General features: G+C 40.0%; 1 protein-coding gene across 3 annotated transcripts; it reads left to right on the forward strand.

Moving 5' to 3' along the window:
* Nucleotides 1–7,779: 7,779 nt before the first annotated feature.
* Nucleotides 7,780–83,295, forward strand: PCDH10 (protocadherin 10). 3 transcript variants are annotated; one of them, XM_063920354.1, is made up of 5 exons: nucleotides 7,780–10,920; nucleotides 12,333–12,391; nucleotides 12,933–13,039; nucleotides 22,741–23,085; nucleotides 80,284–80,399. In XM_063920354.1, exons 1-5 carry the CDS (start codon nucleotides 8,413–8,415, stop codon nucleotides 80,301–80,303), a joined length of 3,039 nt encoding a protein of 1,012 aa, XP_063776424.1. In that variant the 5' UTR covers nucleotides 7,780–8,412; the 3' UTR covers nucleotides 80,304–80,399. The 3 variants fall into 3 exon arrangements, with proteins under 3 accessions (XP_063776424.1, XP_063776425.1, XP_063776426.1); XM_063920355.1 differs by lacking the exon at nucleotides 22,741–23,085; XM_063920356.1 differs by lacking the exons at nucleotides 12,333–12,391; nucleotides 12,933–13,039; nucleotides 22,741–23,085 and having other exon boundaries at nucleotides 80,284–83,295.
* The last annotated feature ends 60,884 nt before the right edge of the window (nucleotides 83,296–144,179 follow it).

Consider the following 144,179-nt stretch of genomic DNA (forward strand, 5'->3'; position numbering starts at 1 on the left):
ATATATTAATGATCTTTATTGTATCAGGAAAGTGCATTAATACAGTTTTCATTCATAGAGCATGATACTATTATGGCGCACCTACTGTAAACACACGTTCATGTTTGCACGCACCCCAAACACCTCTCCAAACATAGGGCGGTACAGTTGCAAGTTGCATTATGCCCAAAATATGCTTTCTTTGACGCATGCACCATAAAACAAATGCAATTTCTATGTCCATCTTGTGCCAATGTAGTAATGTGGCCCTGTGTGCAATTATGCTTTGATACATAAATAACAGTTGACAACAAGTTGGGTACACACCTTTACGTTCACTTGACTGATCAGGTTAATGCTCTCGATCAGCTGAGCAGTGTGTCCACAGCTTGGCCTCCTGTCAACTGCTAGCAAACCCTGTACACAATGTGCTAGAAATACCTGAGCGTGTATGATCTTCTATGGGATCGGGACAAATATTAAATGGTACATAACATGTGGCCTCCCAATCCCGAGCATTGCAGAAGCATTATAAGCCATTTTCTAGGCTAACGCTCCTGCAACAGTACTGCATACACAGCTATACAATTGTTTCCCTGATCACCTGATATAGGGTGATCAGGCTAACTATTGTATACTTGTATACCCAGCTTTACAATACCAACGGCGGTCAGAATACCGACCACCACATCCCGCCAAATCATAATCTCGCCAGTCAGCATGCTGACCAACAGGGACTATTCCCACTCGTGGGTGTCCACAACCTGTGGCGAGCGCAGTGGCCCACTGAGCCCGCAAGGGGCTTCGGTGTGCCCTCCCCCCCACCCCCCCAACAGCCAGCTCGCAGCCAGGATCCCGGCATCAGTATTGTGATCGGCAGTTCCCTGACCACCGGTCACACATACCTAACCCGTTGTAGCAAGCAGTCAGGTACCAGGATGAATATTTAAACATGGAGACCAAGGGACTGACTCTGATTTGCAAACTAAAAAGAAGAAAAAAAGCACCTGAGCAAAACCATATTGCACTGCATGTGGGGCAAATGTCAAAATGTAACACGTGCAAAGAGATTTAGATTTGGGTGGGGTGTCTTCAACCCGACATCTAAAGTGCAGTGTTATAAAAAGTTGTCTAATATTTGTGGGCTACATGTAATAGCAGCAAATATTTATCCTGCACAGAAAAAAATCTAAATGTATTTGCTCCCTTTGCTTGGCAACATGTTTTGTTCCGGACACAAACGTGTACATTTTCTAAGGTGTGAGCATTTTTTAGAAGAGGAGATGTTGCACATAGCTTCTAGAAGATAATAGCAGGAATCTGATTGGTTGTTATGGGCAACATCTCCACTTCTAAAAAAAAAAAAAAGAAAACTCCCACCCTGGTAAATAATATACCCCAAAGGTTCTTCGTTTTTTCACTTTACTTACAAATTTGAATCAGGCCCCCAAGTCAGGAGAAAACAGTTTCCTAATGTGATGATATGGATGATGGCTCAGTTTAAATTCAGCAAATGCTGAACATACAGTATTAGAGCAATGTAGTTCTTTCCCCAGGCAGAGTGATATGAGCAGGAAGAAGTTTTATATAATCTGGGAGTTCAGTTGATTATTTGGCATAAACACAAAGATAAAATCATTAACCTACAAGAATCATGTAAATAACATATATACCACTAAATAAAACAAAACAGATAGATATATATATATATATATATAAATAAAAAAAATTAATGAATATATAACCGAAAATGATAGTTATAGAGAAAAAGTCATCGTATTTGTACTACATGACAATGATAGTTGAAGAAAAACAAAATGTACAAATATGTTAGTACTACCCATATCATAAAAACAAGATAAAAGTATGAAATGAAAAAAAAAAAAGAGGGGGAAAAAAGAGTAAACCGGGACATTATTGTTTTAATGCACGATTTTTTGGTATGTTTTGTCTTTATCATTGAGGCTGTGAAATATATCAGCTGTGCATTTTAATACATATGTGATAACTGCAATTTTTCCAGGTGAGCTTCATTTTAACATGTGGGTCCTCACTGATGGCCACCTGGCTCCTTGCTCACAGGTAGTTATAAAATATATACATCATGTGTGCATAAGTATATAGAGTGTATACACAACACGAACCCAGATATGGCACCTTTTTCACTAGTTAGCTACATAGACATAGATAGATAGATAGATAGATAGATAGATAGATAGATAGATAGATAGATAGATAGATAATGAGAGAGATTAATCGATGTCCTTTGAGTCAACTCTGAAAGAGAATAGGAGGCACACATAAGACTTATATCATAGCTGAGGTTTGTAATGACCCTGCTCTTAAAAGTTCCACAGCTAAACGTCCCTGCCGAGATGATACTTCTAAAGAATAGAACGTGCAGGTATGGCCCCGGAAGGTAGCTTCTAATTGAAATATCTTTGTTTGTTGTCGGTGCCCCCTGCTTGCCTGATATGTGAACACAGCATGGCTGCTACACTTCATGTCAAGATCGTTAGAATAGCTGAGCGTTTGCAGCAGGGAAATAACTGCTGCAAAATCCAAACCTCCATTTCACCTCCTATTTCTTGCAAAATAAAAAAAATATATATATAAATAAAAAACTCCTATTTCCAAGCTCTGTGCACACAGTGTAATAATAAGAGGATTTAGAGTTTGATTGCTTTCAAGTCATTTTAAACCACTGCAAGCAGTCAGTTATCCATGCGTAGATAGGTTAACAAACCGCTTTCTTATCACAGAACATAAAGAACAGCAATTGCATTATCTTATTTGTGGTAATGAATTCACAGAACATTTGCCAGCCTTTGTAGTTTCAAGAAAAAAATGATAATGGCATATAAAGCAGCATGGGTGGGTCATTTTAGGCCAACTTTTTATTAAACACAGAACATATCAGTTCGTTACAAGAGGGGTCATTACTGTTTTTACTGTATACAAAATATGGTTTAACACATTGGGAAACTGTAGAAGACACTTGTTGTGAAATATGCACACAGTGTAACATTTTCATCACCAGTTAATGTACCAAAAAAGACCTGCAATAAATCATTTAATGTCCCTTTTTGCAATTTTATTATTTTCTTTTTTTTAATTTCCAACTTTTGTCTTATTTTTATGACATGGGTACTATTGGCATGTTTGGACCTTCTGTTTTTCTGCATATACCTGCGATATTGCTGTCATGTAGTGCTGCTATATATTAATATGGTTACTTTTTCTATATAATTATCATTTTTAGCTAGCAACTATATTTAAATAAAAAAATTGATGCCAAGACATAGATCTGACAGATACTGCTTGTGCCCAACGTGCTCTGTGTATTAATGAATTTCCCGTTTATTTTTGTGCGCCATAAAAACAGTAACATTAATGCTTACAAAAGGCCAGGCATTTGGTGGGTCAATCGAAGGACGTCTGGCATGTGGTTGGACGGAAAGATGCTTAGGCATGGTGTAGCTATAACGAGTTTCATCAGTATCATTGCCTCCTGTTACAAGCAATATTGTGCACTGCAGCCGAGATTGGAGCTCTGTCTCAGTAGAGCGTGAATTAGACTTTCCCATTTGCCATGTGTGCTTAAACTGCCTTGAGTATATTTCCAGCAAGTTGTTGTGTTAAAACAATGTATCAAACTGGCGATCGATCGTCGAGTTAATTACAGACATGTACAATGAACGCTGGCGTGGAAGGTGGAAAAGCTATTTTCAGAACGCTGATTTCAATAATTAAATCGTTCACCTATGACAGAAAAACATTATTATAGCTAAAAGCATATAATAACAGCGATGAATGGATATACACATAGCAGTGTGTTTGTTATATAAAAGAATACATTATTATGCCAACGTGATAAAATCTGTGATTTTCATATCCAACCCATACGTTTTACAGTGAAGACGCAAGGTAGATTTATAGCAGTTACACCTGAACCGATTAAAGCATTTACATAAGCCCTAGGGGAAGGCTTGAAGAGAAGCAGCAGGAGAAAAAAAAAAAGATCTGTAGAATGAAAAAAATGTTTGAAAAAATAAAAAAAAGTCTGTTGTAATGCATCGTTTTGCACGCTAGAGGGAGCTTTTAATCCACATTTGCAAGAGCTGTGCAAGAATTTCGGCTGAATCTGTGCTACAGCAGATACAAGGCTAATCTACAATCAATTGAATCTATTGTATACATTCTGAGCCAATATAAGAAATTCACTAGAGGGAGAAGTTTGAGAAAGGCAGATTTCATAGCATATTGCGTTCATAACGCGTGGATTTTTTAATATCGAGAAATTGATTCAATCTTGTTTACTTAAATGTCGCTATGCCTGCAGATTGTTATCAAAAGTATTCCTAGGTGTATAAAATAGCAGCAGTTTTTTTTTTATGAAACTTCGCTATGGCAATACCTGTGCCCATGCTAATCACATCCATTATCTGCTGTGTTTCCAGCCTCTGAAATCTGATCGCAGCTTCCTCAGCACTCAAGCATTTTCCAAAATAAACGACATCTGTCACCAGGCTTCCTTCCAATAATGCCTACCATGGGAAGCGACTGAGATCTCCTGCTGCCTGAGCTTGTCGTGCTCCCATTGATCCACCCTGTCCTCCCTGCTGGCTTGTCAGTATGTGATCTGAGCACACACGCGCACACACACACACACACACACACACACACACACACACACACACACACACACACTTGTAGTTCACCAAAACGGAAACACACAACCATGAAAATGAAATAGCTCCCCCCCCCCCCCCCTTCCCCCCCAAAAAAAAATTGTTACACTTCTATTTATAACTGCTCTGGTAATATTAATAAGAATACAGTGTCACCATGGCTGTCAGTAGTGAATCATGTGAAGCACAAGGTGTGATTGCCTCACAGACACGCCATATATATCTCCCCATGATGTGTAGAATAAAGAATAATGCACTGTGATACCCTGTTGTTAGCTGATGAAGAAGAAATCGGCTCGGCATAGAATAAACGAGAGGTGTATGTATAACTGCTGCCAGACGTGGGTTATGGTTGGGTGGTAGGACCAGAGGCTGCTATTACTGAGTTATTATGTGTTTCACAAAGCTGCACTGTGGTGTATAAATAGCACGTCTTTTTTTATAGGGTTGGAGACATTATTGAACACATTTCTACTAAACCAAATACAGACTTTTTAATATTAAACAGAAAAAAAACATACGACACCTGCTTATTAGCTTTGATTTAAACACACTGATGTGTTTTATGCCGGGATTCTAGTGAGAGAACTAACAAGTCCCACTCCGTGACTCACCAGGCACCAGGCACCAGGCAGCAGCAGCCGCAGATCATTGCTGGCTGGGTTACACGATGACAAGGAAGAATACATTGATCCATGATCGTGAGGAAGACAGACAGAGCTCTGCATCCAGCGCCCTCACCCTGCTTGCTGCCACTGATATCATATGATGAAGTCACTGTGCACTTGCAGTGCTGCTCTGCATCCATCACTCAGCGGTGTCAGCACCCTGCACTATGGAAGCCACTGACATCCAATGCACACAGCATGGGCTCTTATATACAGCCAGCTGCATGCATGCAGGGTGAGGTTCCTGGGGCTCCTAGGACAGTGTAGGATGCCGACACAGAGCACAACGGGCGCTGCACAGATTCTTACTGTGTGGTGGTGCCTGTTATATGCATAATGGTGTAAATAGAATTATGTACACAGTGTTCTTAGTGCATAGCCGTGTGAGTGATGAAATGCCATCCAAACTGCCATATTGTGTGATTAGCCAAGCGTACAGAATAGAATATATGAGCTGCTTTCATCGTGTTAGCACTACAGACACAAATGTTTTTACTTGGCAGTGGAGGCTTCTTCTTTTATCTGAATGGCCACTATTAGCCCTTGCTGTAAGAAGCAGCTCTCCCCAGTGTGTCATTGGGATGTATACAAAGTAACAGGCAACTTCCAGTTGTGACATTAGTAACACTGTACTGGGAGACATAGTAACACTGTATTGTGATACAGTCTGGAACTGGATATATTTGTTTACATGTAACATGTATGCTTGATACATTGTTACATTGCTGTTATATAAAGTAAGGAAATAATCCCCCCTCCTGTGTAAGTGGAGGCAGAAAACAGGCCGGTGTACTGTAGGTTTACCACTCCTTGGCATTAGGGGATTCCTCCTCTCCTATGCCATGCCAGCAGGTGCTGTACACTATAAAAAGCAAACACTGTCTCGTCACAGGCCCACTTCCACTGAGGAATCACTATTTCACGCAATATTCTCCAGCTGGGGTTCTCCTGTCTAGCAACTGGTGTCAGGGACGTTCCCTGGGAATTGAGAGTGTTTATCCTTTGCTGGGGTTCCCCTTCCATTAGTACACATCTGAGTTCCAGTCCCCAGGGCAATGACTATTTATGCACTACCCTCAGGGACTGCTGATCACAACAAGTGTTGCACCTTTTAATGTGCTCTGTGTAGTGTCTCCATGGTGTCTACCTCAAGAGCCCACAGCCACGGTGTTTCCAGCTATTTACAAAGGTTAAATCAGCAAAAAAAAAACGCTACTGACGTATAAAAAAGAAATGATAATTGTAAATCGTCCATGCGCACAAATATATACATACATGCTATGTACAGGGTAACATAAATACTGTGGGAAACTAGGAACAGCAACAGAGTTTGGACAGTAAAACAATTTAAGGAGAACACCTCCTCACTAATCACATACACATACAGGTGACTGTGTGACCACGATGCAGGATTACCCCATGCATATGTATTGCTATCTATGAGGCAGATTGTGCAGTAACTTTCCTGCGTGTCTCACACCCTCCAGCTGTACTCAGGCTGAATGTAGAGTATATGCTCTGTAAGATGCCAGCCCTGCACAGCCCATCTCCCTCTGCAACAGCCAGACATGAAGAATACTCAGCAGCAACTTCATCCTCCTCCCTCCTCCCTCCATCCTTGTGCTACATTAGCAGACAGCGTGTGAGGTCACAGCTACCGCCTGATTGTATGCAAGGCACTGACAGACCTGCCTGCCCCCCTCCCTACTCACCTTCTGTGTAAGAGTTCTGCAGAGAGATCACCACTTCATGGCAGAGGGGGGCTGTGAACTTCAATTGCTCTGCTTTCCACAGCATGTATACCCCCCAGCATCATACTGACAAAGTGTTATTGAGATGTCAGTGAGCTTTGTGTGAGTTACAGCTTATGTATGTATGTAGAGATAGATAGCTATATCTATATCTATACATATCTATCTATATATCTATCTATATATATATATATATATATATATACTGTATATCTATATCTAGATATATCTACATATAGAGAGAGAGAGAGAGAGAGAGATGCTATATATATATATATATATATATATATATATATATATATATATAGATCTAGATAGATATAGATATATGCAGATAGATACTGTAGATAGATAGATAGATAGATAGATAGATAGATAGATAGATAGATAGATAGATAGATACATGGCAGCACTTATTGCTGACCACGTTCTTAAGATGCTAACTATACACTGAGCTCTTGATGTCATACCCTGGAGGCAAAGCCACGGACACCGACTTGAGGAGTGCGAGGTGCTGCCTTTCCTCGCTCACACTACCCCCGTATCTCCCTTCTGCCAGTGACGCCTCTCTGCTAATTGACTGACGTCCCAGTCAGGCACCACCCCCCGGCCGTTTCCGAACCTCCTATTGGTTGGCAGGAGGAGTGCGCTGCGCAAAAACAGCTAAACTGTGAGCCGAGCGCTCAGACACTGCCAGCACCGCCAGCGGAGAGCACAGAAGCTGGGAGCAGGCAGAGCTCATTACCTGCTGCTGCTGCTGCTGCTGCTGCTAGATCAATGTACAAACCATAAAAGTCACAGCCCTGGGAAAGTGGAGGATCATCGTGGAGCCTGTGACATTGGGAGGCTACCAGTAATAAAGTGACAGATCACATACATATAAGTCACAGAAGAAATTGCTATTTATCATTATTTGGTCCCTGCACTGAGCAGGCTGTGAAAATGGAACTGTAGCCTGGATGCTTATCAATAATATAATATCTGTGCACCTAGAGCAGCAGGGAGACCATGTGCAGCGGATGTGACAGCCGGAGTGGCTGGGACGGGGAGAGGACTATCTGTGTGATACACTGACCGGGGACTGGCTGCTTGGGATTTATCGCTGGCAGAGAACAGAGGGATAATAAGGGATTGTACTGAGGAGTCTGATGGTGACTGCAAGGCATGCTGATGAGGGGCTGCAGCCCGGCTCCATCCGTTGTAGCACAGTGAGCCAGTGACCTATGTGGAGGGGATGAAACAAGTGCACTTTCCTTGCTACACCTGCTTCTCATTCCCTACAACCCTTGTTACTCGGTGATTCCGCTTTTTTGCCTATTGGAGATGATTGTGTTATTCCTGCTGGCGTGCATTGTGGATGGTCTGCTCTCCCAGCTCTCCTACAAGGTGCAGGAGGAGAGGGACCATGGCACCTTCGTGGGGAATATCGCTGAGGATCTGGGCTTGGACATTACAAAACTCTCCAGCCGCCGCTTCCAGTCTGCCCCCAACTCGCGGAGCCCTTACCTGGAGCTGAACCTGGAGAACGGGGTGCTGTACGTCAAGGAGAAGATAGACCGGGAGCTGATCTGCAAGCAGAGCCCCTCCTGCCTGCTGCACCTGGAGGTCTTCCTGGAGAACCCGCTGGAGTTCTTCCGAGTGGAGATCGAGGTGCTGGACATCAATGACAACCCCCCGGTGTTCCCGGAGTCGGACATCCAGGTGGAGATTTCCGAGAGCGCCACCCCCGGCACCCGCTTTCCGCTGGAGAGCGCCTATGACCCGGACGTGGGCAACAACTCGCTCCGCACCTACGAGATGACCACCAACAGCTACTTCGCGCTGGACGTGCAGACCCAGGGGGACGGCAACAAGATCGCCGAGCTGGTGCTGAGGAAGCAGCTGGACCGGGAGCAGCAGGCGCTGCACAGGTACGTGCTGACCGCTATGGACGGGGGCACCCCCCAGAGGACGGGCACGGCGCTGCTCACCATCAAGGTGCTGGACTCCAATGACAACGTGCCCGTCTTCGAGCAGCCGGTCTACACCGTCACCCTGCCGGAGAACTCGCCCCCGGGCACCCTGGTCATCCAGCTGAACGCCACCGACCAGGACGAGGGGCAGAACGGGGAAGTGGTGTACTCCTTCAGCAGCCACAACTCGCCCCGGGTGCGGGAGATCTTCAGCATAGAGCCCCGCACCGGCCGCATGGAGGTGAGCGGGGATCTGGACTACGAGGAGAGCAGCACCTACCAGGTCTACATCCAAGCCAAGGACCTGGGGCCGAACGCCGTGCCCGCCCACTGCAAGGTGCTGCTGCGGCTGCTGGACCTGAACGATAACGCGCCGGAGATCAGCTTCAGCACCGTCAAGGAGGCGGTGAGCGAGGCCGCCCCCCCGGGCACCGTGGTCGCCCTCTTCAGCGTGACCGACAAGGACTCGGAGGAGAACGGGCAGGTGCACTGCGAGATCCTGGGGGACGTGCCCTTTCGCCTCAAGCTCTCCTACAAGAACTACTACACCATCGTCACCGACGGCGCCCTGGACCGGGAGCAGGTGGCCGCCTACACGGTGACCGTCCTGGCCCGGGACCGCGGCTCCCCGCCCCTCACCTCCAGCAAGTCCATCCAGGTGCAGGTGGCCGACGTCAACGACAACTCTCCCCGCTTCTCCCAGGCGGTGTACAACGTCTATGTAACGGAGAACAACGTGCCGGGGGCTTACATCTCCGCGGTCAGCGCCAGCGACCGGGACCAGGAGGAGAACGCCCAGCTCACCTACCACATCCTGGAGTGCGACATCCAGGGCATGTCCGTCTTCACCTATGTCTCCATCAACTCGGACAACGGCTACCTGTACGCCCTGCGCACCTTCGACTACGAGCAGCTGAAGGAGTTTAGCTTCATGGTGGAGGCCCGGGACGGGGGGTCCCCGCCGCTGGCCGGCAACGCCACGGTCACCGTGCTCATCGTGGACCAGAACGACAACGCGCCCTCCATCGTCTCCCCGCAGGGCAGCAACGGGACGGCCCGGGAGCTGCTGCCCCGCACGGCGGAGCCGGGCTATCTCTTTGCCCGGGTGGTGGCCGTGGACTCTGACGAGGGGGAGAACGCCCGGCTGACCTACAGCATCCTGCGGGGCAACGACATGAGCCTGTTCCGCATGGACTGGCGGACGGGGGAGCTGCGGACGTCCCGCAAGATCACCAGCAAGAGAGACCCCCAGCGGCCGTTCGAGCTGGTGGTGGAGGTTCGGGACCATGGACAGCCGCCGCTCTCCTCCACAGCCCTCATCCAGGTTCAGATCGTGGACAGCTCCGTGGAGCGCCAAGGGGGGGAGCAGCGGCCCAGCCGCTCCACAGACACCGCGCTGGACCTCACCCTCATCCTCATCATCGCCCTGGGCTCCGTCTCCTTCATCTTCCTGCTGGCCATGATCGTGCTGGCCGTCCGCTGCCAGAAGGAGAAGAAGCTGAACATCTACAGCTGCCTGGCCGGTGACTGCTGCCTGTGCTGCTGCCCCCCCTCCTGCTGCTGCAGCCGCCAGGGCAGAGCCCGCAAGAAGAAGCTCAGCAAGTCGGACATCATGCTGGTGCAGAGCTCCAACGTGCCCAGCGCTACCCAGGTGCCGGTGGAGGAGTCCGGTAGCTTCGGCTCCCACCACCACAACCAGAACTACTGCTACCAGGTCTGCCTGACTCCTGAGTCTGCCAAAACCGACCTCATGTTCCTGAAGCCCTGCAGCCCATCCCGGAGCACCGACACCGAGCACAACCCCTGCGGGGCTATAGTGACCGGCTATGCGGACCAGCAGCCTGATATCATCTCCAATGGCAGCATCTTGTCCAGCGAGGTAAGACTGAGCTATACCACTTGTCTATGCGTGTCACGTACATCGCTACTGCTACTGCTTTTGCTACTGCTGCCCTCATTCATTCACCACTAAGCTCGGTTAACGTTTTAAATAACTTTTCACTTGTAACCAGATGTTACTGATCCCCTGTTATCTGCAAAGCTGTTTCCATGCTCAGAGGAAATCCACTCTGCATGTACCCTTTCATGATCTACAGTCCCTTTCTCCCCATAGAAATCCATAATATATTAATTTGTGTGTGTGTATATATATATATGTGTGTATGTATGTATGTATGTATGTATGTATGTATGTATGTATGTATGTATGTGTGTGTGTGTATATATATATATATATACATACATACACACACACACACACACACACACACACACACACACACACACACTACACTGTACTATTTTTGTTTCTGCTGTATTGATCTATTCTGGAAGTCCTGACATGCCAAATGCATGCTGTTTTATATGTGTAACAAGAAATCAATGCATTTAGTATAATACACTTGGTAAATAATATATTGGCATTAACCATTCAGTCCTGGTATAAAAAGAACACTCGGCTCGGTGTTGTGCACTATTTTACTGTTCTATAGAGACTTGCCATTAGAATTCCCTTAGAAAACTGTTGCAGCTTGCAGCTAACACTGCCTGAATGTGAATGAGCCCAGTCTGGCACTGAAATATTAGGGGGATTTTTGTCTGCACAGGAACGCCTTAAATTGCCACTGTTCACAGAATAATCTGTAATTTGATTTATTGAATATGGTCTGAAATCGTTTCTCCAAGGAGCATGTACAGTCTATTGAAAACATGAATGTAATTGTCAGTAGAATATGCTGGATTTATATTGTATGTTGTTGAATATGTGTGGTGTGTCATCCTCAGCAAATGTAGACATTGAAAGCATGTATTTGAATGTAATGTAAATCAGTTCTGCAGCCATTTTAAATGTAGTCTACATGGATACAATCAGTAAATAACCTCCCTCTTTTATACCTGCCAACATTTCATCCTTTTGCAATCATTGATATTGGTTTACAGAGATTGTACAGTGTGTCTGCTGTAACCCCACCCATTTTGTGAGCACAGTACTAAGTGCATGTGTCTTTCTGGGGTTCAAAAAAATACCATCACTCCAGTGTCTCAGAAGGGTGGTGGTAGGTGGTGGTGGAGGGGGGAGGGAGAGGTGGCTGCCCTCTTATGTTTGTATATTTTCTATAATTGAACTTATTTCATTGAATAAAAAGCACTCTCAGTATTTTATATGCTTCAACAGCTGGAGGCCTAGACAGATCTTTATACACTTTTAATCAATCAGCACAGTAGCTCCGAGCTGTTTCATATTGCTTGTAGTGACATTTAGAGTCAAATTGTGTCTCATTTATTTTTTAGAATAAACACCAACGCACAGAACTCAGTTATCTAGTTGACAGACCACGACGGGTAAACAGGTATGGAATGTGTTTGGGCGTCTCCTCTTTCATTTGTGTTATTTTGTACAGTGGACATTATTGTGGATAGTTAAATAACTCCATCATTTTGTCAACAAAGATCCTCTGACTCATTACAGAAATAGGAACATTCTCACTGCACTGCCAAAAGCCTTAGTCTGTCACTGTGACCCAGTAGAAATGCCTAACTCTGGAACCTTAAAGAATTCTGTAGTTTGTGTATGTCATTGCAGATTACATTTAAATGTGTATGTTATTGCACATTGCATGTAATTATTTTGTAATTAATTAATGTAGATTAATTAGTATGCAGAATGATAGCAGCATTATGTAAAATGTAACAGGTCTGCCCATGTTTTGCCCTTGCCTGACTTGCAGTCTGTGGGATTTTCTGTAGTCTGCTGAGGGGATAGGCAGTACTTGTATCAGTCACATACTGTAGTACAATTATTTAATGCAGCTCCTACTGTGTCCATAAGATGGCAGAAGAATATTTGATTTGCTTTTTTTCTCTTCAATGCTGTGCTGTTTGTGTTTGCAGTTCTGCATTCCAGGAAGCAGACATAGTAAGCTCTAAGGATAGTGGGCACGGAGACAGTGAGCAAGGAGACAGTGATCATGACGCCACTAATCGAGGTCAATCCTCTGGTAAGTCTGATAAGAGGAAGAATCAAGCATTGGTTCCTTATCCCCTTATTGGCACGAGTTGCAATCCCAATATACTTTATACTGTATGCATATTATATACAAATTCAAGTCTATCAGCTCACAGTAGTATGCATATTTGCCCATTTCTGTATGTGACGCATATAAAAAAAATAATAAAAAAGCAGAAAAAAGAATTGTGTGACATTATCCAGCTAACCTTCCTCTATTAAATCATTATTTGACAATATGATGTACAATGCAAACACTCTAAAGTATGCCTGAAATCTTTTACTAAGTGTTCCTGTAACATTGTTCTACATCCATTTTCCCCAATCATTTGTGACCTCACAAAGCACAGAAATAAATGAAAATCAGATCATCGTCTATCTATCTATCTATCTATCTATCTATCTATCTATCTATCTATCTATCTATCTATCTATCTATCTAATCTATCTAGTTTATTTTTAATGTATTAGGCTACATATAGCTATACTGTGACATCAATTTACACGCAGACTAGTTATCAGACCATCAAAATTGCGGAACAACATAACAGTAATGTCAGTGCCTGTGGCTGTGTGAACACTTGAATTGCTCCCTTGGGCGCCCTATAGTTGCTGCTGGCACACAATACTCTTGAATTCCTCCCATAGAGGTGAAGAGCAGCGTTAGCCTTTTATTTTATAGGATAATGCATTCAGCTGGAGCAGCAACAAATACTTAGAAACTCTCATGTAAGCAAGAATCCAATGCTTCTTTTGATTTCTATACTATCATATGTGTCTATGAGGATTATGACTTGTTGGATCCACTCCCATGATCTTTAATATATCCTATAATTGAGGCCAGTGTCTATAGAAATGCACTCCAGCTGTCACCCAGCTATCCTTCTCTTCCACTCAGTGCAGTGATATACACACTATTACCTCTGGCTGGTAGCAGGCACTAGGCAGAGTTTATGAAACAGACGTTGCTGGAGATATGAGAGCTTCGGTTTTGGCCTTTGCCTTGTGTGCAGTTTGCATTGTATGTGTGCTTCGGTGATGGGAAATCCTTTCAATAGAAAAGGCTATACTCCAAGCCCCTTCTATTTTTACAAGTCATTAATATGCAGGCCTAATGAGAGTTCAGGAAAGCCAAGAATCCCTGGAGGTGGCTGCTCCTTGTGGGACTTCATGCTAAAATGAACAGAGCGTCTATTTAATGTCTGAGAACCCGCACACTAACTAAGGCTTGCCAGAAGTTTACATTCAGCACAGAGAATCCTTTATTTTCCTATATGTGGGGCCCTGATTTATTGTTGTCTTGACTTAAAGAGATCTGTCTCGACCTATTTTATTATAAAGCACGTTATTAATGTAAGCGTTTGAATGGGGCTTAGCAGCAGACAGAAGTCGTACTTTGGTTTTTTTTTCTCATTTTTTTTTAAATCTGTTAACCCAGGGAAGTTTTTTTTTTTTAAAAAGGGGTTAGTTTACAAGCATAATAGTTTGTAATTAAGGAGCACAGAATATTTAATTGGCATCTGTTAGGCAGATCAACAATACACAGAAAATATATGCACTTGACTAAGTAAAAAAATATGTAATTAGAATTATATAAGTCTAGTTCCCAGATGCTATAATATGCAACAAGTAGATTTACATGTAGTATACATGGATACATATAAAAAAGATCTAATGTATTGTAAACAGTAGATAAATGCTTAAAAATATATGATACTAATCAGGCTATAAGTGAATTAGAAGAAAACATTGGGAAGGATGTTAGCACCTCACTAATGTTGGATATACTGTAGATGTTTTTATTCATGTGTAAAATCCAATCAGAAAAAAAGGTACTGGAGAGGACAATTTTATTTCTTCTCACATTTTATAGTTTCCAAGCAGAAAACATTAGGCAATTAAAAAAAAAAAAAAAACTTAACTATTAGAGGAGGGGCTGGTATTGATCTGTTCTATGCAGATGCTTATCTCTCATTATTAAATAGCCTTATTTCTATGTATGTATGTATGTATGTATGTATGTATATATGTATGTATGTATGATATCATAAACAGACAAAGGAAATAAAATAACATAAATGTAAATTTAAGAGATAGACGTAAGAAAAAGATAGATAGATAGATAGATAGATAGATAGATTATTGAAAATACATAAATAAGAAATATATTAGATTAAAAAAATATTTAAAAGAGAGATAATGGAAAGATAATGGAAAAGGAAATAGATAAATAGATAGATAGATAGATAGATAGATAGATAGATAGATAGATAGATAGATAGATAAGCGAAACATGAGAAATTCATGAGACATAGTAAAGGGAAGTACAGAGAGTGCATGTTAGATAGATAGATAGATAGATAGACAGACAGACAGACAGACAGACAGACAGACAGATAAGGGGAATTAAATTGCCAGCAAAGGGTGCGAATAGCCACTGCTGTGATGTTTAAACACCGGCAACGGCATCTCATCTTGCACTCTTCTCCTAGATTGGCAGAATGCCAGATTCACACAGAAGTGCTCGCTAGAGGCAGCAAACACTTTTGTGCAAGATCAAGCTGTCATACAGTGCAGCTATTGTCACACTGATTGGGCCAGTCGAAGGGTTTCACCAGCAATTGAATTCCCCTCATAGAGAGATAGCTAAAGAGAAGTAGAGAGATAGACAAATAGAGACATAGGGACATTTTTGTTAAACAATATTTTTTGGATATCTCCCAAAAATAGATGATTTTAGGGGATATTCACAAATATTAAGGTTTCCTAGGATGTCTCCAATATCTGCCGTGGTCCCTCCTTTTTCCGACAATAGACCAGCCCGCTAGGTTTCTATGGGGCCTGCTTGCTGTCAGGACTACCATGCTCTGGAATGCAAGCTAGTGCCATCTGAATATGGCGTTAGCTATAATAGCCTAAGGGCTACTGTACCCTAACCCCCCTCTGACCCCCCACCGGCCAATGGGAATGCATGCTTAGTAAGTGCACAGACACCGCAGCCTCAACTTACACTATCACTCTGTTTCCAGCCCTTCACTGGGATGGGCTCTTATCGGAGCCTTTGTCCAGACAAGAGATTATTTCTAAATTTGATTGAACGTTCGTGAATTTAGGCATAAAATAGTTATTACAGCCGCACTAAAATGTAGATTTGTGATAAGTATGCCACTGTGAGTGTGTGTGAGAGAGAGGAGAGAGAGAGAGAGAGAGAGAGAGAGAGAGAGAGAGGGAGAGAGAGAGAGAGAGAGAGAGAAAATGAATAAGGAAAATATATAAGAAATAAAAGAGATAAGGATAAATAAGACTGGGTGATATAATTTTGGATGTGATACATCCTGCACCTATTGGGTATATACCAGTATTAATTATACCATTATATATGTAAAATTGTGATTAAAATTGCAAAGAAAATTTCTTCCAAAAAGCACTGTCCTTTGTGATGATTCTGGGCTTATGACCCAGGAGACCTTCTGTGTATGTGCTGGATGAGGTAGGCACCAAAGGAGACACTGCTTGCTATATGATCCAGTCCCCCTCAGGAAGCTATTTGGCAATGCTATCTACAGATGGCATTATTTACCAGTTGAAAGCTCTATAAAGTATCACTTTTCAGAGCTTGGTACATATGGGTAATGTGACCAAAACTCTGAAAACGAGTTTTCTGAGTTTTGGCCGCATTTTCACTTTAGTACATCCTGCCCATAGGGAGATAGATAAAATAGAAATAAAATAGAAAATATAGAATTATTTGGAGAGCGATAGACAAAAAGATATATATATATATATATATATATATATATATAGATAGATAAATAATAAATAAATAGATGCATAGAAGATATACAGAAGAGGAAATAGGTAATATTAAAGGATAAACAACAGAAAACAAGCTAAAAAGGATAGAACTAAAAGAGAGATAAAAAAAAATAAAAATTGATAAAATAGACAACTAAAACTAGCAAAATTTCGAAGGGTGTCCAATGCTTCTACAGTTACACCTATACATTTGTTGGTTAACCACATTCTAGGGCTGAGCCTGCCTACAGCATTGGACGTCTTACTAGTCTAAGCACGGCTCACCTTCAGTCAGTTGTCTGTTCCACAGTGTCAGACATTTAAGTTATTCTATACACTTTTTCCTCATGCTGATAAACCTCACTTGCACTCAGGGAATGCTGGGAGGTGTGACCCCCTGGTGCTTCCCAGCAGGAAGCAAACACTGTACTTTTTGGGGGTGTGAGGATATTGCTAAGTGCAGAGGGGGGCGAGCCTGTGTGGTGGCACAGAGTAGCAATGCACCAATTGTAACTATGCCATTGGGTAGATAGGTAGACACACACATGCACACACATATATAAGAAAGATGGATAGAAAAGAGAGAGATAAGGAATGTACATAAACTAGAATAGATAGCAGACAGAAATATGGTCTAATATACTAACAGTAAAATGTGGTCAAACTTCCAAAAGCTGTCATTTTCAGTGGTTTGCTGCAATCCCCATATGTGTCAAGCTCCAGCAAATGAAACCTACCAGAGGTTGTCCCCAATAGTTAACACCTATAGATGGCATAATCGCCTATAGAAGCCTTTGGTTTACTATCCGCACAAATCCCCAGACAGGGATCCCTAGGATCCCCTCTCTGCCCCCCCCTCTCCCCCACACAACACAACCACCACCACCACCACCACAGTGGTCACATGAACTTCTATTTCATATTTCATAAAAGAGATGACCTTCACATAAATAATCACTGCTATGCTTGTGATAATTGTGATGTATTGCATGCCATATGTAATACATGACCTACATCCTGCTCATAGTTAGATAGATAGATAGATAGATAGATAGATAGATAGATAGATAGATAGATATTTGTATAGTGTACACATATTTTGGTCATTTACATGTCTCCAGATTACAATCTACACACACACACACACACACACACACACACACACACACACACACACACACACACACACACACACACACACACAGCCAGTAACCTCCCAGTGTATTTTTGGATTGGGGGATGACACTGTAGTACTAAAAGGAAACCCAGCAACCATGGGGAGAGTGCACAAACTCTACACAGAGATGAGGAACACATAGATAAGAAATAGGTGAGATGATAGATAGATAGATAGATAGATAAGAGAAACATGAGAAATTTATGAGCCATAGTAAAGAGAAGAACAGAGAGTGCATGTTAGATAGTTAGGTAGTTAGATACTGTAGTTAGTTAGAGAGAGAGAGAGAGAGAGAGAGAGAGAGAGAGAGATAGATAGATAGATAGATAGATAGATAGATAGATAGATAGATAAAAATGATTGATAGATAGATAGATAGATAGATAGATAGATAGATAGATAGATAGATAGATAGATAGATAGATAGATAGATAGATAGATAGATAGATAAACCATAATAAGCATGTTTGTGAACTGCAATTTGTGGCTTGTTTGTATTGTTTAGTTAAACAAGTAAGTGCCTTTTGGCTGACAATTGTAAGCTTCTCATACAGTGATTTATCTCTTTTTCCATTCCATGTTATAACAGGCTAACAGTAATTATAATAGATTATTAAGCACATGATGTCTAAATTGGCTAGATGGACAACTCACCTATCCCTAACCTTCACCTTGCCTGTCATTGCAGCTAACTATAACACCTATTATATATTTGTTGCCACAATTCTGGAATGACTGACTCAGCTTCTGCAGAAGTTCTATGTGTTTATATTTAGCATATTTATATCTACAGAAGTGTGATATGTTCTAATTGATGTTTCATAATTTGCTCTTCTTTGCAATTTTATGGTCCATTTAGTAAGAGGACATTAATTTATAATTTAAGCCCACATGTACTATAGTATCTCAATTTCTCTGGCCATTGGTTTAGAGCTAGAGTTTAATATGTGCAACATTGTAGTGGGCTTTTGAGCATCATGGTTCCTGCTTTTAAATCAGACATGCTTTGAGGCCAACACTATGTGCATGAATCTCAGCTTCAGGATACGGGACTGGTCTGAAGCTCTCTGCCTGTGCAGATGATGAATATATAAATACCTCCATCGTAATGAAATGATTGAGTTAGACAACTCATTTGGAAATAATTTACACTTTACTCAGCCACTGATCGTCCCTGCTCCACCACTCAGGCTCACACATTATTTCCATAATGTGAAATCACAGTTTATGATTTGCAGGGCCATAAAAACATAATATCAATCATCTATCAATAAGAAAACCAAAACACATTTTATTGCGATCACTAATAGACATGGTTAGTTTATCTATTCTGCAATAAAGTGGAATTGCACTGAGAGAAAGACCGTTTGGGTGAATTAATTATAAAATAACAGTTGCTAAGATACTCCACCGACATCATAGGATTAGTGAATTCATTTCTAACTTCTTAGACCACATAAGTGTGTGATATAAATTAAAGGCAAATAAAAGCCAGTGAACTCAAAACAAATTGGTAATTGTTGGTCGTCTCTTTAATGAGTTTGGTGAAATGTCAGTACATTTGTTATTTCACGCAGTTCTGCATCATATTAATAGATTTACTGAGCCGTATACTAGAAATCGGTTTGTGGGCTTTATTCGAATATATAGACCTTAATTAGAATCTAAAATTATTTTGTTACTCTGTATAAGCCCATCTCTTTTATCATATGACACACCCATTTGGAGTCACAGAGTAATTGTGTTATACTATTCTCGCAATTTGCGCATGTTCAGTAAAGTAATCCTGGAAGTAATTCATTTATATATGTTTCCAGTGCTCACAGTTTAACAGCATTTCATGGATTTCTAAATAGCAGGACCCCGTATCTAGACAGTAACGACCCAATATATGGTGGGTGTATCATTCTGTCCCAATCCAAGCTACGTTTCCCACCCTTCTCCTCACTAGTATATTCAAGCCCTTTGCCCTTATCCCAGGGAGAAGGAACAATGTCTCATGAATAAAGTGTCACTACTTGCATAACGTGCTATTCAGTAGAAGTTGATTTAAAATCTGTAATTTATTTTAATGGCCTTTGCTTTTATTCACTTAAAACCAACAAACCCTGACAGTTGGCAATCATATAATGTTACATCTTTCTCTCTCTCTCTCTGTCTCTCTCTCTCTCTCTCTCTCTCTCTCTCTCTCTCTCTCTCATCTTGTCTGCACAATTATCTTTTCATCTCAATTTAAACTTTCAGTTCCCTAATAATGCACCTCTTTTTTTGTAAATTAGAAAAAACAAACTATTTCCATTAATATTAAACTGAGGATTGTGGAGTGCAGTCAATTATCTCTTCACAAAAAGGTTTTGGGGAAATAAAAAACCCTCACAATTATCTAAAACCTCTTCCCATTGTTTTTATTTGCAATGCTGAGTATAAAAGATTTTTTTTTAACTTGTAGGTCTCTGTATAAAACGTTTTGCGAGTTCTTTGCATCCACCTTCTCGTCCCTTCTCCGATTCTCTTTCATCTCAGCTGCAGTTCACGTCTGCATTCTTCAACAGCTCACTGATCAGTAATTTATTTCCAGACTTCTGCATACTTATTATCAATGGAAGGTTAGAATCCAAGGCAGAGTTACTATGTGCTACACTGCTTAATTTAAAATAAAAGTCATTACAAAGTGAGATTAATCTGTAATAATAGCTCTTCCATTTGCTGCCCTTTACCACTTGTTGATTCTGCTTTTTTAATTTTTAACAAAGTGCATTTATGGCACTGAGATGGCATACACAGGTAATATTATGAATCTCATTATAACATTCGGTGCTCCTCGAATATTAAACAGTTATTATGTCTTATTGGAAGGCACATACACACAGTATAGCTAGTTTATCCACCATAAAAAAAAGATCAAGTATAATATAGTGTATGGATATTACTGCTCATACAGACACACACGTTTCCCAATTGGTCACTGACTTCTAGGTAGATTGCAGGATGCTTAGTATATGAAATGATTAGATCTAAACTTTACATAGCACAATATGGATATAACCCCATTGCACTCTCACTGTTATTATGGCCCAAACCCCCTGATGTTTATATGTGGTTCATTTGCCTTGTACCATCTCTTGTTTTGTATTTATACAAAACCCTATGTACACAGTTGGTATGGGGAGGCACATTAGCATACATATGGCATTGTGTACACAAGCTTTACTGCACAATCCCGATTTCTACACAACCCCACAGAGCATATCATTCGGCAGATCAATCACAAGCTGTGCGCCTCACACACCAAAAGTTTCATTGCTGGCAAATGGTTGGTGCCAGCGGCAAATTCAGCTTGTGTATTTGAAATACACATTCTTTGGTGTCATGTGTAATTTATACCATGCTCCTTGACATCAGTGCATTGTGACCACATCATTACTAAAAAGAATGTAATAGAAAGTTATCATTTCTATGTGCAGAAAAAAATATAGTCAGGAAGCGTGTTTAAAGTCTTTTTACATGTATTTAGAAAGGCAGATTAAAATCAATCGTTGAAAATGCTGAGTGTCACTTAAAAGTAGGTTTAGACGAGACAGGCTGGTAAGGACAAGCGTTTGCTGTAGATCTGAAGATCTGTCAATACAATCAGCATCGACATCTCACCTTACACGGACACTGACTTCACCTAATCATGGTCATTTGCAACTGGAATTCACTCAATCACAATAACGGGAGATGTGTTACAAATGCATAGACATACACAGCAAGCCTGGGGAGGGGGGGAAGGGGGGGTGGAGAGAGATAGAGAGGAATTAGTGGGAGACATTATAGAGAACTAAAAGAATAGTAGGGAGAGAGACGATAGATCTATAGGGACAAGGGAGATTAATAAAATACATTACAGAGGCGGACACAAAGAATAGTAAATAGATAGATAGATAGATAGATAGATAGATAGATAGATAGATAGATAGATAAGCTTTCAACGACCAACCAAATGCTTAATCATTTTCATGTGAATTGATGGAGTTGGGATCCCCTCATTCTGGGAACATATTGCTGACCCCTGATTTTCCCATTCTGAAAGAACGACAGGCAGACAGACAGGTGGGTATTGTGCTGAGGAAATGAATGCTTCAGCTGACTGGCACTGACCTTTCTGCTGCTCTCAGGCTCCCAACTGGCGGGTACATTGTCAGTTAAGTCCTAGAGGCCAGGGGCCAGATTCCCTGCACTGAATGATACCTCCCATGACAGTCGCCCTAGTCAGTAGTGCACATTGTGGTACCCAGACGTTATGCTATGTTACATTACTCATTAAGCAGTGAGATACTGTATATGGAGACTTTGATAAATAGGCCTTTGGTAGAGGAAATAGATCAGTTAATAGCTCGTTATCTTTCTTGAACTCGGAAATCACCACAATGAAGATTATAAGTGCGATCACATAATTAAATCCCTTTTTATGTGTATCAATACACCAAAGAACATAAGTTCTTAACACTCAGGCACTCCACTCATTAATTGATTTTTACTATTAATCACCTTCTTCATGTCTTAAGCATCGAGTTATCATCATACCCTGTTTTTTACGCCGAGACCATACAATGCAAACGTGTCCTTTATTCCTTGTGAGTCGGTGATAGCTGCCAGGCCAATGCTATTTCTCTATAAAGCAATTCCAGTTGGCACTGCCAGCATTGATGAAGGCTGACCCTCTGCTTTGCCCTCTGCAGGCGCTGACCTGTTCTCCAACTGCACGGAGGAATGCAAGGCCCTGGGCCACTCGGACCGCTGCTGGATGCCTTCCTTTGTACCTGCCGGTGACGGCCGCCAGGCGGCGGATTACCGCAGCAACCTTCATGTGCCCGGCATGGACTCTGTACCGGACACTGAGGTGTTCGAAGCCCCCGAGGTGCCTCCAGGAGGGGAGAGATCCTTTTCCACCTTCGGGAAAGAGAAGGCGCTGCAGGGACTGGCAGGAGTGGGTAACGGGAGCGGAGGAGGGAGCACGCAGGAGAGGAAAGAGCTGGACGGCCTGCTCACCGCCACCAGAGCGCCTTACAAGCCCCCCTATCTGAGTAAGTACTCATCAGGGATAGACAGCCAGCTGCCACCTCATTGCACCTAGGCAATGGAGGATGCAGTGTCCTAAAAATAATGGGATATGCACTTATTATTATACAAAATAAATCAATTTATTAGACACATTAATAATATACTTATCGCAGAAGTACAAGTGAAGAGACAATTGTGTGTCAATCATTCTGGTGAGAAGTGTTCTGTATATACAGATGGCATTACAGTGATCGTTGCAGTACTTGGCTCTGACTGTCTATTATTTAAGTGTATTATGTGAATAATAACACAGACTGCTCCTAACAGGGTCATATATTCCTAACAGTGCCATTTAGCATATTTGTTGGTAATAGGGTAATAAGGCACAGTATGGACACCACCAAAAAAGACACAAGTTCACTGGAATAGTGCATTATAATCTCCAGTGCACCTCATGAAGGGCACCTCTCCTGTCTTTATGGTTGTGAGTGTTCTATGTACAAAATGTTTTTATATGTATAAAATATTTCTCTAGTAGCACAACACTAAAAATAAGGGTAGTGATAGCCAAACAATTATACATGTATATTATATTATATACTACACACACACACACACACACACACACACACACACACACACACACACACACACACACACACGCACACACACACACACACACACACACACATATATATCAGGTGTATTGTGGGATCAAATGACTCCCACAAGAGGACACTCACCAGTTCAAATAGAGATAATAAGGCTTTTATTAATACCTCCAAGTCACCATAAGCATGTCGACGTTTCGGCCCCTAAGGCCTTTTTCTAGACAACCACAAGGGATAGCCATGTGATTGTCTTGTAAAAGGCCTTAGCGGCCGAAACGTTGACACGCTTATGGTGACTTGAATGTATCAATAATAGCCTTTTTATCTCTACTTGGACTGGTGAGTGCCCTCTTGTGGGAGTCATTTGATCCCACAATACACCTGGTATATACTGTATGAAGCTTTTGGGCTATCTTGAGGAGCACCCCGTGAATATTGTAAAGACAGATGTGAGTGCAGACATTCCCTGAGACTATATATATATACATATATATATATATATATATATATATATATTGTAGTGTGAAGGGACTATAAAGATATGTCAAACCAAAGAAACTGATGCAGGATTATTTTTGTTTTTCATAATTAATAATAAATGTAGAACAGAGGAACTGTTGCTCCCAATGTTATGCATAGGTAGAATGTAGAGGGGTTGGTGTCCTGTTGATAGGCTGCTCCCTGTTTTTAGCAACAGAGCATACTGATATTAAGCAAAAAAGCTAGAAGCTCTGTTGATAGGGCAGGAGGTGTGTTGAGGATCAAATTTAGAGGTTGCCACTATCCGACCAGTCATATGCTCTGAAATCATTGGTAAAACTGCATTGACAGCAAGCAGGTAAGTTTTGAGTGACAGGTGGCCCAGGCGTGTGTGTTTATATATTTTATTTATTTATTTACAGTTTCTTATATTGCGCAGCTTATTCCATTGCACTTTACAATTGGAAACAACAGTGATAAGACAAACTGGGCCCTTATTCCAAGTTGTTCGCTCGTTATTTTTCTTCGCATCGGTGCGATTTTCCGCTAACTGCGCATGCGCAATGTTCGCACTGCGGCTGCGTCAAGTAAATTTACTAAGAAGTGTGGTGTTTTACTCACGGCATTACAAGGTTTTTTCTTCGTTCTGGTGATCGGAGTGTGATTGACAGGAAGTGGGTGTTTCTGGGCGGAAACTGGACGTTTTATGGGTGTGTATGAAAAAACGCTGCCGTTTCTAGGAAAAACGCGGGAGTGGCTGGAGAAATGGGGGAGTATCTGGGCGAACGCTGGGTGTGTTTGTGACGTCAAACCAGGAACGAAACTGACTGAACTGATCGCAGTGGCAGAGTAAGTCCCGAGCTACTCAGAAACTGCTAAGAAATTTCTATTCGCAATTTTGAGAATCTTTCGTTTGCAATTCTGCTAAGCTAAGATTCACTCCCAGTAGGCGGCGGCTTAGCGTGTGCAATGCTGCTAAAAGCAGCTTGCGAGCGAACAACTCGGAATGAGGGCCTTAATCCGTCCCTGATCATGCTGTGTGTGGGGTCCGATTGGATCCCTCCCAGCATGCCCCGCAGCCACCGTGTCACTCTGCGCACGTGCAGACGTACTTCCTGGGCCAATACCCGGAAGTCCAGGAATAGATTCACATTGTGAAGGACAGCTCTGATCACAAGAGCTGTCCGCAACACTAATCGCATATGTCAATACATATGTGATTAGTGTTGGTGCAATGTGTGGTGGGATGTGCCGCAACAGGTTAATACATCCCGCCTTACATGTTTTTCTTTGCTGGCAACATATTATTTCTAATTAGTTACAAGCAGTATTTTTTTTACATAAAATATGTGGCATATTGTCATCAGTGTGATGCAGTTTTGCAGTTCAGTATAGTACCATCACAAATAGCTCTTCATTGTCAGAAAAATAGTTTTTGGGTTTAGCAGCACCATCTAAAGTAATATAGAAGATGTTAAGTGAAAAAGTGATGGTCCTTAGCTATATGCACCCAATTTCACTTACTGTATATCCTGCTTTAAGTAGGGAATAAGGGGAAATGCAATTCATCATCCTTACAGGAATTCATTTTACTCTTTAGACAAAAACTGTTATCATGAACAACACAGTTTGTTTCAGTTCACTTATATCCAACAGCTGAAATACTAAAATATGTTTTACTGTGAGTAGGAGTATTTGGGAAGGGTTGAGTTTCATGTGGGGGCTTGTGACATTATTTTATTTGTTTTATTTATTTTGTGATAAGTGAAGTAATAATTGGAGGACCCTGTAGGCAACCTCTCCTCATTTTGAAATAGCTAATAATAATAATAATAATAATAATAATAATAATAATAATAAAAATAAAGTGAAATAAAGGAAGAAAACTAACATTTTCACAATTTCATGTCTAAGGCCACTGAGAGCGGCCATGGGCCAGGGCACTGAGGGGGTGTGACCAAATCAGGGGTGGCATGGCTATGTCCCCTCAACAGAAAAGAAGTAAAAAAAAAAAGTTGTCCGGCAGCTGCACAGGGCGTTCCGATGGCTGCACAGGTGCACAGTTGTTCCACTTAGCAGCTAAACTGGGCCCCTGCTGGTTTCCTCCAACAAGCCTGGCCTGGGTAATTAGTATCCGCCCCCTCTCTCTCTTTGCATATGTGTAGGTGTGTGAATATTACCAGTAATATTTTTTTCTGTAAGTTAGCTCTCATTTCAGGTTTAGTGATCACATAAACAAAAACTGGAGTAATTGTTTTAGGTCCTGATTCAGCATGGGTTGTAGTTTTGCAAAAAATTGCAGCCACCATGGCACACCCCATAAACGGTCCAGACACGCCTGCGTTGTCTGGACCGCAACACCTCAACGCCTCCCCAAAAACTCTGCGTCACTGCCCCGTGAATGCCTCTGCCTGCCAATCAGACAGAGGCGTTTACAAATGTGAGATTCTATCGCATCTCACTGTGTGTGCAGGCACAGTGAAGTTTCTGTGTATGCGCACACTGCAGAAGGGCTTTAGCGTGCAAACGCTTCATAGATGCATTCCATGCTGAATCAGGCCCTTAGTCTTAAGTTTTAAGCTGAATCTGAGTTGGGAGCAAAGCAGAAAAGTAAACTATACATCATGGTGTAAAAATAAAACTGTCCAGTATATGTAGTCTAAATTCAAAAGCAGCCAGTATATGCCCTGCATATACAGAAATCAATATATTTTCAACTCTTAAAACACAACTTGGTTTGTACCATACACAAAGTTACTTGCTTTTTTTTGCTATGCTCTAAACTCAAAATCAGCCAATTAAAGTGTAACATAAATACAGACTAATTTGCAAGTGTAACCCCTGTCCATATCTGTACATGTTATTTTCACTCTTGTAAAGTTTATATAGCACTTAACTGTTCTGCAGCTCCTGCTATATCCTCTGCCGTCCAACACAGCAGTTCATGCTGCTCAGTGCAAACCTAATGACATTGCAGTTTTGCTGCAGCAAAGGGGCTACACAACGGACAATGGGGGTCATCGTGACCCGATCGCAAGCTGCAGTTTATTGCAGCAGTGCGATCGGGTCAGTACTGCGCATGCTCCAACACAACAAAGCGCCGGCGCATGCCAGATGGCCGAAGGCAGTCATTGCCTAGCGATCACCTTTGCTTGATTGACAGGCAGAGGCGGTCGCTTGGCGGGAGGGGGCTGGACGGCGGCATTAAGCCACCGTTTATGGGGCGTGGTTTGGCCAATGCAGGCATGGCTGGACCGATGGGGGGTGGCGGGCTGCGGCGGCTGCATGACATCACACGCAGCCGCTGCGACCCGGGCAGCGAAGAGGTTCTCCCGGCCAGCCACAGGAGCTGTGCTGGCTGGGAGCTACTCCTGAAATGCAAAAGTATCGCCGCTGTGCGATGCTTTGCACCTTTGTGTGTGTGTGTGGGGGGGGGGGGGCGGCACTGACATGCGGGGCAGACTAGCCCTGTGCTGGGTGTCACCCAGCATGTCTGAGTGACTGATCGTAGCTGTGCTATATTTTGCACAGCTACGATCAACTCGGAATGACCTCCAATGGTGGTAGCTTCAGGTGAGACATACAGTACGCTATACAGTACTGTGCAAAAGTATTAGTAAGCTGTGGAAAAATTGCTGCAAAGTAAGAATGCTTTCAAAAATAGAAGCGTTAATAATTTAGTTTTATCAATTACTAAAATGCAAAGTGAAAGAACAGAAGAGAAATCTAAATCAAATCAATATTTAGTATGACCAACCTTTGCCGTCAAAACAGCATCAATTCTTTTAGGTACACTTGCACACCAGTTTTTGAATGAACTCTGCAGGGAGGTTGTTCCAAACATCTTGGAGAACCAACCACAGATCTTCTGTGGATGTAGGCTTGCTCAAGTCCTTCTGTCTCTTCATGTTATCCCAGATAGACTCGATGATGTTGAGATCAGGGCTCTGTTGGGGCCATATCATCACTTCTATGACTCCTTGTTCTTCTTTACGTTGAAGATAGTTATTAATGACATTGGCTGTATGTTTGGGGTCGTTGTCCTGCTACAGAATAAATTTGGAGCTAATCAGATGCCTCCCTAATAGTATTGCATGATGGATAAGTACCTTCCTGTATTTATCAGCATTAAGGACACCATTAATCCTGGCCAAATCCCCAATTTTGCTGAAATGCAGCCCCAACCTTGTAAGGAACTTCCACCATGCTTCCCTGTTGTCTGCAGACACTCATTCTCAAGCCCTTTGGTGAACAAGCCCTTCGGCGAACAAAATTCCTTCAGTTACAGCCAGATACTTCAAATTCTGACTCATCAGTCCAGAAAACCTGCTTCCATTTTTCTGCATTTTTCCTTTTGTCTTCATGCATAGTTGAGGTACTTGGCCTTGTTTCCACGTGGAAGGTTAGGCTTTTTGCCTGCAATTCTTTCATGAAGGCCACTTATGGCTAGACTTGTCAGAAAAACAGTAGATGGGTGTACATGGGTTCCACTGGTGTCTGCCAATTCTGAGCTGAATGCACTGCTGGACATTGTCTGTTTTTGAAGGGAAGTATGCATGAAGTGTCTTCATTTGATGCACTTAGTTTCCTTGGCTGACCACTATGTCTACTGTCCTCAATGTTACCCGTTTCTTTGTGCTTCTTTAAAAGAGCACATTTTGAAACCCCAGTCTGCTTTGAAATATTTTCCTGGGAGAGACCTTGCTGATGCAGTATAACTACCTTGTGTCTTGTTGCTGTGCTCAGTCTTGCCATGGTGTATGACCTGTGACATGAAACTGTCTTCCACAACTTCACCTTTGTAGTAGAGTTTGGCTGTTCCTCACCCAGTTTTCAGTTATTTCTATTTCAGTTAATGACTTTGTTTCAACCTACATATGAAAATGATGATCATTATCACCTGTTTGATATGATTGGTTAATCATACACAGGACTATAATCCTACTAAATACCTGACTTTGTGCAAGTGTACCTAAAATAAATGATGGTGTTTTGAAGGCAAAGAGTGGACACACCAAATTAATTCTCTAAAAGACTTAATTTCCATAAAAGTGAAAGTAAGAACACTAAAGGGTTTTTTACTGGGTAAGCACATATGCATGTGTGTATATAATTATCATTATGTTGCCAAATCACATACCAGATCAAATATATGGGGGGAAAAAATCAAACATATCTATAAGCTATGTTGACTAGAGACGTGCTTTATACAGAAAACTTTATGGGATTAAATCGATTTGCTTTGTTGTGTGGTCTCCATGTTCTGTGAATTGTGATACTACGACATCCCATATTTTGTTGCACACCACCACTGTAAGGGAAAGTGGTGGATGCTGGTGTTCACAAAGTGCCAGTGCTGGGACCCTTTCTCCAACATCTAGCAGCCATAGCCACTAATTGTAAAGCCTGCACATCACTGCCTAAGACAGAGGTTCCCAAACATTCTTGAAACATGGTGCCCTAGAGTATCAGCATTTTTTGTTCCACGGCACCCCTAGGATAAATGGGTTTTTAATTGATAAATTTGGGATAAATAAAATGAAATAAAGTACACTGTGACTGTCATCCTTAGGTTCAGTAATGTGATTGTGTACAGAGCTGTGCTTCTGATTGTTCATGTTTTATTATTGGCAGCCGCTAGCACTAGTTTTGCCTATCACTTTGACTATAAATAATTTGATTTTGTCTAGGACCACCAACCCGAGGCACCCATGCAAGAGCCTTGCGGCACCCCAAGGTGCCTAGGCACACAGTTTGGGAACCACTGCCCTAAGAGTTAAATTTCCTTTTAAACAGTTATGTCATTTTGTGGCAGTGAAAGACAAAAAAAATATTATCATACAAGTATAGTCTAGACTAAGGAATCTTTTATTAAGTATTACCTTAAATATGTAGTGAAGGTTTTGGCAGACATTCAGGAAAATTGTATTCAAGTTAACTTGCTGCCTTTAAAGAAAAGGAAATTCACATCTATACATACACAAAAGGTTGGAAGTAATGCTGGACACACATGGCTATAATATGTATTTGAACAGAAATAAAATAGTCTTTGAATGAGATTAAAAAAAAGAAATGAAAGTACCCTGAATGGTTAAGTATCCAATAAAGCAACACAATTGTAGCACAAGTAAGCAAATTATACTATCAAGGACAAACAATATGCAGCTACACAGCAAGTCATCTCCTCCACATAAAGCAGCCAATGAGAAACAGGGAGTACCAGACAATGTCAATCACAATGCGCTTGAAGTGCTTAAAGAGCATACTACTTAGAGCGACAGTGTTACATTGTAGCACTGCATATAAAAAACATTGACTGTAAAGTATATGGACCTGTCTAAAAAATATAAATACCATCCAAATGTGTCAAGGTAAAACAAATGCAAATAATGTGTACTATATATAGACATAGATATATTAACATGCACTTCTGCATTCACTATCTATAAATAATTAATTTATATGGCCACAATTCAGCAACAATCTCGATATTGTCCTGAAGCTTATCAGGCAATATCAACACAATTTTTTTAAAACCTTTTTTTTTTTTCACAGCTATTCAGCAAATAACTTTGAAACATGCTGTTCCTGCGATGTTCAAGAAGGCTTTGTTTTTGGATTCCGAAAGCGAAAACCTTCCTGTTTCTTGTTCTGAGCCATGTTCATATGTACCAGTACCGTACGAATAGTCTCATTCCCTGCAGTGTGACTAACGGCTTGTATATGTTCAGCTCCAGGCTCACAAAAGTGTCTAAATGTACTAAAAAGTGTACATAGGCTTTATATTAGTCTGTATACAATTATATTTATTTGTTTTTTATATATACAACTTATATCTAAAATGTATATATAAAACCGCATAATTATGAATGTATACAGACTAATATAAAGCCTTTGTACACATTTTAATAAATGTAGACACTTTTGTGAGGCTGAAGCTGGATGTGCATCTTACACTCAACAAACTGTGATGAAGGAGACTGGAGTGGAGTTTCAAGATCCTGCAGTGATTGATAGGAAATTCCCATATGTCCCTGCAGATTTCTTGATTTTTAAGGATTTTCTTTATATAACACCAATTAGAAATGGCGTTCTATAAAATAATCTTTTATTGGGAAGTTTAACGTTTTTATGCATACTGAATAGCATAAAACGTTAAAGCACTATAGAGATCAATGGATTGATCCCTACTGTGTGATACTCAGCAAGATGGGTAATAACTAATAAGATAATTGCATTATCTTCTCCATTAACCCTTTGCTGAATTGTATTATGTTAAAAATGTGTGAAACGCTTGTTTCTACATTTTTAATGGAAAAAAAAAACCTCCTGAATTGAGCCCTGTGTGAGTTATTGCAAGAATTATTCTCATTTTTGTGCTGAGATTTAGAACATACATTGGCAGCTTATAGGCACTTTTCTTGTCTGGTATCAAAGAAGAAGTTGTCAACCAACAAAATGAGCCCAGCTCAGGTTACCAAGAATTATATGCATCACTTTCAGGCTATAAAGCAGCCACATCTTGTGTGCAGTGCAGTAAACATTGAGAGGCCATTGAGACTGAGGGAGGGAAGCTGCAATTTAAAATATAAAATAGTGGTTGTGTAGACAACAGTTTTCTGTTATCTAAATAGAATGCAGCTCAAGAAAATCGTGGAGGAAATAGCATGGTATCATTAATGCCTATGCTGAGCCACCTATACTGTGCAGATGAACAGTAACAGCATAAGAGGCTCAGAGGAAAGCATGAGAAAATGGTGTCATCATAAATCAATGAATTAATTTAAATCCTACAGAGAATCGGTTTCAAAGCACAATCCACCTGTTCCAGTGTGACAGGAGGATACATGGTTACATAGGAGGAAATGTATCAAGCCTTGTAAAGAGCAGGGGAGTGAACAAATGGAGATATTGCCCATTACTACTGATTAGCTTCTAGCTAGCATTTATCTAGGTCTGTACAGTTTATATAATGATGCTATTTGTCCACATGTCCACTCTTAAGAAAGGTTGATACATCACCCCCTTATTGGGTGATACTGATCCTTCCGCTGTAGCTTCCCACATATTTTAATTTTATCTCCTCCCACCATATTACTTCTCATTGACAGGAACCCAACATAAACATATAAATGCACTACTAGCTCATTTCCACACCAATCTCCTGGAGTAATATGTGTTACTTTTAGTAATTTGATTGGGATGCGGTCAGGATGCTGGTGGTCAGAATCCCAGTGTCAGAATCCCGACATGCAGCCAAAATGCAGACGCCAGAACTCTGACATCAGCCGGAATCCCGACACCCGGCATCCCAATCCTAAGTATGCGGACCTCTGTAGTGTTAGCCTGCAGGCAGAGCAGGTTAGGTTTAGGCATCCCCTTGGTTTAGGCTGGAGGGGTGAATAGGTTTAGGCTATGGGTAGGGGGGACCAGTTTTAGGTACCAACGGGGAGGGTTAGGCTGTGGGTGAGGGGGATGGGGTGTTAGGCTTAGGCTGCGGGAAGGGAGGGTTAGGGAGCTATTATGGGAGGGTAAGTATACCCTCCATCGGGATCCTGGCATCCCGATTTTGCTGGTAAAGTGTATCACACCATTTTGAATAACTGATTGGCTATTGAATTGGAGGGATGGGGGTAGTAGGAAGGGCACTGGCATGCATGAAATAAGTAATGTTAATATACATGCCCAGAGCCTAATCAGAAGCAATGCTTGTTCACATTTTATTCATACTGAATAGGTAATTAAGTATTTAAAAAAAAAACGACTATACATAAACAGAACTGATGATTAACTACTCTGTTTATGACTGAACCTTCAAATTGTAACAAATTGGAGCATAATACAAGCTAATAATATACTTGACAATACTTTGCTTTCAATGCAAATTACAAATCATTTTTTTTATTGTTAGTCATTAAACAATAGGAAGAGAAAACCAAATAACCCCTGAATAAAAATTGTTACCTTACGCTATAAACTTAAAAAAGGGATGTGTTCTTCTTAATATAAAGTAGTATGCATTAAGAAAAGGTTAGAAGTTGAGTCTAGGGAGAAATCTGATTGACATTTTCAAGCCAGGAAGAGAGGGTTGCCCTTTTAGGTAGATTGGTAATGGTGTCAGTATGTGATTCAGGTTATTGCGTATTTGTAGAAAAAAATGATTTAAGAAAAAAAGGATTTATGAAATGTTAAACTTGATAGACTTTTATTTTCATCTTTAACAGCTAAGCAACTGTATAATTCAATTTTCTTATTTACTGTTTTAGATCTGTAGAAATAGGGAATGGATTCACTTTGCTACATGACAGATGACCCAGACTTATATGCCGTATTTCATTGATTTTAGACGTGTCCACTCAGAATCACATGTTAAATGACTCTCATGGCTTCTGCACAATTAAAAATGATCTCTTTGTGTGTGCACTGTTCATACAAAGATTGAACAGACAGGGCAAACTAAGGTCATCCACAATAACAAACTAGATAATAACCTAAATGTATCTCTAATTGCAGTTCTGGATTATGTAAAGTGTATTTGCACAGTTCTAATGTTACTGAGAAATTGGCACTGATGTCAAATGTAAATGTGCTTTGTAATATTGTACTTTTCTTATCAATGGAAATTGACCGCTATGTTTGTTTAGAGTGAACACATATGTGTTGAAACAGTTGTGTATATGCATAATAATGTGCATTGATTTCAGATTATATAAAGACAATTCATTGATGTGCTAGTTAATGTCACTTGTGCAAGGGTCGAACGGGCCAAAAGTGCTACAAGGAAAATCCCCTTCCTCTTTTATTGTCGGGTTGCAGACTGTGCACTCAGATTATACATTGTTATTCTATTAGAGGGTCAAGTACATGGGAGTTTACTAAAAGTTGATTTGGGTCAATTTTGATAGATTTTGGTAGATGGCTATTTTTGATCGAGTTGGTGTTTCAGGGTCTAAATCACACATTAACTAACATGATTTTTTACATCCTTTTAAAAAAATGTCAAAAATCATCTGTTAGTAAATGTGAGATTTAGGGGAATATTTACTAACAGTCAATCTGGATCGACTTTTGGTCAATGTTTGATCGATGTTTGGTTGATTTTGTATTTCATGGTCTAAATTCCACATTTACTAACAGATCATTTTTTACAATTTTTTAAACAATGTCAAAAATCATCTATTAGTGAATGTGTGATTTAGACCCTGAAACACAAAATTGACTAAACATTAACAAAATAATTGACCCAAATCAACCCTTAGTAAATATACCCCATGTCCTCTAATAGCTGGCCAAGCATCTGTGTGGGCTGATCTCACCCCATAATAACTGCTCAGACCCCTTAAGCAGGGGCCCCTACCACTGCATTCCCCCAGTGGGCCCTTCATGCCCCAGTCCAACACTGCTTGAGTCTGTAAATTAAATGTCTACTCCGTTTCAGTTTTGGTTTTCATTAAATATTCCCAGTTTGTTTTTTTAAACAAATTTATAAACATTTATTTTTCTGCTGCCTATCTTGGAAAAAACAACATTTTGTTCATGGATAATTATGATTGTTGCTAATGAAAGTGCCTCCCTGGCTCACGTTTTATACTGAATATGAGAAAAACTTCTTTTACTATTCAGTTTCCCCGCAGCAGTAAGGTTTCATTTTTATTGTGTTCTGTAACAATGTTACAGTAATGTGAAGCTGGGGGATCCATTAATGCTGTTTTAACTGATTTCATAGATCAGATGAATCTCTCCTGCTCACAGTTAGGTTAAAAGCATTTATGGGGGTTTATGTCATAGGGCAGTGGTTCCAATCTCTTTGGAGTCATAGCACTCCTGCGCCAAAAGTTTCTTATTGAGAAATTCAGAAAAAAATAAATTAAACTAAGTAACTTGTGTTTATATGTCATCCTTAATTTCAGGACTGTGATAATTCACTTCTGTTTATCCACATTTTTTATGATTGGAACTACAACCACTGGCTTTGTCTATTACATTGACCGTAAATAATTTTAATTGGTCCTGGACTGGCAACCCAGGGCACCCCTGCATGTACCCCAAGGCACCCCAGGTTGCCTATGAACACAGTTTGAGAACCACTGTAATAGGGTCTGACAGTGTCAGACTGGGGCATGTAGGGCCCACCGGGGGAATGCAGTGGTAGGGGCCCATTTTAGGGGTGTTGCCAATCTGCTGAGGGGGTGTGGCCTGTCACCTCATTGGTTTGACTAACCATTAGAGAGTGCAATGTCTGGGTCCCTTCATAAAAATATACAGTAAATTCAGCTGCTGCATGCATGATAATGTACCAGATTAATAACAGATTAATAACAGCAATGCACAATAGAAAATACAGCATAGTCTAGTATAAGGTAACATAAGTATAATGTATAATTCAAGTTCACAGACTGGAACCTGATCCTTAGACCAGGAGGTGGGCCCCCGGGCAGTGGGACCCACCGGTGGTTTCCCCTGTACCCCTGTGGGCCAGTCCAAGCCTGGGGTCTGAGGTCTGAGAAGCAGCGTGATTCTGGCAATCTTTGCCGCAGCTTTAAAGCAGAAATCATTTAGAAGCAAGAATGTAAAATTATAAAAATAAAAAATTATTGCTGCTTTATATCTGCTGTCAAAGTTGCTGGAATTACACTGAGCACAGATCTCAGATCCTATCACATAAACAGCTTAATCTGATCCAGTTCGTATTTCACAAGTTGATAAAATCTATTTTGGGGTTTGACCTAAAAAAAATTAGCTGTATTTTTAAAATACTTTTTAGATTAATTTGTGCATGCGCAGTGTGAATTCAAGAAAACATGCTACACAAATGGGTAAAACACAAGTTTATGTATTTGACAACAGTGCATTAGCCCCTATGATCAATTTGCTTCTCTTATCTTAAAAGATAGACACATGTTATACTGTTACCTCTAACAGTCCCCATTTAGTCTGTGTCCTACTTTTACATTTTGTATTGCCTTGTGTCCTACATTTCCACTTCCATTTTACCCTGTAGCTACTAGGATCTTGACCTCCTCTTTAAAATTTTCTTTGATTTGATTCTGACCTGCATACTGTTAAATCCAACATGCATGCTAGATCATTGTATATCCTCCATTTCATTTTTCTTTATTGGATTATTTACTTTCTAAATATTTGTTGCATCATGTTATTCAGTTGCTGATATCTGTTATGCAGGAACAAAAAAAGGATTCTGTCAGCAAAGTTCATAATTATAGCATTCAGTAATGATTTTATGAATTGTAGCATATTTACCAGCCAGTAAAAATGTCAAAATGGTCTCTATCTACAGACTAATCCTCATAAGCACTCATTACTTATACAATATTGCAAACTGCATATGACAGAAACAAAATCTACAGTAGAGGGAGCACTTGCAGGTACAATATTCCTGGTTATGACAACAATGAAAGAAATGTAAAGGTTACATTTATTTATTATCAGTTTCTTATATAGTGCAGCAAAGTAAGTTGCACTGTGCAATTGGAATCAACTGTGATAAAACAAAACTGGGTAATAAGTAGAGATGTGCGACGGGCACTTTTCGTGTTTTGTGTTTTGGTTTTGGTTTTAATTCCCCGCTCGTGTTTTGGTTTGGTTTTGCCAAAACCACCCTTTTGTGTCTTGGTTTTGGTTTTGTATCTGGATGATTTTTGAAAAAAACTTAAAACCAGCTAAAATCACAGACTTTGGGGGTAATTTTGCTCCTACGGTATTATTAACCTCAATAACATTCAATTTGACTCATTTCCAGTCTATTCTGAACACCTCACACCTCACAATATTGTTTTTAGGCCAAAAGGTTGCAACGAGGTGGCCGTATGACTAAGCACAAGTGTGCGGCACAAACACCTGGCCCATCTAGGAGTGGCACTGCAGTGGCAGACAGGATGGCACTTAAAAAACTAGGCCCCAAACAGCACATGATGCAAAGAAGAAAAAGAGGTGCAAGATGGAATTGTCCTTGGGCCCTCCCAACCACCCTTATGTTGTATAAACAGGACATGCACACTTTAACAAACCAATCATTTCAGCGACAGGGTATGCCACATGACTGTGGCTGAAATGACTGTTTTGTTTGGACCCTCACCAAAAAAGAAGCAATCAATCTCTCCTTGCACAAACTGGCTCTACAGAGGCAAGATGTCCACCTCATCCTCCGATTCCTCACCCCTTTCACTGTGTACATCCTCGTCCTCACAGAGTATTAATTTTTTCCCACGGGAATCCACCATAACAGGTCACTGTGTACTTTCTGGAAGCAATCGCTTGTCAAGGTCTTCCAGGAGAAATGTATAATTAATTTTGATGAACATCATCTTCTCCACATTTTGTGGAAGTAACCTCCTACGACGATCGCTGACAAGGTTACTGGGTGCACTAAACACTCTTTCGGAGTACACACTGGAGAGGGGACAACTTAGGTAAAATAAAGCCAGTTTGTGCAAGGGCATCCAAATTGACTCTTTTTCCTACCAGTATACATACAGACTGTCTGACATGCCTACTTGGATGCTGTCCCTCATATAATCCTCCACCATTCTTTCAATGGTGACAGAATCATATGCAGTGACAGTAGACATGTCAGTAATCGTTGGCAGGTCCTTCAGTCCGGACCAGATGTCAGCACTCGCTCCAGACTACTCTGCATCACCACCAGCGGGTGGGCTAGGAAATCTTATCCTTTTCCTCACAGCCCCAGTTGCGGGAGAAAGTGAAGGAAGAGCTGTTGATGGGTCATGTTCCTCTTGAGATGACAATTTTGTCACCAGTAGGTATTTGAACCTCAACCGTAAAGAGAGATACAACGTAGGCTTTAAACCTAGGATCATGCATGGTGGTCAAAATGTAGTGCTCTGATTTCAACAGATTGACCACCCTTGAATCCTGGCAAAGCAAATGAAGGGCTCCATCCACAAGGCCCACATACTTTGCGGAATCGCTTTGTCTTAGCTCCTCCTTCAATTTCTCCAGCTGCTTCTGCAAAAGCCTGATTATGTGAATGACCTGACTCAAGCTGGCAGTGTCTGAACTGACTTCCCGTGTGGCAAGTTCGAAGGGTTGGAGAACCTTGCACAAGATGGAAATCATTCTCCACTGCGCTTGAGTCAGGTGCATTCCCCCACCTTTGCCTATATCGTAGGTGGATGTATAGGCTTGAATGGCCTTTTGCTGCTCCTTCATCCTCTGAAGCATATAGAGAGTGGAATTCCACCTTGTTACCACCTCTTGCTTCAGGTGATGGCAGGGCAGGTTCAGAAGTGTTTGCTAGTGCTCCAGTCTTCGGCACGCGGTGGCTGAATGTCAAAAGTGGCCCACAATTTTTCGGGCCACCGATAGCATCTCCTGCACGACCCTGTCATTTTTTTAAAAATTATGCGCCACCAAATTAATTGTATGTGCAAAACATGGGACATGCTGCAATTTGCCCAGATGTAATGCACTTACAATGTTGGTGACGTTGTCCGGTATCACAAATCCCCAGGAGAGTCTGGTGTAAGCCATTCTGCAATGATGTCCCTCAGTTTCCTTAAGAGGTTGTCAGCGGTGTGCTCTTATGGAAAGCGGTGATACATAGCATAGCCTGCCTAGGAACAAGTTGGCATTTGCAAAATGCTGCTATTGGTGCCGCTACTGTTGTTGCTGCGGGAGGCCATACATCTACCCAGTGGGCTGTCACAGTCATGTAGTCTTTAGTCTGCCATGTTCCACTTTTCCACATGTCTGTGGTTAAATGGACAGGGGGCACAACTGCATTTTTTAGGACACTGAGGACACTTTTTCTGACGTCTGTGTACATTCTCTGTATCGCCTGCCTACGAAGCGGAACCTAGATGGGATTTGATACCGGGGACACAGTACCTCAAACAATTCTCTAAGTCCCACTGAACTAATGGCGGATACCGGATGCACTGAACTAATGGTGGATACCAACATAGCTTTCAAGGCCTCATTTATCCACTTTGCAAAAGGATGACTGCTGTCATATTTCATCTTAATCACAAAGGACTGTTGGACAGTCAAGTGCTGACTGGAAGTAGTACAAGTGGTCTTCCAACTTTCCCTCTGGGATGACGATCGACTCCCAGCAGCAACAACAGCAGCGGCCGCAACAGCAGGCGTACCACTCAAAGATCCTCCGGAGGAATCCCTGTTAGCAGAGGACTCCTCAGTCTTGACAGTGGCATGGCCTGCAGGACTATGGATGTTCGTGACTGAGGAGGAAGTTGACGTTGAGGGAGTTGGTGGTGTGGCTTGCAGGGGCTTGGGTACAAAAGGAAGAATGAATTTAGGTGTCAGTGGACTGCTTACACTTTTACCCAAAGTTTCACAACTTGACACTGACTTATGATGAATGCGCTGCAGGTGACATATAAGGGAGGATGTTCCTAGGTGGTTAACATCCTTACCCCTACTTATTACAGATTGACAGAGGCAACAGATGACTTGACACCTGTTGTCCGGATTTGTGGAGAAATAATTCCACACCGAAGAGGTGGCTTTTTTGGTAGTTTGCCCAGGCATCACAATGGGCTTCTTCATCCCATGGACAACAGGTGTCTACCCCGGTGCCTGACTTAAACAAACCACATCACCATGAGAATCCCCATTATCAACTTCCTCCTCAGCACCAGCAACACCCATATCCTCATCCTGGTGTATTTCAACAGTGACATCTTCAATTTGAATATCAGAAACTGGACTGTGGGTGGTCCTTCCAGCATGTGAAAATGGTAGAAGGAGAGCCCTCTTTCCGTCCAGTGATGGGAAGGTAAGGAATAGCAACCGCAGACACATAAGGACTCTTCTTGGGTATTTGTGATACCATCTCAGAACTCACAGTTCTTTTCTGTGCTTTTTCCATCTTCACTCTTATTATGTTTTTAGCGGGAGGATGAGGGCTTCCATCGTCATGTGAAGCTGAACCACTAGTACCATTGTAATTAAACGGCAGGATCACTGGACTTATACAGCAGAATCACTAGATTTATACAGCAGTACCGCTGGACATATACAGCAGTATCACTGGACATATACGGCAGTACCACTGAACATATACGGCAGTATCAATGGACATATATGGCAGTATCACTGAACATATACGGCAGTATCACTGGACTGGACTTATACGGCAGGATCAATGGATTTATACGGCAGTACCGCTGGACATATACGGCAGTACCGCCGGACATATACGGCAGTATCACTGGACATATACAGCAGTACCGCTGGACATATATGGCAGAATCAATGGACATATTTGGCAGTATTACTGGACTGGACTTATACGCCGGTTCCACTGTAATTATACAGCAGAATCACTGGACTTATACGGCAGGATTACTTTAATTGTACGGCAGGATCACTGTAATTATACGGCAGGATCACTGTAATTATACGGCAGGATCACTGAATTTATACGGCAGGATCACTGGAATTATACGGCAGGATCACTGGATTTATATGGCAGTACCGTTGGACATATACTGCAGTACCGCTGGACATATACGGCAGTATCAATGGACAAATACGGCAGTATCACTGGACTGGACTTATACGCCAGTAACACTGTAATTATATGGCTTGATCACTGGACTTATACTGCAGGATCACTGTAATTATACCTCAGGATCACTGTAATTATATGGCAGGATCACTGGAATTATACGGCAGTACCGCTGGACATATACGGCAGTATCACTGGACATATACGACAGTATCACTGAACTGGACTAATACGCCAGTTCCACTGTAATTATACGGCAGAATCACCGGACTTATACAGCAGGATCACTGGAATTATATGGCAGGATCACTGGATTTATATGGCATTACCGCTGGACATATACGGCAGTACCGCTGGACATATACGGCATTATCAATGGACATATACGGCAGTATCACTGGACATATATGGCAGTATCACTGAACATACATTGCAGTATCACTGGACTGGACTTATACACAAGTACCACTGCAATTATACGGCAGGATCACTGGACTTATACTGCAGGATCACTGGATTTATACAGCAGGATCAGTGTAATTATACGGCAGGATCAGTGGAATTATACGGCAGGATCACTTGATTTATACGGCAGAACCACTGGACATATACGGCAGTATCAATGGATATGTACGGCAGGATCACTGGACATATAAGGCAGTACCACTGGACATATACGGCAGGCCGGCAGCACAGAGACACCACCACTGGACTGATGCAGGGCAACACCGCACCACTGCAATGGACTGGACTTATACAGCAGCACTGGACATATGGCAGCAGAGGACACCACCACTGTGACTGGACTGATGCAGCACAACACACCACCACTGGACTGATGCAGCACACACAGCACCAATGGACTGGACTTATACAGCAGCATTGGACATATGGCAGCAGAGGACACCACCACTGTGACTGGACTGATGCAGCACAAGACATCACGACTGGACTGAGGCAGCACAACACAGCACCGCTGGACTGGACTTATACAGCAGCACTGGACATATGGCAGCAGAGGACACAACCACTGTAACTGGACAGATGCAGCACAAGACACGGACACTGAGGACCCTGAGTACACTGAGGATGGAGACACATCCTCTCTCTACACAATCCAATGTCGGAGTGAAAATGGCAGCGATGGCCGGCTGTTTATATGGATTCCAAACCCTGCGAGAATCTGACAGTAGGAAGATGTTTTTGCCATGCTCTGGTTTCCGAGTCAGGCGGAAAATCCCGAGCCTTACTCGGATCCGGGCTCGTGACGTGAAGTCCGGTAGGGATTGGTTCTCTGAGAACCAAACCCGCTCAAGTCTAGTAATAAGAGGCAGTCATAGATGTAGGAAGTCCCTGCTCACAATCTTACAATCTATAAATAAATGATTACTGGGTGGAATCAACTACCTTCATGTAGTCTTGTACAGAAAACATAGCTGGGCAGTTAAATGTTATGGTTTGCTTTTGGGTTATTTCATTGTTACATTGTTTATGTTTAGGTTTATTTAACCACTTTGCTTTGCATTTTTTCACTTGAAGCAAGTTCTAGTATAATCCCAAGGGCTTGGTGGTATGATTGCATGGATTTCAAGTTTGCATGATTCTGATAAGGTTATATTATTCTGCTTATAATTTTGGAATCTAATAATAATAATAATATACTTTTTATAAAAAAAATTCTTATCTAAAAATGCAATGAATGTTGAATCATTCATCCTGTCCACTTCCCAAAGCTATTTAAGTGGGAGTGTCATGCAGCTAAACCCATGGGATCGATGTAATGTAGTGCGAGATGGCCGGAGCGCCGATATTCCGGACAAACTCGTACTTTTTTATTAAAGCAGCCATCATTTATTAGGCAAATCAGGTTGGTTTTGCCTTGTAAATGATTGGCGCTTTAAAAAAATTTACGAGTTTGTCCGGAATATCGGAGCTCCAGACATCTTGCACTGAATTACATCTGGCCAATGATGTGACTATAGAGAGAATACTAGCATTTTTATTTTTATGTTGACATATTAATTGCTTACTGCTTTGCTTAAAATAAATATAATACTAATCATCATCATCATCATAGCAACTATTTGACATGTCATTTTGCATAAGCAAAATGACATGACAAAATATATATTTTTTTAACTCATAGTTTCTAAAGTAATCCTTTTCACTAAATACATGTTTATGAAGAGTGCTCTAAGATGTGTCCTACTGTACTTTTACCCTCAGCATTATCTTGGCACCAGTCATGGGTGGTTTGTAATTTTCCCATTTAAATATTACATACATTGTGGCAATGGCTGAGAATTCATACTTTGAATGTCATAATTGTAATCAGGAGCATATTTATTATCTAAGACATGACTACCAGTAAGGATGTCACTGGCTATCAGGTATTGCATGAATCTTCTAAAGTAGACCACTGTATGCAGATGTCCCATTTGTTGATGTTCAAAGCATTGTTCCATGGCAACATTCAATAAACCTTTGTGCACATACCACACACTTAATTATTGCCCTGTTCTCCATGACCAAATGTCAAAATATCTTATTTTTGGCATGCAATAGTAACTGTTCTTTTACATTATGAACAGTTTCCTCACAGATCGTCACTTACAAAGAAGTAGCACTAATGGCACTGTCTGGTATTTCATTTTTGGTTTAGCCTATGGAAATCATATATTTGGAGTAGGGGAGGGGGGGAGTTGTGCTTTTCAGATATGATTGGTTGGGCAGGCATATTATTTTGAGTTAATCATCAGTCTGCTTAATGAATGTAGTTTATTATCTAGACATTATGGCTGTCTAGTGACCAGGATTTGTAAAGTGCTGAGCTGGGTATCTGAATAAATATATAGATAATGTCAAGGTTGTTGTTTTTTTTGCATCACTGAAAGAAATAAGTAGAAGATGGTGTGATATGAGCAATGGAAATAAAATGATCAGATTTGTTGTACTCCCTAACAGTCTGTGACTTACTATAGGATTGACAATGTAGAATGGAAAAAAAAGTTACATCAGGGGATGTAACCTATGTAGTGCGCTAAAGATGGCTGCCTTATCTTAAACCTCTCTGATTAGGATGAATAATCCTTGTAAGTGATGACCCAAATGGCTGCTTCTCCTCTGTATTATGGTCTTGATTCCTGTATTTTCTGCAAAGCTAAACCTCTGTTTTAAGTTCAGATGTTCTGTAAATGCCCTTGAGTCCTATTTGTGAAAAATGTTATATAAAAAAAATTATTATTATTATTATTTGCATTATTATTGATACTGCAGTGTACAGAATTGAAGTGAAAAATGTGAATAACACAATGCTACGTCTCGAACTCACAGATGACATTGCAAGTCACAATCAAAAATTGTAGCATTCAGGGATATTTGTCTCTAGATAGAACCATCCAAGATGAGTGAGTACCAGAGGGGCTGTACGCTCCTTTTTATGTAGACATTTGTTTGGCCCTTGCTACTTTTCTTCATTATGTTCCATGCTCTGTTATTGGCCAGATTCTCTGAGGGTGTGTATTTGGGAGATTGACTGATTAAATTGATTTACAGATTAATGAAATTCAAATGAATTTCAGAATAGGACTAATCTATTTGCTAATTCATAGTTCCCATGAGACAAAACTCTGTAGTTGATGCTTTTGCTAAAAAATAACAAAAATAAATTAATACTCTACCTCTTCCTCCTCTTGCTCCTACTTCTTGCACTATTCTTTCTTGAAACTTGTGCTATTTTCAGTTTCACATGCGTGTATCTCATGTTTTATTTATTTATGTATTTTCAAGAACTCTAAGCAATGTATTTATTAGGAAAACACATGTCCTTCATTTAATTAATGTAATATAGAAAGGGTGAACAGATATGAAAAGAGGTAGAGTCGGGATAAAAGGTAGTGTTGCCAAAAGCAACCAAATATTTACTTTAATTTTCTAAATTTCACTTGATAAAAAAATCTATATTTATTGGTTGCTATAAGCTTTTTTTCTGTTAATGATCCATCAACATATTGAGACAAGGAGGAAAATAAATAAATTAGACCCAACCTCAGTTTATCCAAATCACACCCAGATCACTGCCAATACAATTACTTTGGATACAATTTTAGCCATTTTCACACATTTGTCGGTCCATGATTTAGGACTGTTCTGGCAAAACAGGGACAGTTGAAAGGTTCTGCATAGCCAAGTGATAATTGCCGGTTGCCCAAGTGAAAAAATGTCAAGTACTTTAAGATGTGTGTATGTGAGCTTAATGAGCAGTACGGATGGTGTATTGGTTTGCATTACTGCCTCACAGCACTGAGGTCATGGATTCAATTCCCACCATGGCCCTAACTGTGTGGTGTTTGTAAATTCTCCCTGTACTTGTATGGGTTTCCTCCAGATACTCTGGTTTCCTCCCACAATCCAAAAATATACTGCTAGGTTAATTGGCTCCCAACAAAATTAACCCTATGGTGAATGTGTGTGCATGTACATGTAGTCAGGAATATAGATTGTAAGCTCCACTGGGGCAGGGACTGATGTGAATGGCCAATTCTCTGTAAAGCGCTGCGGAATATGTGTGCGCTATATAAATAACTGGTAATAAATAAATAAATAATGTTTCATAATATACAGTTTTAGATATGAAACACTTCACAACCTAGCATATGTTCGATTTCTAACGTTAATGAAATTCTACATTACCATCTCACTTTTAAAATCATATGTAATTTAGTACAACTATATAGTACATTATGTCACCTGAAATGCAATACATTTTTTATTACATCCAGAGCCAGCCATAGGCATAGGCAAACTAGGCAATTGCCTAGGGCATTTGATATGCCTAGGGGCATCAGCAGCTTCTGTTGATTAAAATGATATGCAGCATGCCTATATTCTGTGTGTAGCATTTCATATGCAGATACAGCCACAGTCTCAGACATTATATAGGCATGCTACATATAATTTTAATCAGCAGAAGCTGCTTGTGCATCCTAGCCACATAGCAATGCAAATAAGCTGCATTTTCATTAAAAAAAAAGGTGCCAGACGTTAGCATTGAGGCAAGATTTATGAGGACATATCTGTATCCAAGCAGAGGCAGAGGTCACAGTGTTAGTGGCAGTGAGTGCTGTGTGCATGTGAGTGGGTTGGTTGTGCAGTAGTGTTTGGAATATGCGTAAGGAGCATTATGTGTGTCATGTAAAAATGCATTAATAATGTGCAGCAAAGGTATAAGGGGCATTATGTGTGTCATTATGTGTATAAGGGCATTAATAATGTGCGGCATATGTGTAACAGGGTACTACTGTATGTGTGTCATTATGTGTATAGGGGCACTAATAATGTGCAGCAAATGTGTAAGGGGCATTATGTGTGTCATTATGTGTATATGGGCATTAATAATGTGCGGCATATGTGTAAGGGACATTATGTGTAAAAGGGCATTAATAAAGGTTGTCATAATGTGTAAGGCGCATTATGTTTATAAGGACATTAAAAATGTGTCTCATATGTGTAAGGGGCATTACTCTGTGGCATTATGTGTATAAGGTGCTCTACTATGCTCTACTAATGTGAATAAAGAGCAATAGGGTGTGGTGTAATGTGAATAAGGAGCAATTCAGTGTGATGTTATGTGAATAAGGGGCTCTACTGTGAGGAGTAACGTTTATAAGGTAAAGTGATACTACTGTGGGATGTAATATGAATTATGGACACTATCGCATGATCAAATGTGAATAAAGTTGCAGTACTGTGTGGCGGAATTGGAATTGGGGTTACTATTGTGTGGCCATGCCCCTTGCCAGCAAAAACACACCCCTTTTTGGGCTGAGCACCAAATGTGCGAACTGTTCCTATTTAAAATATAGGGGGTACAATAACCAAAATAAGGACTGCTATGGTGAGGGCTGATGGTGCTGGGAAAGAGGTGCAAGGTCAGAGGCGGAACCAGCGGTGGTGCATGGGGGCACCATACAAAATCTTGCCTAGGGCATCATATTAGTTAGGGACGGCTCTGATTACATCCAACTGTTTAGTTACATTTATCAGTGAATGCCCAGATCTTCCTAAGTGTGATTAATACATAGATTAGAATTATATATATACATATGTACCGAAATAGTGTATGAATAAGCGTTGTCTAAACGTCTGCTCTGTACTAATAAAACTGTATGCTACATGTATTTTTTTTTTCTGTAAAAATAATACAATTTTTGCTGCAATGTAATTCAGTTTATTTCAGGAGTCTTATGTAGATGGTAGTAAATACAGATATGCCAGAAATCAGCAAAATAGCTGTCACTGCTTTACTGAGCACCTTTACTTCTAAAAAGAAGCTTTTAGATGTAACAAATGCAGAGAACAAAGAGCAGTATCCTGAGTTTATTTTTTTCTTTTTAATTATTAACAGTTTCTTATATAGTGCAATATATTGCATTGCGTTTTACAATTAGAACAACAGTAATAGAACAAACTGGGCAAAAACAGATAGAAATAGAGGTAGGAAGGCCCTGCTCGCAAGGTTAGCAAGTTGAACGGTTACTATTAATTAAGCTAGATCTCAACAAGCATGATGGTTGGTGAGATAAAAGTAAATTAAACTAGAGTTTCACAAATTTAGGGGGACATGTACTAAGCATTGATGAAAGTAGAGAAGTGAGCCAGTGGAGAAGTTGCCCAAGGCAACCAATCAGCATTGATGTAACATTTATAATTTGTATACTATAAACATATACAGAGCAGCTGATTGGTTACCATGGGCAGCTTCTCCACTGGGTCACTCCTCCACTTTTATCACTGCTTAGTACATGTCCCCCATAGTGTTAATATCATATACATGATAAAGTGTAAAATAAATTGATAAATTAATGAAAAAATAGATAACTAAAATATTTCTATATTCATGACATGATCAAAAATATGTTCTGTTGTAAATAGCAGAGTCCAGAGGAATCATGTAGCTATATAGGTGGGTAAGGAGACTGAATAATGTCCCATAAATGAACATGTTTATCAAACAGAGGATGCACCCTATGTATCAAAGCATTAGTTGGCTTCCCCAGTGCTATTCCCATAATGAATTGGTGCAATAACTGATTCTCTACTACTGCGATAGGTAAATAAATTGCCTTATACAAAAAAAAAAATGGCAAAAATCCAAGGAGAGTTCCTGAAGTATCCTTATTAAAGAGTGATTTGCTGCCCCTCCAGTCTGTTAGCTTGAAGCACTAGGAAAGTCCAGTAATAATCTCACTGCTTGTAAGGTTTGACGATGGACACTCTGTTCCTCTGAGATGAATATCTGTATTAACCCACCAAAGATATAGCCGTGGATGGGTCCTCTGCTTACATGGATGCTGTATAAATAAATTTAGTAGAAATTTTCTTTGAGCTGTTTCTATTTATGAACAGCATTTTTTTTCAGAGTCCTCAGATTGTTATAATATAGAACATGTTTTTATTATGTCATGAAGAAATATTTATTATTTATTTATTAACAGTTTCTTATATAGAGAAGCAAATTTTGTTGCACTTTTAAACTTGACACAATGATAAAACAAAACTGGGTAATAACAAACAGAGATAGGAAGGCCCTGCTTGCAAATTAACAATCTTTAAGAATAGTGCTTCTTAATCTGCCAAGTTTCTGCAATATAGATTTTAGTTGTTGTTTAGGTATATGGTATTATTGCCTGAACCGATAAGATTTATTGTGCAAATAATTAACTTTTATCTGATTCTAGCTATTAATTGTGTGATCTCTTATGGGCAGCAACTCTGCTATGCAATTTATTTGTACATATTTATTTAAACACCTATATTTTAACTGTCTGATTGTTGGAGATCAAAATAATCATGCTGTTATTATGGGTAAATTGGGTTACCTGTAATCTAATTCAAATTACTATATGCAATGCAATAAATATTAGTTATTCATTTCGGGGAAAAGTAAGATTTGTATGAAAGACTCTGAATAAAACAAATCAGAAGCTTGGAATAAAAAACAAAAACAAAAAAAAACTGGTTGACAGAAACATAATTTACGCTTCTGCTCTGCTCAGTCTGCCTCCAGTTGTACAAGATTACCCTTGATCATTATGTAATGTAAAGGTATTTAGAATTGTGTGGTAAACAATGTGTGATTAAAATAATTTTCATGATACTTACATTTTGTAAAGGCAGATATTCCATCAATATTTCTTTGTTTGGCACAGCAAACATTTTCCTTAATAGGGAAGCTTGTGTAAGGTAAATGCTAATTCCGTCATGACACATAGGCATGTCTATTAAACCCTGAAACTATGTGGGTTGTAATCACTTATAGGTAATAGCCATACTGTTTATAAACTCATGCAGTTCCTTACAGCACGTAGCTAAACTGTATGAATAAGGTTCTAGAGTACATATTTTCCTATGTTTCAGACAAATAGCTCATGGAATTCAGATTTTACTGTTTTACTATTTTAGCACTTTGTTTGTAAAGTGGCATGTTTGTAAAGTGTTGCAAAATGTAAGTTCCAGCTTCACAGTCATAGGTACCAAACATAATATTTTTTTGTTTTCTTTTCATACACACTGTATATAGTGCTCTACAATTACTTTGTATCACATTGATTATAGTGCAACCCATCTCTATAGGGCTCATATTGCATGTAGGTACAACATTTTGCTATTTTAGCTACTAATCAGACACATGCTTCCATGGTCCAATTTGTACTGGTACAAGCTACAAGCTATTTTCTGATTGACTATGGCAAATCTTGTACCCTATAACCTGCTGCTGACAAGGTGGCAATTACTTGTGGTGAGAGGTGGTACTGGCTAATAACATGTTCATTTTTGATTGATTTTTTTATTCATGCTGTATCCCTGCAAACTCTTGCAAATCTCTGTGAGCTGTATTCATCATGTGAGCCCTGTCACCATGAAAAAATATTGCTCCGCATGACATTGTTAATCAGTGTATGCTAAATCAACTGCCTTATCCTATAACCCTAGAAAGTGGAGTGCCTTATACAGTGCATGGTAAACGCATCACCATGGCAAGCGACTGAGTGGCTTCTATGATTTGATGGGTGTTACAGACAATCATACTAAGAGGAAAACAACATTACTTAGAAAAATCGAACCCAGCCACCTATAAGTGTGCTGCTTTATTCCTTACAGATACATCTGTAGATTAAAGTTTTCTCTTTTTTCAACTGCAAAGATTAGCATTGCGTTCTCTATGGAGATCTAATTCTGAGTACGATTGTGAAAGTTTTTTTTTATCTGTGTAGACAATGCACAAGGTTATTTTACTGGTCTAAAATCTCACTTTTACAGTAGGAAATTTTAATGGTTGGAACAAAAAGATTTCTCACCGTGTTTAACATTCTGAGAAAATGATCCTCAATGATTTGTTCACAGCACTTTCAGGTTATATTATAGTAAATACCCAATTTTGAATAATTAGTTATACATTGCTGAGAAAAATGGTGCATCATGACTTTAGTTCAGAATACTCCTGTATATAGGCCCTCATTCCGAGTTGTTCGCTCGCAAGGCGATTTTAGCAGAGTTGCTCACGCTAAGCCGCCACCTACTGGGAGTGAATCTTAGCATCTTAAAATTGCGAACGAAGTAATCGCAATATTGCGATTACACACCTCGTAGCAGTTTCTGAGTAGCTTCAGACTTACTCGGCATCTGCGATCAGTTCAGTGCTTGTCGTTCCTGGTTTGACGTCACAAACACACCCAGCGTTCGCCCAGACACTCCCCCGTTTCTCCGGCCACTCCTGCGTTTTTTCCGGAAACGGTAGCGTTTTTTCCCACACGCCCATAAAACGGCCTGTTTCCGCCCAGTAACACCCATTTCCTGTCAATCACATTACGATCGCCAGAACGATGAAAAAGCCGTGAGTAAAATTACTAAGTGCATAGCAAATTTACTTGGCGCAGTCGCAGTGCGGACATTGCGCATGCGCATTAAGCGGAAAATCGCTGCGATGCGAAGATTTTTACCGAGCGAACAACTCGGAATGAGGGCCATAGTTCTTATGTCTCAAACTGGTATAGATTAATGTGTTTTCTAATGTGACACTCAGAAGAGTAATTACAAAATTGTATACGGTTATCATTTCTGGGGTGACACCTCTATGCTAGAAACTGCTTTAAGATTATTCATATTTAAAGTTGACATGAACTCCAAGGTTATATAATGTATGTTATAATCAAAAGAAAGTGATTTGCGGACTAGCAGGTGAAAAAGTGGGTGTGATACTTATTCTGCAGTTATGTTGTCACTCTCCGTATTAGTGATGTTGATTTTTCTTCAATCATAACTTCTTTCATGACAAAACATTGATCACATATGGGATAATGCACTAAGGGAGTTATTCAGGTTTATTAGCAAACTAAAAAGCATGCTAATGGGCAAAACCATATTGCACTGCAGGTGGAGCAGATGTAACATGTGCAGAGAGATTAGATTTTGGTAGGTTATATTGTTTCTGTGCAGGGTAAGAACACACACCACCCAAATCTAACTCTCTCTGCACGTTACATCTGTTACATCTGTTCTACCTGCAGTGCAACATGGTTTTGCCCATTAGTGTGCTTTTTTGGTTTGCTAACAAACCTGAATAAGGCCCTAATTGCTGTAAATTGTATGGATAGTATAATTCTTAGGGGCAGATATATCATAGCTTGGAGAGAGGATACATCCCGCCACTTTCCAGTCCAATCGGATCCATCTCAGAGGGAAATATGAAAAGAAGCCCATAGTCATTGCCCACACCGGGTCCCAGCTCTGGAATGTATTGTATTCTGGAGCTTGGTACATAAGGGAATGTGGATCGGCATTTTCAGAGTTTTGGATGCATTTTTGCCCTTAGTACATCCCACCCACACAGTGTAAAGAGAAAAATCTCCAACCAGTCAGCTCCTAACTCAACCTGTAATATAACATGAGCTGATTGGTACTTTATCTCTCTCCAAGGTTTAGTCTTTATACAGGTCACAGAAATCTTATTTAAAAATGAAAGTAGGGGTATATTAGTCCATATAATGCACAGTTTACCCTAGTGAACACTGAATGACAGTGAAACTCACTTTTGACACTTATTATTTATAAAAGTTTATCAACACCACTAGTATAGTGCATTATCCTCTATATATAATCTACTATAAATGACTACTAGAGTATCAACGTATTTTATACTATAAACTATACCAAACATTGCCTAGATTATTTCACTTTTTTAAGCAAAAATGCATACTTTTTTATTTTGTAATTTTTTTCTGTTGCTTTCTGTTATTGCACAATACATTCAGATGAAAATCAAAATCCTTCTTTTATATAGAAAAATAGAAATTGGCTATATTATTAGTCTAGATGGATTAAATATTGTATTACATGTTTAAAAATCTTATATATCTTACTACCACATTCATTGCGCAAATCGTGTTTCATGTTTATTTTCTTTGTGTTTCATGTTTATTTTCTTCCTGTTTCGCCATTCTTTTTTTCCCTTTCTCTCCATCTTTACTTCAATCAATGGTTTCTGCCTCACTTCTCCCTTCCGTCACTGACTGTGCATGCTTTCTCTCTTGTCAGTTCAAGGGAAAGCTGAGAGTGGGAAATAAATGCTATGTGCAGGGTGTAGGAGTTGTGCCAGCATGTATAGAAAGAGCTTCATGTATATGCAGATGGCTGGAAAGTGCTGAAATTGAGAAGTAGAAATATTCTGCAGATGAATGAATACGTGTATGGTGATGATTATATAGAGTCAAGAGAGGACAGGGCTGGATCATGTGGAGCTTGTGATCACTGGAGAGTATAAAAGGACAAGCTGATCCCAGTGACCATTAGATTTCACAGCCAATTGAGCTTTGCTGTTTTATGGATAGAAACAGTTTGTTGTAGAGCTCTAAATCGACAACAGATAATTTGTGCCTGAAGGAGGTAATTACCTATCGTGTGGACATTTTGTTTTCTGTTTTTCAAAGTTAAAATGTTGAAGTTTTTGGCTCTTGTTGGCTATTTACTGTTATCTATTAGTTTACAGTCTGCCTTTTACTGAATGATATTGGTGCAGTACACATGTATCAGTTGATCCTTTTATATAAAGCCAATACAGTCAGCTACAGCAGTATTCAACAGTAATATATTTCAAAACATTAATCCTCAAGAATCTCGCCTGAAAATAACGGGGGTATAATTTGTAAAGTTAGCCGGTTATTTCATACAGAGATCTTACAGCAAATAATAAGAAAATAATACTTCAAAATCCTTAACAGAAGTGCTTTTTTTAAAGTCTGCTTTATTTTCTCAATAAATGTGTATCTAAGATTTTACTCGTATTTCTAGTTCCAGTTCATTTTAAGCAGACTGGAAATTTAAGTCCACAAGAGCAGCAGACAGGTTGTCTTACATCTCCTACACAGACAAGCAAGAAGCTATTTAAATCAATGAACCGTGCTAGTATCTGGCAGGTAAAAAGAAATATCACTATTCTGCTTGATTTTAAATGCAATAGGCATGCATGTACATGCCATACATCACTTCTAGAAATGCTGGTAGTAATTATCATACTCTGTATTGTCACATTAAAGACTCGAAACAAATGAAATTATGTCCATATCATTATTTTTTTCTCTAAATAGACAAATCTAGCATAAAACATAAAAAAAAATATAGCTAATGGTTTATGTTCACAAAACTATCAAAAGTCCATAATTTTGCTGTTACTTTTGCTATGCCCTTATACAGTTCTGCCTCTTGGAAATGCAGATGCGCAGGAGATTTATCAGATTACACTCTGGCCTATCGCAGAGCATACAATGTTACTTATGAGTTCTGTTTACTGTCTTTTTTTTTTAACCACACCTATAATTAAGAATTCTTTCATTTTTATCCTAAAATAAGAGTGTTTAAGGCACCATTAAGATTTGTGTGCCATGTATTTTACCATCAAAGAAAGACAAAAAAGCTCTAAGAACTTATGCTGAATTAAAAGAGGATATCTTGCATGTGCGTAACTATAGTGGTAGCAAGGGGGGCCTGGACCCAGGTTATAAAGCTGCATACCAATTTCCTAGGTTTGCCTGCTAAGTATTTGGGTCTGATCCACTGCCTAGCCTGAATACATATTCAGTGAGAGGTGTGTGTAGTGGATGTTCTAATGGCAAGGGGGCACTGTAATGTTGTAACATTTGATCTGTTCATTGCAATGTGGAGGGCACATTAATAATAATAATAATAATTGTATTTATATAGCGCTCTTTCTCCAACAGGACTCAAGTTACATAATAAGAACTGGGGCACTTTAATGTGGCACAATATGAAATGGAGGCACTATAGTGTGGTAAAATATGAACTGGGGCACTCTAACTGTGCATAAGTTGAACTGGAGGGCACTCTAATGTGATACAATGAACAGGGGGCACTGTAATGTGGCATAATATGTATGTCACAATGTGTATTACTATGTGGCTTAATGTGTACTGGTAGCCCTACATTGTGACATCATGGACATCATGTAAACAAGGGAACTGTGATGGTTCATAAAATAAACTAGGGCGCTACTATTGTTCAGAAAATGAACTAGGCCATTATTATGGAGTATAAAATTAATAACTGCTGCAAGATGTTGCTATGGGGCCCACAAAGTTCTGGTTATGCACTGGTATCTTGCATGTCTTCATACTGTACCAAGAGTGAGTGTCTGCAAAGACAGACAGTGGAACATTGTACATATTTAGACTGCATCTATGCTTATAACTGAAGAGGTGTAACTTGTTTGTAACAAGCCATTCACATCAAGGAAACTTTTGGTGATGGTGTATCAGTGCAACTGTGGGCTACTCAAAGTTGGACGTGAGTGTAAATAGAGGTGCATACAGGGTATGTGCAAGTGCACACTAATGATGAAGACTAGTAGTAAACCAAGTATACACGTAGGGACAGGTGCACCACAAAATGCATACAACTATGCAAAATCACAAATATAATATTTTTTCCATTTACGCAGCTCAGGAGCAACAAATACTTGAATTTTGTCCCTCTGTCCTTAATGTAAAATAAGCATTCCTGATGCCCTAGACCTGGGGGTCTATTTACAAAGTATCAGGTTGTAAAACCAGACACTTCTGAGCGTTTTAATGCCCAAAATTTAAAAGGGCAATGCCTTTTCTACCTGTGTCTTGATAGTAAAAGCATTGCCCTGAGCATATAAACATGCTCAGGAGTGTTGGGTTTTACTACCTAGCTCTTCGAAAATAAACTCTTGATCTCTGTTGCCTTTCTAAAAAATCTATGTCTCTTTGTGTGTATTTTTAGCTCTTTTTTGTATTAACGTTTTACATATTTTACCAACAATATGGCAGTTCATATATTTTATATATCTTGTTTTGTTATCAGCATTAAATATCTATGGCTAAATCTATAGAAGGACAATTATGGCCTATTTTGCTATTATAGAAGCCTTTACCTAATTGCTCTGCCAACAAGATGGAAATCAGGTTAGGCTCAAATCAGCATCCTCCACAATTGCATAGACAAAAAGGGCCATGTGCTAACCCAGTGGTTTCCAAATATGATCCTCAAGGCACTATAACAGTCCAGGTTTCAGGATATTGATACTTGAGCGCAGGTGGTATTTAGTACCTCAGTCAGTTTGCTTTTACCGTCTGTGCTCAAACATGGATAACCTGCTAATTTGGACTTTTAGGGTGCTTTTAGAACCAACTTTGGGAACCAATGTAACTGACCCACTTCCAGACTGGTAAGATAAGACTTCTAAGATAACCATCTTGTACGGTCAGTGTCAGACTGGGGCATGTAGGACCCACCGCGGGGAGGCCATGATAGGGGCCCATGTTAAGGGTGTGGCCAGTCTGCACCTCATTGGTTTGACTAACCATCAGAGAGTGCAATGTCTGGGCCCCTTCATAAATATATACAGTAAATTCAGCTGCTGCATGCATGATAATGTACCAGATTAATAACAGATTAATAACAGCAATGCACTGTAGAAAATACACCATAGTCCAGTATAAGGTAACATATGTATAATTCAAGTGCAAAGTCTGGAACCTGATCTTTAGAGCAGGAGGTGGGCCCCCCAGCAGTGGGGCCCACCGGTGGTTTCCTCTGTACCCCTGTGGGCCAGTCCAAGCCTGTGTATGGTCCACAAGATAACCATGAAATTTTTGCAGACATATGTACTATTCCTTTGCTCCCAATTAATCTTATCAGTTACCTATGGCGATTACTAATTTATTAATATGACATATTACTCATAGTAATAGTTAATAAGCTTTGCTTATTTGTTAACGTTTCCTTTCACCTAAGGCAATTATTCATATTTTACCTTTAATAGGTCGGACATTATGATGTTTATGTTTTTATGCATCTTTATAACATAGATGTTAATTAGGCTTTCCAGAAAATGTTTCATTTTATTATTTCAACATAACTTCATTCAAGATTGGAGACATATTAACCTTTATTATTACAGTGCGGCAGTATATAATTTCTCATCTATCATGAGAAATTATTAATGTTAATTCCTCACTTTGCTCATGACTCATTAGCAAAGAATAGCAGCAACTCATACAAGCAATAGCTTTAGAAAGCCTAAAGTTAGCCCTGTGCTGTAACCATGTTAAAGGAATAGCATGTTTCAGCTTACATTTTATGCAATCCATTAAACTTTAAGTAGAGTACATCTGACAGGACTTGTCAAAATACACTTTTCAAAATGCAATCCCATCAATTAGCAGTTGAGCCATCCCATCTTTTAGAGTGAACCTAATGAAATATAACTAGCCTCTCAATAGAAGTACAGCTATATTGTTAGCTTTAGCAAGTGCACCCAAGGCAGTGTTGTTCAGTACTGAGGAAGCTGTCAAAAAGGAACGCTGGTTTTCTTTTTGAATTGTTTTATTTTACTATTATCTGCTCTTCCTTCCGTCTATAAAATTGTATTATTGTTGCACTGGTACATATTCTTCAGATATTAAAAGTACATTTTATTACTTGGTTTATAGGGACAAATTAAAAACCCTTTCACTCTTTGGATAGGACACCTACGTGCAAACTAAAAAGATGGGTAAATAACAGAAAGCATAAAATAGTCATGTACCTAAATAAAAACAATATATTAATTCTTTCCTATTAATTTTTTTCACATGCTTTAAATAACAACACTATTTGTACCTCTTTAGCAACGTATATCTTAAGGTGATATATCGGCCATTCAACTCGATGGCCAATATATTACTGGTCTGTCGGCCAGTGTGTACAAGTGATATGTCTGTGAACAATGTTGTTCATAGACATTATGCATTGACCCTGCAGCACAGCCCAAAGCCGATATACCTAAAGATATATTGGTGCATTGCTATGTGAGTATGGGTAGTCAAATGACTGCCCGTACACTCGCCGACAGTGACTGACAGAGTAAATGGGCGGGCGCATATAAATGTACACCCAGTTTGTGACATTGGTCACGAAGGATCGGACAGTGTGTACAGTATGCACAACACACTGCCCGATCCGTCTATAGCTATATCTGCAGATCAGTTGATCTGCAGATATGTCTATAAGTGTGTACCTAGCATTATTTTTTTTAATATATATATATATATATATATATATATATATATTTTTTAGAAAACAGAATAGCAATGTTTACCCAAACATCCAGTTCCAGAAAAACTAAGTAGGACTTTTTCAGTTATGTACAGCAATTACAGTTATTTTAGGTCTTTGTACTAAGCCTTATGCTAGCCATACATCAGGATGATATCTTTCCAACCAGCCAACTAGTTGGCTGCTTGATAAGATAATCTAGCAGTGTGTGGGAAGAAACAATTATCAGCCGTTTGCTCCCACACTCTAAAAAACGCCAAGAAATGGCCGGTCCAGCTAGATGGGAAAATCAAACCTGTTTGATTTTCCCAACTAATCGTTCTAGTGTAGTGGGAACGTTCCCCGCAAATGAACGATAAGTAGGCAGACACTTTGACCGTGGGTGTCCACCTACTTCTTCATTGGAATCCCTGACAGATGCAGTGAATGAGCGGGAGGAGAGAATTCAGTGCCCCTGCTGCACTGGCGCACCCCGACAGTGTTCACCACCCACAGCAGCTGTGTCCCCTGCCTGCACTCTGTCAGAGGTCACCTGGCACCTACCCTACCAACCCCCGCATTACCACCCCCAGCAGCAGTGTTCCCCTACCTGCACCCCATCAGCAGCAGACACCCGGTGCCTGTCACCCCAGCCACAATCACCAGCCGCAGCAGTAATCCCCTGCCTGGACCCCGACAGCAGGTGCCAGTAGAGCGGGAGCCGGGAGGAGGTTCAGGGGCAGCTGCAGCAGTCTATCACTGCTGCTGTGCTTCCCCTGTCACCCCGGGATCAGTGTCTGCAGCAGTGGTGATAGGGGAACTGGGCAAACAGAAAGCTTGTTCACACGGCGGCAAAATCTTTGGTAAAATGAGTAATGAATAGGGGTGATTCTGTTACAGGTAAGGTCCTGCAGTAGCTTCACAAGTTATTTTTCTGCACCAATGAACTTTGCTCATTTTTGCACAGGAATGTGCGGTATGTATTACTCTATTTAGCGTGATCACAAAAGGCTTCCATGGATCCTCACAGCTAAATGAAGTATCTCCTCCGAAGTAAGGCGCCATAAGGTCATTGTTAGTTGGGGCTGCCCCTGTCACCCAGGCAGAGCAGCAAGAGGAGGACAGGAGCTGCTGCTGCATGTCAGTCTCCCTGTCACCTCTCTCGCCCCTTCCCCCTTCTCCTGTCAGCACCCTCGGTCATCCTTCCCACCAGGCTGCAGCATATACCCCATTAGAGGTCACCAAGCAAGCACCTACCCTCCCTTCCCGCATGATCACTACCCACAGCAAGTGTCCCCATGCCCGCACCCCATCACCAGAGGACACTCAGCACCTGAATCCTCCCCCGCCCGGAGTGAGGGAGCATCACAGATGCGGGCTGGAGTGTGAGGACACAGTGCCGCCAAAGTATCTTCTGTCCAGTTACAGGAAGCCGTGAGTGCAGCAGTAGGGTATTTGCAGATCCTTCTGGCTGCAAGCACCTCCTCACTCTGTCTCCCCTGGCAGCCATCCACCACATACAGTGCCAGCAACTTTGTATCACATTACAGTAAGGTAGGGTTCCCCCTGTCATCAGCGCTGGCTGTGGGCCCTCCTGTCATCAGCTCCTGCTGTGGCCCCCCACTGTCATCAGCGCCAGCTGTGGCCCCCACTGTCATTAGCGCTGGCTGTGGGCCCCCACTGTCAAAAGGCTCCCATCATCCGGCCCCTCAACTCCACCCCTCCCCACCTGCAATTGACAGCAGCTCCTCCTGCAACAGGACCACATGCGGCCAGTGCCCCCGATCAGCACTAGATCCCCCCTGCAAGTTTCACCTCCAATCCTCCCCACCTGTCATGGACACTTCCAATTCCCTCCTACCACAGCTGTCAGCTCCAATCTCCCTCCCCCCCCAATGTACATCACAATACTTTGATTTTAAGTGCACTCATTCCCTTATAGGATGATATATATTTCTATCCTATGTGCAAAATATTTCTTTCAGTATATGACAACATCTTAGTGTCATTATTGCACAGCATATAAATGTTTCAATCAGTTTGCAACATTTAAATTTTATTCTATTATCTGACATTATATATTGCCATATAATTAGTATTTTAGTCTGCTAGGTAGACATTCTTTATTGAATTACTTGATGTGGGTGCAACTTCCTTTTTTAACATAATAAAATATATTTCTCTATAACAATTAATGTACGGTGTGGAAGAGAAAAATAAAAAAGCTTTTACTGGAATAAATAGACATGCAAGTTTTTGTTAAACTGTCCGCCTACTTCTGTGACATCACAAATTGGAGAGAAGTTGGCTGGCCTGATGAAAAAGTTGCCAGGTTGGCTGGTCAGATGAAAAAGTTGGTTAGGTGTGGGGGACAGAGTTTTAGTTGGAAAAAAAGTTGACCGGTTGGTCAGTTGGATGGTTAGTGGAAAGTTGGTCTGATGTATGGCTAGCAATAAAGAGAGATGAAGTACAAGCCAATCAGCTCCAAACTGCCATGTTACAGGCCATGTTCTAAAAATGACGGGAGCTAATTTGTTGGTAGTTTAATCTCTCTCCACTTCATCTCTCTCCAAGGCTTCACACAAATGAGAGTTGCCAAGGATTGCAATGTGGGTCAATTAAGAAATCTAGTACATTGAAAAAAAAAGTACTATAACCTGTAAAAACCACATTCTGTCATTTTCTAGCATTGTTTTAGTAAATTAAACCAATGCTGATTGGTTGCTATGTAAAGCAACATCTTGTGCATCTGTTCTCGGTGCTTGAAAATATGTCTACCCTCTAACAATCAATCAGATCAATATGATAATCATTTTGACTAATGAAAGCAAGCATCTGGCTACTATGGTTGAAATATGTAATTGGTTCCACATATATGGAATTATCTTTCTTATCCATGCCATGTTAGCTGTTTATTTAATTTTAGATTTCAGCATGATCTATGAACACCAAAGTTACAAATCATTGAGATCCTGCTGTGAAATATTAAAAACATCTGGTATTTACTAATAAAAGCAAAATATAAAGCATAATATATGTTTTGGGATATTTTATTAAGGGATATCATTGTGTCTGCTATTTGCAGCCCAATTCCAGTAATCTGAGTACAGAAGAATACAATTTCTGAATACGAAATGTTAAGAATGAAAGATTGTATGAAGTAGCCTGACCTTCATCTGTCATAGAGTGTTAGCATTGATTACTGAGACAATTCTTGAATTTCTTTAGCTAATCTTCCAACAAAACCTTATATAGTAGACACTTGATGCAACAATATATAAGACATAACAATGGGAATTAATAATTTCATCAACCAAGGCAAAGCATTGCTATGTTTCAGGCATGTTTTTCAGTATGTTTACTGTTGCTGTCTGTTAGAATCTACTTTTATAGCCTGAAATGTTCTTCTTCATGTCAGATATATGTTTCTAGGGGTTGTGGCTTGGTCTATTTCACTGCAGTTTAAGTAGATTATGGTGAAGTTCCTCAAAAATCACTGCATCATTAGGCTAATACCAGTATATGAATATACTTACTAGTATATAAACATATTACTCTTTACATTATATATGCTAAGCCTTGAAGAGAGATAAAGTGGAGAGAGATAAAATAACAGTAAATCCGCTCCTAACGGCCATGTTACTGTGTTTGAAAAATGAAGGTTAAGAGCTGGTTGGTTGGTACTTTACATCTATAGACTTTATCTCCTTCCAAGGCTTAGTAAATAGACCCCAATGTTGCTAAATGTCATTTAGGCCCATGATAGTTTTTGTCCCTGGAAAAGTAGTGTATTTTCTTCTCTGGCTGCATAATAAATGTCATATGTATTCAGCATGTTACACTACGTATGTTCCAACTGTACTGATTAAGGCAGATTTAGAAGGGGTTCAGTAGGATTTACCAGCAGCCGGGATGCCGGCCATCAATATACCAACAGCGGCATTCCAGCTGCCAGTATGTGGGCTTGTTGTGCTCACTGCACTGCTCGGTGGCTTGCTGATCTCACCACAGGTTCTATTCCCACTCTATGGGTGTCTTGGACACCTACAAGTGGGAATAGCCCTGCTGCGCTGGTGTTCCAGCTGCTGGCATTGCCAGCTATCAGGATTTCAGTGTCTATATCCTGAACGCCAGGATCCCAACAGACAGTAAATTGAACGTATACTTTTGGAAGGGACAGTCCCAGTTTCAGTGCTCCCAGTTTGGACAGGTTTGTTCCATGAGACAGAATGTTGGGATATATGTCCCTAAATATTGCTTCTGCCACATGCACTTGCCACTGGTGTGTGCAGCAATGAATAATTGTTAAAGGGAGATTTAAATAGCCTAATGCTTCAACAGTTCTAGGTGTGCATACACCTTCATTGTGAAGTGCCATTATTCCTGCTGTTCCAGCTTTGGAATCTATGATGTTAGATTTTATTATCCTGGCTCCAAAAGTAAAATTAATGGTAAATGATCAAATGCAGAAAAAATATACTATTTGCAAATCCAGTAAACATGACAAATCCAACTGTACTGATTTGTGGACCTCAAGTGGTGTGTTGTTCACAGGATAGCAGGTGAAGTTTCTCCTCAAAAATGATAATCTCTGGATTGGGTGTTGGGAGCATTAGGGGGCGAGCTAATAGCATCATGTTTTTGTTTTCAAACTCAAATTTGTGCATACAAACATTTATTTATGTTTACTGATGGACATTTATAGTGACTTGTCATTTCAGAGGTGTGTCTACCTACTATTTCTGTTAATATTATCATTTTACTCAGCATGTAAAGCCATTATCTATACTTAGCAACATTGGAGGTCTGACCAGTGGGACAGGTGGTGTGACCATAGCAAAATTGGGCAATGTTCAAACCTCCATGTGCATGCCCATTTCCCTGGTGCTGCAATGCAGTACCTCATAACACATCATCCCCCCGCTCCCCCTTCCCCACACACCCATTCCTTCATGAATCGAGATGAATATAGTGCTTGCAGGACTGTGGGAGAATGTTCCATAACCAAGACTGTGCAACTGAAAGTGGGATGGTTGGTGGTTTGATTAATATATAAACATTGTGTAGGAACTGTGCTATATAATATACTTGAAATATTGGAGTGTTCTTACTATTTACTTCACATGATGTTTCTATGTTAAAAGTAAGGTGTTTTCTTAATAAAACAGGCAGCTAAATACACAGGATATATTGGTTAATTTTTAATCAGGAATAGGGCCAATAGAGCAGTGTCGGACTAGGGCATGAAGGGTCCACCGGGGGAATGCAATGGTGGGGGCCCATATTTTGGGTTGTAGCCAGTCTTCAGAGGGGGTGTGACCAGCTGCCACAGAGGCTTGGCTAACCATTAGAGAGTACATGGTCTGGGCCCCTTGATAAATAGATATAGTAAATGCTGATAGTGCATGCATGATAATGTACCAGATTAATAACAGCAATGCACTATAGAAAATACACCATAGTAATGTGCAGTATCCCTAGAGGAAGAGGTGGGGCCCACCGGTAGTTTCCCCTGTACCCCTGTGGGCCAGTCCAGCCCTGCAGTAGAGTCTTTTTTTGTCTGGTAGCAGATCCTATTAGGACACACTAATGTTGCAAAGTAATACTTTACTATTTTATTTAGTTATTTGTTAAGTGCAGTTATAACAGTTTCAACAGTCATATACTGCCAGTGACTGGGCAGTAAACTCTGATCATTAGTGGATGGTTTTTGCATTGTATACTGGCTATCAGGTGATGGGGCTCTGCACTGAGTGCTGACTGGTCACTACATGGTAGGGCTCAGTTATGTATTCCTGTCAGACAAGCCTGGAAGGTATTTTATTATTGCTCAAAATATTCACTTTACAAGCCAGAACTGATACAATGTTCTACATATTTAACCAACCATACTTGGCATGTGTCTATCATGTCCATGATAAATAGCATACCTTCCTATGTCCAGTATGTGCTGTAGAGCCCACAGAATGTACCACCAGCACTTTGCAAAGCTCTACACTATTAAAAACCTTTGGTGCCCAGCACCTTTTCTGTAAAGCTGAGCATAGTAGACCTGCTATGTAAAAGTCCATAAAAGTCATAAACAAATAGGACTTTGATAGCTGCCCCCGTAAGTATTTTTACTTAGTTTGCTTGTTTCTGCTGCTGGAGTGTATAATATATAATATAAGACTTGTAGCAAGAAAACAAATTGTATTAATGTGATTTACAGTAATGTGCATTCAACATGAGCAAATAACCTTTACTTGGCTCAAAAATGTAAAAACTTTGAACAACACTATTTCACTACAAAATGTATTTTAAGAACCTTTTAATATGCACATCTTTTTTTAATCTCAGTTTTGAACATTTGTCTAATATAATACACTAGGTGATTCATTGCGCCCTACGGGCACTCATCACACCGTCGCATGGGGCTACGCCCCTTTATCCCTTGCACGCCCTAGGGCGTGCAATAATTTTATTATATGGAGAATTACTTCCAATCATAATTTTGGGAGTAGTTAAATATTGCACAGATAAAGGGTGTGGGATGGTTAAGGGGCCGTACCCCTTGCGTTTGTGTGAACATCACACGCAGGGCACGATGAATCACCTAGTAGGTGCTGTGGTTGAGGGATTGGCAGGTGTGTGGGAGATGCAGATGGGGGAGGGGGTCTGTGGGTGCCGGGGGTGGGTGAGGGGTGGTTGCGGGGGTGCTGCAGATAGGGGAGGGTGGCGCGGGTGGGGGAGGGGCAGTTGCAGAGGGCACGGATAAGGGAGGGTGTCCAGAGGTGCTGCAGATGGTGGAGGGGCGGGTTCAGAGGGGGCGTGGATGGGAGAGGGTGTCCAGAGGTGCTGTGGGTGGGGGACAGGTGGGTGCGGGGGGGGGTGCGGATGGGGGAGGGGGTATGTAGATGCTGCTGGTGGGGGGAGGGGTGGATACGGTGGCCATGGATGAATGAGAGGTCTGGAGCTGCTGTCCATGGGGGAGGGGTGGGTGCAGGGGAGGTACATTTAGGAGAGGGGCAGGGCAGAGTGGGATGGGTTTTGGGGAGGGGTTGCAGAGGTGCAGCGGGTGGGGGAGGGGTGGTTGCAGGGTGCAGCGGATGGGGTCTGTAGATGCTGCGGGTGGGTGAGGGGTGGCTGCGGGTGGGTCACGGATGGGGGAGGGGGCAGGAGGTTCTGTGGGTGGGGGAGGGGCATTTGAAATAGGGGGTGCAGTAGATTAGGGAGGAGGTCGGGAGGTGTTGCAGGTGGGGGAGGGGTGGAAAAGTGGAGGCTATGGATTGGGGATGGGTTCTGGAGGTTCTGCGGGTGGTGGAACTGTGGGGGTGCCCTGGTGGGGGAGGGGCAGGTGTGGGGCTGTTGCAGATGGGGGAGGGGTTACGGAGGCATTGCGGGTGGGGAAGGGGCGGGTGTGAGGGTGCTGCAAGTGGGGTAGGGGGTCGGGAGGCGCAGCTGGTGTTGTGACTACGCCCAGCATTAGGAAATGAGGCACAGAGGCACCAAACTGGGCTAATATATAGGAGATAATGTATGCATTTTATTTTCAGATATTTCCATGAACAGTTATGACTATCTGTAAAATGCCAATGAGGCAATAGTTTTCACAAATAATATTCTTGAAACAATATTTATAAAATTTGACAGATTTATTTAAGTCTACAGCAAATTATAAGCAAAAACAAAAGCAAAGTCTATTTATGAAATTCTGCATGGAGTACTTCATACACTCATATGTGGTACTCTTCTTTCTAGAAGGAAATGGGTGAAGAGCTCAGGATACCAATAGCATAATAAATCTAACACTTTATTATAAATTATCTAGTGCTTATCTCTATGAGGGAAAAATACACTTCTACTAGTTATTATAAGCTGCTCAAATCAAGGAAAATTGCAGAACATGATTTAAAGCTGATGGAACTCTTGGAAACAAGACATGCAAAGCCACAAAGGCTTCTAGAGTAGTAAATAAAGGGCCCCAATCCAAATACTGTAAAACAAAATGTTTATTTAAAAGAATCTGTAGAATTATATATCTGTATGGAAAATAGATCAGATACCTATTAAAATTTTGGGAGTAATTTTATGAAATTAAAAAGGAATAGTAGCAAGTCTTATCTGGAGTTTCAATATATTTGTGATGCAGTGTACAGTTTGTTGCTCATGTATCCAGTTGACCTGGTTTAAAAAAACTGGAAAAACAATGTCTTATTGTTCTCCAGTAAATGGGCACATTGTCCTCTAATTATTCAATTCTTTTGTACAAACTGCCTGGACTGTTTGAAGGGGCATGGCAATGTATAGGTGTCTTGAGGGACAGGGATTTAGAGGGTGGTCTAGTACATCTAATTGTTGTGACATGGCTATGTCCTCAGTGTGAGATGGTGCCCTCACTGTCCTGATTACCCAGATTTTAGTTTTGAGCTGTATAGTTTGCATACTCACATTGATGTGAACAATCAGCTGAAATGTCCAACACACAAGCAGAATTACAGTAAAATTAGAATTATAGTGTTCTTAATTAATAGGTCTGTTCTGAACTTGTTGTTTAGGTACTTCACCGTTTCCCACATTCTTGTGTACTTTTATCTGGAATTATTATTATTATTATTATTATTATTATTATTACTGTACACTATCATAATTAATATGTTTATTGGATGACAAATGTTTTTTTAAATCGCAAAAAAAATGTGAGATTTGGGGCGATTTTTTAGACACCTAAAAAAATTGCACCCTATTACATCTAGCCTATAGTGAGAAAAATTAATTAATGTATTGCATTATATAAATGAGTATTAAATTATATGCTGGTGAAAAGTTTTGCATGATATGTGCAGTAATTAAAATTGCAAACTATCACTACTGAAGCATCTGACCCACCCTCACAGTTATTTCTAAAAAAAAATATACTGGTCATTTAAACCTCATTTTCATTACACATAACTTCTGAAAGTGAGTGGACATCAAGGCTGCATTTTGTTGAGTTTTGTTTTAAATATAATGGTTAATGTGTATAAATGGATTGTTTTTGCATTGTGGGCATCAGTTAAAGTGTACATTTTTGTGACATACAGATTTGATTTTCTGTACTGTCAGGGTTGCCACCAGAAATTGTGGGGCATGGGACTGACAAAATAGGCAGGACTCACCACCACCACCACCATCCACACACTACCCCATAGACATAATCACCCACCCACCTGCAATGCCCCATAGACACACACACACACACACACACACACACACACACACACACACACACACACACACACACACACACCTACACCACCCATTTGCATCTCTAGCCCCTACAGCTTACAATTCTGGGCACTGTAGAGCAGCTGTCCATGCATTGTGATGGGCCCAGGTGGCAGCAGTGTTGATTGGGTCCACCGGCAGATAACTGAGCCAACAGTGGCAGTATTTTGAATTCAGTGTTGGCCACTAACCATTCGGAGTTCCACTTGGCCGCTCCTGATTGGCTGCCGGTCCACGAACTCTGATTGGCTAGATCCGTCACTGAATTAAAAATACCACCGCCACTGGCTCAACATCTGTCTTCCCAACCATAGTTGTCTGCCGGTGGTCTAGATCAATGCTTCTTCCACCAGGGCACCCTCTTAGACCAGGCCTGGGACTGAAGTCCCATTTATCCACCTTGATGGCAGCCCTTTGTACTGTGCATGCATACCAAACTGAATTTGTGTCTACATTTGTGTGGCTCTTAGACTTGTGTCCCTTTACAGCTGGGAAATTGGAATGGGGGCTATCAATCATAACTTGACCTCAGTAAAAGTGTTTTCACTAAAGAGTAGCATACCCCCTTCTGATGACTTGGCTGCAAACTTTGTTACACCTATTACACAGAAATGCTTTTATTTATGAAGCCCTGAAAAGTCCTATCTCTGGTAAAAACGTTTTTTTCAACGTAGATAAGACTTTTACCCAGTAATTAAATACTATATCTGTAGTCAAGTAAGGTGATAACTTCCACATACAATACTTTGCATGGCGAAGGTAGCAATCACTTAGGTCAATGGACAGTGGTATTAAAAGTACTGCTGTTGTCCTCCAGTCACTATCACCATCTGAGGATGGCAATAGATGCGAGTGGTAGAAGAAAAATACTCATTAGTAAAATAAATCATTTTATTCCTTTGAAAAATTAGAATATCTGAAGAAGTTTTTCTCTAAATATGCCAGAAATTATATATTCTATTGCTGCAAGAAACACCATTAGAAAATCATGGTTATCAGGCCATATTGATAAGTAAGTCTCTTAAATGTAATTTCCCAAAGTCAGTATCCCAATATACTAAATATATCATCACTTTTTTCATTGTAATTATTTCTATGTATACAACGTGTCTCTATAGATATATAGATAAACAGACTTTTTTTTCTTTATTTAAACTGCAGCTACTATGATACTTGAGATTTTATTAGCACCAAGGGCATACATTTCATTTCCATGTAAGGAAATCTTTGCTAATGTGCCATGCCAGGATTAAATTTGTTTTGTGGTTAGAAGGGTACATAGATTTTCCGCTCTCTTTGATGCTTGGTTTTCGAAGGGATTTGTTACCATGCAGTTTCTATGCAGTGGTTGTAGACATTATTGCACATTAAAGTCAGGATTTTTAAACGGATTATTGCTATGAAAGTTCCCTGGTTTTGTCACAACATGAATTTGATGGCTTAGGCAGCATGGAGCCTTCACCTATTTTATACATTTTAAGGCAAAATGGATTTTCCGACACATGCATAAAACTATTTAGAGGAAAATAAATGTAGAAAACAGAAAACTAAGCTGCAATGATTTATCACTTTTTACAGCATATAAAAGGCTTTATCACTGAAATGCGTTAGTAGCATTGCAGAAATAATGAGCTATAGTTGTAACAGTTTCTAAACAAACTGTATATTCTGCAATGTGTGGACCTAAGGGATTTCTAGATTTTCTCCTTCTCCACAATGTAGAGCACCATGGGGGTATCCAATTAACCGCAATAACACTATCCGCGATTGCAGCTAATGTTATCGCACCTATCTCCCATAAAATCCGCTTATGGAAGCCTGCACGCCCATTTATCGCACCTGTCCTATTCCAAAATGGTGATAACGGGATTCTCACGGTAATTCTAGCCGGGAAAAGCTAAGATAAGTATAGGAGAAAGTGGGGAAATCTGCATGTACCCCCCAAAAAGCCAAACTAATAATGGAAAACATTATAGAAGTCTATATTAGTGGGTATAATAAAACTATTTGGTATCATTTAATTGACACAAATTACTGTTATACACATTTTTTTTTTAATGTGGAAAATGATATAAAAAAAGGGTATAAGTATATATTTGGGTCATTTTAGGGGAATGAAAAAAAGTGTAAATGGACTGATTATTCGCACCTGCAAGTCGAAAAGCACTTATCCCACTCATAAAGCACCCCAATATACCTGTACCAAACCTTGAACCCCAATTTCCATCACTTTGAATTTTTTGACCCAAACATTGACATGTTATTATTGGTCAATTAAAAATAATTAAAAACTAAGTGCCTAACTAGTCATTCAGGGGGGTGCCCCAGGGGTTCTGAACCAAATCCCGACATTTTTACCTTAAAACAGGGATTTTACACTACTTATCCCCTGCTCAGAGATGGTGAAGAGAAAACTGCAATAAACCCTATGGAGACTGGAGACTGGAGACCTATAACTTATTATCACTAATAGGATACCAAATTATCGCATTTGCGATAATTTATCATGAAACTGTGTTATCACAGATAACTGGATACCCCCATGACTGAAGTTTACTAAATTACATTTACTCCTATAAACCCCATTCTAATTTACTTAGACAAAGTGCACACATAGTTTTAGTAATAAAACTAGTAAAACATAGTAAAAAAATAACCTTGTTAGAAAAGTTCCTATTTTGTATGAACATAATGTAACCATTGTAACCAAAATAGCTACCTCCCCTGTAACATGTATTCCTGCTAGTGTAAAATAAAAATACATTATTATAAGCTGACAAATACAATTTCAGAATATGTTATCAAAGTAGGTCTGTATAATGTATTCAGTAGTAGGGGGCTGTATTGTATAATGGGAAAATATTTATTTTTATTACCAGTTATTTAAATTGCACACACATATTCTGCAGCACATTACAGAGAATATTTGGCCATTCACATTAGTCCCTGCACCAGTGGACCTTACACTCTATATTTCCTAGCACATGTACGTGCAGACACATTGACGCTAGGGTTCATTTTTGTTGGAAGCCAATTAACCTACCAGTATATTTTTAGATTGTGGGAGAAAACTGGAGTACCTGGAGGAAACCCATACAAGTATGGCAAGAACATACAAACCCACACAGTTAGGGCCATGGTGGGAATCAAACCCATAACCTCAGTACTGTGAGGCAGTAATGCTAACCATTACACCATCCGTAGTGATACATTAGATTCTGGATGTTGTAGGGCCATATAATATGTTGAACAATTTCAGCTTTCTTATGCTAGTTGTTGACTGTATAATATGACAGACAAGTGGTTGTCTCCAAGGGCGTAGCTACCATAGGTGCAGGGAGTGCAGCTGCTATGGGGCCCAGAGCTGAGAGGGGCCCACCTTCCCTGTCAAAGTCACATGTGTTGTATACATTTTGTACCATTGGGTGGTACATAGGGGCCCTTACAAACTTTTGCCTTTCCTCCTACAATATATGTGGTTACACCCCTGGACCTGCTCATTCTACTGTGGTATAAAATTAACTGGAGAGCATCATAATGTTACATGTAGTAATATGAACTGGGGAAGCTGTAATGTGGCACAATATGAAGTGGTGGCACCATAGTGTTGCATAATACGAACTGGGAGCGCTTTAATGTGGCATAATATAAACTGAGGACACTGTATATAGTAATGTGAAATACGGGTACTGTATTGCATAATGTGTACTGGCAGGCTTACAATGCGACATACTATGGTCTATAAAATAAACAAGGGCAGTTCTATGGGGGATAACATTAATTAAGGCACTACTATAGGTCAGTAAGTAAACTAGAGCACTATTATGGGGCTTACAATGAACAATTGCTGCTGAGAGGTGTCTCTCTAGAAGCATTGGCATATGGGCCCCTTCAAAATGTTGCTATGGGGCCCACAAATTTCTTGCTACGCCCCTGGTTGTCTCTATGTCATATGAAGGTATTTAGCTTATATCCCTTACTAGTTAGCACTTAGTACAGCAATTAGATCTTTACATTGTCACCATCAGAGTGAATGCACACAGATTAGCTGTAATTTTCTGATATGATGTCAATTTAAGACCCAATCCATAAAAGCCTATTACTTATAACTACGTCATATAAACTTAGTGTTATTGCAGAGGAGCCTCCTATTGGGTTAGGTATGCCCACTACAGCCCCTGCTATTCACCTACAATAAGTGTATTTCTTATATAACCTACTTAAAACATGCAGTGGAAGTGGCACCATTAACATTTTAGGTATTTACTCATTTTTTTGTTTGTTTGGGCTTCTGCTTAAATGTATCTTTCATGTTTATATCTTCCATTGAGTTAACTGCTCTATTCTCTGTAATCTTTTGAAGCAGTGTTATATCCTTTGTAAGAATCTAGATGTTTGAAGGTGATTTGATATTCTAAACATTGTTTTCTTTAATACATTGCAATGCATACTACTAAAAAAATATTGTAGAAATAATTTATTTGGATATGCTGGACATTTATATAATTTACTGGACATTCATTTAGCAATATAAAACAATGCCAGCTACATATATGGGCTGTATCGTAGGTTAAACAAACTTAAGGCAATATTACCTAGTGTGTCCCCTCCCTGGCTGGGCCACCCAATTTGGGCATACACACTGTGAGATATCGCTGGCGATATCGCACAGTGACATCATGCCGCAGCCGACCCGAACATGCAGCATCTGACAATATCATTAGAGTGAGCTGCATGCACAGCTGATGGAGTGGATCATTAATTACCCCCGTGACTGCGCATCGGCCATCATCTACAGCATACACACTGCGCGATATAGTAAGTGATAACGCTCAAGAGGGTAATAATGCATGATATCACTGACTAAATCGCCTAGTGTGTACGGGCCTTTAGGGATTTTGTCTATCAGCCCCTATCCACTGCTCAGGGATGGGGAGGGGACAGCCTCGGGCTTCACCCCTGGCCCTTGGGTGCCTGGAGGGGGGAGCCCTTGATTTAAGGGGTCACCACTGCCCTAGGGAACCCTGGCCAGGGGTGAGTAGTTGGAGGGACTGTTGCTTTGGCAGCAGGGACCTATATAAAAGTGTCCCCCGGCATCACCTCCCTGGCTAGTGGAGCCCATTGCTGGTTTCAAAAATACAGGGTACCCCTACTTTTTTTCCCATCACATTTTTGGAACCTGGACCAGTCCAAGAGTCTGGTGCTGGCTGTTTAAATACGGGGAACCCCCAGTCAATTTTTTCCCTGTATTTTTGCAACCGGGACCAGCTTAAAAAGCCTGTTGCTGGTTATGCTTTTGGGGGGGACCTGCACATAATTTTTTATTTTATTTTTAACAATTTCTTTACTTTTACAGACAGAAGCATGCACAGATCTCACTGATCTGTGCATGCTTCTGACTAAGTAATAAAAACATGACCTAAAACCCGCATGTTTTTATTACTAAAAATCACATGTTTACTTTACTAAAAACCGCAAATAATTCCGTTTTAACCTTAAAATTCGCACCCTATTACATTTGCGATTTTTAGTAAAAAAAAATCGCAAATAAAAAATGTGTGATTTGGGGCGATTTTTTAGACACCTAAAAAAATTGCACCCTATTACATCTAGCCTATAGTGAGCAATAATTAATGTATTGCATTATATAAATGAGTGTTAAATTATATGCTGGTGAAAAGTTTTGCATGATGTGTGCAGTCATTAAAATGGCAAAACTATCACTACTGAAGCATCTGACCCACCCTCACAGTTATTTCTAAAAAAAATATACTGGTCATTTGAACCTCATTTTCATTACACATAACTTCTGAAAGTGAGTGGACATCAAGGCTGCATTTTGTTGAGTTTTGTTTTAAATTGGTTAATGTGTATAAATGGATTGTTTTTGCATTGTGGGCATCAGTTAAAGTGTACATTTTTGTGACATACAGATTTGATTTTCTGTACTGTCAGGGTTGCCGTCCAGACATTGTGGGGCATGGGACTGACAAAATAGGCTGGACTCACCACCACCACCATCCACACACTACCCCATAGACATAATCACCCACCCACCTGCAATGCCCCATAGACACACACACACACACACACACACACACACACACACACACACCTCCTACACCACCCATTTGCATCTCTAGCCCCTACAGTTTACAATTCTGGGCACTGTAGAGCAGCTGTCCATGCATTGTGATGGGCCGAGGTGGCAGCAGTGTTGATCGGGTCCAACAGTGGCAGTATTTTGAATTCAGTGTTGGCCACTAGCCATTCGGAGTTCCACTTGGCCGCTCCTGATTGGCTGCCGGTCCACGAACTCTGATTGGCTAGATCCGTCACTGAATTAAAAATACCACCGCCGCTGGCTCAACATCTGTCTTCCCAACCATAGTTGTCTGCCGGTGGTCTAGATCAATGCTTCTTCCACCAGGGCACCCTCTTGGTCCAGGCCTGGGACAGAAGTCCCATTTATCCGCCTTGATGGCAGCCCTGTGTACTGTGCATGCATACCAAACTGAATTTGTGTCTACATTTGTGTGGCTCTTAGACTTGTGTTCCTTTACAGCTGGGAAATTGGAATGGGGGCTAGCAATCATAACTTGAAGTCAGTAAAAGTGTGTTCACTAAAGAGTAGCATACCCCCTTCTGATGACTTGGCTGCAAACTTTGTTACACCTATTACACAGAGTATCTTTTACAGATACTGTCAACATGGTATAAAGTTGTGCAATGATGAGAACATCTACACTAATATATTGCTGCTTATGATTGGTGTATTGACCCCCAACAGTTGATAGCACATAGTTTATTAGAAGCATGTGTAGATGTAGAGAAGCTACAGTCATCTATTTGAATTACTTATTTGTCATTTGTATTAACAATGGCAGGACATATGATTTTATATGGAAATGCTTCTTTTGCTTGTATAACTAACATGTACATCAAATTATGTATGAATAGGGTTGCGTATGAATAAGGTGGCACCATTTTTATCAATGTCAAGCGGGATCTCTATGATGTTTTAGTCTCCAATATACTTGTTTGTATGTCTGATATTGAAACACTACTGTTTGAGAGTTGGATGTATCTTGAGGTGTGTACAACATAACATGCACACAAGTATCCTTTGTGTGCCAGTGCCTTCACATTTATGTTTGAATTTCAAAATGTATCTTAATGAGACTATTATTAAGTTACAATTTGTTACATCCTCCAGGGTAGCATAAGTTTAAGGACATGACATCCTGCTTCACATTACATAAAGATCCTTTGTGTATGAATTATCTTATTCTGCAAATCAAGATGACCTTTTAGGCTTTCATCTCACTTGCAGAGGTAATCATCCACCCTTTCAACCTGTGCTAAATTATCTCACTCCACAATTTGCAAAGTAACTTCAGGCACAATTTGGTAAAAAAAAAAGAAACACACACAGAAAAGGTACAAAACAAGTATGTATCTATAATGGGTGCATGGTGTGCAGTGCATATGAAGCACTATGCATGTGGTCCATGTGACCATCTGCTTCTTGGTAGGTTTTTGTCCTGCTTTGGCTGCAGGACACCTGCCACTGTCCCTGCTCACCGTGCACCCATTAACTATATTTACCTTTTCACTGGCACACAGAAATTACTGGGACTAAATAGCCAGGATGTTTGTGTTCTCCATGAGCTCGCCTTAGTACACCTGTTTTACAGTTTGACAGGTTGTTTTTTTTTTAAGCCCGAGTTACGTGGCTTCATCACCCAGTGTCTCTGAAAAGTGTGCTGGGGCATTGGACCTTGGACCCTCTCCAAAAGGAGAAGGGCCCCGTTACTCCCCAAACCCTCAGAGCCAAAAGGCCTACTGAGGAAAAAGGGTCTGTGGGTCCCTCTGCCAAAGTGCAGAGGGACTCTCGATTATCCCCAGGGTTGGCCAAAGCTTCCCTTTGGGGAACAAAACAGTCTCCAGCCCTCCCCAAAAGTAGAGGGCCTCGACAACTAGGGGAGAGGGTGGCCCATAAGGGTCTCACCTAAACCCCGACAAAAAACGTGACACACAAAGAACACAAAATAAGTGCAGCGTAGTGCAAAAAAGTGCAACACACGTGAATAAATAAATAAGCCCAAGCCAGAAGGCCAGGGGGGTATAAAAAATTATCCCTGCCCTAGCCAAAAGGCTAGGGCAAAGGAAAAAAGTGCAGCAGAATTTGGGGAAGTAAAAGTGCAAAGTGCCGTACTAGTGCAAAGGTGGACAGTTATCACCAGTGCATATTTGGGCACCCTAGGCTCTTCCAGCACCAGGGGCACATATTACCATGGGCTTCAGGCTGCTCCCGATCTCCAGCCAGACCAAGCTTCAGACCCACTCTGTTCCAGGGTCAACCCCCAGTACGAGAGTAGATACTAGATCAGGTCATTCTCTGCTCCATGGAAGGGGTCCTATGTCAGCCATACTAAGCCCAGTTTTTCTCCACTCTTGAATAGAGGCAATGCCACACCCCAACATGGTACTCCACAAGGTGTTTCTCCATTCCACACTAGGGACCTCTCACGCTCCCAGTGTAAGAACAGGTACTCCACCAAGTGTTTTCCTTAAGCAGGTACTACACTTGATCTTAGCCAAAAGGGTAAACAAGGAGTGGGATGAAAAAAGGTAGTAAGGCAATGTGATCAAGGAGTTTGGAGGTAAACTGGAGGAGAGAGATGGGACAGTAGTAGAAGAGTGTGATCAACAGTAGGTTTTTTTAAAGAATGGGGTAGACAAAGATATGTTTGAATGGAGATGGGACAATTCCTGATGAGAGGAAGAGATTGAGGTGATGGGCAAGATGGGAAAAGGCAGATGGGGAGAGGAAGCTAAAAAGGAGTGAGTGGACAAGGCAAGAGGGGTGGTGGAAGTGGGAAGACCAGATAGGGTCATGACTTCATCATCAGATACAGGGGAAATGGAAGTCAGAGTTGGTGTGATGGATGGGGAGCAGTAGGCGTACAGGTGTGGATGGGCAGTGCTGAGGGTCTTGTGGGATGTGATGTCCTGACGTATGGAGTCAATTTTAGATGTGAAGTAGATGGTAAAGTAAAGGCAGAGAGTGAGGAGGGAACGCGAGGAGTGGTGGGCAGAGAAGGGAATTGAAGGTGGCAAAGAGACATCAGGGGTTTGAGGAATGGGAGGAGATAAGGGGTCTATTCACTAAGCCTTGGATGGAGATAAAGTGGTCAGAAATACCAGCCAACCAGCTCCTATCATTTTTGCAAACCCAGCCTGTGACATGGCAGGTAGATGCTGATTGGCCAGTACTTTATCTCCATCTACATTATCTCCATCCAAAGCTTAGTAAATAGACCCCAAAGTTTTTGAAATATAATTGTTTAGAGAATGAAAGGGCAGCACTGTCGGATGAGAGCATAAATTTGAAATGGAGGAAGTATATCTTAGAGAGTGATTTCCTCCACTGCATTTTGAATTCCAGGGTTGAGGAGCAGATCTGGAGAGTGGATAGTGATCACTGGAGAAGAGCAGATGTAAGATAGGCATTGTTTAGGGAAGTGGCTTGTTCAGAGCAGGAGACAGAGAGAAAATAGGTAATTGTGTGCAGTAGCATAAAGCGTTTCCTTCATTAGAACTAAGGAGCCAAAGCCAAATCATAAGAAATAGCTTCTGATCACTATTCCTCCTCCTCCTAATTTTACATTAGACAATAGGCTATTAAGCATTTTCCTTGCATCCAGATTCTTCTATTAGACTGCAATATGTTGAAGTATTATTTCTTACTCCAGAGATTCAATTTCCACTGCAGTAATGATGTTCACAATAGTACATTAGCTTGGTATTCCACTTGTGAAGGTCCAAATGCACACACACTCAGGTACTCACGTAAAAGCACCTTTGTTAAATCTGCCAAGTGACAGTGAAATGCATTAGCAAGCCAGTCTCTGTACCTGGGCATTGCCATATTATCCTTTTGGGAGACCTTGTGGACATTGAAAGCTTTTTGAAAAACTCCAGCTATAGTTCAAGTGGATAAAGAACAAGGGGGCATCCATTATCTTTTGCGTGAGGACCTGAGTGTGTGTGCATTTGGACCTTCACTAAGTGGAATAACCAGCTACTGCCACAAAGAACCGGTAATTTCTTACCTAAAGCCTGATTATTTTTTCATTGCTTGAAAGCTTATATCATATATTAGAACTGTCTACCCTCACACTGGCGGATTTCAGTGCCCTAACAAGTGAGTAATTGGTAACCAGAGACTGGCCTTAAGGCTCTGTCAGAAATTCTGGCCCCAGTCCGTCCCCGTGGGTGGGTCCAGAATTTGATAAGCTTGTCTGAAGAGGTGTGTTTTCAGAGAACGCTTGAAGGTTTGGAGACTAGAATTGAGTATTATTGTGCATGGGAGGGCATTCTACAGAGTGGGTGCAGCCTGGATAATGTCCTGTATTTGTGAATGGGAGAAAGTAATGTGATGAGAGATGCAGATCTTGTGCAGAGTTGAGAGGTCAGGTATGGAGTTATTTTGAGATGAGCGAAAAGAGGTATGTTGGTGCAGTTTTGCTAATACCCTTGTATGCAAGTAAAATTATTTTATATTGAATACGGTAGAATACTGGTAACCAATGGAGGGACAGAGTGGATCCGCAGATGTTGAACGTCTAGCGAGGAAAATCAGCCTTGCAGCTGCATTCAAAATGGATTGTAGTGGTGAGAGATTTTATCTACCACAATATGATTTGATTATAGGGTACAGTCAGGGTTGTTTCTAAATAAATAAAAAAACAACAAAAAAAAAAGCAAAACATTTTGGCATCAATACTACTAATTATTAACTCCCTCATTAAACCCCCTATTCCAGTTATTTGTCAATACCCCACAATCACTCTTCAGATTCTCCCATATCTCCTAACTTTTTGCAGTCAATGATATGATGGGACAGCAGAGCTGCAGGAACTCATTTTATCTTGGCAGCTCTTCTACTAAGTAATATAAAAGAAGAAATAGGGACAGTAGCATAGCACTACCTGAACACTGTCTGCTTTTAAATTGTTACTTTCCCTGTTTATCTCTAATAAGAAGGAAGTGAAGGGAGTATGCAACTAGAATACATAGAGGATGTTGAGTACAAAGATGTACTGGAAGACTGAGCACTGCTGCCATACCTGGTCATCTGTGAGTCGGACTAACAGCTTATTAGCAAATGCTAATAATAAAAAAACCTGATGCAATAAATAATACAAATGCATAAAGGCAGGTGTCTTTATGCATCTTTATAGAATTACCCCTGAAAAAAAAAATATATACATCAAGCCGTTCAGCCAGCACTCTGTCATATAAACCAATTGATCCGGTGCTCCATCCACTTAGATAAACACAATTCACCATAAAAACTATGGCACTCTGAGACTTGAATAGTTGAAGCATACAGGTGTATTAAACAACCAACGTTTCGGGGTACAACCCCCTTTGTCAAGATCTCAGAGTGCCATCATTTATATGGTGAATTTTATATATATAACGTATTTATTTTTTCTCATGTGTGGCAGCAATGTGTTTGACATTTTTCCAGTGTGGGGGCAATGTGTTTATTTTCCTGTGTGGTGGCAATGTGTTTGACATTTTTCCACTGTGACAACAATGTGTTTTTTTTCTCTGTGGTTGCAATGTATTTATTACTGTGGGGGCCAATGTGTGACTTTGGGTGAGACAATCCCTATACCCCTTTCAGTGAGGCCACATCCCCTTTTTGTAATATCACATCCCCTTTTTTGGGCAGGCACCTACAGCGTGCTACTGTACCATCCTGGTATATCATGAAAGATTTTTAGTGTTTGGAGTAGATCTCTGGGTGAGGGGTGCTGGATGAGAACTGTGGGTTAGGGGTGATGAGTGTTGCTGGCTGCTGCTGTGATCTGTGCTGCTGGGAGGGAGTGTTGGGCCAGAGGCAGAACTAGTGGTGGTGCTAGGGGGCACCAGTCAAAATCTTGCCTAGGGCATCTCATTGGTTAGGGTCAGCTCTGGGGGCTTGCCCCATCTTGGCATGCTGGACAAGTAGAATGTGCAAAGGCCTAGCTGCTCATTCAGGTCAATCAGGCCATCGGTCCATCTGGCATTTACCAGTAGAGCCAGACAACCAGTCTGGCCATGTCTCTCACTGACAAGCAGTTTTTCTGCTTTCACCTGAAAAACTGCAGCTTACTTTTTTTTTAGCAATGGTTTCTGTGAACTCTAAAGACTGTTGTGCATGAAAATCAAAGGAGGTCAGTTTTTGAGATACTATCTGTCATCAGCAATAAATAATGCAGCGACTGTGTGTGTGTGTGTGTGTGTGTGTGTGTGTGTGTGTGTGTAGCAGTGGAATTATGTATGTTTTGTGTAGTTTTTTGTGCGTGTTTAAATGCATCTCATCATTATGTACTGTATGTGGATGAGTAATATATAATAAATACATTAGGAATAAATGTATAACCTACATTGTCATATTGATTTTTAATGATGAAAGTCTGCCATTCTTATTCAGCTCAACATTAATAAATTGATTTATTATGTGTGCTGCTCGTATACACAACATTCCATATTGTTGAAAAGGAGTAGATGGTGCGCCAATGGTGGAATGTTCAGAACCATTGGTGGCGATGTACTCTCCAGGTGCATTGAAAGTGGGCATCTCAGTGCCGGTCCAATGCCTTTATGTCGTTTCAAACAAAAAATGTACTAAGTGGTAAATCTTAGGGGGGGGGGGGGTTTAAAAACCCATGGGACTTACTGTGGATTGAGGTTCTTTGTCAAAACCACAGTATCACTGGCGTTTACACCCTACCAGCCTTGGCCTATGACTAGTTAACAATTTGGGTGGGAACCTTGGGATCTGTGCAGCGCTTTCCACCAACACACTTGTCATAGGCAGGTAATTTATTCAAAGAGTGTGGTGTAAATTTTGGGTTCTATACTTTTGATATAGGAAACTAGGTCTGCTTTTTATATAGTAAAGTGTGGGTTCTCTGCATTTTTGCAGTGGTATTGCTTATTAAATCTTGATGAGAAAATGCTGCAATCCCATAAATTCCCCCCTTAGAGCAATTTGTCCACTAAATTTGGCAGATATTTTAAACATGCAATGCCCTCATGACCTAAACAGAAATGGCTGTTCACATTGAACAATGTTCTGAAAAAAGAGATGTTTTGCCTGTGTCCTCATTTTTGGTGTTGATATACTGTGATTTTCTTCTTCAGCTCCATTGTCATTCTGCTCCAGTCCTATGCATCATTGTCATTGTACAGATTCATATCTTCATATGACGTTATTTCTGACTTTTAGCTTTCATTGTTTAATAATAAGGTTTTAAAAAGAACTTCACTGCGATGTTCTGTTTATGGTAGTATTATTATTATTATTATTATTATTATTTTGTCTTTTTTTATATATCAACTGGGATATGCCACTATTGGAAGAGCCGAAGACCTTATTAGTGCAGTTTTTGTCTCGTATCATACTGTATAAGCTGATTTCTTTTTTCCAGGGACACACATTTTTTTACTTTATTAGTGATGGTACATCTAGTTACTATACTATGCACTTTTGTTTGTAAATGTTGTTCCCAGATGAATCTGCTACAGTTACTATTTATTGGATATTGGCTTGTATGTAATAAGGGGAACTGTTGTCTGGTACTGAGAAGTTATTAATATCATAATAGGCTTTAAATACCATATTTTATTGTTGTGTTTAAAGAATAATGTTAATACACCTTTATCCTAATTTTTTTTTTTTTTTTGGTCCACAGCACGGAAAAGGATATGCTAGTCAGATCTACAGGACTTACCTGAAGCAGCATGATTTGCACAAGTTGACCAACAAAAGCATCAACTGTTCAACTTCATTATCCTGGCCATCTAGTTTGGTATAACAGAAGGATTATTAGTCTGCTGCTGAAGACGTTGGCCAATATAAGGACCTTTCTGCTCTCAGCAGGCCTGAGAAATGAGTTGAAATGTGAAGAAGAACTGTAGAAACTGCAGAGGCGACTACCCTTGCCTCACTTATCAGTGTGTGCCTGTTTACAGCACTATATATCTTTCTTTCTCCAAAACGTCACTGAGCCCTTTAGATGTTTATATTCACCACAAGAAGCCAATCGTACAGATAGAACATGCATTCTAAATGCAATATCACTGTTTTAAACTTGACTGTTTTATATTATTTTTTGTGTGATCAAGTGTTTCCCAAATTATCCAAACTTTACAAGAGAGTTTGTGATCATGTAATTTTCACTTGTGGGTCATAAAAAAAGAAAATTAATGTTTATCCGCAGACCCATAAACTATCAAAGACATTCTGTAGTTTATACACCGTGTTGCAAAGTGTTTACTGTACTATTTCAAAGCTTCTAAATAAATATAAAGTATATATATTATATAATTTTCTGAAAAAGTGGTACAATTTAGTTGATTTATAAATGGATTCATACAGCCCACATGATAAAAAATTGAAAATATTTCATGTCCTAAATTATTTATTGTTAATATAATTATTAAATAGTGTTTCGTAATTATAGATTTGGACCAATTCCTGTTCACCATGTTAAAATACGCTGTAAGCTACATCAAATTTGTACGGAACTTTCAATACCAAAGATGCAGCTTTCAAGATTGAGCACTATGACCTACTATGGCATATTTTGATCTTCCTTACTTTATCCTGTGGATTTTAATTTTACAACTAAATTTTATATTAAAAAAAAAAAAATGATCTGTAAATGTTGTCAAAACAACACTGGATATTCTGTACAGTTTAAAAATTGTAAAATATGTATCTGAAGATAACTATTTTGAAAAAATAGCCCCAAATCATATAACTTACACGTATCTTTCTCTAGCATAGTTTTGTGAAAACTTGAATTATATATATATATATATATATCTATCTCTTCTAATCTTGCTTAGAAATGTTTTTTAAATAGACGAATCATGAAGCATAGTGTTTTCCAATTCATTTTTTACACAGCAAGATTTAAAATTAGGACCATTTCACATTATTAAACACTTCAATATTATCGGTGTCAGATAATATTTTTTCATCGTAAAATTGTAATATTTCAATATATATATAAATGAAGAGTGATATGTTTTATTAAAGAAAACAAGTGGCTCATAAGGACAATCATTTTAAATTTAACTTTTACTTCCATGTCAAAAAATTTATATATCATCAAAATATTAAATGTTATTATTTTTATTTTATTTTTTATATAATGGTGTGTTTGTTGTAAATTTTTTTACAACTTTTAATTTCAATATATGTCACAACAATTATTTTTGACTATATGTCAATCAAATACAATGTGTTTTTAAAGTCCACACTTTAACAGCTATTGGTTTTTAATGCTATTTTATGTATCGAAAAATGAAATGTGTAGTATGGAATTAAATGAGATGGATGCTCCTGGCCAAACTGCATTAATTAATGTAATTGGGTGGCACAATTGGCAGGAGAATGATGTACCTGGCTGCAGAGGACATAACATGAGGATGGGAGTCACTTACTTGATGCTCGCATTCACTTGTGATACTATCTTTTCCCAGGTATACTCTGCAAATGCCATGTCAAGCACTCATCCCTTTAACAACTAGTGGCTCTCCAACTGTTGTTGAGTTTGAAGTCTTACCGTAGTTTAGCTGGCAGAGCTGAGATTTCTTTTTGTCCAGCCATAGTCAAACTATAGTATAGTTTATCTTCATCTGTTGTCATTATATCTTAGCCTTCAACAAACTGTACTATTTTCATTAGCAGCCAATGATGAATAATTAATAAGTGTTTAATGCACTTTTTACACTTCACTTTGTTCTTTTTTATATATTTAACTGAACATAAATACAGTAAGTTAAACCTTGAATCTTAAATAAATTATACATGTAAAGGGGGATGTACACACCTCTACAAAACATGTGCTTGTATTATAATAATACACAGTGGAGGAATGAACTTTAATATATACTACCTTACATTTATATTACCTCTGAATTATCCAAGGTATACTAGTTTATTATAGCTTGAGTGGATCTCTGCAACAGCCTATCATATGCTCATTTTACCCAACACGCCCATAGGATAATACCTTAATACAAGTTGCTTTCTATAGCAGCAAAACATTTTTAATGAAAAGGACCACATATTTTATAAATACATGGTTATGAGCTGTATCCTACTAAAACATGTTATAGTAATATATAATATCATAACCATATTGAAGACAACTAAAGTTATGGGATATGTACAATACCTGATCTGCTGGTTAGCCAGCCCTATTTTACTTTTTACCTCTTTTCAGTTGTAAAGCTACTGCTTATTTATTTTTAGTAAGTCTTTACTATGATCTACTGTATAGCTTGCACATCACTCTAATGTAATTGTATCATGAATATCTAACATGAAGTTATATGAAGTTCTAGTTATGGTTGTGAGTATATGATTGGACATTGTACCTGATTGTACAGTAACCTACCCTAACTACGTAAGTAACTAATGTGTCAGATGTATATAACTTGAATCACATCATTTCATTATAGTCATGTAATGTAGAGGTGTAATTCACTCTTTCATGTGAATCAAAAAGTATGACTGGCTACCAATAGGTTTCACCAAAACAGCCAAATCATTGGTGTGATTGGGACTGTGCATATAATTAATTTTGTCCTAGAGAATTATCATACATTTTTAATACATTTTTTACATTAATTCAAATAAATTGTCCATGTACCATGAACACATGGGTCATTGAATACACTTATTATATCAATTTAAGTTTGGACTGCTTTCTTTTGTACAGCATATGATCAGTTGCACATGATAGAAATAATAAAAATAGAGTAGTAAAAAATAAATTTAGGTTGGGTGAAATTCAGGTGCATTTTCTTAAAATATATTTTCTTATTATCATACAGGTTTCATTTTGTGTAAATAGACACATCTATGTGGCCTTTTGTCCTCTACTTCAGTCCGGATCACTGTGTCATAGCTCCTTTGCTAAGTGATGAATAAGAAAAAGGAGATTTTATTCTAAATGTCTGTTAATGTATTTTATGTACATACTAGTCGTGTTATTTTCTTTTGTGTGTTTTACATTTGTTTTTTATTATCTGCAACACTGGTACGGCTTTCCCATCCTTGAAGTTTGAAATAGTTCCAAAAACAGGAATATTTTTTATTGCAGGCTTTTAAAAAGTGCAATGTTCTACAATGTACTTTTTTTGAAACAGTGAATAAAATACAGTTGGTGATCATATTTAATAAAATTAAGACCATACCAGCAATCTCAATTTACAATGATAAATTTTAACTGAAAAGTAATTTTTAGTGGGATTTTTGAAGAAACAAAAAAATAAATACAAAAAATATATATTTAAATGTACACCAGGGATAAAAGCATTGCTGTTGATATTTATATAAATCTGATGTATTTGTTTTAGCTTTAAATTGTTGCTGAATTTACAGTAATGTCATAGTTAAGTTTATAGTGTTGTTTATGTGATTTTATTTTCAAATGTATTTGCAATCCAATTATATACCATGGCCAAATAATTGAGATTACATTATCCCAGTAGTTTTCACAGGTTCAAAAGTTAATTTCCTCACATTTTCCAAACCAAAGATGAAAAATTAGGAGATAACACTTTAATAATAAATCTTAAGCTTGCTAAATTACTGTGCACATATAAAATGGAGATACCTTGTTTTCCAAAGGTCAGCGTCAATGTTCTTGCTCTCTTTTTCAAAGTCAAGTATTGCTTTATCCTACTTGCACAGTTTTAATTTTCTACTCATTAAAATGTGGCTTCAGATTTGTTAACCAGTTACTGTATCCAACGCTATTTTCTGCATTTATATGTTCCATGTGATTATTTGTTGGAAAATTTCATACTTACTTGCAAATTATACCTAAAACTAGAGATATAATAAAATAATAGCATTTTGCAATAAAGAAAGAAATATACAATTACGTATTTAGATATCTTGCCTGTAGTTATATTTCCGGGTTATTGTCCACTTATTATATTGATTATATATTATAGTATAGGTCATATAATACTCTTCATTTTTCTGTAAATATTTTAAACAGCTATTCTTTTGTTCAGGACTTTTTATACATGTTAGTCCTAAAATAATTACAGCAAGACAAGGTCTGGATGGGTGAAGTGATATAGGTGAACAGAAAATCAGTTATTTATCTATTGTGTCTATGATGTTTTATGAAGAACAAACAGAAGTAGACTACTCCGCAGATTTTTTTAATTACTGGAAAAAAAAAATATTTTAAAGTAAAACCTGTATACATCTTTTATATGTTCTAAATACAGCTCCAATAAATTTGTATACAAAGTAGAATATTATATCTACAATTAGAAGCAAGATGCAGTAGGCATAGTTTAGGAACCAATTTTGATGGACATGTTTAACTGAGGCTATGTGCTGAATATATATATATATATATATATATATATAAAACATAGTTAAATATATTTTCGTTACTCAACTGATTGCCCTGGAATAGTCCTGACATGGAAAACCAAGGAACATCAAAAAATATTTTACTAAAAATTAAGGGTTTTCAAGTTTGCCCTGACAGAATATAAGAGCCTGCTCAATCTTCCACACACACTCGGCTCTTTGCAGGTACATACAAATATACATGTTGACCAATTACTACTTTTTCCTGACAGACAATAACACAAACAGCATAAAAAATAATGAATAATAATAATAATAATAAGAAGAAGAAGTAGAAGAATAATAAGAATAATAATAAGAATAAGAATAATAGTTAAAATTTCAGGTAGGGATTGAAAGTTTAGAAAGTAAAGGAGGATGGGTATCCTCTGCTTAGGATTCAGACAGCTCTTATCATTCTTGTAGCCAATAGATTGCAGAGTTCTTTCTATACAAAGTAAAAAATACTTGCTTACACGCCCTTGAATTTTAGGGAGACTCCTTAAAATAGCAGCAATCACCGTGACTTCCTGAAGAGTCAAGCAATCTCCCTGATTGCACCTTTCTCCCATTATGTAGCTGTTATGTACTTGGGAAAAAAAAAAAAATATATATATATATATATATATACACACACACACACATATTCATTCTAATTGGACAATCATTGCCATTTCCCTGTATTGTTTATATGGGACAATGGGGGTAATTCAGAGTTGATCGCAGCAGATAATTTGTTAGTAGTTGAGCAAAACTATGTGCACTGTAGGTGTGGCAGATATAACATTTGCAGAGAGAGTTTGATTTGGGTGGGTTATTTTGTTTCTGTGCAGGGTAAATACTGGCTGCTTTATTTTTACACTGCAATTTAGATTTTAGTTTGAACACACCTCACCCAAATCTAACTTTCTCTGCACGTTATATCTGCCCACTTGCAGTGCACATGGTTTTGCCCAATTGCTAACAATTTTTCTGCTGCAATCAACTCTGAATTAGGCCCAATGATCCCTATGGCTACATGTATTTTCAAATATAGTTTCTCGTGGCCACTTATATGGAACCACATGTGAGTAGAACACAATACATAAAACAAGCCCAGAAAAGTATCAGTGTCTTTTTGTCCACAAGTAGATTTTACTGAGGATAAATGCAACAAATTTTGGAAAGAGCAGTACACATCCACTTTAATACAGCACTCATAGATGTTACTTTCACAATCTCCCTGAAATATTTTTTCAAAAGTAGTCAGGTATTAAGTAAACTAGATTAAAATACAGCATTGCCATAGTACCAGTTGGGTCACACATTATCAAATCAGGTAAAAAAAAACCCAGGAACATGCTATATCAGAGCAATAAAATTGTAGAAACTGAACTGGACCTAGAGTTCCTGCTCTCAAATTATGTCTAGCACAATTTTCCTAAGTAAGGAAATTTTAACTTCAGCTAGTGGGCCATACCAAATAATAGATGTATTAATAATATACAGAGGACAAAACAGTTAAATCAGCTTAATTTATATATGAGACTGCCATATTAAAACACGCTGTCTCCTAAAGAGATGATAAAGCTTATCACACAAAGTTCCATTATAAGATACAGCTGCAGCTTCCTGATTATATAAGAGAAACACTCATCTTCGGAGGAACTGTGTTATTTCTTATTTCTCTCATATATTGCCAGAATGTTCCTAGCTCTCTGTGGCCTAAGCTTCTCTATCAACTAACCTTATAACTGAAGCATAACGAGTCAATGCTTTAACTTCAAGGTTTCTAATATACACATCCTGTGACTTAAAACTGCAGCAAATTTGTTGTACTAAGAATATACACTGGGCTTCTATAAGAAACACACTGTTTTAACTTTCGGAATAAAGCACAATGCACAAGCTATTTGTATAATTATATCTATGCCAAACGGTGAAAAACATGCAAACATTCAAATACAATTGGTTCTTTAAACCAATTTATTTAGTGGTTCCTTAGCCTTGTCACATCAGCTATATGAACTTTGCTATAGCCCAAAAACATGAAAACTTTTCACAGCAAGAGGTATCTGCTTTAATAAGAAGAAAGGCAGTGGGGTAAGTTTACTAAGATGGGAGTTCTATTTAAGATGGAATATTGCCCATAGCAACCATTTAGAGTCTACTTATCATTTATCTAGCACCTTCTAGAAGATAATACATGGAATCTGATTGGTTGCTATGGGCAACATCCCATCTTAAATAGAACTTCCATCTTAGTAAATTTACCCCAAAATGTGTATGTCTCCTCACTACCAGTTCAAGGTGCCAGAAATATATTACAAATCAGAATATTTTTATCTACTGGGCTGCCAGAACTATACCCAGCTTTATTGTTTATCATCATACAAACGATATAAAACAATATACAAGACATGACAAAATCCAGGGTATTGCAACATTACCTGTTTTTCAGATCTTCTCACAGAATCACGTGAAGTTATTTGTGCCACCAATGGTCCTTTTAAACAGTCTTCAGGCAGTATTGAATACACCTGTGCTCCAGCAAGCACATTGGGATAATATGGACTGTTTTGGTGCCCTGAGGACTTTATGGGAGATTTGTCAAAGTTTGGAGAGAGCTAAACAACTAATCAGCTTCTGTCATTTTACAGGCTAAGTTTGAAAAATGGCAGGAGTGGGTTGGAGGGTTCTTTATCTTTCTCCAGGCTTTTATAAATCTCCCCCTGGATTTGGGAAACACTACATTAGAGTGAAAGTCAGATGAGCATTGCAAGGCCAGAGCATGTTCTTAAAAAAATAAGAGAGATGCATTTGGAGATAACTTCAAAGATACAATGAGGACACAGAAAATTGCATTTGGAGAAATAATATGTGGATTGTGGAGAAATAATATGTGAATCAATAATATGGCAGAACCGGTTCCAGCTTACTTAGAAGTACTTCAAGCAATTGTATCCATATACATTGTTCAGTGACCATACAATATTTCACAAACGAGAGAGCTATTGTGGATATACTGAAAGAAACAACTTGAAGACTCATCCAGCTTTTAAGACACATAGATATAAATCAGCAAAGGACAACCTACTGCATCAGAGATTACCTTTGACAGGGGAATCTTCACTTAGTATTCCAGAAGAACAGTCTATAGTTCTTCTGGAATACAAGTAGTGGGTAAGTTATCTTCCTTAATATGTTTTCTGTGCAATTATCTCAGATTTCCAAGGGGCATAACATTATACATGTTTCTTCATTTGACACAAACACACATTGGCTGGTTGGTACAATATCATTCTGGTGTACACCCAGCTTTAATCATTCCCAAGTCAAGTCACTTTGATGGTGAATAATGAATCTATAATGAAACCAGTATATACACTTTTGGGTAAAACGGAATAGTCACTCCCAAAGTTTTTTGTAGAGCATAACAACTTGCAAAAAAATCAAGGATGCTTGGATCTCCCATTTCCTGATCACAGTTGGGATGGATGCATCTTTTCACACTTTCACTCCCCTAAATGACTCTTGTTTCCATTATATGAAACTCTGCTTCTTAGGCAAGAATATGTTTTGCAAAACATTTCAGATTTGTACTTACAGAATTGCTCACTCCAAGCCACACAAATGATACAGTGGGGAAATCATAAAGTAATCACAAGAGGACCTTTATGAGTATCACAATAACCCCAAAGAAGCATGATGAGAAACAGAACTGGAGAGGGAAATAGTGTTCTGAAAAAAGAAGAATCAGCATTCGCCCAAAGTTCATCACATGCTGTGTATCAAGCTTTTTGCTCTCCATTGGTTCAATGCTCCAGTGTCTATGACAAAGATATTATGAAATGTGAAACATTGCAAATTACCTACTATGTCATAACCTGACTGTGAAGTATACACACAGAACTAAATTATGATAATAAAAAAAACTAGTATCAATTTAGATTTTTATATATAACATGACTCAGGGTCTAGAGAATCAGCAAAGTACTGTATAAATGGGAGAATTTTAGTTTTATGCCATCAGTCTTGGCTCCCATCAGTCCAGGCTGTGGTTCTCAATTAGGAAATTTCAGGAGAAAAAATCAACATGGCTATCAAAAATCTGCGTAAAATCAGTGGCATCAAGGTAAAAAAAATACAGAAGTATACTATTTAAAAAAATTATAATTCACTGAGCCTGTTAAGTATATTATATATTCTTAAGTGTTCATACCATATTTAATGGAGACAACATTGGGATGAATATTGTTACAATTAAACACATGCGATAGGGCCCAAATATCTGCATCAGCTACTGACAAATACTCCTCTTTAATGTAGATCTGAAGACCTTTGCTAAGATTTTAGCAGTCAGATTAGGTGCTGTTCTACCTTTCCATGTCCACCCAAGTGGACTTTATTTTGGCAATCAAATTGCAGGCATCATGAGGAGGGTCATTGATCTTGTTATAGAAGATAATAAACACAATTGGTACAGGAAAGACATTTATGCAGCAAACTCTATACTGCATGGGCATCACAGCAATTGTAGCTCTTTTCACAACACTATGGTCCCATGCAGTGGTGGATTTTATCTATGTGCTGCAGAACTGCAGCCCCCCATGTAAAATCTGCCACCTCAGCTCAGTGTCAGTGAGTCAGCTGCAGTCTATGAGTGCTGTGGCTACACTGTGACTGTCAGTAACTTTCTATTGGGAGGGCTACCTGCCAGTCACCCGCAGGACAATCAGTCCCATTGAGAGTTGTTTTCTCCCTCTGAGAATGCCAGACTGGCCTGTAATCAGTAGACAGCATGCTTCCAGTAGATAGCCACTGCCTGTCTTTCGAGCAACCTTATTCAATTTTTAAGGGCTGTTGTCACTGCAGTCCACAGAAACTGGTGTTTTGCGCATGCACAGTCCCACTGTCTGTTGTGCACATGCATCAGTCCTGGCACCTGCAAGATCCATTGCGAAGGTGCCCTACCTTAGCTTGCCAGGGCTGGCTCTCCTCTGGCACTGCATGGGAGCCTCCATTTATCCCATGTTATGTAAAATAAGATACAAGCACAATATGCAATGTTTAAGCACTGATAAATACCATTTATGAAATAAAGTTGTTTTTATTGTAAAAAAAAGACTGTGTAAAAGGTAGCAAGCTGACATTTTATTAGTGTAGCAGTTTAAAAGTGATTTAAAAGGAGGTGATATAACCCTTCATTAGTTTATCAGTTTTTACCATTTTATTAGTGTTTAAAGCTATTTTACTGATTATATCTGGATAACTAACAGTCCTGTGTCAATGGTACAGGTGATTGGGGACAATGATGAAATCTCTAGCTAACCTTGCACTTCCCCTTTATTATCCTCCTGGCATGTGGGAGACAGCAGGACTTCTTCCCTTAGCTGCAGCAGCTGTTTGGACTTGGAGTGTGTGTGCATATAGGCTGTGAGTGGGCAATGATGACATCACTCTGGATGGCACTGATGTTCCCCTAGTTATCCTGTTAGGCTCCAATGAGTTTCATACCAACATGGGTATTTTGTGAAGGACTGGAGCCATATTTATGCTAAAAAATACCTTATTATTTTCAATTAGACCCAGAAATGATTACCCGGAAGTGAAGTTAAAAAGAGCAGCAATCTCAAGTGTACAAGACATCCATTAGATTTAATGGATCTGCTTACTAGGAAAAACTTATGTTCTTAAAATGTTATTACATAATAAAATTGTGAAGGGTAAGGTAATACATTTTTTTTATATAAATTAAAAAAGATGAGTATAACAACATTTCTAACAGCTACACTAAGCTTTTGACTACAGCTACTGTCAGCTCGCCATTTTGAAACAGTCTGTTTTATTTAAATGTTGGTTTGTTTTTCATTTATAGTATAAATCAGTGTTTAAACAATACATACATATCTTATTTTACATTGCTAAATGATTTGACTACTGTGCAGCTTTGTATGCAAGTGTGGAATACATTATCTTACCAACTATGGACCAATGTTAGTCCATAATGTTTGGTTATCGGCTAGCCAGCTGATTCCTTTTATACTTGTACTTTTCATGGAGCTGTCGGTACGCAAGATCCATAACAACAACAAGATTAAGTCAGAGCTGGCCCTTGTACAAAGCCTCATGCCTTCATTCTCAACTTGTTAAAGGAGATTCAAAAATATGGTGAGCTCCCAATCTTCTTAATAGAGATAATACAGACATTATAAATCTTAGCATTACACATGAAATTTTTAAGTTTAAGCACATACAGTACAGTCAAGTACCTTTGTGTATGTCTGACCATAAAATCTCCTTAAACTGTCACTAATCAGTAACCTTAAAAGAAATCTGGGGGATAGGAACATCCAGTGCATACTTGTCGACATTTAAAATGAGAATTTTCCAATTTTATTAGATCTGTTTCAAACTTTGCCAATTTTTAACTTCATCTAGTCAAGCAAACACTCAAAAGTACAGCTGCATGTTCTTTAGAAATATTCTCATGGCGTAATGCTAAGTGCCTAAGGTAATACTGTTATTTGGTAAATTATGCACAATGTTTTATTTGGCACATTTCATGCTTACACAATGGGGTAAATTTACTAAGGTGGGAGTTTTTTTTAGAACTGGTGATGTTGCCAAAAGCACAACAATCAGATTGTATCTATTATCGTCTAGAAGCAACTAGATGAATGTTAAGTTGAATCTGATTGGTTGCTACAGTATGAGCAACACCACCAGTTCTAAAAAACTTCCCCCTTAGTAAATTTACCCCAATGTGTGGACATCCATTAAGCCCAGTTTATGTAACATTTACCTCATCTATATCTTTCACTTACCTAGAATCAGCTGAGGCTTCCTGTTTTGAAACAAATTCCCACACCAGCCTTTTCTTTATTTGTTTTTCCTATACATGTATGTTAGAACTATCAACGGGGTGTCTACTAATGTTGCAAATTGGAACAAACTGGATTTTGGGCCTGTCTTCACACCAAAATGTCTCAGATTGGAATGAGTGGTCATTTCTGTAGTTTGCAGAGTTACTTAATCATCATTAATTTGTTTAATATAAACTTTCTTCAATATTTACAATTTAGGCATTTTGTTTCATCTTTATATATTCCCAAACCTATCATTTAAGCATACCAACAAAAATCCTTATACGAAGAAAGTGTTTTTCAAGGAAGGCCCACATTTTTTCTACATGACATCTCTTTTTGCCCTGCAAACAGCCATTAAAATAACCATTAACAGGGAGATGTATCACACTTTCGAGAGATATATTGGAGAGAGATAAAATACTTAACCAAATGGGTCTAACTAGCCTTTAAAATAGCAGAAACTAATTGGCTGGTACTTTATCTCTCTCTACTTTATTAATTTCCAAGGTTTGATACATCTCTCCCTGCATGAGGGGGAAGGATGCAGTGGAAATCCTAGACCTAAAAGAGTGGGATCACATGAAGGCCAACATGAAAAGATCTATCAGTATGAGGGTAAAGAAAAACTTTTATAAAATAATTTACAGATTTTGCTAGATGCTTCCATATTTGGCTTGTCCCAAAATAGTATCAATGTGGTAAGAATAAAACTGATAAAAATTTCAAGTAATACAAAAAAGAAAAATACAAGAAGCAAAACAATCCCGCACAAATATACTAACCACAAGTATATTAATATTGATTATTATTAACTACTATATGTTTCAGTTCATAGCTGCTTTATATTACAGATGAGCTGGTTCAGATTTACTCAGTTCTTAATGCCAGAATTATCGCAAGTTCTTTATTTCTGGATTTTTCTTATTGGCTAACCAAAACACGTGATGTCCGTGAGCCAATAAGGAGATTTGGGTAAATCCGAGTAAAACCGAACCCGCTCATCTCTACTTTATATCTTTATATATGTTATAAGTAACCAAAGCACTACAGTTACCATACATATGCATAGATAAAAAGTGACTAATATATTGTCAAAATCTGTAATCATTTACATTGAGGGCTGAAATATTACTTAATGCACTGTAGAATTATTAGTTACAAATATTTTCTATTAAGAATAAATTGGTATTCAGTGCAATCCAGTATAATATTCAACAGTCATACCAACATCCTTTCCAAAGGTTACATCGTAGATGGGACAGTGCAAGTAGATCCATGCACTCCACAGGTGAATTATAAGTGTGCAAACAAGAGTGTGCAATAAAAATGAATCTGCCAATTTGCTATTAACCTACTATGCCTACTCCTTGAGCAATTAAGGGCAGCATATGAGGAAAGCTATCATGTTACTGACCAATGACTTAAACTATTCATGATATATGTAACCCAGTCTGTTTATCTGGGGAGACAGGACATGCCGTTAGTTTCACCTGCCTTTCCTCTGATGTGTTTAATTATAATATAGAATGCTGTATTTATTATTTTCTTTCCGCATAGAAGTGCTTAGAGTATGCTTTGTAAACAAGGACATCAGCTGTTGCATATTAACTATTCCCCTGTTTAAAGCATAATAAATAATGAGCTGCATTGATTTTCAGCTGCTGTCAATCAAAATGGTCTTTTAATTGAAGCAAATGTCAGAAACGCGCAACTATGCACATGAAAAATAATGGATACAAACTCAGCCACACATTATGGAAAGATAATTAAGGTTGTTTTAGTTCATGTACTTTCTAAATTGATACACTACTACATCAGAATAAATATGATCATATTACAAACAACACTAAATTGTTAAAATAAAAATAACTGCATCGAATAAAGACTGATATAAGCACACGTTTACACTAAAATGCCGTATAGCACCCGGGATTTTGCATATGGGTCCGACTGCAGCGAGACCAGGGTGAGACCCCTTTCAGAGTGGGGGCTGGACCCAGCTTATTGCAGGGTCAGCAAAATCACTGGACACATGAGCAGTCCGATGGCTGAAGATGAGATCATCTCCTAGCAGCGGCTCTTTCAATGCTGTAAATGGGTACCGGGTTGCATGGACCTGGCTTTCTTATACTGCACTGCAACCCGGGTCCTTCCTGGGACCAACCCTACAAGCTAGCAGGGTTGGATTCCCTGGTCACTGGACCCAGGTTACCCCTTTTCCACTAAGCTGCTCCTGGGTTATCACAGTAATAACCTGGGTTTTAGCAACAATAGAAAAGGGGTATAAGTGTACAACATGCATATCATAAAAAGCAAATCTTGTTTATGTTTAGCAGGACTGCATCTTTGCTTGCACCATGGCGGAAAGACTGAATGACTGTTATATCTTATTTTTAGTTATTTTTTTTCTACTTGTTGGTAGTTACCTGAAGATGGCCTCAACTTCCAAAAAATATTATATATACATTGGCTCATTAAATGAATTTACAGTAAGACAAATGGACCTTGCTGTATTAATTATTTTATCACACACCCCTCTCTCTTGTAGTGATAACAGCTATTATGGGACAGCACTGGTCACTAGTATTAGGAAAAAAATGAACTGGAAGGTGCCAGATGTTAGGATGCAAGTTATGTATGGAACATACAACCTTAATGGATCAAAAAACAAAAATTGAAAGCGCTGATAGAATAAATGTGTGTGTGTGTGTGTGTGTGTGTGTGTGTGTGCTTGCTCCTGTGTCAAGAATTTAATCCCAACATTATGGACTGCAGCTCTCATATTTAGTATCTATGTTTTAGATTTTACTTTGTCATCAGGATACTTAATACATGTATTATGTATAATGATGATGTAGTAAAATCTGAAATGTAGGAAATGTATAGGCGGAAATGAATTGTTGCAGCCTCCTCCCACCCCCCATTGTGCCCGTTGGCAGCTATACAAATGTTTCTGTCGACGGGCGCGATACCAGGATTTCAGCTCGCTAAACCCAGGTGAAAAGTGACCAGTTTTTGGTGCCCAAACGGGACATTTCGCGATTGCCTGCTATGGGTGCGATAGGGGCAATAACGATGGACAGTTGAATATTGCCTCATGATCTTTCACCACTTTAGACCGGAGAATGGGCATGATATATCCCTTGAATATCGCCCTATGTGTGCTGTTGCATCATTACATCATTACAAGTCTGCTGAAAGTGCTGCTATTCATCATATCTATCTATCTATCTATCTATCTATCTATCTATCTATCTATCTATCTATCTATCTATCTCAGGCATTCCCAACCACGGTCCTCAAGGCACACTAACAGTGCAGGATTTAGTGATATCCAGGCTTCAGCACAGGTGACATAATTAGTAGCTCAGTTATTTTGATTTAACCATCTGTGCTGAAGCCTGGATATCACTAAAACCTGCACTGTTGGTGTGCCTTGAGGACCGTGGTTGGGAATGCCTGAACTATCTTATACTGTATATATACATATGTAGTTATATGTACAGTAATCTACACAAGTATTGCTCCAGTATGGAGATACTTTATGTTATGGTGTTTGGATATTGCGTTTATACATAGTTTTATGTGCTGTTCACAAGTGTTATTAGCACTGACTAACAGTTCATTTTGCCATTTTTTCTCCTTCATTTAATGAGAGCACTTATATGTATCATCAGTACATTACTATTATTGTTTACTTTTTTTGCGTAAATGAGTCACGGAAAGAGAAAAAGGCCCAAGGAGAAAGATACACAGGTAAGCTTGAAATGTTATAATTTTGGTGCACAGGCACACATATTAAGTTATTAATTTGTGCACTACTGGATTTATTTTGTTACACGAGCATTAGAAGACACACTCTTTTACCACTGCAAATATATATTGCAGCATGTCAGAAGTGTTTTATTTTTCCCATATTCTTGGAAATGCCTTATATATAATGCCTTATAATATTTAAATAACAGCTGTGTTTTCTAATAAAGCAACTGCTATAAAAATGGAAAGATGTTATTGAATATAGCACAGCAAAAGTATTTAATTAACATTATTCTAATGCAAGGTTCTCATATACCTATCTTGTTAAGGAAAAGATCAGCATATGCCCCCACAAGGAATTTTGTCTATTGCTTAGCCAATGGAAAAAATCTAATCAATAACAGAGAAAAAGTGCATGTGCAGAATTACTAATAGTTTGTGTGACCGGACGCCTTTGGCTCTTACTGGCTATGCCCAGCGATCGCAGAATGGGTTTGGGTTACACGGGACCTGTCCAATAGGGGATTCCCACTTACCGTCAGTAACCACCTGTTACTGACTCCAACCAATGTGCAGTTGGCATGTTTGATGATGCCACCACCAGACTCCTTATTCCCATGGTGTCTGGAACCACGGTTCTGCTCAGGCTCCTAGCACCAGCACCTGAAAACTTCTTGCTTCTGTGTATGCATCGACACGATGCTGACAAACCTCCGGGTTGGCTTTGGCTGACCCCCACTGATCACAGACAAGGCCTCTGCATTGGTAGCTGGAAGAAGGTGGAGCTTGGGGATGCTGGGTTTACCCTGGAAAGCAGTGCTGTAACTAGACATTTTAGCGATGTGTGCAAGAAACAGCATCAACCCCCCCTATTTTAAATAGTGTCAGTGCAGGCACGACAAAAATATAGGGGCATGGCTTCTTGGGGAAGGGGTGTGTCCACAAAATAATACCAATTCATATTACGCTATTCAGTAGTTTCCATTATTCAAATTACGCCGCACAGTAGCGCCACTTACACACATTATGCCAGGTAGAGCCCCATTTTACACATTACTCCAGGTAGAGCCCCTATCACATATTACGACAGGTAGAGCCCCATTTAAACATTACAGCAGGTAGAGTCCTTTTTTACACATTACGGCAGGTAGAGCCCCTTTTTACACATTACGGCAGGTAGTGTCCCCTTTTACACTTTATGGCAGGTAGAGCTCCCTTTTACACATTATGGCAGGTAGAGCTCTCTTTTACACGTTACGACAGCAGAGTCCCCCTTTTTACACATTAGGCAGGCTGAGTACCACTTATACACATTACGGCAGCAAGTCCCCCTTTTTACACATTACATAGGCAAAGTCTCCTTTATACACATTCCGACAGATAGAGCAAATTATACAAATTATGACAGTTAGAGCCTCCATATACACATTACGCCAGGTAGAGCCCCTATCACATATTACAACAGGTAGAGCCCCATTTACACATTGCAGCAGGTACAGTCCCCTTTTACACATTATGGCAGGTAGAGCCTCCTTTTACACATAATGGCAGGTAGTGTCCCCTTTTACACATTATGGCAGGTAGAGCTCCCTTTTACACATAACGGCAGGTAGAACTCTCTTTTACACATTATGACATCAGAGTCCCCCTTTTTACACATTAGGCAGGCTGAGACCCCCTTTAACACATTACGGCAGCAGAGTACCCCTTTTTACACATTACATAGGCAAAGTCCCCTTTTTACACATTGCACCAGGTAGAGCACATTATACATATTACGGCAGGTAGAGATTCCTTATACACATTACATCAGGTAAAGCACATTATACATATTATGCAGGTAGAGCTTACTTATACACATTAGGCCAGGTAGTCACATTATACATAATACACCAGGTAGAGCATGTTATACACAAATTACTGTCCCCAGGCACCAGAGATTGCAGGGAAGAAGCCAGGCGAACCTCTGGTAACATCTCAGCAGATGCCTTGCTGGCTCCGCCCTAAGTGTATCCCCACTGTGTGGCACACCTCGAGCACTAACCTAGTTACAGCCCTGGTTATGACAGCTGCACAATACTCTAGCGCCATAGCCCTACGGGTGATACTAGCGGTTCTCTGTCCACAGTGCTTTTGTGCTGTGGGCAAAGCACTGCTTGCACACACGTTGTTACTACCCTGCTGTACAGACAGAGAACAGGACTGCTTTAGGGCATTCCTGGGTGTATCCAGATGGAAGGCAATTGTCATCTTGAGGCAAGTATGTTTATTGGTCAAGTATGTTTATTGCCAGAGGAAACACAATACAAAAATATGTTCACATCACAATAAAGACTTCTTCTGAGGCTTACAGGCCCCATTTTTTATCTCAATTTTACACACCATACCACAGGGAGTAAGCCCTCCCAGTTCTCTATGACTCTTATCCCCTATGGAAATTGGGGAGTGGTCACTCCCCAGTGCCTGTCCCCCCCTGGGGTTTTAGTCACCACCCAGGAATTGGTCTGTCTAGAGTTGGGGAAAGTTTCCCACAAAAAAACTTCCCAGAATCTGCTCAGGGACCCAGCTCACCATCTTTAGCCTGAAACAGAGCTCCAGAGATGGTTAGCCCAGATCCCCTGGGACACAAGCATAACCAAGCAAGTGCATTTCTCTTTAAATGCATTTAACATACATACACTTTCACATATACACATGCATCCCTTGTGCCTGGAGAGAGATAAAGTGGACAGAGATAAAGTACCAGCCAATCAGCTCCTAAATGTAATTTTTCAAATACAGCCTGTAACATGGCAATTGGGAGTTGATTGGATGGTACTTTATCTCTTTCCACTTTATCTCTCTTCAATGCCATTGTCAGCCATATGAACAAGCCCAGTTTTTATAGTGCCTCCATGGCAGATCACATTGCAACCAGAATGAAAATCCAGCAATAATCAATATTCCTAGACAGTATTCTCCTCCAGGGACATCTTCGTGTATAGGCACACTGGGCAGCTACCCAGTGCTCCACAATTCTAGGGGCCTTCAAGCATGGGTTGTGGTAGTCACACAATCAAAGCAGCCAGGCAGCATTTTCTACCTGCCTCACAGCCTGCAGCCAGACAGTGAATTGCTGTAAGCATGCTATAGGTGGATGGCTGCAGCTATTCACCAATCAAAGTGCTGACTGCTATTCACTGTATGAAATAATGTATAGAGAGGGGCAAGTTATTATTTTTTTTAATTGGTTCCTATGGGTGTGTATGGGCCCCACTGCATTGCTTTGTCCAGCACCTTCTTTGTTGTTAAGATGGCCCTGTCCTCCTCTGTCCTCCTCCAAGCATGAAAGTGACAAAACACTTGGCAAACCACGCTATACATGTGTACACTTGAAGGTGGAAACTCCTTCAGCTTGGATTAGCACCTCTCCCATCTTCTGAAGGGTGTTTTTAATTAGCATTGATATTTGGCGTTTACAGACTGCATATTGGAAAAGGCACTATGAATATGTTAGGTCCTGAATATATTTATACACTTTGTCAGTTTTAGGGATGAGTTTGGGGTGTTGGCCCCTTGGATTGGTGAGGCCTTGCTCCTTTGGGGCATCATATTGTAACATTTAGGCTAGCACTTTTTTTTCCCGTTGTAACACCTTTTAACACTCATTATTACCTCTCACCTATGTTACACTCTCAACATATACAGGTAGCTGCTGCTTCAAACTAATGTAACACTTTTTAACACTTAAACCTCTCACTAGTGTGATTCCTTGGGGCGGATCGCATGTGCTGGCTTAGGGTTTCCGTGTACTGGACTTGATCCTTAGTGTTAGGGACCAACCTGATAAAGCAGAAATAAGTTTCTACTTATTTATATTTAAAACAAATGACAGCAATTTTCATTAGTATGTCTTTTACTAAAACACTGATTCAAGCTAATAGCATCTCTTTAGTCCTTTTATTAGATTAATTCCTGATGTATTTAATAAGCAGTTTATAAAGTATTTTACTATACTTTGTTATTATAGACAATTAGAATTGTAATACTGCTATGGATAACTGAGATGTATGATCAAGCATAGATAAATATTATAATGTGTGTTCTACACACAAATACAGTGAGATAACCTTGAGAAAAATAAATTATTTCTTGTCTGTTTAAACATAACATGACTGCAGCAAGTTTTCCATGGCTGAAGATAGCTACAGGACAGAATGAGTCACTTATAAGAAGATTACTTCACTTTTAAAGAAGAAATATAAAATTTTCTTTATTATTATTTTTTGATTAATCTTTTGTTGTTATAATATATGTAGATACAAAAATACATATATATGTACTAAGTAAAGATAATAACTGTTATAGCTAAAAATATATACTTTACTGAGTTTCTTTAGGAATCAGAGAATGTATGAATAATACAAGATATGTCATTAGGTTCTGGAAATCTATTTAAAATGGCTTATGGTACCTTATGAAGTTACAAATGTAATTGGCCATCTTCAATGTCTTTTTGGGAATAATGGACATATGACAGTATTATTATAATGGACTGTGAAGAAAGTTATGTGCATAGTTCACGTATTATAGCAACTTTTCAATAGGTCTACAATGAGTCTTGATTTCATCATTTGAAAAGATTAGTATAAATATCAGATCTGAAGTGAGCTCAGCTCATAGGAAGACTTGGGTCTGCTGGGACACATACACTGTAACTATAAATGCTTTCACTGTATTTTGTTGTATATGTACTTTATTTTTTGTTCATGAATTGTTAAGTAAAGTAATCATAGAATTCTTGACTGGACTTTGGATAATTTATGCAATATCTCCTTTTACTGTTTAGCTAAGAGATGGTTACAACCTGGTTAACTATTGTATGAATTTTTGAGTGTATGTTATGTGAGCGAGCCTTTACGAGGTCTGTATGTGGTGGCTACCTTCATGGATTCCTTCATGGATAACTCCATTGATTCTGGTCAAATTTCAAATTCAGGTATCATTTCAATTAATGCCAGAAGGAGAAATAGATGAATTTTACCAAACACCATTATCTTAAAAGCAAAAACACATAGAATACACTAGCCTTAGAAAGTAGAGTGTGAAACACACGTGGAAAAATAAGTTGATTAACAAAAAGGTAACAGAAGGCAAAGTTTCATATAAATATTAATATAAATTATTATCAGATAAGGATCTTTTCACACCAGATGAGGTCACCAGGTCGCAGCTGGTGGGCCCATATTTTTGGCCAAAAGTATGCTAAGTACCTCAAATTCACTCTTTGTTATATGGCAGAGTTTATTATAATTATTCTGATTAGCAGTGTTTAGTATTTAAAGTGTTCACCTGCATTTTCTCTTTTTCTATGTGTGGAACTGAAGTCTCAGCATGGTATAACCTCTCATTAAGTTTAGAATTAGGGTGTTCAGTCCAAGCCTTCCCCCATATAACAATATAGAACAGCATAAAAATAAAATAAAATATAACAATTTATGAAAAACGTATTATTAAGCCATAGACATCTCCATCTCCTCTTGGATGCATCGATTAGCTCTATTACCTGGTCTGATCATGTCCCAATTTCAATGACTCTGTCCTTACCACAACCATCTTCTGGACACTGGACTTGGTGTCTTAATGAGTATTTCTGCAGGACACTTATTGTAGAGCCGAAATTGATTCTGTTTTTGCTTATTACATTGACCTCATGGATGCCCCTGGTAAAGATGCACTTTGGGAAGCACATAAGTGCGTCCTCTGAGGCAAATTTATCCAATTAGGATACCATGTTAAAAACAGCACAAATAGTAGTCTTACTTAAGCGGATTAAACTTCATGAGATGTCCTTATCCAGGGATGTTTATTTTGAATTGGCTAAGGCACATGTGGGACTTAAAAAATTGCTTTCTGATCATGTTAAACTGTTGATTTTATCAGTCGAGAAAAGTACCAGTTAGACAATAGGGTCGAGCCTTATGTGCACAGTACGCAACTTAATTTATTCACACTGTCAGGGATAACACAGGTATGGCACATTTGCAGACATCCAAGATTGTCTCTTGTTTTAAGCAATGCTAGTCAGAATTTCACAATTTGGATAACTCTTCCTCTCAGTTGGATCATCCTCCTTCCCAGAAGAGTGTTTTAGATTATCTCTCTTCAGTAACTTTTTGCTTACGCTTCCCTTCAGATAAGGATTCTCTTGAGCTCTCCCTTTACCATGCAAGAAGTATAAAGGCTATTTCTTTGACCTCTTTGGGCACGAACCTTGGTCCTTATAATGTCAATGTAGATTGTTCCAAAACCGTGAAACATAAAATTGCCCCCATGCTTCTCTATGCTTTTAATGGTATAGCCAAAGACACAAAATGTTCTCAACAGTCTTTAGAGGCCCACATCTCTTATTCCTAAGCCAGGTAAAGAGCCTTTGATGTGTTCGAGCTACAATCCAATATCACAACTAAATGTCCTTAACTGATATGCTAAATGATATGCTGGGTGCGCTTATAAACTTGGGGGCGCTCATTAACTCCTTTGTCCTTCAATACCACCTCTATGCTGATGACACACAACTCTACCTCTTCTCTCCTGAACTGTCCCTCCTCTGTCCTCTCTCAGGTTTCCAGCAGCCTCTCCGCCATCTCCTACTGGATGAATGAGCGCTCTCTGAAGCTCACCATGGACAAAACTGAACTCATTATCTTTCCCCAGCCAGAGTAACACCCCCTATTAATATCTCTATCACTGTTAACAACACCATCATTTCCCCCGTTCCCCAATTTTGCTGCTTGGGCGTCCCTTGACTCCTCCTTCTCCATTGCACCCCCCATCCTAGCTCTTGCACAATCCTGTTGGTTCCAGCAACACATTATTGCTTGCATCAGGCCATTTCTTTCCCAAAGTCCAACTAAACTTATCATCCACTCACTGGTCATCTCACGACTTGACTACTGCAATGTTCTCCTCACTGGCCTCACTTGCTCCCATCTTGCTCCCCTCCAATCTATCCTCAACCCACCTAATTATCAAAGTGTACCCTTCTGATGCATAACATACTGCAACCAGGCTACCTCCTGCTTGCTTGCACCTCATGTCATCTGTCTGTCACCCCTTCTCACCAGATTTTTAGCTCTTCAGAGCAGGGCCCTCTTTCATCTTGTTGTCAAAGCCCTCTTCTCGACACATTTCACTCACAGCTCTCTCCTACTAAGCGACTATCTCTACCCGCTTTTTCTCCTGCTGGTAAAAGGCCCATCTCTTTCTATGGTTGCCAGCCCCAAGTAGTATGATGATTACTTCCTTTGCTACTTACATCCTAGCTGTATTATGTTTTTAAAATTGTGGTGCTCTTTGTTACCTGTACTCTATTTGTGTTATTTATTTACTGTAATGCTAAGTTTTGTCTCCCTGTACTGTCCTTTGTACGGCGCTGCAAAACACTTGTGGCTCCTTTTAAATAAAATGTAATAATAATGCTAAAATGAAGAAAAACAGGCTTTACTGACTACTCCTGCAACTAATTCACAGGACCTGGTGGGTTTTATACAGGCCATGAGGCAGGGACAGTACAAAGAAAGTCCTCAGCTTGATCCAGTTAGTTTCTCTAGATAAAGTACCCAATATTTTCTTGTCTACTGATGCTGAAAATCATTCAACAGGATTAGTTGGACCTTTATGAGATATGTCCTTGGACACATTGGACTGGTCCCTCTTGCCCTTCATAGAATCTTGGTACTCTATGCTGCCCCTTCGGCTAGAGTACAAGTTAAAGGTGGAATGTCAAACTAATTTCTCATTTGCAATGATGCTTGTCAGTGTTGGCCATTATCTCCAATGATATTTGTTCTTTGCATAGAAGTCCTCGAGAGAGCAATCAGGACCAACACACACATAGAAGACATTCAGGTTGGAGGTGTGGAACACAAATTAGCTTTATTTGCTGATGATTTGCTAGCTACCATCTCCCATCCTGTCACTTGTCTCCCTCACACACAATGCCAGAATGAAATAAATTTGGAGAACTGTCTAATTTTAAATTACATTTTTTAAAGTCTAGCTCTTTTCATAATTCTTCCACTCCAGCAGCTGTAACTGGATCGTCAACATGCCATTCCTTTTATTTGTCATCCTACTCATTGTTTTTTAAATTCTGTTTTTATTGAAAAAATTTAAATGTGTATAAATATCATTTAGTTCATAGTTCTCTACATCAGAAGGGCAATGAAATACAAACTATAAACAAACAAGAGTGAAAACAAAAGCTTTTCATTTAAGTACAAAATATAAATAGTATAACATGTTTCTTTGTAAAAAAATAACCAAGGAGAAAAAATAATTCTGCATTAACATAGAGAAGAATGGATTGAATCAAAAGATTTGGGGACTCAGATCACATATCGTGCTCGCTAAACACGGTTCTCAGCTCGCTGTCTGCCAGACCATGCACCCCTGAAACCCTACTCATATAAGATATGTTGGTATCAAGCGCACTAGAAATTTATTGTATCTGTTCCGCACAAATTTTGGCCTACTTCTCTCCATATACTCAGATTTTAATCATTAGCAGTTGTAACGGCTCTCCTGGTTAGGCAAACTCAATGGTGCTAAAATGAACAAGCTTCACAAGTTGATTTATGTTCTCCATGCTTTGCTGATACACATGCCTGATCCCTTTTTTATTTTTTCAGTTTACCTTTTGATTTAACAGTTTATCTGGTCAAGTATTAGACCTAGAATTAGATGCAATATATTGTCACGAACTAAACAGATAGGAGGGTCATCAACTACCAGAAATTTGTGCTACAGTAAGATGGCTCAAAGGCTTCATACTGCTGAGCAAATCAATAGTGCATTTATACAGGCACGGGGCCTAATTCTGACCTGATCGTAGCAGCAACTTTGTTAGAAGATGGGCAAAACCATGTGCACTGCAGGGTGGGCAGATATAACGTGCAGAGAAAGTTAGATTTGGGTGTGGTGTATTCAAACTGAAATCTAAATTGCAGTGTAAAAATAAAGCAGTCAGTATTTACCCTGCACAGAAACAAAATAACCCACCCAAATCTAACTCTCTCTGCAAATGTTATATCTGCCACACCTGCAGTGCACATGGGTGGTAATTCCAAGTTGATCGCAGAAGGAATTCTGTTAGCAATTGGGCAAAACCATGTGCACTGCAGGGGGCAGAAATAACATGTGCAGAGAGAGATAGATTTGGGTGGGGTGTGTTCAATCTGCAATCTAAATTGCAGTGTAAAAATAAAGCAGCCAGTATTTACCCTGCACAGAAATAAAATAACCCACCCAAATCTATCTCTCTGCAAATGTTATATCTGCCTCCCCAGCAGTGCACATGGTTTTGCCCAACTGCAAAAAAAATTCCTGCGGCGATCAACTTGGAATTACCCCCATGGTTTTGTCAAACTGCTAACAAATTTGCTACTATGATCAGGTCTAAATTACCCTTATACTCCTGGGTCACTTTATTGTTCCAACAGGTCAACTTAGTAATCAGAAGTGTTTTTTTTTTATAAAAAAAGGATCCTCCTTTTTCTGCAGTACAGATTATAATGTCCTTGTATTTATTAAAGTTTATGAGGGCTTTTGTTTCCTGTGCTGACAAATAGGGGCTAAAGCTAATATGTTCTTCATATTCTGAGCCACATGTGTCTGTGTCTGCTTCTTGTACCCTTTGCACATCTGCAACTTTATGTAAATGCCACTACTAGCCTTTCCCTGGTGTATAGCCAAGTGTCTGAATGTGCAAAGACTGAGACACCCATTTGGTGCATCTTTAGATGCAACTATCCTTTGTACCATTGAAATTTGTATTAGTCCGACGCTAGGTGCAAATTCTCCATCACAATATGGCCTCCAATGTGAATGATTAGGTATCTCTGCAAACCAATAACATGCCCTTAAGCTGAATAATTTCCGTTCGGTCAACTTAGCAACCTCCCTGGTACCACCCAGGAATGCCCAATATCATACCTCCCAACTCTACTAAATATGTAAAGAGGGACACACGCACAGTCCTCAAAAAACGGGACTGTCCCGCGAAAATCGGGACAGTTAGGAGGTATGCAATATATTTTTAAGACATTCCATAGGTCTCATTTGCAACTATGACTCTGGTGCCTGATTCATGGCCTGATGCAGGAGTGATGTTCTTGCAGGTTTACAAACCTTTGAAAATTGGGCACGTGCAGGACCCATACTGCACAAGTGCAGTTCAGGTACCACATCTTTCCTCGCAGTGCGGCTGCAAACGTCAGGTGAGTGACAGATTCTGTATACATGTACAGAGCAACATAGATGCATGCACAGATGAAAAGAAATCTGCTAAAGCATTTAAAGAATGATGTGCCTGAATCAAGAGTGAAAGTACAACAGAATTTACAAAACTGGCTGATAGGAGATATTTCTTTGATTGTGGGTTGAGTATGGAAATATTCTTGCAAACTAAAATTAACCCCAAAGCTGTGTTTTTTTCAATGCCACTCAAAACTTTGATCTCATCCCAGAGGAGGATCCCACTTAATCCTACAATATCGGTCAACCTACTGTCTTCAATGCAATTAATGGATCTTTTAAATTGATATTTCCTGACTCTTAGGGGCCTATTCATCATCTCATATAAGCCCTTAAATATGCAGAAATTTTTCGATACAGTTTATGTAATGGGAAATTAATTATTAGGCACCCTATAGTGCATCCTAATATACAGCAAAGTCCAAAAACATATAGTTCAGATGGCATTTGTTCCTGGAACCCCACTCCTATAGGAGACCTGTGGTGGCAAAGAGGGATCCGAGCTTCCTCACTGCACAACCTTTGGCTGTGCACATGCAGAGGTCACACATGCACAGAAGGTCAGCACAGGAGTGGTATGTAGCAACTTGCTGTGCCCGGTGATGAATGGGCTCCTTTCTGCAGTGCACAGCATGTTGTGTTTTATACATGCAGCATATGGTGGGAAGTGTAATTGATAAAAAAAAAATTGGGTGTGATACACCATCCCGGCGGTTGGGATGCCGGCAGCCACATGACCAACACCGGTATCCTTACAATGAAAATGCAGACAGCGGATGGGGTAATTATTTTTTCCCTGTCCTGTCCACTACCCTAACCCCTCTTGGATGGAAGTTAAGATTCGGTGAGTGATGGCTAAAGCTAAGAATCTAGGGGTGGCGGCTAGGGCTGTGGTTATCCCACCCCTTACCCTACCCCCCCATGCCTAACCCTAACAGTCACCCAAAACTTACCTTTGGAATGTTGGTATGCCGGGATTCCAAGTGGTGTTGGGATTCTGGCATCGGACAAATGAACGCTGGCATCCCAGGTGCCGGGATGCTACCCGCATCCCATTTTTTCTTCTTGTTGATCTATAGTTTTATTAATTTCCCTGAAATGTCTTATTAGAGTAATGTAAAACAACCTGATTTACCTTAGTTTGCTGATTACATACAGTACATGGCAATGGGGAAAAAACAAATATACAACTTTATGTGAAAGCAAAAAACATACCCGTAATAATAAACTAAATTTGAAGATTTTGAGCTTTAACAAAAATTGCTATTTAATGATATGTGGTCAGCATACCGATAGTCAGGATCCCAGTTGTTTCAATACTGCCGCCGGAATCCCAATAGGGCCATTATACTGCCGCTGGTATACCGGCAAGGTAGGTGATTCCCCCTCTATGGGTGTCCACGATACCCATAAAGGGAGAATAGAACCTGTGCAAGCATAGCTCGCCACCGAGCCCGTAGCATGGCAAGAGCAGCAAGCCCGCATGGGGCTTCTTTGAGCTTGCCCCCCTGCTGGCATACCACCACTCGGGATACCATGTTAATGAATATTATAATATTATACTAGTATTTACTGAACATTATGATCTCTATACAATTTTCCCTGTGGCTTTTGTGTGATATTTAAAGCCTATTGGCAACTTTTTATATCTTTAAAATTTGAATATTGATATGTTACTGTAAAAGTTAGTTCCAGTTTATACTTTTGTAGAAATTTTAGTAAATTCTTTAATACTGTGTATTTCTAAATCTGAATTTTATGGCATGTATCCTGTGAATAGAGCAGGGACAATGATGGCTGAATTAACTTGCTATATAGCACAGCTGAGCAGGACTGTATATACTAAAACAAAATATAAATAATTCTGTAACCAAATGTAGAATACGGTGAATATTTTGTAGAACATTTTTTCAACTTTCCCCACTGTCTAACATTTATTCTCAAGTAAAGCATTTTTATTTCTCACTGTGTTTGGTCATATTGTTCATACATATTGGCATTTTTTCCAAACAGATGCATTATTTGCGGTATTTTATTATTTAAATAACATTTACAGTTAGTGAACAGTTTTATTTGAGATAATTGTTTAGCACTTTTCCTTCCAAGCGATAGACTCTGGAAATAAAAGAGTTAAAATGAGAATTCCACTCCGGTACTGTCCAGTGTAAATTTACATAATTTACTTTGTCCAGCAAATCCAGTTTACATAATATTATTTCCAGAATACACATTTTAAATGGATCCGTGCCAATGTAGTAAAATGTCTGAGGAATTCCTAATGTTGTTATAATAGAAAATTCTTTGTTACAAAGTAAGATGTTTATTGCACATATTTTCATTGTACGTTATGTTGTATGCAGCTTTGAATTAGAATAATTGGAATCTCAACTCTATATATTGTAATATTCACTCAAGAACAATGTCAGGTGGATTTAAGGAAAATGAAGCATACAGTACTTGTTTTTATACTTGTCATTTGCAAGGGTGCTAGCTATCATGACCTTCATTGCAGGGTTTATTTTCTCTTCCCATTTCTGTTTCCCCTTCTCTCCACTGGTCTCTTTGGCCTAGATGTACCAAGCCTTGAAAAGTGATAAATTTGCTCGATAATAAAGTACCAACCAAACAGCTCCTGTCATTTTTAAAACACAACCTGTAGCATGGCAGTTAGGAGCTGTTTAGCTGGTACTTTATCACCATGTGATTTATCACTCTCCAAGGCTTGATAAAGCTGGGCCTTTATATATTATCTCTGTCCCTCCTGTCTGTCTGTCGCTCTCAAATTTGTCCCCATCTAATAATCTGTCTTCTTTTATATATTTTACAAGGGGAAAAAAGTTGCAGGTGCACTATCTCACACTAGCTCAACCTGTAATAACCAAAGGCATTTAGCATAATCCTGACCAGGGCTACGAGCTTACTCACCACGCCAAGGTAGCCTCTCATTGAGTAAGTCCCTAACACTAACTATAGGGGTTCAGGTCCAGGGGGCAGGACACCCCAGAGCCACCCAGTCAGACAACCCCAGGGCACCGCAAGAGTGATACAAATAAAGGGTTTAAGAGATAGGAGCAGCTGCTGCTGCATGTGTGAGTGATGTGAGGAGTGAAAGAAAATTATGTGAAAGTGTTAGATATATATATAAAACTAACTATAAGTGCCATAGTGTATTGAAATAGTGTTAGATTGTGATGCCCTGTGGATGTCCAGCCATGGCAGATACAAGGAGCACCACACCCCAGATAATCACCCCAATATTGACTATCATAGTAAACAAATGTAGGAGCCTTACCTCAGTGTGCTCACTCCACATATGCAAGTCAGAGTGCTGGGCTATCTATTTAAAATCAGTGAGGAGTAGTTGGGGCAGGGTGCTAAACTAGGCTAAAGGTGTCAAATGCCTTCAGATATATGTATAAATATATAGAATTAGTTACGAAAGGAGGGTGGCCCTAGTTTGCACACCATAATTAAGTAATGAGGTGCTACTCTGCTTGAGACTTGATAGAGTTTACAAAGGGAAAAAAGTTGCAGGTGCACTATCTCACACCAGCTCAACCTGTAATAACCAAAGGCATTTAGCATAATCCTGGCCATGGCTATGAGCTTACCCACCACGCCAAGGTAGCCTCTCATTGGGTAAGTCCCTAACACTAACTATAGGGGTTTAGGTCCAGGGGGCAGGACACCCCAGAGCCACCCAGCCAGACTGTACTTGTTTTTATACTTGTCATTTGCAAGGGTGCTAGCTATCATGTCCTTCATTGCAGGGTTTTTTTTTCTCTTCCCATTTTTGTTTCCCCTTCTCTCCATTGGTCTCTTTGACCTAGATGTACCAAGCCTTGAAGAGTGATAAATTGCACGGTGATAAAGTACCAACCAATCAGCTCCTAACTGTCATTTTTTAAACACAACCTGTAACATGGCAGTTAGGAGCTGTTTAGCTGGTACTTTATCACCATGTGATTTATCACTCTCCAAGGCTTGATAAAGCTGGGCCTTTATGTCTTATCTCTGTCCCTCCTGTCTGTCTCTCTCATATTTGTCCCCATCTAATATTCTGTATTTTATATATGACTCCCTCCATCTTTATCAGATATTTATTCCCTCTCCCCTTGCTTCTCTCTCCCTCATCTTTGTTCTGCCTCAGCCTGTTTCTCTCTCCCATCTCAGTCTACCACCTCCATCACTCTGTCTCTCTCTCTCTCTCTCTCTCTCTCTCTCTCTCTCTCATCTCTGTCCTCCTACTCACCTCAATCTCTCTCTATGATCTATGCTCCCCTTTACCCATCAGTCTCTCTCTCTCTCTTATTTATTTCCTCCATATCCCTACTGTCTATTTTTGATCTCTTCCGCCCTTTTGCTATTGGAATGTTGTGTATTGGTGTGAATTTGTGTGTGTGTGTGTGTGTGTGTGTGCGTTTGTGTGAGTGTGCATTTGTGTGTGTGTGTGTGTGTGTGTATGTATGTGGGATTCCAGTGGCAATCAGTACCAACATCAATAATTAAGTTATCTCCTTAATATGTTTTGAAGGCTTAGTGCAGTATAGAAATAATCACTAATTCAATAATAATACAATGCCATAAAAAAGTATAGCTATAATATTTTTTTACAAACAGTAGTATACAGAATTAATAATATACAATACTTATCCTGCAACACTGTAACCATATACCCGTGTAATTATTTTGCAGGTACATATGTACATTTATGTATGGATCATGTTATAATGCATTACATATGTCCACTATAACTTATTTTGGCTAATAGTAGCCTCAGTAATCTCTAAGCATTAAACCTCCAGTTTGAAGATAGTAGAATAGGACCATTCCTGTACTTGGCATGCCAACAATTCGGCAAAACGTTGCTTTGTCAGCAAATTCAGTTTTTTAAAGCTCTAGTTCACACAGTCTGTACATTCACTTATCATCCTTTAATCCCTGCCTCTCCTTCCTGTGTAGGGTGAGGGGAGGGGACAGCTCCAGATTCTGACAGGATTATATAGATCTCTATTCTGCTTTCCCTTCTCCCATTGCTCTATCCTCCGTGAATGTGAGCAGGACTCTTCTTCAGTCCTTAGCAGACACTGAGAACTATGAGTGGGCGGGGCCGCACCTCTACTCTAGTGTGCAGCTGCTAGACGGACATTTAAGGGAATTTTATCATTGAAAATAATTTAATTGGCATATTTCATACACTTGCTGCTAGGGAACTTGAATGAGTCCCTAGCCCCTGCTCTCCCTGGCAATATTTGCCTCATCTAAGGCTTATATTAATAATGAAGTTATTTACTGTCTGTCATACATGTGGCAGATTTATGCACAGTACACTGTATGTAACTTTTTTTAACTGGGCAAAGAAAAACTGTGAGAGACAGAGGAAAGTTTTGCCCCCATCTTCTCAGCTCTTACTGGCTGCAGGATGCCCGGACGCAAGCTCTCTTCCAAAAGTGAACTGCCCCACCCCCTGCCAGAGTAAAAGGTCCCCAACTAATGTAACATGTTAATATAAGAATAACAAACAAGATCATAGCTTGTCATTTATAGTAACAATTGTATTAAAGAATTACTCATGCAACGTAATAAGTATTGCATGTAAAAATAGTGAACATTTTTGATACACCATTTTTTGGGGGCAAAATATAAAATACTGGATAAGTAGCATAAAAGAGCTTCCAACAGATCAAATTTATTGTGTACATTGATGCTTACAATTAAGTGAGCTGGTAATCCCAGTTAGCGTATTTAAAAGATTGCATATTATAACCATAAAAAAAAGATGAAGCCAACCTCAATTGAAAGAACATATCGCTATGCATTTCAATGATAAGTATCTTCACAGGCTTCAGGAAATTTACTCTTCAGAAATGTATTCCACTCCTGTTGGATTCTTCAGCCTTTAGGAAAGGGAGGACAAGGAACATGTAATTGTTGTCCTGGTTTCCATATTTTCCTTTTAAAGATCCTTCTTTTCTACTACTGTGATTGACTTACCGTAGTGGCAGTGACACTACCTTCGAAGTGCGCCCAACATGGCTTCCTTATCCGGTACGCTTGTTAATGGGATGAAAAATACACGGGTGGTTTTGTTGGAACCCTACTCTGAACTATAGGACTCTGAAATCACTCCCATTTTGTGTCATGTCTTCTAGGGGTAGACTATTCCACCCTGGGTAATCCCAAGCAGTGCACCCAAGATGGCTGCTACACCTGGTACCTTGTGAGGGTAGAATACACAACCCTTGGAAGGTATTACCCAAAATGCCTACACCAATCATGCATTATGCTTTCTGTGTGCTTAAGGTTTTCTTTTATGTCTGTGTGGCTTATCTATTGCTGTATTACTTAAAACTTCTGTATTATATGCATTGTTTTTGATGTCTGTAAAGCGCCTTGAGTCCTGTTTGGAGAAAGAGCACTATATACATAAAATTATTATTATTATTATTATTATTATTATTATTATTACTTGATTTTCCTCCTGATTCTGGGCCGATTCTGACCATTTTAATTTTAAATTTATTACATATGAACTTTGTTCTATAAAGTGATTTTATTGTTTTGGATTTGGCATACAAATTGTTCTTATATACATTAATTGAAGTGCTTTGATCCTTCTGCCCATCATTAATATTGACAAATATCACTAATATTGACAAACAGTTAACAATAAGCATTTCTAGTTATTTCTGAGTTTTTTCATATCCATATTTAAAATAATTTTATATTTTGGTACATTACTCACAAGCAAAAAATGTTAATTATTCATTTATCTCTATAGTGTATAAGCCACAGTAAATTAGTGTTTTTTCCATTATAACAGAACCCTACTGTCACATCATTTTAACTACAAATTAATATAGAGTATAAAAACAACTAGCACGAAAAGTGGATGTACTTACAATTTAAATAATTATGAGTATGTTATTCTTTTTGTTTCTGTTTATTATACTATAATATGGATAGATATTTTTTTTTTAATTATACCTTGAGACAGTATGGATCTATTTTGTTCTGAATTATTTTTTTTAATTTAACAATTAAAAATCATTGAATAATAAACCTTGAATACTTATAAACATGACATTTACATGTAAACTTTAAATAAATCACAACACAGACTGACTTTGTTGAGATGTTGAATAACTAAGTTAACTTCCCTACTCACCTTGAAATGTGGCCTAGTGAGTTCATGAGTACATAGGCTTTTTTTCCTTCAACAAGCCGGATCAATGAAGTTAGATCAATGTGTCTGTTCAACTCTGTCAGTGGCTCCTTGAATCTTATAGATTGTGAAAAAAACATTACAAGGTCAATGGTAAAACCATCATTTAAATAGAAAAGGGACCATATTAGGGACTGCTGTTTATTGTGTTATGCAAATTAGATATAGTTAAACATTTTTCGGTAAGTCAAAAAAATTATAGAAAACAATCTCATGTACTGGTAGTTCATTTTATCAACTCTTCCAGTTTACTCATTGAATTGAGGATGATACACAGAAACCAGATTAATTTTAACTTCAAACATATAACAGTTCCAGAAAATTATTTGTGGTAAACAGTGAACCTCAGTAAGAGGTTATTTTATCCATTTAGATGGAAATTGCTTTGCAAGAACAGTAGCGATATTGCAGAAGCAGGGGACAGAGTTAGTAGAATGAAAACATTATTATATTTATGAATATAAAATGATAATATGTTTTCTAAAACTATATACAGTAACAGTAGTAATGGGTCTTATAGTTGTGTTACATTTTTTGGTCTCTACATAAACATAGGATCCGAAATGGCAAAAGAGAAAATAAGCACTACCGATAGTGCAAAGCAGATGTGCAGATAATTTATTGATTGATTGATTTTTGGAACGCTAATCTATTAGATGAACTTGTTAATATGCATAACTTTACCCCTGTGACCTGAAGGCAGGATAGATTTTGGTGCCCACTGAAATACATATTTTGCTATTGATAAATACAGTACATGGTGCTTCTAACCCACTAATACAGATACCTTCCCTAAAACGATGACATTCCTCATTCACCCTAACTCCCTGATACCATAACTCACCCACATCAGTCGGACCATGGAAAATTGCATCAGTCCTATGGCCTCATATGCTTGTGGCTGTGCATTTAGGAAAGCAGTCCCTTGCATTAACAGGTCTGCAACACCCACATAATACGTCCGCTGAACATAGCATTTTTGCTTGCACTACTAATCAACTCCCATTTACTGTCCAGGATTGCCCATTACTTTCTGCCACCTTTCTGTTACTGCAAACACAATGGGAGTTGCTCAATTACTCTGGCAGCACTAATCCGCTGCATGAAGGGGAGGGGTCATAGCAAATAGAAATGCAACAAATATCTCTGCATTTCTATTACCATATATATTTCAAGTATTGTTGCAAGCACTATTTAGTATGCAGGGGAGTACCTGGGAGGGAAAGCCCCCCTTTTTGTTTTCATTTTTCTTATACTGTCTGAATCAATTGCAATTACACCTCTGTGTGTACACTCTGTGTTACACATCTTAGGGGTTTTCAGAACTTGCACAGTTGCAAATAATTGCTCAACTATGTGAATATCGGTATTACAAGAGGATTGTGTGTGGCTCAGAATCAGGACTTACGTGTCTATGACTTACAATATTTCCAGGTTCACAGGCAGTGGGGGACTAGTGACTGGAAGGGTAGATATGGGAATAAAAATACAAAAATAATATATATATATATATATATATATACACTTTTTTTTAATATTTCTGCCATTAATTAAAAAAACAACCCAAGCAGCACCCAGTAACACACATTCCCTTTCTAACTAATACCCCAACCATAGAAGCTCCCCTTCTGACCAACACATAAAAAACCAGTAGCACCCAGAGACACACTTACCCCATCTTCCAACACACCTGCCTAAGCAGCACACAGAGACACACTCCCTCCTAACAACACACCAACCTCAGCAATACCCAGTTTTTCCCCCTTGACCAATACCCCAACCTCAGCACACCCAGAAATACCCTCCTCCTTGACCAACTCCCAGACCTTAGCAGCACCCAGAGTTGCCAAATATCTGGGTTGAGTAGATCACCATGTTCATTGCTGACTCATGGTCTTGTAAGATATTAATAGATTGTCCATTATTTCTTCATAGTTGTCTGCCATATGTTTCCCTAAGGCAGAGGTGGACAAAACGTTGATCAGAGCTCTTGCTGGTAGATCGCGATCCAAGTGTGACTTGCTGCCTCTGCCAGCGTTCCCAATGATGCATTGTGCGGGTGCATGGGTGATGTCATGACGTCAGCCGCGCACCTGCGTAATGCAAGATTGGGAACGCGATGTGAGGAGCAGCAGCAGCGGCAGGAAGCAGGAGCAGGCACTTGACAGTGGGGATCCAGCCAGCCGGGAGACAGCCAGCCAGCGGGCAGACAGCCAGTGGAGATCCAGCCAGCTAAAGTAAGTATTAATGTTATTGTGAGCACATGGCATCGTGGGGGCATATCTAGCACTGTGGGGGAATATGTGGCACTGTGGGTGCATGGCTGGCACTGTGGGAGCATATGTGTATCTGGCACTGTGGGGGCATATCTGGAGCTGTGGTCAAATGCCACTGTGGGGACATATGTGTATCTGGAACTGTTGGGGCATATGTGGCATTGTGGGGGCATATCTGGCACTGTGGGGGCATATGTGTTTGAGGTTTTTACCTGTGGGAGCCAATGTGTGATTTCATGTGAGACAGTCATTACACCCTGTGCCTCAAGGCTACGCCCCTTTTTTGTTATGCCATGCCCCCTTTTTGTTATGCCACACCCCTATTTTTCAATTATCCCTCCTAGGTAGATCACAAAAGCTTTTCAGCTTTCAAAGTAGATCACTGACTCCAAAAGTCTGGCCACCCCTGCCCTAAGGCATTCCAGCAAATACTCTTGAAAGACTTTTATGCAGCTTGTTCATTGTAATTCAACTGATCAATGAAGCTCTCATCTTAAATCAGTTCTCTTATTTGAGGTCTTACAAAGATCCCCTCTTTAATCTTTGCATCACTGATCCTCTGGAATTCCACTTCGATCCAATGCTTTAATAAAGTTCAAGTTTCATATTGAGTGGAGGTAGATATACTTTTCCAGATCAATAAGTGGTGTACTGACAACATTTTTCTTACCTGTGGTTAGTGATTTTTGCTTTGACCATTGCTTCTGAGCTTAATGATTTCTCTGGTCTCCACTGTCCCACTTACAAAGAAAACAACAGTACTTTGTGAAATCTAGTTGTAGTCAGAGTTAAACAGCAATGACTTTTAAGTCACCACAGACATTACATTTTTATTCTTAATACTTGATTTTATCCATCAGGAGTTTATTTCTCTCATATGTTTCTTTAATATAAGTAGCATGAGCTAGTGGTTTTGATTGAAATTTATTTCCATTGTGTTGAAGCACATCTACCAAGATAATTTTAGAAGAATCAATAAATGTAGTAAATGCCAATCCTCTGTTTTGTACTTGTGACCAAGTACTTCCATAACAGAATTAACATCATTGCAAAAACAAAACCATCTTCAAGGGATAAGAAATCCGTAAAGTCACTGCCTACATCTAAAAACACATAACTATTTTTCGTTGTGGAGAAGATTTCAGCCTTTTATTTTAGAGCCTAAAAGTTCAGCATGACTTTTAGACTTGTTTAAATCTCAGACAAGGTAATTGAGATCTCCTTGGATAAGTAAATGTGGTTCATAAGATGAACAGGAAGCTTCAAAGGTTGCATCAAGCCTTACATGATCATCACCATGCTCTACAGACTCTATTTCTTATTTATCACCACTGACCTTTTCTGGAGATTTTGGCACAGGCAATTTACTATTAGGCATAGGTCTTATGGCAAATTGTAAATTAGGGTATGCTACAGTGTGCTTTGACTTAGAAATTATGATTTAAATATTTGTAAGCATAAGTAACAATCTGTACAGTGATCTTTTGGTTCCTGCCAAATCAATGGAACAACAAAATTAATGTGATGAAAACCCTTTACATAGAACCATAGACACATAGCATTTGACAGCAGATAAAAAAACAATTGACCCATCTAGTTTGCTCTAAACACATGTAAATGCACACACTTACACACTACCGTTAATTTTTGTCAGGGGCAAATTTACCTACCAGTATATATTGGATTGTTGGAGGAAACCCACACAAGCATAGGTTTACAGAACAAACTCTGACCACCAACGGGATAGGAATGGTGACTTAGTTAGAATGGTTTACTTGCTTAGCAATCACTACTATAACTGATCCTGTCCAAAGTGCATCTAGCAGAAAGTGATTGAACTGTTTATTATTCTGTACCAATCTTAACTTATGCTAAACTTGCCAGAACAGTATAATTAAAGAAAGTAGAAGATGGAATTTTACTGAAGAAAAAATATCTAAATGCTCTATAAATGAGTTATATTTCATAATGTTTATTCTAAAAGAGGACGTAACTATAAAATTGAGTGATAGAAAATACATATGTAATGCAACCTGTGGCAAAATCTTTGTTTTACAGTGTAATCGATTGTGAAATATCAATAAGACTGTAGTACTGGTAGTCAGTAAATAATTTTTGCTGGAAGCACAGTAGCTGGTGGCCAGGTGCAGTACTGCAGGGCAGCAGGGGCACCTTTGTAGTTAGAGCTGTGAGTGGGCACATATTTAGGATACTGGGCTAATGGAGGAGTCTTGAATTCTGGGCTTGTGGCAGAGGAGTCCACCTCCATGGTCTCCGGTGTTTTAGTATTTTAACTTACCACTTTTAAATAATTATGTTGGAGCTGTCATATCACTTAATGTTTGAAGGTTACAGGAATCTGGATTCTGTGGAGTCAGTATGAATGGAATACTAAGTAACATGCAATAGTTGAATGTTACCAATAGAGATGAGCGGGTTCGGTTCCCTGAGAACCGAACCTGTCCGAATGTCACCACCCGAGCCCAGATCCGAGTCAGGCTCAGGTTTTCCCACCTGACTTGGAAACCAGAACCAGGCAAAACGTCATCATCCCACTGTCGGATTCTCGCGGGGTTTGGATTCCATATAAGGAGCCTCTCCAGCATTTACACTCTGGCATTGGAGAGTGTAGAGAGGGGATGTGTCTCCGTCCTCAGTGTTCTGCATCAGTTCAGTGTTAGTGTCTTGTGCTGCATCAGTCCAGTCACAGTGGTTGTGTCCTCTGCTGCTATATGTCCAGTGCTGCTGTATATGTCCAGTCCAGTGGTTCTGTGCTGTGCTGCATCAGTTCAGTGGTGGTATATTGTGCTGCATCAGTCCAGTCACAGTGGTGGTGTCCTCTGCTGCCATATGTCCAGTGCTGCTGTATAAGCCCAGTCCATTGCAGTGGTGCTGTGTTGTCCTGCATCAGTACAGTGGTAGTGTCTTGTGCTGCATCAGTCCAGTCACAGTGGTGGTGTCCTCTGCTGCCATATGTCCAGTACTGCTGTATAAATCCAGTCCATTGCAGTGGTGCTGTGTTGTCCTGCATCAGTCCAGTTGTAGTGTCCCTGTGCTGCTGTATATGTCCAGTGGTACTGCCGTATATGTCCAGTGATACTGCCGTATATGTCCATTGATACTGCCATATATGACCAGCGGTACTGTCGCATAAATCCAGTGATCCTGTTGTATAATTCCTGTGATCCAGCCATATTATTCCAATGGTACTGGCGTATATGTACAGTCCAGTGGTACTGCCGTATATGTCCAGTGGTGCTGCTGTATAATTCCAGCGATCCTGCCATATAAATTCAGTGATCCTGCCATATATTTCAAGTGGTACTGGCGTATAAATTCAGTGATCCTGCTGTATAATTCCAGTGGTACTGGCGTATAAGTCCAGTGATCCTGCCGTATAATTCCAGTGATCCTGCCATATAATTCCAGTGGTACTGACGTATAAATCCAGTGATCCTGCCGTATAATTCCAGTAGTACTGGCGTATAAGTCCAGTGATCCTGCTGTATAATTCCAATGATCCTGCCATATAATTCCAGTGGTACTGGCGAATAAGTCAAGTGATCCTGCCATATAATTCCAGTGGTACTGCCGTATAAATCCAGTGATCCTGCCATATAATTCTAGTGATCCAGCCGTATAATTCCAGTGATCCTGCCGTATAATTCCAGTGATCCTGGCGTATAAGTCCAGTGATCCTGCCGTATAATTCCAGTGATCCTGCCGTATATATATACCCTGTTGTAAAGTGGATTACTGAGGCCATAAAAACTATGCAGTGGGACTGCAGTGCCACTCCTAGATAGGCCAGGTGTTTGTGCCGCTTAGCTTAGTCATGCAGCTACCTCATTGCTCCTTTTTTTCTTCTCTGCATGATGTGCTGTTTGGGGACTAGTTTTTTTAAGTGCCATCCTGTCTGCCATTGCAGTGCCACTCCTAGATAGGTCAGGTGTTTGTGCCACACACTTGTGTCGCTTAGCTTAGTCATAAAGCTACCTCATTGCACCTCTTTTACTTCTTTGCATGATGTGCTGTTTGAGGACTATTTTTTTTAAGTGCCATCCTGTCTGCCACTGCAGTGACACTCCAAGATGGGCCAGGTGTTTGTGTCGCACACTTGTGTTGCTTAGCTTAGTCATACAGCTACCTCATTGCACCTCTTTTTCTTCTTTGTATGATGTGCTGTTTGGGTCCTAGTTTTTTAAGTGCCATCCTGTCTGCCACTGAGTTCCACTCCTAGATGGGCCAGGTGTTTATGCCGCACACTTGTGCCGCTTAAATTAATCATACAGCCACCTTGGTGCAACCTTTTTGCCTAAAAACAATATTGTGAGGTGTGAGGTGTTCAGAATAGACTGGAAATGAGTGGAAATTAATGTTATTGAGGTTAATAATACAGAAGGATCAAAATTATCCCCAAATTCTGTGATTTTAGCTCTTTTAATGTTTCCCCCCAAAAAATTATCCAAAACCAAGACAAAAACACGAAAGGGTGGTTTTGGCAAAACCAATCCTGATCCAAAACACGAGGATGGAACCAGAACCAAAACCAAAACACAAAACACGAAAAGTGCCTGACGCACAACTCTTGTTACCAAGCAAAGAACTAGTTTGTCTAACCCATATCTACCCTACTGTATATCCCCACTTCACAATTGTTATTATAAACATATGTATCAAACAATTCATCATGAAGCAAGCTCTGTTGTAGGAGGCAAAGAAGTATCACTTAGAATAAAAATTATTCCTAATAATAGGTCTAAATAATAACACACCACAGCAATGGGCCTAACACCTCATTACATAACCTAATAACATAGTTATAAATATAGATGTAGTGAGTTACTCAATATGTATTCTATAATACCTAAATATTTATAGGGAAAACTGCCTTTTATATAGTCTAAACCCCCAATTTTTTTTTTTTAGAAGTCCTCTTTCCTGCGCTCTCTTACATTCATAAAGAAAGGGAATCTTTACTTATCTTAGACCCGATGTTCCTCTCAATTTTTCATGATCTTCATACCCAAATATGTTGTCAAGAATAATATGACGTAAGCTTTTAACGATGGTACATGAAAAAGAGAGACCAAGGATAAAATCTAGTGTAGTATGTTCGTAATTCTCAAAAGGAATAACTTTCAATTTTTATCATGTAATAATCAAACATGTAATTATAAAATGCAGTAATATTTATTGGTTGGAGAAAACAGTCCAATAAAAATTCTTCATCACATGAAGAAATGATAAAAATTCATTCCACATCCAAGACATATGAGGGTGGCCTCCTACCAGAATTTGGATTTTTGAAGTGCGTCAAAGCAAAGTGCTGTATAGATGTTTGGTGTCCCCGGGGACAATCAGCTCCAAGCAGTGGGCACCTCGTCCTCTCCTCGTCCGGTCAAACAGCCACCAGTTGTCCCAATCATCCAACGCGTTTGGATCAATTCGTTGATCTTTTTCAAGGCATATCCACAAGGTCCTTCATCCCAGCTATTTATACCAATATGTATTAGTGATCCTAAATACTGGGAGGAGCCACTCTCATTTACAATTAGATTCATATACATACATTGTATTAGCCCATTATCTAGTCTAACATCCATGTTCTGTTCTAAACAATGTGATATATCTATCATATCAAAATCATAATATAAAATCCATTATTTTATACAAAAAATGCTTAAAACAACTAATTGCGGCGACCGGAAGTGCCATGTGCACTCCGGTTCGTCCCCTTATTTCCTCTGTCTAAAGGTTCCACATTCTAAAAAAAGGCGGATTACCCGGATGTACCTTCCTGTCATGTGACCTCCGTCATCTGGGAAACGCCTCCACTGCCTTCGGCGGAGTTTCCCGGTCACGTGACCTGACCGGAAATCCCCCCGCGGCCATTTTTGTAGTCCTAACATCAATTTCAATGGTATTAGTTTGTTCTCCACTGTAGGAAACAAAAACGGACATTATTCTAACCATGGTGGTCCCACATCAACATACAAGGTATCGGTGAACTGTCATACATATATATGAACAGTATTATCGGATATATTTTGTTTCCTTCGGTGGATTCTTCCGGTCACGTGACCGGACCGGAAATTCCTCCGTGGCCATATTTGTAGTTCTAACATCAAATACATAGTATTAGTGTATTACTTATTATGCGGTATTAATGAGCTGTCATATGTATATCAACAATGCAATCAAGAGGACCAACCAAAGGTTCCTCGGCCGCCATTTTCTTGAAGTCCTAACGTGAGACAATAGTTCTATTTGCCATCAGGCAAAAGTGCATAGATCCTCATGATAATTTCCACAATATTGGTAATTTACTGTATAAACAACAAGAGTCTCCACATCTCTTAATATAATCGCATTATATTGATTATATCCATCCTATATTCAAAATATCAAATTTTAATACGATGGTATATTAGCATAAAAGGTTATTTAAACATCATATGTAGATGACATGATATGTTGTTTTTCAAATGTTGTCATTCAAGTCCACAAGATTTCTCTCCAAATCATCTAGAAAGAAAAAGAGTCAATATGGTGCATTCACAGTTGTTATTTGTCAGAAGACAAGAATTTGGACAAACTACTCCCTAATCATGTGTGTCCCATTCAATGTAATTTTTTTGTATTATAGACAGGCATATTCCTAATCGAGGAACCACTTAACTTCGAAGTCCTTGTTTAGGCCTCCTGGAAACAAGGTCTTCAAAGAGTGTATATATTGCATCTCAGTTCTTGCTAGAGTTGCAGCTATGTTATTGCACCTCCAACTTCCTTTCACCTGTTTTAATGCACCAAATTTTGCCACTTATTTTATATCTTGGTTGTGGACCTTTTTGAAGTGCGTGTGATTCGACTCCATTTTTAATATTGCGTAAATGCTCTGCAAATCTTACTTTCAGATTTCTACTGGTCCTACCGATATAAAATAGGCCACAACTGCATGCCAAGAAATAAATCACATTTACTGAACTACAAGTTATGAATTCATCAATTCTGATATTTTGTCCATTTATTTCAATTTCCGTACATTTACTGACACCACTGACTGATTTACACATACGGCTTATCCCACACCGGTAAAAACCTTTTGAAAGAGTACGAATATTAGCCTTAGGGGGTGAGTAAGCACTCTTAACCAGTTTATCTTTTATGTTCTTAGCTTTTCGATAGATAAACTGAGGCCGGTCCGGGAGCAATTTTTCCAATAACGGATCGCCTCTCAAGACTGACCAGTGATTCCTAAATATACTTTCTATTTGTTTGTGTTGAACATTAAAATTTGTAATGAAGGCCATAGAAAAGTCTTTCTTCTCATTACCAGGTATATTGAGCTTTCTTTTTGAAGCTAATAGTTCCTTCCAGTCAATACCGTCACACTTAATTCTCGCTCTCTCAATACTTTTCTGGCTATACCCACTTTTTTCAAAACTTTTTATCATTATTCCAGCTTGTTCCTCATAGACTTCATTATCTGTAGTTTCTTTTTAGCCTTTGCAGTTGGCTACTCGGTATGGACTCCAACCAGTTGTCATGATGGCAACTGGTGGTGTGGATATACACTCCTGAGTCCGTTGGTTTTGTATAATTACGGGTTTTTAGAAATCCATTATCCACATAAATATTCAAATCCAAAAAATTGACATTGTTATTACTAATTTCAAATGTTAATAGAATATTATATTCATTTCTATTTAGTTGTTCACAAAAAAGGTTTCTCTGTCCTCCAGAAAAAGATAATGTCATCAATATATCTTGACCAGGATACCAGGTTCGCCCCGAATTGATTGTTCTGCCAAAAATGTTTTTTTGGTTTAGAGTGTCTTTTCTTGGGGTGAGGGTAACACCCTATTTTTGAATGTCCATTGACCTGCAGCTGGTTAGCGCATTTTCTTATGGGTGTGAATTGTTTTTCTGTCTGCCTTTTATATAGTTTCTTAGTCTCATCAAAATATCACATACTGTAGGTGCTTTCCACAATCTTCATTAACTAGGCTCTCCATCTTTGGATGCATCTCCAAAATATTCCCATTGTCACATATGCCATATACTTTATCTCCAATCACTATAGGTTATGTCATTATATTTCCAGCTTATCTACCCACATTATGAGGATGAGTAGGCAGAGATGGTTATGTTGGGAATGTGTGTGCAGTTTTGTGGGTGAGCAGAGTACTGTATACACCTGCACTTATTGTGCAGGCAATGACCAGTACAGTAACCAGTTTGGGGATTTATTTGTGCAAGTGAATGTACAGCTGTTTTGTAAAATTGGTTGGTCCAGTGATTTAGAGGAGCCTATAGCAGAGAAGGGGTGTAGACAGCTGATCAGCCAATGAGTGTCCTCTCACAAGGTAGTGGTGCAAGGTACAGGAACAGAAGTAGCAGCTGGTTTAAGTTGCAGGTCTAAAGAGCTAGAAGGAGGATGTCTGTCTTCCACCATATCCCTCATGCACAGTGGCATGATGGTACCATGCATGTGCAAATACACTATCGGTGGCCTTCTTGGGATCTAATTCAGACTCGATCACTGCAACGGCAGCAAACGCAGCCTGAAGCCCTTTGTGTAGTGAGCATGTGCTGCGGCCACACTGTGTGTGCACACACAGTGGGCAATGCAACCATGTATGGACCATTGCTGGGGTGGGCCACGGAGGATATGCAACATCACTCGCAGCCGCTGCTACCCAAAACATGGATGGTAGCCATCTGCCAACACAGCTAGGCTGCATAGGCAGGGAGCTACTCACCAGATGTAAAAGCATCACTGCCATGCAATGCTTACGCACATGTGTGAGCAAGGGGGGTAGGGCTAGACATGAGGGGTGGACTAGCCCTGTGCTGGGCATCCCACCGCTTGTCAGAAATTCTGACAGTAGATGTGATAATTTTAGCACAGCTATAATCAGCTCAGAATCTGGACATTGGTTAGGGAATTACGTTTTCCCTTAGGAGTCATTTTGGTGGAGACTGTGTAGTAGTGTACCCCACATCTAACAGGTTACAGGTGATACCTTATTGAAAACATCTATTTTTTTTGGTTATGAAAACATGCAAAGGTGTACTGAAGAATACTGAGTCCCAGTACCTCTAGCAATAAATCACACTAATCAAAGCAAAAATTACTACAAGGAATTTAAAAAATTACAAAAACGTACAAGCATATTTCAATAATGAAGCTTGATATATCCTTTGGGTAGATAAACAATGGTAAATGCTCAATCATTCCTGGAGATAATTAAGTTTTAGGTGCTGGAAAGTGGGAGAGTTCACAGACAAACTGACAGAGAGGGAGGGGTTGCAAATCCCACCACTACATTTCCCTTCAGCACACTAAAAAATGACCTGTAACCATACCTGAACCTATCTTGTAATAGAAATTTAGAGAATTAGTTTACATATGTTTGCAAACACATGTTTAAGCTGCTGCGCCACTTCACGGCTTCTCCGATGTCAGCAGTCCTAACAGTACATAATGGCAGTGCCTACATAGGGCCATGTAATTTGTCACAGTAGGACTCATGATAAAGGCTATTACTAAAACACATCCAGACAGAGAGCTAACTTACCCAAGAGCAACCCCCAGGATCTCCCATTGGCACTGCAAGGAACAGCATGCCTTCCAAATACTGCTCCCATTCAATGTCTCTTGCACACAAGCAGACAAACAATGGTAAATGCTCGATCATTCCTGTAGATAATTATGTTTCAGGTGCTGGAAAGGGGGAGGGGTCACAGACAAACAGACAGAGGGGGGAGGGGTTGCAAATCCCACCACTACATTTCCCTTCAGCACACTAAAAAATTACCTGTAACCATACCAAACCTATCTGGTAATAGAAATTCAGAGAATTAGTTTACACATGTTTGCAAACACATGTTTAAGCTGCTGCGCCACTTCACGGCTTCTCCGATGTCAGCAGTCCTAACACTACATAATGGCAGTGCCCACATAGGGCCATGTTATTTGTCACAGTAGGCCTCATGATAAAGGCTATTACTAAAACACATCCAGACAGAGAGCTAACTTACCCAGGAGCCACCCCCAGGATCTTCCATTGGCACTACAAGGAACAGCATGCCTTCCAACTACTGCTCCCATTCAATGCCTCTCGCACACAAGCAGACAAACAATGATAAATGCTCGATCATTCCTGGAGATAACTATGTTTCAGGTGCTGGAAAGGGGGAGGGGACACAGACAAACAGACATTGGGGGGAGGGGTTGCAAATCCCATCACTACATTTCCCTTCAGCACACTAAAAAGTTACCTGTAACCATACCTGAACCTATCTGGTAATAGATAGATGATCGAGCATTTACCATTGTTTGTCTGCTTGTGTGCGAGAGGCTTTGATTGGTAGCAGTATTTGGAAGGCATGCTGTTCCTTGTAGTGCCAATGGGAGATCCTGGGGGTGGCTCCTGGGTAAGTTAGCTCTCTGTCTGGATGTGTTTTAGTAATAGCCTTTTATCATGAGGCCTACTGTGACAAATTACATGGCCCTATGTGGGCACTGCCATTATGTAGTGTTAGGACTGCTGACATCAGAGAAGCCGCGAAGTGGCGCAGCAGCTTAAACATGTTTGCAAACATGTGTAAACTAATTCTCTGAATTTCTATTACCAGATAGGTTCGGTATGGTTACAGGTAATTTTTTTGTGTGCTGAAGGGAAATGTAGTGGTGGGATTTGCAACCCCTCTCCTCTCTGTATATCCTTTGGGTTCAATGGGTTCTAATTTAGGAATCATTTTTTCCTCTTTCCTTAATAGCAGGAAACTTTGATTCTAATCTCTTATTAGGATTGCACCCAATCAATAATCATGTCCCGTAGACTTGACACATAGTAATCCATTTTCAAATATGTTGCCTGTTTAAGGTTACTTATTTAAGGACGTCCATGTATCATCCTCAGACTGATAGTTTAATAAACTCTAGAGAATATACTTAAGAAGGTTGTTGATAAAGATGTGAAAGATAGGAATATTTATTATCATACTTATTGCTGGTCATTACAGAACTTCCAAAATCTTCCAAAGTGTATGCACCGTTTGATTTGCTGTATGGGAAACCATCCTTATAAAACTTTTATTGAACATGTTTTTCAGATGCAACAAAGAATATCTGCTGTTGTGCCCTTGGTTAGCGAGCACTTAAAACAAGCCCAACATTCTTAACAAAGGGTGTATAATTGTAATGCCCAATTATGCACCTTTGGTCCTAGGGACAGAGTCCTTATCTTGGTTCCCATGGTAGAAAAGGAGATTTACGATAAGAAATTACCTTTGTTAAATCTCATTCTGCGAGGAACACTGAGTTCCACAGGGATAACATCGGCGTGTAGAGTTGGATCTTGAGCAGAGGCACCAACAGGCTAAAAACTCTGACAGGATGCTTAGTGCCACCTCCTCTATAACCCCACCTCCGTGCACAGGAGTTCCGTTTTGTTAACCAGTCCAATGCAGTAGCAGGTAAAAGAGACAACAACCGTTTGTAGCCTCATACACTACAGTACAATCTCACAACAGGAGAAGGTATCAGTGGCTAATGCCATAGAAACCCAAAGAAGCAATGTGAGTCAGGGTGGGCACCCTGTGGAACCCATTGTACCTCACAGAAAGAGATTTAACAAAGGTAAGTTCTTACCATAAATCTCCTTTTCTGCAGCGGGGTACACTGGGGTTCCACAGGGATAACATTGGGGATGTCCTTAAGCAGTTCCTTATGGGAGGGGACACACTCTATCGGGCACAAGAACCCGGCATCCAAAGGAGGCATCCTGGGAGGCGGAAGTATCGATGGCATAGAACCTTATGAACGTGTTCACTGAGGACCACGTAGCTGCCTTGCACAATTGTTCAAGGGTCCCACCACGGCGGGGCGCCCAAGAAGGTCCAACAGACTGAGTAAAATGGGCTTTGATGGTATCAGGAGCTGGAAGGTCAGCCTGTACATAAGCATGTGCAATCACCATTCTAATCCATCTGGCCAAGGTCTGATTGTTAGCAGGCCAACCACGTTTGTGAAAATCAAAAAGGACAAAAATGGAATCAGATTTCCTAAGAGAAGCTGTCCTCTTCACATAAATACGGAGAGCCCGAACCACATCCAAAGACACACTAACTACAGGGGTGTAACCCCCTGTAGAAAATCAGGAGCGCTGTCCGCACTAATTAAAGGAGACAATTAAAAATATTCGCAATAAAAAGATAATAATAAATAAAAATATATTATAATTTATTGACATACAATGCTGCAGCATAAATGACATATATTCAATACATGTGTATATTATAAGCCATAGTACAAATACTCCACATATACTGATAAAATTATTTATAACTCGCTATGGTTCAATTTTTATCAGTATATATGGGGTATTTGTACTATGGCTTATAATATACACATTATGTATTGAATATATGTCATTTATGCTGCAGCATTGTATGTCAATAAATTATAATATATTTTTATTTATTATTATCTTTTTATTGTGAATATTTTTAATTGTCTCCTTTAATTAGTGCGGACAGCGCTCCTGATTTTCTACAGGGGGTTACACCCCTGTAGTTAGTGTGTTTTTTGTTTAATATAAGGAATGCAATTATCCTTATAATTAGGAGCAGCAGTCCGCACTATTATTTGATCTCCATCGGTCTGGTAGGTACTGGCGCCGGAGAGTATGTACACCTGTCCATACAACTTGAGTGTGGGGGCGGTTGTATATACGCACAGTACGGTATTTTGGTGACACATCCAAAGACCGCTCTTTGGAGGATAAACCCGGAGATGTAAAGGCCAGAACCACAATCTTTTGCTTAAAGTAGAAAGATGACACCACCTTAGGTACATAACCAGGGCGAGTTTTAAGAACCACACGGTCACAATGAAAAATCAGAAAGGGTGACCAACAGGACAGGGCACCCAAGTCTGTAACCTGCAGAGGCAATAGCCCTCAGAAACAAGACCTTAAGAGTAAGCCATTGAAGGTCCACAGACTCAAGAGGTTCAAACGGAGACTCTTGTAAGGCCTCCAGAACAACCAAAAAATCCCAAGGAGCCACAGGCGGGACATAGGGAGGTTGAATACGTAAAACACCCTGAGTGAATGTATGACCATCAGGCAGAGTCGCAATTTTTCTCTGAAACCATATTGACAAGGCAGAAATATTGGCCTTGAGGGAGGCCAGATGAAGACCTACAACCAGGCCCTGTTGCAGAAAAGCCAATAGTTTGGCAGTACTGAACTTGTATGCATCATAATTGTTAGTTGCACACCAAGCAAAATAAGAATTCCAGACCCTATGATAAATCTGAGCAGAAGCCGGTTTACGGGCCTTCAATGAACACTGCCTATATGGGTGGCAGATGGAGTTCCGCCCAACGAAGAATCTTTGACACTTCCATAAGTGCTTTGTGGCTTTGGGTGCTACCCTGATGATTTATGTATGCCACCATGGTGGCGTTGTCTGACTGTACTTGAACAGGCCTGTTCTGTACTAGAGGCAGGGCTAGTGTCAACGCATTGAACACTGCCCGCAATTCCAGAATGTTTATCGGGAGGAGAGATTCCTCCCTGGTCCACCGAATCTGAAGAGAGTGTTGCTCCAGCACCGTGCCCCGACCCCACAGACTAGCATCCATCGTCAGAAGGACCCAGTTGGAGATCCAGAATGGACGACCCTTGCCAGTTGTTGGTCCTGCATCCACCAGGTCAGTGACAGACGGACCACCGGAGTCAAGGATATCATGTGAGACCTGATCCGGTGAGGCAGGCCATCCCACTCAGAGAGAATTAACCTCTGCAGAGGGTTGGAATGAAATTGAGCGAACTCCACCATGTCAAAAGCCGACATCATGAGGCCTAGTACTTGCATCGCCGAGTGTATTGACACATGTGGGCGAGAGAGTAAGCATCTTATCTTGTCCTGAAGCTTCAAGACCTTCTCCAGAGACAAAAACAACCGCTGTTTGTGGGTGTCCAATAGTGCTCCCAAGTGCACCATGCTCTGAGCAGGAACCAGGGAAGTCTTCTTCCAGTTGATGAGCCACCTGTGGGCTTGCAGGAATTGGACCATCAGTTCCAGATGACGAAGGAGAACCTCTGGAGAGTTCACCAGGATACACATACCGTGATACCTTGACGGCGGAGTTGGGCCATCATGACCGCCATGTCCTTGGTGAGAACTCGTGGAGCCGAGGTCAGACCAGCCTGGAATTTAAAATGTAGGTTGCCAATAGCAAACCGCAGTTATTGTTGATGCGAGACTGCAATAGGTATATTCAGGTAAGCATCCTGTATGTCCTTGGATACCATATAGTCCTTGGGCTCCAAGGCAAGAACAATAGAGTGAAGAGTTTCCATTCGGAATTTGGAAACCTTCACAAATTTGTTCAAAGACTTGAGGTTGAGAATGGGCCAGAAAGATCCATTCGGTTTCAGAACTAGGAACAGCGTTGAATAGTATCCCCTGCCTCTCTGAGCCAGAGGCACCGGCACTACCACTCCCGTATCCAGGAGGGATTGTACCACCAGATGGAGAGTTTTTGCTTTTACCAGATCTGAAGAGACATTTGTTGAGCAAAACTGGTGAAGAGGACGTGTCTTGAAAGAGATGGCATATCCGTGAGTGAAGACTTCCCTTACCCAGGCGTCCGAAGTGGTCTGTGACCATACCTGAGCAAATCGTTAAAGTCAGCCTCCCACCCTGGGATCGCCCAAGGGGAGGCCTGCCCTGTCATGCAGCAGGCTTGTCTGTTTTGGCAGCAGGCTGATGGGCAGCCCAGGCACATTTAGGTTTGAGCTTAGTGGATTTGGAAGTGTGAGCCTGTTTCGGTTATACCTGACCCTTTGCTTTACCTGGAGGTCGAAAGGAATGAAAGGAAGCACTCTTAGCTTTCGGAGCCAAAGGAGTAGTTCTAGGTAGACATGCAGTCTTAGCAGACACTAAGTCAGCGACAATCTTGTTGTGATCTTCCCCCCAAATTTTTTTTACCTTAAAAGGGATAACCTCCAATGTCTTTTTCGAGTCCAGATCTATAGACCAGGACCGCAACTAGAGGACCTGGCGAACCAGAACAGACGTGGTAGATGCTTTGGCCGCTAGGATACCTGCATCAGATGCCACCTCCTGAATATAATGAGAGGCTGTAACAATGTAAGCAAGACACTGTTTAGCATTATCAGGAAAATTAGACGGCTACTTCAAATTCCTGATCCCAGGCCTCTATAGCTTTAGCAGCCCAAGAGGCCGCAATAGTAGGCCTATGCACAGCTCCAGCTAGAGAGTAAATGGACTTCAAGCAACCCTCCACATGTTTTTCCATCGGTTCCTTCAGAGAGGTGATGGCAGTGACAGGCAGAACAGATGACACCACCAGACGTGCGACTTGTGAGTCCACCGGCGGTGGTGTTTCCCAATTTTTGCTTAACTCTGCAGCGACGGGATAACGAGCTAGCATCTTTTTGGACAGGGTGAATTTCTTTCCTGGATATGCCCAGGATTCCTGACGTATGTCAACTAAATGGTAAGAATGTGGTAAAACTAACTTTGTAACCTTCTGATGCTTGAACTTATCTGATTTCTTAGAGGTAGCCGGAGGTTATTTGTCATCATCAATTTGAATAATCATCCTGATAGCCTCTAAGAGGTCAGGAAGATCCACTTGAGTCAGGGATTCCCCATCAGAAGCATCTGCATCAGTGTCTGAGGAGTCGGTATATGAGCCATCATCATCAGATGAAGTATCTGTAACATGCGTGGATTGTGAGGATGTAATGGCCAGCTTAGATGATACCCTGGTCTTAGGTGGGCGAGGGTTAGGATTTTGCTTGGCCAAAGACTGATTTATTTGCTATAACTGAGAGGACAGAGTATCTGCCCATGGCGGATTAACAGCAGGGACAATACGTGGCTGTAATGGCACAGGAGGTCCCATAGGGGGCGCAAGTCAAGTTACCAGCATAGTCAGTTAATTAGAAAATGTAGCCCACAGCAAGTCATTAGTTGCCCCCATTGCAGAAAACTGATGAGGGGTACAAAACCTTCAGTACCTGAACCCTCAGCTGCAATATTTGCCTCAAAGACATCCATGGCATGAGCATTGCAGGATGCAAGATCATCCACAGAATCCCTACCTTGCTGAGGTGACATTGGGAATCATTCCGACTCGATCGCAGCGTGCTTTCATTTGCACAGCTGCGACCCGGTCAGTACTGCACACGGGCGGGGGCCGTAATGCGCACTCGTGTCGTTGCCCGGCGACAGGCATCACCAGGCAACGATGCTGACTATGAAAAAAGTGGCGACCGCAAGAAGATTGACAGCAGAGAGGCATTCCGGGGTGGATACTCACCGTTGGATGCCGTTTTGGGGGAGTGGACGGCCGATCGCAGGCATGTCCAGGTGAATGGAGGGCGGATGTCTCATGTCAAAGCCGGGAACTTCGTCGCTGGATCCGTCACACAGGGTAAGCAGCTCCAGCCTTACTCTAAACTTGCACAAAACTTTTTTAGCTAAGCAGGGCTGCACATGCGAATGCAGCCTTGCTAAGCTGAAATACACTCCCCCATAGGCGGAGATTAGTTGATTGCACCAGCAGCAAAAAGTTGCTTGGTGCGATCAACTCGGAATGAGGGCCATTATATGAAAGCTTTACTGTAGGGATAAAAAGTACAATAAAAGCAGACAAAATACCTGACAAAAATCCCCCTGGGTAGAGTGACTACAGGCAGAGCACACACGGCGGATTTAAGAGGCTAATGTTGACTGTAAAACACAGAGAAAAAAACAAATATAGTATATCCTGTGAGACCCTATATAATATGAAAACCCTGATGCACTTAGCCCCTCTGAGGGTACAGAATATAGGGATAGCAATATATGTAAGATACACGGAATGGAAATCACACAGCAGCTAATGGCACACACACAGTCACATGTACAATGCAGAAATTATCACAAACAATAAAATTGCACTGGACTAGCAATACTAAGTAACTGCACTACTTAAGTAAAGCTAATTAGGTATATAGATATAACAATGCAGTAAAGACTGGATGTATATCACAGGGTACTTGTACTAAATACCCCTGACAGTATGCACTTGTTCTTAACTAACACTGTCTAAAGACATGTAGAATACTTAAGTGTCCTGTAAATGCACAGCGCTGATGATGCAGGTGGCTTTACAGAGGAGACTTTGCCCAGCAGTCCCAGATCAGCGCAGCTGTGTGTGTAATGGCACCCAAACGCTGACAGGGAGTGAGGGAGACAGAGCGATACAGCTCCAGGGTGGGAACATTAGCAGTAAATGGACCCCTGGGGCTGGGGGAGGGGCTACAGGTCAGAGCCTTATCCCCTTGCTGGACTTCACCACCGGGAAATGCGGGCCTTATAAAATGGATTATGTATAGAATCTGACCTGTGCCCTTGCCCTGGTGGTCTAGTGGGGTCCCTGCACGGCCGCAGTGTCCATGCCAGCGCGCGTGGTCCGTCTACTAGAGACCGTGCCGGATCACCTGGGGGACCCTCTTACCTCCTCCTGAATGTGGCCACACGATCCCAGAGAGCAGCGGCAGTGTGTGTGCCCTAATCGAAGACCCGGAGCCCTCCGCTGTAGTTACCTGGCAACCAAGGCGCGGGAGTGTACAGCGCAGCTGGGAGGTGAGGGAGCCGCAGCATGATATGTCAGAAATGACATATAGCACTCTTAAGTGCCTATGCTGCAGCCCTTGAAGTCCTCTTTTTTCTCAGAATAGCTCTTTTTAGGGCTGCTCAGCGCAGCCATCCCTGTTGTCAACCTGCACGGCAGGCAGCAACTTACAAACTGAGCTCCTATGCATGAAGGTGGGGTTATAGAGGAGGCGGTGCTAAGCATCCTGGGAACAGCCAAAGCTTTTAGGTTGGTGCCTCGGATCAAGATCCAACTATGCACCCTGATGTTATCTCTGTGGAACCCCAGTGTACCCCGCTGCAGAAAGACAATTTTATCCAAGCAGCGAGAACCATTTGAAATCATGTGAAGTCATAGAAAAAGTGGGTGAGGTTAATATTAAGGTATGCCAGCCCGTGAAAAGACCACAGACCACATCTATATCTACATCATGTAAATCTTATAAAACCTTGGAAGGATTAAGTAGCTCTATAATCCACCTGGTCCATCTGGTAATCTCAGTACTTTTGGTTTCTAAAGTAATGATAGCCAAAACTAGAGATGAGCAGCTGGCAATTTTCATGTTTTGTGCTTTGGTTTTGGTTCTAATTCCACTTTTGTGTATTGGTTTTGGCTTAGTTTTGCCCAAACCACCCTTTCGGGTTTTGGTTTTGGTTTTAGATCTGGATGATTTTTGAAAAAAACAACCATAAAAACATCTAAAATCACAGAATTTGGGGGTAATTTTGATCCTACAGTATTATTAACCTCAATATCATTCATTTCCACTCATTTCCAGTCTATTCTGAACACCTCACACCTCACAATATTGTTTTTAGGGCAAAAGGTGGCACCGAGGTGGCTGTGTGACTAAGCTAAGTTACACAATTGTGTGGCACAAACACTTGGCCCATCTAGGAGTGGCACTGCAGTGTCAGACAGGAGGTCAGATATAAAAAAGGCCCCAAACAGCACATGAAGCAAAGAAGAAAAAGAGGTGCACCGAGGCTGCTGTATGACTAAGCCAAGCAACACAAGTGTGCGGCACAAACACCTGGCCCATCTAGGAGTGGCACTGCAGTGTCAGACAGGATGGCACTTTTCAAAAACTAGGCCCCAAACAGCACCTCATGCAAAGATGTAGAAGAGGTGCACTGAGGTAGCTGAATGACTAAGCCAAGAAAGACAAACTATTCCCACTGGAATTATACGCCCAAATCACTTGAATTATACGTCCAGATCACTGGAATTAAATGGCAAAATCACTGGAATTATACGTCCAAATCACTGGAATTATACTGCAAAATCACTCGAATTATACTGCAAAATCACTGGAATTATAAATTCAAATCACTGGAATTATACGTCCAAATCACTGGAATTATACTGCAAAATCACTGGAATTATACATCCAAAACACTGGAACTATATGGCAAAATCACTGGAATTATACGTCCAAATCGCTGGAAATAAAATGGCAAAATCGCTGAAATTATACGTCCAAATCACTGGAATTAAATGGCAAAATCACTGGAATTATACTGCAAAATCACTGGAATTACACTGCAAAATCACTCAAATTATATGTCAAAATCACTGGGATTAAATTGCAAAATGGAGGTTGAGGGCTTCCATCGTCATGTGAAGCTGAACCACTAGTCATGAACATAGGCCAGGGCCTTATCTGTTCCTTGCCACTCCATGTCATAAATGGCATATTGGCAAATTTATGTTTCACCTCAGACCATTTAAATTTCTTTTTTTGGGTCTTTTTACTGAACTTTGGCTTTTTGGATTTTACTTGCCCTCTACTATCACATTGGGCATCGGCCTTGGCAGACGACATTGATGGCATTTCATCATCTATGTCATGACTAGTGGCAGCAGCTTAAGAATTAGGAGGAAGTGGTTCTTGATCTTGCCCTATTTTATCCTCCCAATTTTTTGTTCTCCATTATTTTTCTGGAGTTATATAACATAGTGGGGGTCATTCCGTCCCGTTTGTTCGCATCGGTTCTTTGCTGCAGTGCAAACGGGTCCAGAATGCGCATGCGCGGTGTGAGCATTGCGCAGGTGCACCATTTCCTGGCGGTAATGACGCTTACAATGAAGAAAGCAGTTGCAGCGGCGACCACAAGAAAATGGACAGCAAGAGAGCGTTCCTGGGCATCACCTTACAGATTCCTGTCATTTTCAGGGAGTGGTAAGTAAAACGCAGGCATGTCCAGGCGAACGGAGGGCGGAGGAGTGACGTCAAAGCCGGACCCATAAATTTATTTTTTTGGTCTTTTTACTGAACTATGGCTTTTTGGATTTTACATGCCCTCTACTATCACATTGGGCATCGGCCTTGGCAGACGAAGTTGATGGCATTTCATCGTCTATGTCATGGTTAGTGGCAGCAGCTACAGCACTAGGAGGAAGTGGTTCTTGATCTTTCCCTATTTTATCCTCCAAAATTTTCTTCTCTATTATTTTTCTGGAGTTATATAACACAATAAGCGGCACAGGAGCACTGGACATATGGCTGCCTGGTCACTGGAATGACTGATGGCTGATGCACAGGACACTACCACTGGTCTGATGCAGGACAACACAGCAACACTATAAGGGACTTTTTGTTTTTATTATTATATGGCAGCACTGGACATATGGCAGCAGAGTATACCACTGTGACTGCCTGGTCACTGGAATGACTGATGGCTGATGCACAGGACACTACCACTGGTCTGATGCAGCACAACACAGCAACACTGTAATGGACTTGTTGTTGTTATTATTATTATTATTATTATTATTATTATTATAATACGGCAGCACTGGACATATGGCAGCAGAGTATACCACTGTGACTGTCTGGTCACTGGAATGACTAATGGCTGATGCACAGGACACTACCACTGGTCTGATGCAGTACAACACAGCAACACTGTAAGGGATTTGTTGTTATTATTATTATTACAGTATATGGCAGCACTGGACATATGGCAGCAGAGTATACCACTGTGACTGCCTGGTCTATGGAATGACTGATGGCTGATGCACAGGACATTACCACTGAACTGATGCAGCACAACACAGCAGCATTGGACATATGGCAGCAAGAGGACACAACCAATTGATAATGCTGATTATCTTTACAGGAATGAAAGCTATACCTTAAACACACCGTAAATATACTTTTATCCTTTAGTCTTTGCGGCCGCTATACTTATTACACAAGCTACGTACTTTATACACTATTTGCGTACGGAGTCCCGTATCACTGTACGGACTTAGCGTACAAACGCCACGCTGGGGGTACAAAGTACACACAGCGCGCACACACCCAGAGATACACTTTAAACCTTCACAGTAATGCAATGCAATGATATTACACTTTAAACCTTATGCAGCAATGCAGTGTGATGCTATTACACTTTAAACCTTATGCAGCAATGCAGTGTGATGCTATTACACTTTAAACCTTAGCAGGGCAATAAGCACACGACACCAATTGTGATTTTACCGCTGGGTTCCAACACCACAGTGGATTATTTCTGAAAGGGGGTTTACAATACAAATTATACACTACAATACAAGACAATATATAACAGAATAATGGCTACAGTCAATGTACATACGTGATTGGAATCGCTTGCGCAACCCGGCCGGTCCCCGGTCATCTGATAGATAACTTTGTGAGTCTTCTGCCAGGCCAGGCTGCAGCAGGCTTTATTTATACAATCCTTCCAAAAGCAATACAATTGATACTGTAATCCCTTTGTCCATTGGACACAGGAAAGCACTTTTACAGTACAGGAGAGGTCATAGGTTGATTTTAAAAGGTAGGCAATGTCTTTCTCAACTGCTCTGGTGGGTGGTCTCCTCTGGATTCCCGCCGCATGCATAATATACAGTAAATACAGTTTATATCTATATTCTGCTTCTGCACATAACTATCCGCAGGAACATGCGATCTTCCGCAGACCAACACCGGAATGTTACCCTTGAAATACCCTACAGCTGGATACCAAATACCACCTTATAACCTTAGTCTGTCCCCTCTTATCCTGTAAAGGTGAATCCCTTTGTTCTGCAACCATTTAAACAGCTATAACTTTCTGATGTGGTGCAAGGAAACTATGTGTACATTGTGCACTATTTGGATTAAATATGTAATGTGTTTTGATAGCTCTCCATGCGTTCACAAACCCTACCGTAAATACCCATACCACGCGCTGATGTGCACGACCGCGGGAGCGACCATACGCAAATTGCGAATATGTGCAGGCACAGCAGAACAAGTACACGCGCGGAGGCCATCTGTGTGTTGTTTGTATGTGATGTGTGTACTGCAATATTTTTCGACTTTGACACAATGTAACTGCTTGGTCACTGGAATGACTGATGGCTGATGTACAGGACACTACCACTGGACTGATGCAGCACAAAACACCACCACTGAACTGATGCAGCACAACACAGCAACAATGAACATATGGCAGCAAGAGGACACAACCACTGTGACTGGACAAATACAGCATAAGGCACGGACACTGAAAGAATGGAGACACGTCCTCTCTCTACACTCCAATGCCGGAGTGAAAATGGTGGGGACACGCGGCTCCTTATATGGAATCCAAACCCCGCGAGAATCCGACAGTGGGATGATGACGTTTTGCCTCGTTCTGGTTTCCGAGTCTGGCAGGAAAATCTGAGCTTGACTCGGATCCGGGCTCAAATGGTGAAGTCTGGTATGGTTCGGTTCTCTGAGAACCGAACCAGCCCATCCCTAGCCAAAACCCTTTCAACTACTCAACGGCACAAGGCTAAATAATTTCTCATAAAAAATAATGACTTGTTTTCTGAAATATGTAGTTAAACATGACATCACACTACCACCACCATGTTTGACTGTTGGTGTCATGTTCTTATTGAGGAATACTGTGTTACCTTTACACCACATATGATGGGACCTATGTCTTTCAAAAAGTAACATTTTTGACTCATCAGTCCACAGAACATCAACCCAAAAGGCTTGGGGTTATCAATGTGTTTTCTGGCAAACATGAGCTTTTATGTCCCTCTCGGTTTTCACCTTGCAACTCTCCGATTTTGACCAGTCTCTTTCTTATAATGGAATCATGAATGCTGACATTAAAAGTGTCAAGCGAAGCCTACAGTTCCTTAGATGTTCATGTGGGTTCTTTTGTGATTTCCTGGATTAGTCATCAATTTGCTCTTTTGATTCTGAATTAGAGCAGCAAGGAAGGTCGATGATCACATAGTTGAACAATTTATTTAACTCCACTTGTGCAAAAATTCATAAAAACTGATACATGCATGCATTACATAGAGTATAATGTATGCACAAACACACAGTTGCAATCGAGACACATAGTATCAGAAAATGCTTTGGAAAAGTGAAGGGCATTCCTTGGTGGTGACTAGGAGGTGGCTACAAATGCACACAAAATGTTCTTTAATGAGTGTGTTTTAGTAATGTCATGGGCATGTCTGTGAAAGCAGCTGCGTACACAGATGCATAGCTGAATACTTGTAATAGGGTTGGTGTACATTTCAATGGTGCCCAATGGTGGTGTCTCAGTCCTTTCATATTTGAAGTTTGTAGTTTATAGGAGCATTTGCACCAAGATATGCTGCTGTGTGCACTTCTGTGTCCTCTTCTGAATTTGGCCCATTTGCTGTCATTGAAGTTTGCTGGAATCCCAGAGCCTTCTAAGTGGCTCTGTTACCCATTCCAGACTGAGTTATTGCAATAACTTTCTTTCACATCTCTTCTGGAATTTGTTTGTATTACAGCATACTGTGCTTGTTGAGACCTTTTAGCCAACTTCACTTTGTCGGAAAGGTTTTATTTAAGTGATATTTAGATTAAGCAAGGCTGGCAGCAATCAAGCCTGATTGTGTCTAGTGTAATTGAATCCAGTTATTAATTCAATTTGGCTCATTGCTTTAATCACTACGGCTTTGCCTTTACTAAGACACTTGATGGTTATTTTTTCTTTCTACATTAGATTGGATTTTTTATTTATTTAACTTACTCAAGTTGTTTAAGATCTGAAATGACTTCTGAAAGCTATTGGTTATGCTACCTTTAAGAAGTTTTGATTTCAAAGTGGATTTTTTTTTTTAAGAAATATGATCCCATTTTCAATATTATGTTTTCTTAATTTTCTTTTATTTGAAAAAAAGAAAATTTTAACCACCAGTTCTCTTATAAATGTTGTTAAATTGGTTAATATTTGTGGTGTTGGCAAATTCAAACTTCTAGCTAGAACTTTTTCTTCCAATTATGTATAGTTTGTTTTTTTTACCTGAAATTGAATATCTTTCCTTATTGTCATTTTAGCTATTTGAGTTTCTTTCTTTTTTTGCTCTTTTCTTCTTGCCACTCCATTTTTTTCCTTTCTGTATTTTGATGGAAATCTGCCATAATGATTTTTCATATTTCTTCTCTGGTGTATACATATTATCCACGTCTTCCATTGTTGAGTATTTGGGAATCTCAACACTTTTTGAATTTTGGCTTTATCCACTTTTCCCCATCTATTCATGATCCCTCTGCTTTTTTGCTTTTTTTGAGAATAAATTCTTTGGTGTTTTTAGTAACCTTATGTTGAATTTATTTTGCTAATATAATAAATTCTGTAAGATCCTGGAATGGTTCCACTGAGGTATGGATAATTCTACTGCATCTGTTCTTTTTTTTTTAAGTTTGTTCTTTTTTTAAAAGTTTTTCTCTTGTCTCTTTTAAAATAAAATCTGTGAGAGGTAGGGGCTGGCTGGGCAGGGGGTCAGGGAGCCATCTGCCCCCCAGGCCAGTGCAATGTAAGTGTTCCAGGGCCATTTTTGCATTGCATTCCCTGTGAAAAGCTGGGTCACTTGCTTGAGTCTGCCCCCCAGGCTGAAAGTTGCCAGCCAGCCTCTGGTGAGAGGGAAAGAGCATGCCCCAACCCACCTCCTATTCCCTTTTATTACTTGTGTATGCTCTCTGGTTCATGGATGAAACTAAGAAATATCATGCTACTCTGGTGTTGGATAACTTTTTTTCCTTCTATAAATGAAATGATAATTTAAAAACAGCATTTTTGTTTGCCCAAGTCATCTCTGTTTGATACCCAGTTTTGTTTGGAGATCTGAAACAAGTGTAACAAATAAGCAAATATAGAAGAGCTCAGGAAGGGGCCAAAAACATTTTCACTCCGCTGCACTTACAATATTATGTCTTGAATTGATTTACAATGTTTGCTGTAACTACTTATGTGACTTACCTGCAGTCACTGGCACATTTACAGTATAATGGGTGCAAAGTGTGAGTTGCACACAGGCCCCTGAGTCCAGGGGGCCCCATGTGCACCACACACACTGCACCTATTTCTTTAATACTCACCTCTCCACAGTCCCATTGACCTCAACAACAGAGCACAAATCCATTTTCCTTGAGTTTTGCACATGCGCAGTACAGAAATCACAAGGAAAATGGCCACCACACCATTTTTCCAGAGATCTGCACATGTACTTTAGTGTCCTAGAGCTCAGACTCAACAAAGCGCTGCCAGCTAGGATGAACGGGGTCTGGACTGAGGCTGCACGCAGGCCTCCTCTTCTCTTAAAATGCCTCTGCATGCAGTGTAGTGTGTATGTGGTTGTATTTCTATACTGATGAGGTCCATACAAATACAACCTTTAAACAAAGTACTGGTAAGTGAAATTCTTCAAAATGTTTTTCTTTCCTCTTAATAGCACAGTAGGGTTGTTATGAACTTGCTGTAGTAATATCAGGATGATCTTCTTTAGTATAATAAAGCCTCATTTTTTCTTAAACACTTGCCTGGAATGGTCGCATCAGATGCTACCACACCGGCAAGCACTTTATCTGACCTGCTCGCACAGAATGCAACCAGTCAGATACACAGTGTTTGCAGCCGCAGGAAAGAGAAACATCCCTCTGCTGCTGACCTCAGAGGGACTGGAAGGTCCCTCTGCATCCCAGCACCTTCCTCCAGTGTTTGCTGTGATGCCAATCACTACTGATTCGTCAGCATGGCACAACCCCCCCTCCCCCCCTCCCAGCGGCTGCAGGCAATAGCAGCTGCTGTTGAAGTGTAAATTAACCCCCCCCCCCCAAGCACCCATGTGTACCTGGTGGCTTTCCCGGCTTGTACAATGAAAGCAGGGATGGTTGCGATTCTTCTGATGGTCATAATGTTCCGATTGTGATGACCGATGTTCCGATGGTATTTGTGAATTTATTTATTTTTACAAAAATCTGAATTTTTTTTTTTTTTTTACATAAAACCACTTTGGATAAGTTTAAGTATTTGTTCTTCACCTAATTCACTCAGAAAAATCTGACAATTGCTGAGCAGTTTTTTGGGGAAAAAAATTGACAGTTAAGTGGTTAAAACGTGTGGCAACATTATTTCATTTTGGCAACCTATTTCTCCATATATGCATGGCAAACACCTTGCCTCCAATATACCTTAAAGTTTCAAAATTGTAGTTCAAGTAACAATTTCAAGTAACAATTAGCAAGACCACTGAAAGAAAATGAAAATGGTACAAAAAAAAAAAAACTTTAATGGCGCAGCACATTGGCACAAAGGTTAGCATTGCTGCCTCACAGCACTGGGTCATGAGTTCAGTTTCCATCTGGGCCCTATCTGTACGTAGTTGGTTACCTGTACCCTAGTAAGTGTGTGTGAACAGACAAACCAATGATACTGAAGTGTTTGAACCCCTTCACTGATATAAATATAAAAACTTATGTTAGAAATGAAACATGCAAAAACAGACGTTGGCTTTAAATTAGATAAGATTTTAATTGATATAATTAAATATATTTGATTAAAGTTATTATGGTGGCAGAAAACAAGAAAGCACAACATAAAACAAGAACAGTTATTTATTCAAAATTCACCCCTGTATTGAACACACTGACAGGTGGTATCAAATGACCATCAGGAGGAGGCAGTGAGGTAGTTGCTGCAGCAACCGAAGGGTCAGCTGTGTGATCTGAATCTAGCAGCTGCTGGAAGATTAACATCCAGCAACCACCGGCAGGCTCCTCTAACACGGGAAAGCCCAGCCTTGTATGGTCGCGTCTCATAGGTTTAGGAAACATTTTTTGTCTGTGATATTTAAATTAACAAGTGAATTGTTTTTAACATTCGTTTACCATTGCATTTCTTGTTTGACTGTTTTGTAATTTCACTTCATTTGCATCTGCTAATACAGCTGTGTATGACAGCCTGACACACCTTAAAAAGCAGCTAAGTGATAACTTAACCAGGTTAGAAATTAAAGGTTAAAAAAGATAGGGAAGGACCATTGCTGCCTACTAATGAGATGCTTATGGAATTATATGATAAAATATGACTACCAAGTAACAATCTCTATGTTTGTATGCAAGGTCAAGAACAATAATCAGTTATCAAGTGGTTTGGCTAAGGAAGTTTGCAGATAACTACTCTGGCCAACTCACCTCAACTAACCTGAGAAAGCATGAGGCCACACCGTGCCAAAGAATGAGCTCATGAATTTCCAGGTTTATGTGACATGATATCAGATTACAGAGACTGTACAATGCTACAGACTGTAAAGCACTTCAGCAAATTGTGACATGCCGTGGACAAGGGAATTTATGCATAAAAGGATGTTCCGTAGAGGTTAGTTTTGTTTCCTTGGGTCCTTTTTGCCATCAGTCTTCTTAGGCTGTAAGACTGTAATACAATTAAGCACAGACATCAATTATTTTAAAGAATGATCTGTATATATTTTCTTCTGTCTAGCAAGTGAGACTTTCCAAAATCAAATACTGCTGTCGAAAGCAGCACAGGTATTTTTGTGGTTGTGGAAAAACACACACATGTATTGAGTGATTCTCAGCCTGGTGATACCAACCTTTAAGTGTTAACTTACCTTTATATCGGGCCAGCCTCTGCAATATATGCATGTGTAAAGGAACTGAAAGCAACTTTATAAAAAGGTGGAAAAGTTAAATTTTAAATAAAAAAAAAAACACATTACAAATCTGTAAAACATTGCAAACCTTTTTGACAAAGAATACAGCATTTTTTAGAAATTATTTTGATCAATTTTTGAAATCCCAAGATAGTAATATTAGAGATATACTGATTAAACAGGCTCCTCCATGGAAAAGAATAGGTAAGATATCTCAGATGATAATGCTGGCAATAACCAGTTCATGTAATGGACAAAGCAATGTCATTGTAGGAAACCCATCTTTTGATCAGGAATAGTGCTTTTCTAAATCAGCCAAAGAAACAGATATGTAAAGGAAAGGGGGAGACCATATTTGAGCTATAAGAGAAGGTCTGGTTATTGCATTAATTACTACTGTATATTTCTTACTGTATGTTTTTTTACCCTGATATTTTGCTGTGGAAATCACGTCAATATCTCCCTCTGCAGACTCCCATTCTGCAGTCTGCGCCGGGTCTCTCTGTGAATAACCTATGTGTTTCAACCTCCTGTCTGCGATCTTTTTCAAGGTTAGTTCAAAGTATGAAGTGAGAGACATGGTGATGGCTGCGGTACAGGAGCCAGCATGGGGGAAGTGGAGCCTGGATCAGTGAAGGAACACGGCCTATTGACAGTACTTTCCGCCAGCCGGTAATTGTTACCCTTTCAGCAACTTGGGGATATCCATTGCTTTGTGAAATGCCTGTTTCTTTTTGTAATAAATAGTACTTCACTATGTTTACCTTGTATGCAAAAAAAAAGTACTTGCAGGAGTTATGTATATTTTGTTGATATTCATCATGTCGACATAAGATTGTCAACATGGTGAGAATGTAGAATGTTCATAATATTAACATGATTGGTATGTTGTCAGTGTCCACATTGACATTCATGTACAGTACACTGATGAAATGTCAACGTGATTAGAATGTTGACCAAACATTCAATTAGCTCTAGTGATGACTTACCTTGTTCGGCTGGGTACAGCAGCTCCAGTTGTGTCTGTCGAGTCTGGAGGTCAGCTGATAAGGACTTCCAGCTGATCCTGCAGTGCCTCCAGCAGTGAGCAACCCTAACCCCTAACCCTACTCAACACTCCCTAATCCTCTGTCTAGTGCCTAACCTAAACCTCCT

The sequence above is a fragment of the Pseudophryne corroboree genome, chromosome 1 (genome assembly GCF_028390025.1).
Source record: "Pseudophryne corroboree isolate aPseCor3 chromosome 1, aPseCor3.hap2, whole genome shotgun sequence".
NCBI lineage: Eukaryota > Metazoa > Chordata > Amphibia > Anura > Myobatrachidae > Pseudophryne > Pseudophryne corroboree.

Excerpts from the sequence above, each read along its gene's own strand:
- PCDH10 (XM_063920354.1), top strand. The coding sequence starts at position 8,413 with ATGATTGTGTTATTCCTGCTGGCGTGCATTGTGGATGGTCTGCTCTCC. Across the intron at positions 13,040-22,740 it reads TAATCGAGGTCAATCCTCTG|GCGCTGACCTGTTCTCCAAC; the intron begins GTAAGTCTGATA and ends TGCCCTCTGCAG. Across the intron at positions 23,086-80,283 it reads TTACAAGCCCCCCTATCTGA|CACGGAAAAGGATATGCTAG; the intron begins GTAAGTACTCAT and ends TTTGGTCCACAG.